At 50.0% G+C, this 143,769-nt stretch overlaps 1 protein-coding gene across 2 annotated transcripts; it reads right to left on the reverse strand.

Annotated features, from left to right (window-relative positions):
- Positions 1 to 8,420: 8,420 nt before the first annotated feature.
- Positions 8,421 to 117,696, reverse strand: SLC24A4 (solute carrier family 24 member 4). Of its 2 annotated transcripts, XM_016205720.2 has the most exons (17): positions 117,399 to 117,696; positions 115,349 to 115,459; positions 47,615 to 47,691; positions 44,438 to 44,512; positions 43,349 to 43,433; positions 42,688 to 42,791; positions 42,158 to 42,232; positions 39,239 to 39,264; positions 37,656 to 37,709; positions 35,907 to 36,049; positions 32,182 to 32,351; positions 29,250 to 29,454; positions 17,467 to 17,633; positions 14,390 to 14,504; positions 12,246 to 12,358; positions 11,740 to 11,805; positions 8,421 to 10,652 (listed from the first exon to the last, which is right to left on the reverse strand). In XM_016205720.2, the coding sequence occupies exons 1-17, from the start codon at positions 117,526 to 117,528 to the stop codon at positions 10,500 to 10,502; spliced, it is 1,869 nt and encodes a 622-aa protein (XP_016061206.1). In that variant the 5' UTR covers positions 117,529 to 117,696; the 3' UTR covers positions 8,421 to 10,499. The 2 variants fall into 2 exon arrangements, with proteins under 2 accessions (XP_016061206.1, XP_087674645.1); XM_087818519.1 differs by lacking the exon at positions 117,399 to 117,696 and having other exon boundaries at positions 115,349 to 115,452.
- Positions 117,697 to 143,769: the final 26,073 nt, after the last annotated feature.

A 143,769-nucleotide genomic window follows, 5' to 3' on the forward strand; every position in this document is an offset into this window, starting at 1 on the left:
TAGGTCACATGCCTGGCCTAGTCACCAGGAGAGTGTGTCCCCCCCCTCCCCCATTGATTGGCTTAGGTTAATCAGGGTCCACACTTGGTCCTGGGTTTGGAGGTGACCTTTCCTGATCATGTTGGGGAGAGGTTGAGACCTGATCAAAATTAAGGTTCTGTTGGGAAGGAAGAAGAGGGTGGATGTTAGGTGGGTAACCAGCAGTGTCCACTACAACTATGCAGAAATGGCCAGCAAAGCAAGGCCATTCGTGAAGGAACATTAGGGGCTGATTGATGTGTTCATTATCTTGATTGCGGCGGCGGTTTCCTGGATATTTACCTATGTATCAAGACTACCCAAATCGTAAACTTTAAACATGTACAATCATTGTGTATCAATCTGAAGTAAAAAAAAAGCTGTTTTTAAAAGCATGTCATATTTTTAATTGCTATGTTACAAAAGGAACAAAAAATAAAGCAAATATTCTTCCAGTTTTCAAAAGCTAGTGTCTGATTCTGCAGAGAAGTCGATCATGTCATCAGCGAATGAGTAAAGGTTTGACTTACGTCTTTATTGTTTCACATTGGTTGTACCCGTTAGCGGAAACAAAAATATGTTAATTTACAAGGTTCCTATTGTTCATCATTTGCAACCACAGGTTGGTCACAGATACAGGTGTCCTGCAAAAGTCGGAGAAAGCGGTGGGCGAGAATGAATTATGTGGACTATAGAGTGTTGCATATTTTATAATTTAAGAAAACGAGGCCATGAGTTACAGGTATAATTCAAGATGCTCTGACAATACAGTTCATGAAGCTTCGGCATGAGGGAGTCATTTTTCAGTATCATTTTCTTTGTCCCCTCTCCCCATGAAGGGTGATCAGGGAGGCCTGAGGAGGAGGCGGCCCTTGGTGGGGTGGTAAAGGCCTCAGCCCTGACCCTGGCTGCCGGCAGGGGGAAGGCAGCTGGCCCAGGGAGGACTCACTTGCCTGGTCATCAAGTCCTTTCTCTTGGCTGTGCTTGGAGTGAGGGAATGGAAAAGAGACTTTGAAACGGTGACCTCTGGGAAACAAATCCACATTTTTGACAAGAGGCCAGATAACTGAGCATTCACAGCTCATCTCCACGTTGGCTCATCTACTAGAAGGCGAGCCGGGAGGTCGAAGCTGTTCTTGGGAAGCAGAATTCCCACTACGTGCCAGGCATTGTGACCCTACTGTGTGTGAAGGTGGGGCAAGGGCTCCAAGGGCAAGGACACATACAGCAGGATTCCACCTCTCCCCCTGGGAACTCCTCGCGCTCTGGCAGGCGATCTTTCATCCTGCCTGACTCACCGTGCGTGCCCAAGTGCGGGGCCCAGGACAGTTGAATAAATGGGCTAGTGGGCCAAAACCTGCATACACAACGTATCGGTTATCCGCCGAGGCATAACAAATCACCCCGGAATTTAATAACTTTAAACAATAAGCTTTTCCCCCCCTTTCTCTTACAGTTTCCATGAGTCAGAAATTTGAGAGCAGCTTAATTGGATGGATCTGACTTACAATCTCTCAAGAGGCTGCAGTCAAGGTGAAGGTAGGCAGCCTCTTTGGGCTACGAGGCAGAAGCTGGATGCTGAGAAAGACAGAGCAACAGGAAAGAGGCTGGGCGGCCAGTGCGCACCTTTGAGAGGTAACCTCATTGCTAATTCTCTTCATTTGCCTCTTGCCTCAAGGCCAAGGGCTGCGTCTTACACTTCTTTGCAGGGTGTGCTTAGCAGAGAAGATGGTCCATAACTACTTGGGGGTGAGGCCGTGATTTATTTCTCTCACTTCCCCCTTTGGGGAACACTTACTTCCTCTGAGAAGTAAGTGTGGTGTCCCCAAGCCTCTGCGTGAGAAAGCCGGGTGGGAACAAGCTGGTCAGCGTGAGGGGAAATTGGATCGCACACTGTCTTCTCAGCCACGGTCCGGCCTGGGCTTCCTCTGTCACCTCAGTGCAGCGTGCACTCAGCAGGAGGCTCAGGGACCTCAGGTAAGAGCGTCCCGAATGTGGGCTCACTTCCTCGCAGAGCTGCTGTGAGGGTGCCTGGCACCAGGGAGGGGCGCTCTGGCCGCAGCAGAGGCACAAGTCACAGTTTCTGGCTCAGCCCCAGGCCTGTCCATTGTGTGACCTTGGGCAAGCTTCTCAGCCTCTCGGGGCCCAAGTTCCCTCTTCTGGAAGATGGGTGGGGACGTAGCTACCTCACAGCTGCTTGTGATGACAGAAGGTGGCTAACAGTGTCCACTGAATAGAATGCTGGTGACTAATGTCAGTTTCCTTCCTTTGACTTGTTTTTGTTCTTTATTGGTTTTTGTAAGAGCAGAACAGATGCCCAGCTCTGTGGGCTCTTGAGTGCCTCCCACCCTGTGCCCTGCCCCTGACAGGGGTGCCCAGAGGTGTGTTTTGGGAAGTCTGGGTTCAATTCAGCAGCCATTAATTAATACTGCCTTCAACAAGGTGGTATTGAGGACCAGAACGGAAGGTGTGTTCTCCCTGCCTCCTCCGGGCCTTGTCCACAGCCATCTCAGATGCTGACCCTGCAGGGGGTGGTCCTCTCAGGGATCTGGGCCTAGGGCAGGGCGGCTACGTGATTTGTGGGAGCCAGTGCAAAATGAAGACATGCAATCCCTTGCTCAAAAAACAGTGCAAATTTCAAGGCAGCTTCTGCAGAGCATTAAACCAAGCATGGGGCCCTCCCAAGGGTGGGACTCTCTAAGCATGGGCTCTGTGACTACACAGGTCACATGCCCATGAACCTAGCCCTGCCCTGGGGTGCCCACACCTGCTAACTTGTCTGGTCTTGGCAGCCCCAGGAAATGGAAGGAGACCTGGTTTCTAAGGCTGGCTCTCAGAGCCAGTAGCTGAGAGACCCTGCACACAGCACATATGCCCTTCTGTGCCTCTATTTTCCCCACCTGTGAAATGGGGACAATACCCGTCCTGTGTTTCGCTGGTTTGGTAAGTCACCAAGTGTCTGCTGGATTGAGATGCTTAGAACCAAGACCTCACAGCTTCAGGACCCACAAAGCTCTCTGGACTGGAATCACCGAGATAAAGTCCTTCACACACTGTACATTGACCTTAAACAGGAAAGAGTTAATGAAAGGGGTTTCTGACCGATTCTCATCTAAAGTACAACTTCTCATCTAATGTAGAATCTGCGGGAAAGATGTTTCCCAAATATTTTAAAAACTCTAATTCATTGTGGGCTGATATTTTTATAAGTATAATAAAAATGACTAGAAAATGCAATAAAAATATTCAGGCATAAAATTACTCACCGTATTGCCAGAGATATTTATATTCTCTCTGTTTCTATGCTCGTCTGGGTGCAGATGGATGTTTGTGAGCCCGCACAGGTGCCCAGGGCATACTCTGAGTGGGACTGATCTTCTCGCTACTCAGAGTGAATCCGGAGCATCAGCTTCACCTGGGAACGTGCTGGAAATGCAGCCTCTTTGGCCCCATCCCTTTCGATGTGAGTCAGAATCTGCTTTTTTCATAAAATGCCCTGGTGATTCATGTGCACATTAAAGTTTGGAACGACACCCAAGGCAGCTGGGGTTCGGGAAACTTGTACAATAAAGGAATTAACCAGAACCTCTTCCCTTAATCTCAATTTCTCACGACCCAAGAGCTGACGGCAGGACCAGCTACGTCGCAGGGCTCAGTGTTAAAATGAGAGTGGGGAGCCCCCTTTTAAAAAAAAATCAAGAATTTCATGATGGTGACAACTGGGCCTGGGGCCCTTCTGAGTGTGCGGCCTGTGTGACTACAAGGGTCCCATGTCCATAAAGCTGGCCCTTCTGATGAGGTAGGAAAGGGTTGGGTCATTCTGGACCAATTTGCACTAGCTGAGTTATGTGATTTCTGCTTTGATTGATTACCAGTCATTATCTTTAAAAAGCTCCAGCCCTCATCCTTTTGAAGTTTACTTTTTTTCTCAGTATGCAAATATAAATGGTTTCAAATGGCTATTATTCAAGTGTAAATGAGTCTTTCAAAAAATACAAATATGTATGTGTCTATTAAAACTCGAACGGAAACTCTATATAGGGAAAGATAACTTGTGCTCATTCATTTTATTGACGGTGTACAGATTTTGATATATTGCATTACAATACTGACTGCTAGATGTCTTATAAAGATTTAGTTCTTATTTACTCTAGATTTTTCTTCACAACAAAAATAAACTCATGCCAGTGTTTAGTAACCAATAATATAAATTCATTCCAATTTAATGACAGTTTTATTAAACTAAGAGTCTCATGTCACAGAGCATTCACAGTGCAGGTCACAGTTATTGAAAAAATAAATAGTGGGATAAATATATTTATTATTTACAATTTTCAACTCGTTGCTCCTGCTCTGCCTGTTGGAGATAGTGAACAGAGATGCACGCATGCTGCCCAGGGTGCCACAGATGTCTTGTGGGGGACTTGAGTGATGTGTAACAGCCCCCGAAGTTCTTCGTTTGGGTTGTTCTTTAGCGGTTCTTTCTGGACACAGAGCCCGATTCTATCTGCCTGCTGTTTGGTCCATCATGGCTGGGCCCCAGGAAGATTGCCTGGCTGTGCAGAAACCATGCCCAGCCTGTCCCTTGGGCATCTGGGATGCGCCTGGCCTCTCCTCACCCGCCTTTCTTTGGCAGCTCCTGCCTCTGCTCCTGGGCCTGGCCCATCTGGCTGGCAGCCCTCTTTCCTCTCTAGGTAATCAAGGCTCTCTTTGTGTTCAGACACCCAGCAACTACTCCTGCAGGCAGCTGCCGGGCGGGAGGCACACGCACAGGGCGCCATGCCAGGGAGCGTGTGCTCTGAACTGGGCACCCAGCTGTCCAGACGAGCAGCTCCCCGAGGAAACTCCCCAAGCGCCGGTCACAGCAGCTCAGCCACGCTCTCTCCGCTGGGTCTCCAAACGTGCTTGGTCCAAGTCACGTGGAGGAAGCTCCGGGAAGCGGTGTACAGCGCAGAAGGGCACCTCTGGCAGTGAGGGCAGGGGTGCCCCAGTGGCCAGGAAAAAACCCACTAGAACATCCGATTTGGAAAAGCAGAGCTGCCTTGCTCACACCCTGGTCATTTTCAGTGGAAGGAAAGGCCTTGCTCCTACCGTTGAAGGGGACTTCGCGTCTGTCTGGATCCTTGGGGATCCGGAGTGGGAACAGCGAGGGCTCTGTTGTCCGGGACCCTCTCTTTATGCACCAGGGCTGATGGTACCAAACCTCACAACTGAAAGCTGCATATCCTCTCTCTTGATAGCTTCAAACAAATTGCTTTCCAGTGGTGGGGTGGGCAAGGTACACACTTTCTCCGGGATTAAGGGTTTCATTGGCCTGGACTATGGAAAAGTCCCAACCAGCAAGTTGCATAAAGAGCAACTGTTTGAATTCTGGCAACAGGGCGAAGAGGTGTGATTATGCCCGTATTTGTCATCAGGCTTTTAACCAAGGAGCAGCCAACCCAGGCCCATCGATCCGAGGAACGGAATAGCCGCACAGCCCAGGCAGGGCTTTCCCTAGGCTCAGGGGTACTTTCAAAGGAATGGAACAGCCACAGAGCCCAGGCAGGGCTTCCCCCTAGGCTCAGGGGTATTTCCAACTCTCGTTGCCCCCGTTCTGTACCAGGGTGTTCAGGCAACGGACGCTTTCCTAGACCAGAAACGGGGATTCCTCAGCCCCTGCTGTGAGGTGTGTGAAGGCTCCCGACCTCGCTGGCTGGACACCGACACTAAGAGGCAATGAGAAGCCTTGGAGACACTCGGACAAAGTATGACACAAAGCCCGGCCACCAGCCCAGCAGTGTGCGAGGGTTTAGCAGAGATGAGTGGAGCCCGGAGCCATTTGTCATTGAAAAGCTAGAATTCTTTAAATCCTCATAAAATCTCAAGAGCTCTGAGACCACTCATCTGGCTTCCCTGTTGTGACAGAAATAATAGCTCCACCTGGGTGGCCGAACAGGAGAAGAGAGCCTCTTCTCCCGATTTCATGAAGCCACCAGCTTCCCAACATTGGGCAGCTCTGTGACAGGCTGGGCCTTCTCTCGGCTACTAGGCCTGAAGTTCAGTGCAAAACCAGTCCCGGTTTAGTTTTCCTTACTAAGCAGCAAATACAATCACCTAAATGCCTTTTAAAATCTGTGCCCCTACAGACTGTGTCCTGTGGGGAGCATTCTCTGCAGCACAGCCACGGGGCCCCACACAAGCCAGGCTGGCAAAAGGCCAGGCTCGAAGTGAGCCACAGGATCTGTGTCCCACTGTGTCCTTTGCCTTGTGGGCTGGGCCCGTGGAAAGACCCACATGACTAACACAAGGAAGATTTACCCAGGGCTGGAGGGGCCCTTTTCCATGCTTTGAGAAGCCATGAGGGAGCCATGAGGGGCTCACATGTTCAGCCACAGAGTGAAAAGCCAGAGTAAGTGCTCACACATGGTGGGGGTGCCCGGACATTCTGGGTGAATCCACATAGAGAGAGGGCAGGGCCAGGGGCGCGGGGCTTTGGGGTTGGGGTGAGGGATGATGACTCCCTGCCACCCAAGAACTGCCCGGAGAGCACTTTCAGAAGTTTCTGGAAGTTTCTACAGGCACAACGTGGCAATGAAGCTCCTAAGACATGACCACCTCAAGTGCCCTGCACGCATCTGCTAACTGCCTCCAGGGGAGGAAGGTTCCCATGGAAGTCATGTTCAGAGGGCACTGGAGGGACTGGGAGTATTCAAATCACGGCACATGGGAGCAATCTCCTGAAGATTCTCAGCCTAATGGGCAAGTTCTTTGTGTATTCAAGCAACAGACATTTGCTGGAGCCCATCACACTCACAGCCCAGCAGTCTTCTCCAGCCAGGGAGGATTGTGGTGACAAGGCAAAGAGAGGTGGGGGTGGAAGGGAAGGGACCAACCCCAGCCCTAAGTGTCCCTCAGTGTCAGGGCTGGGGGAGGGCCACAGCTCAGAGGAGTGCCACCACCAGCTGAAGGGCAGACAAGTCCCCAAACATGGCAACAGACCCTGCACTGTCCCAGGCCCTTAACCCCACCAGTCCATTTCAGACCTGTGGAAGGACGGAAGGAACTCACCCTCTTCCAGTCCATCTCCCCTCTGTCCACCCCACCTTCAGGACAGGCAGGGCCCTAGGACTCAGGGGGGAGAAACACCAGGAAGAAGGGCCCATACCCTTCCCGGTTCCCAGCTTGTTTGTGACTCAGATGTCCCTTAGTGCTGGCTTCTGCTAAATCTGAGACTTACAAATCCTCATCAAAGGGAAGAGGCCCTGGGCCTGGGGCAGCCCAGGAGGGGGTCTCTGGTCGGGTCTGCACGACTGCTCTATAGTAATGTGTAGGCCCCACCTGGTTTAACTCCGGGAGGGTTAGTGCCTTATCAGCTGCTCAGGTCTATAAAGGCAGGGGGGTTGACGGGCGGAAGCAAGAAAGAGCCCTTACAGGTGGGGGGGAAGGAGCTGATGAAAGCTCACAGGGCTGCAAGGTCCGTGCACATGGACGAACATGAATGCAGCACAGGGGCCTGCTGATGGTGGCTTACAGGAGGGTGGGATGAGTCTGACCTGCCCCCAGCCCCCTTAACCATTGGTCTCTCACTACAGCTGATCCAGAACCTTCTTTCAGAGCCAGGTTCTCAAGATACCACGCACCTTCCACCCGGACCACGCTTGGGCTGGTAAACTCCTCCTTCTACAGACATTTTCTGAGTGCAATAGTTCACTTTTCTTTTCTGCCCCCAATTACAAGAGTTACATTTTTTTTAATTGCCTCTTTTTGTAGCAGTGTAATTACCCTGTGCTAATTAGCTTTGGGGATAAAATAAAGGAAGTATTTCTGCATAGTGATAAAAGCATTATTGTAAAATGAAGGCCTAATTAATCAAGCAATTCTTTAAACTTGTGATGGAAAAATATGTTAAACATAAATTTTCACCTACAGCATATATATAGTTTCCTAAGTACAATAAATGCATAAATCCTTTAAGGAAGTAACATTGGCACATTAAAGTCAGAAGAGAATTAACCCAGAGTGCGCTACATATTAAGAACATTATGTTTTAGTCTCAGACTGTAACCGCAGTCTACTTTATAATCTCTTAGGATTCTGCTGAGGAAAAGGCCGGTAATTAGGATGTGTTCTCTGAAAACTATACAAGCGTTCAGACAAGTGACACCAGCAGGGACATCATCTGGGGCCACGCAGCCTGTGCCTTGACGCTAAAAGTATTTTTGGGTCTTTATCGGGAAAAGTGTAGGGACATCGGATAGGGACAGATGTTAGGATAGACGAGTTGCGGCACTCGGGAGTCAAGTAAATATCTGATGAAGTTTTCACTCAAGTAATAAAAACCAACCACAGGGCAAAAGCACACCCACACCTGCACCTCCCTCCCCCAAGGACGGCCAACCCCCTGGGCTGGCTGAGCCAAGACGGGTGATAATCTGGAGCTCAGCCTCCACTCTGCTTCTTACTGGCCATTGACCTAGAGTCACCTGATAGCTTCAGGACTAAATTTTCTGTTAAAAGGGAGCATAATCCCTACTTACATCATAGGGGGGTTGAGACTAAAGACAGAGACAGATGTGCTTTGAAACCCAATGAGTCTGTAAGACAGAGAGGACCAGGCCAGCTATGCTAAGAGGAGAGAGTGTCCTGAGGGCTGAGAAACCCTTGCATCTTAAGTTTATAATGACGACCTATGGCTTCCCTGGCCTCCCACTTAGCTAATTTCTTAAGAAAATCACCTTTGTCCTCAACTTGAAGACCACTGAGCCCCATCTCTAGGTAAAGCAACAAAAAGAAGTCTTCACGTGGTGTAACTGCTAACACTGATGTAAACTCAGGGCAGAAGCCTGGAGATGGCGTTCTGGCCCGTCTTAGGCTCACGCTAACTTCAAGGACACAAGCTTGAACACTTCTTCCTTCTGGACTTCAGGAGGCCTTAAAGAGCACAGCACAAAATCCCACCTCCGTCACGATCTCTGTGTCTCAGGAAGGAATCAGCTATTGCAATTCAATGCATCACCAATGACTGATTACTGGTGAGTCGCTAAAAACCTCCTTTCCTCTCACCATCGCGGGCAATTCCCACACAGTCTTACGTGCAAAATAGCTCAATGTTAAAAGTGCATCAGATCTGATAGGCTTTTGCGATAGAAACATTAAAAAAATAAAAATACCTCTATATAAAATTAATTGTGCTTTCTTTTTCAGAAACCACAAATGGTTTGTGTTCGTAAATCTTTTTAATATATACTGGAGAGCTAGGAAGCGGTCGAGAATTGTTTAATATTTTTCTATTTTTGCATCAGCCTCTCATCCTTGGCTTTGCATGTGTAGTGAACTGTAAGATTCAAGAAACTGAGCTCTAAACATTCCAAGTTCCGGTTCCAGGAAATCTCTCTTCATGCCATTAACCGTTACCGCTGGCACACCCATTCCAATTCAGCAGGCTATGAAATTTGTTGGGCATATAAACAATTGGGTCTTTCAACAGGATGGTTCTGAGAGTAGAGCATTAACAAAGAAACGACCAACCCAAAGGGACAGTGTGTCGTGCCACACGGAAGGTCTGGAATGCATGGCCGTGAACTACGATCGCCGCCGCCTCTGAATTAGCACCGTTTCGATGTTAGTCTCTCGCTCTCTCCCAAGTTCCAAACCAAGCGTCTCAGCGTCCCCGCAACACGATGCACACAGCATTTGTTTTCTGTGAGTGTCACCTCTTGGGCCTCATCATGGTCCTTGTGTATGGACTATTTTTCAAGTATGATGATCTATAGGACATTTTATTTTTAATATTTCATTGCTCATTCTCTGAATGCATCAATGAAAATAAGAGTACTGTGTTCTTGTTTTCTCTCTTCTGCTATAAAAAAAACACAAACGAACCCAAAAAACCTGAAAAACTGTTTCCATTCTTCCAATTTGTGCAGAAAAAGGGGTGGGATGTCTGCCGTCATGGCCCCGCACCCCCAGTAGGTTGTGAGTGCTCCCCTCCAAACCGTGAGTGCTCCAGCAGAAGTTGGCGGCTCTTCGCAGCACAGGCCACCAAAGGAACTCACCCCGTCTGGCCCGGAGGAGACACTTGAGGACAACATTCCTATTTGCACTTGCCCCAGGAAACCTCACCTTCACCGACCGCCTCATTTCTGAGGATGTCGCAAAACAGAAAGACAAACTGCACACAGAAGTCCTTCTGATCGAGGTGTCTGAGAGAGATGATACACATGCCACATCCCTGTGACTGGCAGCTCAGGTCTGAGAAGCTGCTCAAATAGCGGCCCCCAAATCTTGCCTTTTTGGGGGGCAGAACTCCAAAGAGGAGGTGGATGCCCAGCAGCCTGGCCTATGACCAAAGACCACGCTGGCTCTTCCTTCCAGTGTAAGAAAGACCAGACAGTGGCTGGTGGCTGGTGGCTGCCGGTGCAGGAGACTCATGGGGGGGGAGAGGGGAGGACCCTAGCGTCAGTGTCCAGGACAGCTCCCAGGGGGGCAGCGGCTCAGCTTTAGTCATCTTCTCGGCACATCGGCAAGTTGACAAAGGTGAAGACGTTAAACTCTATCATAATGGAAAAGCACAAGAAGATGGCGTAGAGAACCAGCACGTAGACGCCCAGCTTCCAGTCCAGTCTCCACTTGTTTAGGTGGATGCCGAGGACCTGGCAGGAGAGAGTGCAAGCATTGGGTTCAGGCACAGAAATAAATATAAAAGGCCTTTTTACCAGAAAACTACAAACTATGAACCCCAAAACTTCTAAAATGTGGGCTGGAGCAGAAGGTGCTGCCAGGATCAGCGTGAGCCCTGCAGACTTTAGACCTGTCCGATTGCAGGGCGAGGCCCTGGCCCAAGCCTCTGACTCCAGTGACACACGCCAGCTGCCCTCAGGGGATGGGCCCTCCCCAGCCCAGACCTTCTCTAGCGACAACTAGGGTCTTCCACGGGGTCCTCCCTTTGCTTCAGGACTTGGCATCTTCAGCAAACGTCCAAGGCTCCTGTTGGCCCACAGTCGGCAAACCTCAGCTTGGGCCAATATTTTCTACTTGTGTGTGTATTTGGAGAGGGGGCTGGAACACACCCTCCTTCTAAATTCTTCCGACTCTCCCACACTCCCCTCTACTACCTTCTCTTATCCCTGAATCGAGGCTTCCTAAGGGTTGGGCCACAGTTACATCAGAGCAATGTCTCGGGTCCTACAGAGACAGACCAAGCTGGGTATCAATCCCGGCTTTGCCATTTCCTAACCGCGTGACCTTGGGCAAGTTACTCAACCCCTGAGCCTTGATTTCTTCCATAAATTGGGACTGGTATCATCGGGTGTTTGTAAGGACTGAATAAATCAGCAGTGGTAGAGTTTAGCACAGTCCTAGGCACACGGAGTATGCAGCCCTGAGTTTCACTGTGTGCCAGTCCTGAGGCCTGACTATCACACCCCCATCTGCCAGCTCAGACGGGCTGTGGGAGGATTTCTCTCCTAGTGAGAGGGGACGGACCGGGCAGCCAGAAGAGAGGAAAGTCATTCTCTTCCTCTGGTGACTTCTTAGTCGTTCAGGGAACAGTGCAGTGGTAGGTGCCAACATTCTTGGCACAGCTTGTGTCTGGGGGTATCTGAATTGATATGCTTCCTCGGCTTTGCCCCTCACTGCCAGGAGAAAGCGAGAGGGGTTTCAGAGACACGTAAGCGACCCGGCAGAGCCCGATGAAATGAATATGCACGAGGCATCTATTCTGGAAACGTGAAAACTCACGGTGAGCGCCACGGAGCCCAGCAGCAGCACCACGGAGTAGACCAGGCCCCGGCTGTTGATCTTCACCTGCGGAAACAAACACGTGCCGGAATCGCTAGGCTGCTCAGCGCCCGCCCGTCTGGGGGCCCAGCTGCTGCGGTTTAGACCCCCCACCCGCATCTGGAAAGCGCAGGTGGGTGTTCAGGGTGAGCATGTGGCTGCGGGCGATCAGCTAACTGTGGCTTCAAGTCTTGGCTCTGCTTGTCTGCCCAGGAGAGGACAGGCAGGCCAGCGGCTGAGACAGGGGCAGAAGCACCGGTGAGCGCCGGGCAAACAGGGGCCTCCCCCTGCAGGCGCCCCTCAGGCTGCTCTGCAAGCCTTTGCAGAAAGTGGGTGCCGGGGTGCCAAGGAGAAGGGAGTGTGTCCCCAGAGCCCTCGGCTGGGAGAGGGCCACCACCACCGTCTCTCCCATGAGACACACGTGCCTGGTGTCTGTGTTGCTTACTAAGGAGGTGAGAGGAACTGACCGTGGATCCGTAATTGATAACCATGGTCTGCAGACCCCACGGAATGCCGAGCCCCACGAGGATGTCGAACACGTTGCTTCCTATGGTGTTAGAGACTGCCATGTCGCCAAGGCCTGGAGGGGACGATCGACATGTGTCATTCATGAGGAGCAGGTCACGGAAATCGCTGTTCTTTCCCTTAACTGTCCTACTAGTGCTGCTCCTTAGGGATTCCTTCTTCACAGACCCCACAGTCCTAAACCTCTTTTCCAAGATCTAAGACCCACTCCCCGCATAAGTTCTATAGGGGCCTGGTATGGGCTGAATGGTGACCCCCCCCCCCCAGGTTCATATGCTGGAGTCTAACTTACAGCGCCTTAGAAGGTGACCTGGTTTAGAGGCAGGGTGTTTACAGAGGTGACCAAAATGAGGTCATGAGAGTGGGCCCTAATCCAATATGACTGGCTACCTTAGAAAAGGGGGAAACTTGGACCCAGACAGCACAGGGAGAAAGTCATGTGGATGTGAGGATCGTCATCTATAAGCCAAGGACAGAGGCCTGGAACACATTTTCCCTCACAGCCCCCAGGACAACTCAGATTTGCTGACACCTTGGTCTCAGACTCCCAGCCTCCAGACGGCATAAGCTGCTGTTGTGTGCGCCTCCCAGTGGGTGGAACTTGGTTAGAGCTGCCCCGGGAATCTAATACAGGGCCCTGCATCTTTCTCCTGCCAGGTCTGTCAGCCGATGATCTCTGAGAAGCCACTACATGCTTCACCTCACATAACCCCCAGCTGCTCTGGGAGGGACGGGGCATTGTCCTCATGTGGCAGATGATGAAGCTAAGGCTGGAGACGTGCCCGAGGTCACATGGTTTGTGAGTGGTCCAGCGTCCTTCACACGGAGCCATGACGTGTACTGGTGGCCCAGGCAATGGCAGTGTGACCTTGGCTCGGGCGATAGGGAGTCTGGTCTTAAGCCCTGGCGGCTTCCAGTGGGTGAACTCTTTTCTCCCAACCAGGCTACAAGCACCTTGGAGGGCGGGGGCCATGCCAGCACCCTCCCCTTCCTGCCCCACTGTCCAGTATCGTACTAGCCACTCAATCTGAGGAGCTTCATCACTCGAGGGGCATTAGAAGTTAGAAAACAAGCTTTTACCAATGAGACGCACGCCGGCTGAAATCTGTCCCAACCTGGCCACTCAGCCCTAATTCGACCTGACTGTCACCATCTCGTACACATAGAGGTGGTGTGGGAGGAACAGCCTGGAACACAAATGCCTGTAACGGTAAGACTGCTGTGGGCACTGAGAAGCCTGCGCCAACTTCCAGATGACTGACTTGCCTGCACGTGACGACCACTCCCTGGCGTAAGCCAGGCCCCTCCTCCTCTGCCCTGCTCCTGTCACCCGCTGACCTCCGGGACACAGTTCCTTCCTCAGGGCCCATATTTTCCCTCCCTGCCTGCACTGTCAGCATCTGAGCAGCTCAGTCCTGTCAGGAGCACATCTCTGGGACACCGGCCTCCTGGTCTCCCAGGTAAAATGCAGGAATGCCCAGCAACTGTTTGGGCCCAGCTACTTGCCCTGGTGAGGAGGCGGGCACTATGGGCAGCTCGGGGGCATGAGTTTGGGAGGAGATGAGCGTGTCTCAGGCCTGGCGGGCGTCCTGCTCTGCACAGGTGCTGCCCCTGGAGGAACCTGGCAGTGCTGGCTTCCAAATCTGAGCACGCCACGCGCTGTCCCCGTCTCCAAAGCCAGCTTTCTCTCTGGGTGCTTCTCTCCTCTCCTCTCCTGTCTCCTCTGAGATGTCACCCCATTACTCACCCGCTCTGCCTTCCCGGGACCCGAGCATTTCTTGTTACTACCTCATTAGCTATAAGAAGCCTGGGCTTTGGCTTCGTTCAGTCTCACGCTGGTGATTTCAGAGCAAGTTCATTTTTATACAGCTGCACGCACACAGATGCTTCCCGGGGTCTGGAGGAGCTCGTCTTGGTAGCATTCTCCCCATGGGTGGGACCTGATACATGTGCTCTCCAGGCGTCACAGTTTCCCCCACAGCAGAACTTAACTACCAGCCACGAGGCCATCAGCTGTGACTGGGGCAGGGCGAGGGGCCTGCGTGGTGCTGATGCTGTGGGGGCCGAGGCGCGAGGTGTGCTGTACCTTGTCTCGCCACGATTAAGCTGGCCATGCAGTCTGGGACGCTCGTGCCCGCTGCCAGGAAAGTGATGCCCATGATGACGTCAGGGATCCCAAATGTGTACCCGATAATAGTCACCTGCAGAAGAAAGGGGCACGTTGTTTATCCCAAGGGCTTTTAACTTGAACGTAGTACTGCTGCGACCAATGAAAAAATCTGGAATATGGTTTTGTTTTAAAAACATCTTTTGAGTGTTCTCCCCCCCTCCCCCCATTACGGGAGTAATATGCATTCACTGTTTTTAAAAGTTTAGAAAAGAAAGTAAAAGGAAGATTAAAAATCACCTACCATTTCTCAAGACCCACAGACAAATACTATTAACACTTCCCATCAGCCAGTGGTCCCCACTCTTGACCATGCAGAAAGGCCTCTGGCAGGCTTGTTAAAATGCAGCTGCCAGGCCCTACTGCCAGCGTTCCTGATTCAGGGGGTCTGGGGTGAAGCCCAAGAAGCTGCATCCCTAACACGTTCCCAGGTGATTGAGACCCTGCGACTGCTGGTCTGGGAGCCACATTTGAAAACCACTGCTTTAGAATATATCCTTGACCTTTTCGGTGTATTTCGAAAAAATGAAATCAGATTATACTATCAACATATATTTTGCGACATTTGTTTCATATAATAATACACTGTGAATACCTTTCCACCTCAAATACGCAACTACATTGTTTTAAACTGATGCACAGATTTCACTGTATGGCTATGAAGTTTTACGCAATCCCTCACTGTTGGACATTGAGGAGGTTTCCTTTTTGGCTCTGATGATACCTCTGCATAGAAGTAACATTTATTGAGCACTTACTGTATACCAGGTACGCTAGCAGGTGTTTTATTTTCACAGTCTCATGTTCTCTATTACTCACCACTCACTGGTAAGGGAGGCACTATTATTATGCCCATTTTCTGTCTAGAAAAACTGAGGGTCAGAGAGGCTAAGTAAGAATGCCTGGAGCCCTGGCCGGTGTGGCTCAGTTGGTTGGAGTGTTGTCCAACCAGAAGGTGGTGGGTTTGATTCCTGATAAGTACATGGCCGAGAGGCCAGCACATACTGCTTGGGTAGAAATTAGGCTAACATGTGGCCCTGCCCGGGTGGCTCAGTTGGTTGGACAATCATCCAACCACCACAAGGTCTCGGTTTCGGTTCCTGATCAGGGCACACACCTAAGCTGCAGGTTTGATCCCCGGTCAGGGCACTTATGGGAGGCAACTGATCGATGTTTTTTTCTCTCTCTCTTTTCCCGCCTTCCCCTTTCTCTAAAAGAAAAAAAAATCAATAAAAAATAATATATATATATCCTCGGGTAAGAAAAAAAGGGAAAGAAATGAGGCTATTCCACTACTTCCTGCAGTAGTAGAAATTCCCCTAAATGGAGGTCGGCTGAAGTTCAAAACCGCTGGGAGGAGAGCCTCAGCCAGGTGGCCCCTCTGACTCCTGGCCAGGCCATTTGCTAAGACTCTGCTTTACGAAGTGGCGGTGGGAGAGTCAGTAAATGTCCAACCTCACCACTAATTGGTAGAGCTGATTTAATAATACTGTTATTTTCCATAATTAGAGAGGAAAAATTTTCACACATTCGTTAATTTGATCTTCCCTAATTCTCACACCCACTCAGATGTCATGAAATGTTGTTTGGGGGATGCATTTTAGTAAGAGGAATCACTGGATTCTTAAAAATCAAATGTAAAGATGGGCTGGCCTTTAACCCTAGCTGGAAAATTTTAAGTATGCAGATTCAATTCACTGAAGGCGTAGCCTTCGTTATCTTTGACTGACGCGCTTTCTGGGAAGTTTGGGTAATAGCTATTTCCAGCTCCTGCCCCACCCCAACACACACACACGCACACGCACACGAGCACACGCACAGGCACGTGCACGCCAGCATCTATGGAGACTGTGACCTTCATCTGACAAGCCTGGAGCAGCCAGCGTTGGCTGCGTGGCATGGTGAAAACAGCTGCTATGACAGCCGTGAGCAATTTTCTGTGCTGCCAGCTCCGACCGTGACGCCCACACGGACACGTCTCCTCCCAGTCACCTTCTCAGACAGTGGTGACCTTCCCCGTTTTGTAGAGGGGGTGGCCATGGGCCAGAGAACCTGGGGGAGAAGGGGGAAGGGGACCGGGAAGAGGAGAGGAAGGACCCCACAGGCAGGTACACAGGGCAGGGGGCAGGCGCTCCTGCTCGGCCCAGCCGGCCCAGGACGGTTTGCGCAGAGAGCCGCGACGCGGGGCCAGAGGAGCTGCCGAGCGGCTGTGCCAGTGCCTCTCTACCTGCGAAACTTCAGCCCAGATGGCACTGAAAATTCCAGCAACAGACCGAGAGGCAGTTCCGAATAGCGGTTGAGATCGTGGACTCGGGAACAGTAGGCCAGGGCTCTCATGCCAACCTAGGACTCACTCATGATGTCACTAATTGTGTAACAGATGCTAACTGTGCAACTAACTGGGCAAATTACTCAATCTCCATGTCTCAGTTTCCTCATCTGTAAAATGAGCGTAATAAAAATGGCTGTTATGAGGACTGAAATAATTTACATACAGTTTATGCATGTGCCTGAACATAGAAAGGGGAGAGGAACATCCCCTGGCAAGGGGCACAGAGGGCTGGGCTGCTTGCGTTCACCTCCCACTGACTCCAGTCTCCCTCACATTCCCCTGGCACCCTGGAAAGGATGGGGGCCTAGGGATCAGCCCTCTAGAGCTCTTCACAGAGACATCTTCAAGGTATCAGGCCCAGTCCTTGACTCCTGGTCCACGCCGCCCCCAGCCTATTACTCTGCCCATCCTGCCAGGTGTGAGGTGTCACCTCCATCCCCCATGCTCGCCTTGCATGCAAGTGCCACACTGTACTCTCTGGGTACCTGGGGCATAGCTCAGTGCATGCGCCTCTGCCAATACCTTCTTACTGAAAAATAAGCCAAGGTCAGGGAGGCAGGTAACTTGCCAAAGATGACACAGCAGCGCCTGAGGTCACTCTCCCACCTCTGGCAGGTGCTGGGCAGGGGCTGCCTGTCCAGGCCACCTTGCTCCCACCACTCACCAGCCACACCATTAGGTAGGAGAAGACAGCAATCCACAGTGTGGCAGTGATGAAGGTGACCATGAAGAACTTCTCCCAGCGAGGCTTGCTGCAGTTGGGGATGGTGATGCACAGGAGGAAGATGAGTGGCCAGGTGAACATCCACTTGGCTTTGTCCCCTCTTGTCGCTGCAGGGGGATGGGACAGAGCCAGAAGGGATGGGGAGAGAAATACACACTGGGTTACACACCTGTCAGTCTACCTGTCAGTTTATTTTTTCAAGCCAAACAAGAGAATGCTACCAATGTGACTCCGAGCAACTGATCTCACAGAATCACATACCTCCATGATGTCACCCTAAAAGTGATCTTAGCAACACAATTCAGTAAGTGTTTGTTGATTGAATAACTTCAGTCAGTCCAAATCCTTCAGAGTAAGGAAAGTGAGACCCAGAACAGGAATAGACTTGTCCAGGGGAGGAGGAATGGGGATGCGGAAAATGGATGGGCTTAGGAATCAGACAGATCCGGGCTGGCCTTCAAATGGCCTGGAGAAATCCCATCAAGCCTACTTAGTCCTCTGATAATCACATTTGTAGTACCAACAACACAGTAATCAATGTATTAAGTATTTGCTATGTGTGGCAGGCACGGTGCTGAATTCTTTGCATTGAGTAGTTTCTTCATCTGTTAAATGGGAACATTACCTCTTTCTTGGTTGTTGCAAGAATGATGTAATACAATATATATAAATCTCTCCCTCATGGAAAGGGAGAGCCCAGATCTGGAAATCTCAGCTGGTGATCCTTTGCCCCAAGGTCACAAACTCACCCCCAGGTAGATGTAAAACTAAAATGTGGGTGTCCTGGCTGGTAGGTATGACCTTGCCTGCTCCTACCAAAGGAATCCACAAATAATTCAACCAAGGAAAAGTGGCCCCCATAAACCACCAAGTACAAGCATAGTGTTCTTAATGAGCCACTGAGTATGTGTGCATATGCAGGCTCAACAATCAGCTGTGGGTGATGCCACTGAAAGAGTGGAGGGAGGGCCTATGAAAATTCTCTGCTCCGTAGAGATAAAACACTGGCAAAAATGGTCAGAATCAACCTTTTTCAGAACTTGGGAAATTAACTGAAGGCTTGTAGCAATCCAGGGAGTGTTTACTTAAGAAAACAGATGGGATCTCAGTAAGAACGGTGAGCTTTGTGGAGTTTTAACTTGCCCTATTTCCATTCCTCTCACCAGCTGTGGAGAAGCCTTGAAAACTAGCAGCCTGGCACCCCACCAGAGGGTGCAGGAAAGGTATGGAGCTCCTAAGTCCATTCCCAGAGAATGAGCAGTATTTGACCTGTCTGGTGCATTCTTGAAAGATCCCACTTCCAAGGGTGTCCTTATTTTTGCTGGAATCAGAGCTCAGCCAATGTGACTAGCCTTTTCCTTGGGGCATTTGTTGAAAACAATCAGAGGCAATTATTGCGCATCACACTGCCTAAGGTGATAGGTAACAGGACAAACAGTAAGTGGACTAAAAAGTTCACAATAAAAGCTGGGGGATGTGATATCTATAGAGGGCTTTGCAAAGCTCATACATATTTCTGGGAATCTGAAAACCACAAGCATGCATAGGGATGAGCCAAGGGTTATTTGCATGCTCAGGAAAGACTTGAGAATTCTCTAAGCTTTCACCTCTACTTAATGTTGAGGCTCTGAACAATCAAGAAGTGAAGGCTAAGGTAGAGTTGTAAACTGCCTGGTTGAGTGTTGAAGGTGTGTCCCCAAACACACATAACCCATCAGAGATGACTGGGAGACTTATTGGGTCCAGGCATCTAAGGCAATCTCTGTGCAATCATTAGATGACCTTAGGCTAAGCTAGCAGATATTTCAGTGGCCACACACAACAAAAAATACAGATTTTACAGAATTATTTGAGAAAAGTCACTAAACAAAAACAGCAATTAACAGTAACAATAAGCAGACCTGGGAAGGGAGAAGAATATATTTTCTAGAGTTGTCAAATTATATTATTTTAGATGCCCAGTTTTCAACAACAATAACAACAACAAATTGGGAGACATACAAAGAAACAAGAAAGTATGGCCCATACACAGGAAAAAAGCAGTCAGTAGAAACTATCTCTGAGGAATTCTAGACATTGGATTTACTAGACAAAGACTTTAAATCAGCTATTTTAAAATATGCACAAAGTTTTTTAAATGTCTAAAAAACTAAAGTATGAGAATAATTTCTCACCACAGAATATCAGAATAAAGAAATAAACAGTATAAAAAGAGCCAAAAGAAATTCTGGAATTAAGAAGTACAATCACTAAAGTGAAAAATTCACTAGATAGGCCCAACAGCAGATTTGAGCAGGAAGAAGAAACATATCAATGGCCGTGAAGTAGGTCAATGAGATTATATAGTCTCAGGAACAGAAAGAAAAAAGAATAAAGAAAAATGACTGTGTCTTAGAGACCTGTGGCACACCATCACATATGCCAATGTAGGGACAAAGAGAGTGCCAGACAGAGAGGAGAGAAGAAGGGGAAGGGAGATTATTTGAAGAACTCATATTCAAAAACTGCCCAAATCAGATGGAAAACATTAATATACACGTTCAAGAAGAATGCACATTCAGCTCAAATTCACATGGGACACTCTCCAGGATAATCATATGCTACATCATAAAACAAGCACCAATAAATTTAAAAGGATTTAAATCATGCCAAGTATGTTCTACAATCATTCCACAATGGAAAGAAATTAGAACTTGATAACAGAGGGAAAACTGGAAGATTCACAAATATGTGGAAGTTAAATAACACACTCCTAAATGACCAATGGGTCAAAGAAGAAATACCAAGGGAAATTAGAAGATACTTTGAGATGAATGAAAATGAAAATACCACATACCAAAACCTGTGGGCTGCAATAAAAGCAGTGCTTAGACCTTTATAGCTGTAAATGACTATATTAAAGGTCTTAAATCAGTGACCTAAACTTCTTAAGCAACAAAAATAGTAGAGCAAATTAAATCCCAAGAAAGCAGAAAGGAGGAAATCATTAAGATTAAAGTAGAAATAAATGAAATAAAAATTTTTTTTAAAAAAGAGAGAACCAATGAAACTAAAATTTGATTGTTTTAAAAGATCAACACAATTGACAAACCTTTAGCTGAAATGACCAAGCAAAAAAGAGGAAAGACTCAGATTACTAAAGCCATGAATGAAAGAGGGCCATTACCATGAACCTCACAGAAATAAAGAGAATTATTAAGGAATATGGTGAACAAGTGTGTCTTCACAATCAGATGACCCAGGTGAAACAGATGAAAATCTACAGACAGAAACTACCAAAGCTGACTAAAAAGCTGAGTAGATTTATAATAAGAGATTGACATAGTAATAAAAAGAACTTCCTTTAAAGTAAAGCCAGGGCCAGATGGCTTCATGGTGATTTCTACCAAATGTTTAAAGAATCAGCATGAATCCTTCACAAACTCTTCCCAGAGAAAGAAGGAGGAACATTTCCAAGCGCTCTCTATGAGGCCGCTGTTACACTGACATCCAAGCCAGACACCAAGAGAAAACTGTAGACTAATACCCCTTAAGCATATAGATGCAAAAATCCTTAATAAAATTCTGGCAAACTGCATCGAACAACGTATAAAAAATGATTATACACCTTGACCAAGTAGGACTTATCACAGGACTGCAAGCTTGGTGCAACGTATGAAGTTCAATCAGTCCAACAGACCAAGGTAACAGACTAAAGGACAAAACTGCAGGCATGTCCACTGAGGCAAAAAAGTCACTTGACAAAATCTAACGCCTTTTCATCATAAAACGCTCAAGAATCTAGGAATAGAGGAGAATTTCCTCAACCCAGGAAAGGGTGTAAAACCCACAGTTAACATCATACTTGATGGTGAAAGACTGAAAGCTTTCAACAAGCTGAGGGCGTCTGCTCTTACTCCTTCCAGTCGACACTGTGGAAGATTTAGCCAGGGAAACTAGGCACAGAAAAGAAGAAGTCATTCAGATGGGAAGGGAAGACGTAAAAGCATTCCAAGTCGCAGGTCGTATGATCTTGTATAGAGAAAATTCCAAGTAACACACAAAAAAATTATTAGAACGAAAAAAAAGTTCAGCAAGTTGCAAGATACAAGATCAATATACAAAATTCAGGTGTACTTCTATACGATAACAATGAACTATCCAAAACTGAAATTAAGGAAATAATATACCATAGCATCAAAAAGAAAAAAAGGTGTTTATGAATAAATGTAATGAGAGAAGTGCACAGCTTATATGCTGAAAACTACCAAAAGTCATTGAAAGAAATTCAAGACGATCTAAATAAATGGAAAGACGTCCTATATGTGGATCGAAAGACTTAATGTTAAGATGGAAATATTCTCTAAACTGGTCTAGAGATTCAGTATAATTCCTATTAAAATACCAGCTGACATTTTTGCAGAAAATGACAAGCTGATTCTAATATTCTTATGAAAATACAAGGGACTGGCAATAGCCAAACCAATCTTGAAAAAAAGAACAGAGTTGGGAGCTCTCTGGCTTAAACCTGCCTGAGGGGGTTTCTCCAACATTAAGAGTCTGAAAACTAATTCATGGTTTCAATGATAATAGAGTCTGGGGGCTAATGGGGTGATGGGACAATGTCTATACCAAGGTACATCTCCCCAAACGCCACCAAGAGCTCCTCCTTCAAGTGCAATGCCAGAGACATCCGAAAAATGCTCATATCATGGACTCTGATAAATGTACAAACATAAGCAAGAGAAAAAAGGGCTGTTATTGTTTCTTTTACTAAGCTCTCAGATTTCTCTTTTGAAGTAGAAAATGACAATTTAATTATGTGAAAAAATCTTTAAAATGAACTGTAACAGAACAGATGGCTAATCATAGTGAAGGAAAAATTAAGAACAGATGCAGTTGCTGATGAAAAACTTCAAACAAATTAACTTGGACAGTCAGCTAACGAGACGGTCCAATTAAGGGAGTGGTTAACTTGAGGCATGTGGGGCGTGTGTGTCACTGGATGGTGTAAAGTAGATACTCACGGACGGTGGAAATAGGAGCGTTTTCATGATCTAGAGAGTATAGCTCCAGACCAGTGGTTCTCAAACTTGAATATAAATCGGAATCCCCTGGAGAGCTTGTTAGAGCCCCAGAGCTAATGATTTTGCAGATGAAACGGGGGGTCTGAGAATCTGCATCCCAGGTGCTGGTGATGCTAATGTCCTGGGACCACATTTTGAGAACCATCACTCTAGATTTAACTCCATTTAAAAACAAGATAGAATCAACGCATCATTAAATTCACCTGCTTAAATGTACAAGTGGATTTTTTATAACATATTAGAAAGTTGTATAATTATCACCACTATGCAATTCCAGATTTTCATCACCCTCCCAAAAGCCCCGTACCCATCAGGCTATCATTGCCCATTCCCTCTCCTCACTCAAACTCTACCAACCACTGACCTACCCGTGTCTCTAAGACTAGCCTATTTTGGACACTCCATTGCGTCTGGCTTCTTTCAAGTAGCCTATGTCTTCAAAGTGTACCCACGCTGTCCCATGTATCGGTACTTCATTCCTTTTTAGGGGTGGATAAGACTCCACTTTATGGATATTCCCTACCTCGCTTATCCATCGATCACGTCACGGATATTTGGGTTGTTTCTACTTTTGGATGCTATGAACGTTCATGCGCACATTTCGGCGTGGGAGTGTTTGCATTTCTCTTGGATATACAGCTGGGGTGGAACTGCGGTGTCACACAGTCACCGCTTAAGTCCGAGGAACTGCCAGCGTGTTTCCCCGCGGCCGCCTGTTCCGCACGGCCACCAGCGGCGTGGCCCTTCGCAGCCACACCCTCACCAGCACGTTCCTGCTGCCTCTTAACTCTCGTCGTTCTACTGAGTGTGAAGTGGTGTCTCACTGCGGCTCTGACTTGCACTTGCTTGGTGACTGCTAATGCTCAGCACCTTTTCATGGCCTTACTATCCATTTGGATCTTTTCTTTGGAGAACTATTTATTCAAAATCTTTTGCTCATTTAAAAAACTGGCCTGTCCTTTTATTGTTGAGTGTTCAGCATTCTGTATAGATGCTGGGCACTCGATCCTTCTTAGAAATAAAATTTGCAAATGTTTTCTCCCATTCTATGAGTTTTCTTTTCACTTTCTTCATAGTGTCCTATAAATCACAAACGTTTTAAATTCTGATGAAATGCAATTTATGTTTCTCTTCGGACATTTATGCTTTGACTGTTACATTTAAGAAACCATGGTCTGATCCAAAGTCATAAATATTTACACCTTTGCTCTTCGTATCAGTTTGGGAGAGTATTCTCCCTGTTTCACAGGTAAGGGAAGTGAGGTTTGGTCAACCTCAGTGAAACACCTCAGAAAGTGAGAGGCAGTGCGGGGCTTGAACGCAGGCCTTTAGAGCCTAAATGCTGTGTCCTCTGCACTGTACTGCTTGCCTGTCCTCTGAGTTCCATGATTTCAAGGCCCATAGGAGTCCGCTTGCTCCCCACCAGCTGGCAGAGGTGCTGACTGCGAGATCAGAGCCTCATACTTTCAGCTCATGGCTGTGATGTAAACAGAAAAATCCTCTTGAGAAGGGAAACCATTAAAGTTTTCTTATTCCCTGGCGTGAATGAACTTTAGAATCAATATTTTTTAATACATTTTTGTTTTATCCTTAAATTTAGACTTACCAGTAAATTGATTGCCTTCTGAGAGGTTAACAGCTAGATTGCCAGGTTGAAATCCCAGCTCTGGCATATGCTACCTGTGTGAACCTGGGAAAGTCTCTCTGTAGCTCAGTTTTCTCATCTGTAAAATGGGGATAACAGTTCCTACCTCCCAGGGCTATTGTGAGACTGAAAGTGAGCCAGCATGTGATTTGTTTGGAACAATGACTGATGCAGAGAAAGCATTAAATTTTAGCGATTGTCATCAACATTAACAACCACATTAACTTCCACTTATTGAGTACCTACTATTGTCAAGCACTGGGGGGGTGGTTTTACAAAGACCCCAACAGGCTCACAGAGGTAAGCTGACGTGCCCAAGGTCAACAGCTAGGAAGTGGCAGACCCAGGAGTCCAACAGTAAGCTTCTTGGTGATGCCATCTGACTCCCAGAGGGTGAGTTTTAATCTTGAAAGCAAGAGGGGGCCAAGGAGGGACCCCATGGGAAGCAGATGGGGTTAGGACTATAATTAAACTGAGCAGCTGTGCTGGGGTTGGGGAGGAAAGGGAAGATGGGAGAGAAAAGGTTAGGCCTCAGCAGGGTCAGGGGTGGGCCCTGCTGAGGCCTGACATGAGGACGTGGGCAGTCAGGACTGGGCGCACTGCAGCGTGGAAGAGGAGCCTGGAAGCCCAGCGTGGAGACCTGCGGAGCTCCTGGGGGCTGTGGGAGGCCTTTCCCAAGGAGGTGGCCTTGGCTTGGTTCACCATGGCACAGTCAGGTGACATGGTGCAGGGGCGGGGGGATGGGGTGGCGCAGACCAGCCCTGCAGACCAGAATCTCCTAGTCAACAGAGAAGCCAGGTCCAGAGTTCCCTCTCCCGGGCCTGGCGGGCCAACTCCCTCATTCTAAAGAGGACCCAACTGATGGCCAGCTGTGCACCCGCCTCGGGGATCTGAAGGCTTCAGGCAAAGAGAGACGTCCTGTGCTCTGTCACTCCTGACAGTGTGGCAGCAGGGGGACCCCTGACCTCTCTGAGCCTCCATGTCCTCATCTGTGAGATGGCAGTAACTGCCTGCCTCACCCGCCTCACGGAACCAGGGGAAGACTAAAGAAAAGCAAAAATACGGAGCTCACTGCCTGCCTCTGAAGGCCTCACCTTGAACTTGGAGGTTCCGGGGAGAGCGAAATAGAGGCAAGTCCCAGAAACACCAGGAGTCAAGAGCGCTCGCTGGTCCCCCCCACTGGCGGGCCCTAGCTGGCAAGGGCAGGGCGGCCGCTGGGTTCCTGGTGTTTGCAAACCACACAGACCCAGCAGCTGGCCGTGTCCCTCCCCCTCTTCCTTCCTGCCACCCCCGAATCCCGGAGCAGACATTCCAACCCAGAGCGGACATTCCGACTCAGCAGAGGGCCCTCTTGCCAAAGTCAGCACTGCGACCAGGCGGAGGACGGCACTTTGGAGACAGGTAGACCGGGGCACCAGTACCAGCCCTGCCCGTGGCACCTGCTCACCTGTGTGTGGCTTCCTGAGCCCTCCTTTCCTCATCTCTGAAGTGGGGACCATGCCAGCCATCTAGCTGGGCTGTGCGCAGACTCTAAGTACTGAACGTAAGTGCTTAGCGCAGTGCTGGGGCCGGGCAGGTGCCTGGTGAAGGATGCGTCTGCCAAGCTGAGGGCTGGGGCACTGACCTCCTCTGCCCCGCTCTGAGGCTGAAAGCCACGTCCCTCGCCAGGTCTGGTCTAAGTCAAGTCACCTGTTGAGGCTGGTTTTATTGCTTTTCCCCAAGCTGCACAACAACACGGGAGTGGGCATGCTGAGCTGGCCTTTAGCAGCCCGATTCCAACCTCCTGCCAGTGTCTGCAGAGGCCTCTCTCCGAGTCCCTTGCAGCTAGAGTTCAGGACTCCTAACAGGCTCCCTGATTTGAAGAGAACTGAGACAGGGTCAGGTCACCTTCCTGCTGCTTCCGATGCACTGCAGGGCATCCATGCCCAGGCACCAGGTGAGTGGGCATCAGAGACAATCCCGGAGGCCTGGCCAGCATGACCAGTCGTTCATGTTGCTATGGGAGTCAAGACACAGCTGTAGCAGCTGTCCCGGCTCACAGCTCTGGTGCTGAGCTCTCGAACTCAACAGTTCTGATGTATTCTGGCTCCCCACCCCCTGGTTCTGGAGTGGTGGCAGTGCCAACCAGATCAGTGCATGGACTCTGGAGTCACTGGGGGTGCCTAGATTGAAGTGCCCTTCCCACGACTGTGTAAGGCACCATAAAGTGCTGCGTGTCTGGGGCACTGGGTATGGAATTTCACGTGTAAAGGAGCCCGGAGCACCTGCAGTTTCTCCCCTGCTTCCCTCGATGGTCTGAGGGGCCAAGAGGAAAGACGGGTACATGGAGTTTTCTACAGTTCCGTTTGTGCAGTACCCTCTTTCTGGGTTTAGAGACACGGAACAGACCTCTCTCCTTCCAGCCAGGTGCTTTGGAGAACTGAGGAAGACGGGGGTGGGGTAAGAAGCAGTCCTGCAGCTCCGGAAATTTCAGATTCCCCGAGCTGAGTTTTATTATAATACAGGAAGAGAAGACTTAGGGCTGCTGCCCAAGGCCTGATGAGAGCATGTCAGATCCCAACGGCTCAAAATTCAATTCAATTCAACAGGGTTCGCTCGACCCAGATGCAGGTACTTGGCACCCTGTGTACAAGCTGGGACTGGGGCAAGCACTTCCTCATGTGCTCCAAAGGCAAGGAGCTAAAAGCATCCATTGGTTGGTGACAGTGTTGTGCCCTAAGCCCGTCTGGGGTCAGAATGTCAGTGTGCAAATCCCAGCTCTGCCCTTCCTCCTGTGTGGCCCTGGGCAACTAAACCTCTCTGTGCCTGAGTTTCTTCACCTGGGAAATGAGATTAATGATAATGGTACCCACCTCCTATGAGAACTCGAGGAGTTGATACCTGTAGAGCACCCTGCCTGGCCCACAGTAAGTTCTCAGTAAGTTTTACCTCCTGTTACTGCTCAAGAATCTCCGAGGGCATGAACTTTTGTAAAACACACATTCCCCCCAGGTTTTCCACAGAGGTGGGCTGAACTACACTGTAGGCCCAGGGTACTTACATATCTAAGGTCATTTGTGCCCTATGTGATCACTAAGGCCATTTGCCTCCTATGTGACTGCCCTGGGGCTTGTGGTCTGGGACTCTGCTCCTGACTGGCCCAGTCTGTGACAGCGTTCACAGCTCGGGAGGCTCAGGGTGGAAGAGAGGCTCCCCATATAACAGCCGTGTGACTCAGAAGTCTCATGGCCTCTCTGAGCCTCAGTTTCCCTCGTTAAAATGGGGGTAATGATAATGCCTCCCTCATAAGGCACTGTGAGGATTAAATGAAAGTGCACCTAAAAGCAGCAGTCACACAACTGACTGTCCCCACCCCTGCTTCTCAGGTCCAGGAGGGCAAAGGAGAGGGAAGTGACTCGTGGTTTCCAAGGGCAACACCTGGAAACATAGCTGCAGGGACACAAAGGGGACTTTCCACAGGGACAAACATGGGCAGAGGCTTGCAGCTCTGTTATGAGCCAAGCCCAGGGGAATGTCCTGGAGCCTCTGGCTTGAGGAAGGTGGACCGACTACAACAGGAAGTCCTGGCCGGCCAGGAAGGGCAGAGCTCCCTGCAGAAGGTCTCGGGGGTGCAGAGAACCTGGGAGCTATCTGGTCCCAGCCCTTGCAAGATAGAGGATTCTCAGCATCACACTCCAGGAGGTGACCCACTCAGGGTCCACTCAGGGAGCGAGATTTGATTTCCTACAGCTGCTTCTCTGAGAAAGGGCAGGGATCTCGGAGCAAGGGCAGGGAGTCCACCCCACCCAATCCCACCAAACTCAAGGTTTCAAGGAAATGGAGATGAGTGGTCCTCACATGTAGCTGCCTCGCTTTACAGAAAAATAGCTGCCGAGGGCATATCCCTTTGCTAGTTTCCTGTAGAACCCTGGACAGGGGGTAGCCTCAGGACCAGAATTCAGATGAAATGGCCAGTGGAGGGTGGTGGCTGAGGCCCATCAGGCTCCACGCCTGTAAAATGGGGACTCTGCCACCTACCTCCTGGGGCTGGAGAGCAGAACTCATGGACCGTAGCTCCTTGGTCCCACCCTGGGGGAAAGCTTGGCTGATTCATGGACCGTGGTTGTGGCCACATGTGGCCTCCCTGATATCTGGGCTCCAGACCCTGAGGAACTGATACCCCTTTTGTGACCATGGCTGAGTCCCTGTACTAGGCCACATGTGGACTCAGGAGAGGAACTGTGCTGGTGATGTGGTAACTGGGGCTGTGTGGGGTACCCAGGGCTGTGGTCCTCTTATAAACACAGGAGTTAAAAAATGGGAGGTGGGGCAGCCCCCCCACCCCCAGGATCCTGCTCTGCAGAGATCTCTCTTGGTGTATCCAAACAGGTAATCTCATATAGGTTCCCGAGATCTAGAGACAGTCACCCCCTTTCTCTCAGTGTCCCAGACCCAGGGACCAAGCTCCCAGCTTACTACAATGTGACCTTTAGCCACCAGATAAGCTGGCTGAGCATGACCTCTGCTCCCCAGTGTCCCAGCAGGTGTGCTGATGTGCCAGGGTGTTAGATGAGGAATGAGACTCATCAGGTCCCCTCAACCTTCTCATCAGCAGAGGGGTGTCCTGGGGGTCTGAATCCCTGTGCTGGGCCCCTCTGTAACTTGACTGAGGAGACAAATTTCAATCTCTGGGTCTGCCTTTCAAGTGAGAGAAGGCTGAGAGGTGCTGACCAGGAGCAGCATTCCTAACATGGTCAGGTCCCAGGACACACAGAGAAGGTTTGAAAATGCTGACTCCCAGGCCCTGCTCCAGGCTGTTGGTTTGGGAACCAGGTCCTGAATTTCGGGAAGAGGCCCTGGGTAGCTGTGATCAACATGCCCTGGAGTTTCTAATCCAGAAACTCTGAGGAAGCCCTGTGATCCTACACAGAACCCCTGTTTTCAAGATGAAGCGTGGTGGCAGAGTTGGGGCAGGAGCGTCCTGGTGGAGTCTCGGAGAGTGCGCCTGAGGGCCTCACACCCTCGGAACTCACCGGGCATGGAGAAGGGGGACAGGATGGCAGTCTCCACCGGCTCTGGCTCTGGGGGTGGCGGTGGGGGCAGGGGCTGCCGCTCTTGCTCCTGCCGAGGGTCTTCGGGGTTTTCCATGGGAACATTCCCGTTTTTGATGTTCTCTTGCCTCCCGTTTTGAAGTGGTTTTCTGCTCACACCATTCGCTGAGTTGATGAGTCTCTGCCTCTGCGTGGATTGGGGCAAGACAAACAACAAGACATGCGTCAGTGTTACACTGTTCCTTAACATGCACTCAGCCCTCAAAAGTTTCTAGAACATGCCCTGGAGATCGGTGTGCCTATGAATGACAAGGACCTTGGAATCCACCAAAGCTCGCTCATTTCCTCTTGGACCAGGACTAGCAAGCCTTTGGGGAATGGCCAGGGGCCTGGCCGCCTCTTCTGCATGCCAACCTGACAACGGCGCCCATGACACTGGATGACAGTGATTACACCGACTCCCCCAACGGATGCTCATAAGCCACCTGAAGACAGTTACAGGAGAGACTTTGCATGGTTTTTTTAAATTAAAAAAATATTTTAAGTATACCACGTAAAAGTGCTCTTACATTAAGTGTACAGCTCAGTGATGCTTTACATCAAGATGTAGAACATTTCCAGACCCTCCTAAAACTCCCTTAGGCACTTCCTTAGTCTATGTGCCCCCTCTCCAGAGGTAACGAAGGTAACCACTATGACTTTTATAAACATCAATGAGTATTTCTTGAACTTGAACTTCATATAAATGAATGAAGTACAGAGCATATGTATGCTTTGAAGTCTGGCTTCTTTCACTAAACCTGATATGTGTGAGAATGATCCAAGTGGTTGCAGACTACTCGGAAGTCTGTTGTTTTTCATGGCTGTATAGTAGTCCCTTCTATGAATAACCTACAAGGTTTCCTTTGCCTGCTGATGGGCACATGGGTTGTTTCTCCTTTTTGGTTATTAAGAATTCTGCTATGAACATTTGTGTGTGTCTTTTTGTAGACAGAGGCACTCATTTCTCTTTATTTAGGAATTGCTAGGTCATAAGATAGGTGCACGTTGCGCCATTTCATACTTGTACCAGCAAGGAATTAGAATTGCAGTTGCTTCCCATCCTTGTCAACGCTTGATATTTCAGTCCTTTTATTTTAGCCATTCTGGTGGGTATGTGGTGGCATCTGATCATGGTTTTAATTTGTATTTCCCTGACAACTAACGATGTTGAGTATCTTACTGGGTTACTGGCCATGCGGATGGCCTCTGCTGTCCAAGTCTTTGGTTGTGTCCAATGAGTGTGCGCTGATCCAACCCCTCCCCTCCCCTCCCCTCCCCTCCCCTCCCCTCCCCTCCCCTCCCCTCCCCTCCCCTCCCCTCCCCTCCCTTCCCTCAGCTCATCCTAGCTACTGACAAAGGCTGGCCCTTTCCACCCAAGTAGCAGCTGGTCTTCCTCACCAAGTCTGTGGGTTTCTACTAAACCAGGGAAAGGCAGAGGCCACATTTCCAGAAATCAACAGGCTTCCACTTTCCCAAGAATCTATTTGCCTTTGCACAGCTCACCTTTATCTGGTTCTCATAAAAAAATATTTACGGATCAGCTTTAGGCCTGTGAGTAACGATCGTCACACAAGGGACACATATATCCCTCCTAAGAACTTCAGCAGGAAACCAAGTGTCAGTAAATGTGTCCAAGGTTTAGCCTCTAGGTATCCCCTTTCAGCTGTGTGTCAGGAAGGTTTCAGAGATGGAAGCATCCTGCCCAACACCCCGAGATAGAGAAACTGAGGTCCAAGAAGATTGAGTTAAAGGCTAATGTGAAATGAAAACTCAGAATTGCCTCTCCAGTCCCAAAATGGTGGAAAACAAAGTTTTTCCCAGCAACTTAAAACATCCGGAGGCATGACAACCAGCATTCTACCAGCTCATCAAAACCCCATTATTTCATTTCCCTGGTTGCATGTGCCATGAAAATATACTATAAATCCAAATGTCCAAATCTTTAAGAGTTGTTCAAACCCTGCTCCCACCCCAACACCAGTGGTACAATCATCATGCTCATAAAAAGTGCCCAGGATTCAATAATATTTAATTGATTTAAATTTTACTGACGTGGACCAAACAAAATGATTCAGGATGATTCAAAGCTTGCAATGTTTCCCTTTCTTAATACACCTTCCACAGAGGGCACATTATGCATGAAACTAAAGTAAAAATGTTCAAAATACAGAAACTTTAAGCACCGTCCGATCTTACTTTTGCATATAATCGATGCACTACCTACCTATTATGAGCTATTTAAGTTTCAAGTTCCCTGGTCACTACCTGGGTCTGAGGATAAAGACTTAAAACTCTAATATTCGTCAAAGGTTGGAAAAGTTGGTAAGCAACAAGCCTGTGAGTTTTGCTATATATACTGTTTGTACGTTAAATAATATCAAAGTTAAAACATTTTTCAAATGAGAAAGAGACAAGGCACAAAATCCAAGCAAGACCACAGGGTACAGAGTGGAAAGAGGTCCCCAGAGGTAACTGCAGTCCACAGTGCCTCAGTTTCCCTCTAGAGCTTTCTATCCATAGAGGACAGGTGTGCACTCATCTTTTTTTGCCCTAGAGAACATCTTCAAGAAACAGTCCACACTGTCCTTCCGACTGGCCTTTCCCCAATTAGCTTTACTCTAGTACCCGACAAATACTTAGCGAAACATCTCGGCGTGGTTCGACTGCCGCCTACCTTACAGTTGCCCAGATCGGATCGTTTGCTGTTTGAGGTGACGCCCAGGCGTCCTTCCTAATGCAGGTGCGGTGCTAGACCCAGCCTGGCAGACGCTCTGGTGGCCTGGCCCTAGGAAGCGTCCTAGCAGCCAGGGCCTCCTCCAAGTACCAGCACCCACCCGAGGCTGCCGTTCCCGCAGCCTTTAAGCAAGCTTACCTCGTTAATGATGATCCTGCTGGCCATCCGCAGTCGGGTCCTGGGCCCAAACTTATTGGTGATCATTATGCGCAAGCCCGCCTCCGGGAAGCTGAACTTGGGGGGGCTGGAGCTCATGACCTCGTCCACCATCACCACTGGGTTTTTGCTGTACTGTGGCTCCTCTTTCACTGTATTGAGCACAAGGCCATGATTAATACTGAGGTCCCCCTGGGGACAACACCTAAGTGCTGGGCAGCTGACTGTCTCTCTGTTGTGACAGCTGGCAGCCACCTGGGAGCCTCACTTCAGCTCCTCCCACTAGTCAAGTGGCCACTGGCTCTGAGCTACCTGCAACCTTGAGGACTTCAGGGACAGCCCCGTGGTCCCTGATGATAGGCCCACTCCCGGGCAGCCCCTCCACATCTAGCTCCCCTGCCGAACGATGGCCCCTCTCTTCTGGGGCCCAGTCTTGACCAACTGCAAGGGTCTGTCAGTTCCTCATCTGAGCCTCACTGGGGCTGTGGAGGGACCTTGCTTTCTCCTGATTACAGAGGCTCCAAAGGCCCCTGGAATGGAATATTCTGGAAAGCATCCGAGAGTACTGGCTCTAAACTTCTCATAGCCACCTGCTCTGTCTTTGAGGGACCATCTCCACTAGCGCAGAGCATGCTTCTAACTTTGCTGCCCTTGAGGTGGGCAGTGAGGGCAAAGATGGAGCACAGGCCCCGGACCAGGCAACTGAGACCAGGAGGGGAGCCTGCCTGCTGAGGTCCCCTGGGAGCTGCTGGCCGAGCCCAGTGTTTCTGTTAAACCTATCACCCTCCAGCAGGGAGGCTGGGCTGGTGTCTCCGACCCTATGCCTCCCCTCATGAGGCTGAAGAACGAATTTCCCCAGGTCTTAGACCTCTCCCCATCACCTTCCTGAACACACTCAGGGCTGGAGTCCTAGGGGACTTGACATCTAACTCCAGAGCCCTGGAGGGCCCTAGCGACAGGACCACTCAGGAACACAGCACACAGAAGCAGGTGGCTTCCCCTCCGAGCAGGTGTCAAAGCAGATATGCCCGCCCCTCTGCAAGGGTCACCAGACCTTGGTGCCTGTCCTTCCCAGGTAATGGGGTAACCAGCAGTGTCCTTCCCAGGTAGTAGGGTAACCAGGAGTAGTCAGGGCAAACCCATGCGAGAGTTAATGGCACAGACAGGAACAAATGCACAGCAGACACACCCCCTCACCCGACAGGCAGCGAGGCTCAGCAGACAGGAGGCGTGTGGGTTAGGAACAGAGCCGGAGGACCATGCATTTGTGGGAGGCAGACACTGACCTCCGACGAGGCGTGCGCTGGGCTTGTGGATTATTTTTCAGGGCATGTGTTATCGCTTGGATGAAAGCGGGTTACTTACAATTTAGAAGAGGAGAAGAGTTAAGGAGACAAAGGCCGACAGAGGCTGCCAGAGATGATTAGCGTGCGGTGGATGCCGAGTCTGGGCAGCATTCTTGATGGTGGCCAAGGTGCCGGGGTTATTTGAAAGGGGTGTTAGTAAAGGGGCCACTGCTATGGGCACTTCAATGCTTGGAGCCTTTGGCCTTTGGGATGATGGTTCCTCTCCTGGCTGAACTGCATGGCTCCATCCCACTAGGAGGAGCAGGAGCCCCTGTGCCCACCACCCCTCCGTGCTGCAGGAAAGCCCGTATCCCTCCCTACTCTGGACCCTCCATCTATGGCAGAGGGAGGCGGAAACCAGCAGAACCTCTGCAGGCTCATCCAGACCACAGGAGCAGCCTGTCCAGGCACTGCCTGCGGCAACAGCTGGGCCCAGAATGAGGGAGCCTACGGAGTGTCAGCCTTCAAGGCAAGATACGTGACACCTGGTGCCTGGGTACCTTGTCTTGGTGCCGCCCGCCAAGTGGCAGCACAGGTGGTGCTTCCAAGCCACGACTAACAATTACAGAGTGGTTCCTGGCAGTTCAGCCCGAAGCCAGGCATTGCCTCCTCCTTCCCTGCTCCAAGCAAAAGCAGAGCCCAGGGCCAGGGCAGCCCAGGAGGGTCCCACAGTGAGCCCAGCTAGCAGTCAAGGTGGCCCTGGCTGCACAAGGCCACCTGAGACCAGTGAGGACAGGCTGGACTCCCAGCAGGGGTGGGAAACAGGGCCCCTCCCGCCTCAGTCCCAGGGCCTTTCCTTGCTGTGCTGTGCTCTGCTTCCTTAAGCAGCACTGAAATGTGAAAAATCTGTACAAGTTTTAGAAAACTCAGGGCCCTTGGAATGGGCCTTCTCCCTCAGCCACATGGGCAGTAGGTAGCTCTCAGGGCGGGAACCCAAGGAAGAGGGCATTTTCCGCTGGCCTGAGCTGACTCACCGCTTGGAATGTCTCTCCTTTGCCATAAAGGTCCAGAGGCCCCAGGAACACTATGTACAGGAAAGGACTCAGCCTGGCCTGAGGGACTGTGTGAGGACCTCACAGCCGCTGACTATGGAGCTAAAATCCAGAACAGCAGCCCCATCGTCCCCTCCCCTTCTGAGGAGGTTGTCCTGGAAACGCCTCTCCCCTGGGGCACTGAAGAACCAGGACTGGGCAGGCACCAGGCTCTGCAGACTGCTTTTCTTTGTCTCTCACAGGTGGATCTCCAGCACCTAGGCTGTGGCCTTGGCCACACCTGTGCCCCCAGCCCAGCAGCCTTGCTCCTTCCATCTGGAAAGAGTCATCCCTTGAGACCTGAGACAGGACACGACACACTTGTCTAAAGTGCACACGGGAGGCAGCTCCCAGCCTGATCTCCCCCAGGGGGAAGCTCGGGGAGGGGTCACAGAGTATAGATTTTGGCCCCACGTGCCAGACACAGGCAAACAGGCTGCTCTGAGAACACCTGGTCCACCACTGACAAAGGAATTAGAGTCGCCTGAAAGAGGGCTGACTTGCCCAGGGCCATGGGGAACAAGGGGAATAGCCCTCAGGTGGCCAGGCCCCGCCTCTCAGCTCTACCAGCACCGGTGGGACTCGGGTGTGGCTTGAGCCCCGCTTTTACGCATCCTCAGTACAGGACCCCTGAACGCTGGCCTTGGGTGCGGAAGACAGTGAATCTCGCCACCTGGCAGCCGCCCCGCAGAGAGATCACCTGGTAACCGGCTGGGTTAAGACAGGCTTTTAAAGTGGCAAGTGGTCAGGCATAGTCAATTAGGAGTATTTGACAAGAGATGACAAGGGCTGGCTCCAGAGGCCCAGAACCGCCAAATAAAGGGACCAAAGAGAAGCCGAGGAGACTGGGCTGCAGCCCCGGGGGCAGGGCTCCCGGGCAGGTCTGGGAATTCTGCTCAGCTCTGTGCCCGCCTTTCCTGGCCTTGCTGTTCCTCTAGGCAGTGAGCGGAGGTCTCTCCAGAACAGGGCCTGGCATCTGAGAAACCACAGGGGGACCCAGGCCTTCTCTGTCACCCCAAGTCCTCGCTTTCCTGTCACTGGCCCTCGGCATGGGATAGAGGTGTGATTCGCTGCATCTCAGGAAAGCCAAGCGGGCCCTGAATCTTCCTTAAGCGGCCCAGGGAACTCCCCAGGGATGCAAGTGCTGACATCTTCTCCACCTAAGCAAACGCCAACCTGAGCAACATCTCCAACACTGACTCCCTCCTCATCTAGGGTCCTGTGGCCGAAGGGAAGAGAGTGACAATTTAGAGGGAGATTGTGCGCGGGAAAGAGAAGGGGACAGCGGTTTAGCGACATGGTTCGGCCACTCCTGTCTGCTCAGCCTTACCTGGCCCCAGCAATGGCATGGAAGGGTCATCAGAGCTACTACCACAGTAATCATTACCATCCTCCAGCTCGCTGCTGACCGTGTTGCCATTCGCAACGGTCTTTTGTTTGATCGTGAAAAAGGCCTGTATCTTCACGTTGTACCTGGAAGTTAAGGCAGGAGGTCAGGGCTGTGGGACACCTGGCAGGGTGGAGTGCTAGGGCCTCCCCCCCCCCCTGCCCCGCACACACAATCAGGTGGCCCTGGGAGTGTCCCACAGTGAGGGACCTGGGGAGCCAAAGCTTTTCAACCGAGTCGACAGAATTCCTAACAGGAACGGGAGAGCCATGTGCAGTCTGACGGCCCTGCGCCTACTGACATGTTCGTGGGATTCCTGGGGGCACAAAAGGCCTTCAGCCCTAGACAGGGACTGACCCCTACTTACTGCAGGTCCCAAGCCTGCCCTGATAAAGTTCAGCTCAGCCTCGGGAACAGGCTTGAAGGAAGGGTGACTGGGCCTGTCCTCTCTCCCATGGCTGAATCTTTGGGTCTTTTCTGTGTCACTGACAGCCAGCGTCGCCCCACAGAGAAGAGACTCTCTCCATCCCAGACCCCAGCTGCCCACCTCGCTGAAGGGCACTCAGAGAGGACATATCTGAGGGACAATTCTCCTGCAGGCTGACAGTTTATCACCCATTTTGATAAAACATCATGATTCATAGCCTCATGAAACCCAGTACTGGTTTTCTTTCTAATCACCTGCAGAGGTACAAACAAGAAGGTAAAGCCTGGGTATGGCTCACCTCATGGATAGTGTTTCAGTTTCCTTTTCTGTTTTTTTTTATGTGGAAAAACATATACAACATAAAATTCGCTATTTTAATTATTTTCCATTTTGAGGCACACAATTCAGTGGCATTAATTACGTTTACAGTGGGAAACCATCACCACTATCTATGTCCAAAGCTTTTTCAGCATCCCAAACAGAACTCTGCAACCACTGGTCAGTTAACGATTAATCACTCCCTCCTCCAAGCTCCCGGTAATCTCCCATTTGCTTTCCGTCGCTATGAATTTGACTCTCCTAGATACCTCATGCAAATAGACTCAGATAGTATTTGTCCTTTTGTGACTGGCTTATTTCACTGAGCATACTGTTTGCAAGGTTCATCCATGTTGTAGCATGTGACAGAATTCCCTTCCTTTTTAATGGCTGAGTAATATTCCTCCTGGGCAGTTTTGAGATGATTCTGACCTGGGCAGCTTCCAGGGGGCCACAAGGGTTCACAGCCCTGGACCCTATGTCTGCATCTTCAATACTATGAGTGGTACCCCTGCAGTTGCACAAGGCAGTGGCCCTGAGAGGTGACATTTTACGAAGCTTGGAGCAGAAGTGAGGCCGCCTGGCTCTTTCAGAAAGGGTGGTATTATCAGATTCGTAGAGAAAGCAAAAAGGAGTGGTCACCCTGGGGCATGGAGAGGCGTGAGGTGGGTGGGAGGGAGGCCCCTGCTTGCTGCTTGTTTTGGGAGTGGCCTCGTTCTCCACCCAGCAGCCCTAACTCTCATGGCCCGGTGTGGACAGTCCCCCCAAACAGTGTCTGAATATCTCTCCCCCCCTCCAGCCGTCCCAGTGGGGTGTCCCCCAGAGAACTGGGGCTGGTGAGAGTGACTGAAAGGTCGGACGGAGGTTTGCTCGCTGCTCTAACCGGAGGCTAGAGCGAGATCTGAATCAAGGCGACAGGCAGCCAGAAGAAGGGAAAGGGCACTTACTTCATGATGAGAATGTAAAACACGTACAGGATGATGAGGACCAGGCCTTCCCACCTCGGAGAGAGAAAGCGGCTGTGGTTAGAGCGAGGAAGGGCCACGCTGAAGGCCGGGCTGACCCGTGCAGAGGGTAAAGCAGGGGGGCCTTTCCCGGCCCCGGCGTCTGGCCCAGGACCCAGGGCCTAGGCATGCCGGTGAGCGTCCCAGCCCGGCTGCCCCTCAAACTAAAGCTGTCTTAGTGACAGAGAGAAGGCTGAGAGTGGGGTCTTCTCAACCACAGGGGGTCTGCAGGGCTCAGGCGGAGTCCCTCAGCTACCTAGCAAAAGGGGAGGCCAGGGCCACCACATCCCAGGATTCAGGCAGCAGTGGCCTGGAGTCACCTAGACTTGGCATTAGGAGGCCCTATGATCACCTGAGATTCTGGTCAAGGAGCAGAGAAGCTGGGGTGCAGGGGGAAAGGGGCCCTAAGAGCTGCCTGAAAGAGGGGCATACACAGTCTCGCATGCACAGTGCCCAACTCCACGCGTGGTGGGATTTTTATAGTTCTGACCACCAGCCTCCGAGGAGCCACACAGCTTTGGTTGGTTTGTTCATCTGACGAATGTGTACTAAAGGCCTACTATGTGCCCGGCATGGGCTACAGTTGTTTTGGGAGCTCTTCCTTGGCTGACAAGAGACCAAGGACCAGCAGAGCCCCAAAGGGAGTTGTAGGTGACCTGACCCTCACTCCCAACTGCATCCATAGCTGAGGCAAAGGAGACCCGGGAGTGGGGAGGCTGCCTGGCTCATAGGGCGGGTTAGGGCCAGGCTGGGGCCAGAGTCAGTTTCTCTGGGCCCACAGCACGCAGCCGCTCACATCGGGCCTCGTGAGTACATCCCCACAATTAATCACATGCAGGATGCAGATTCTGATTCACTGTCCTGCAGGAGACATTTTAATGGCTTATATGAATGTGAGACACAGTCACACGCTATAGAATAAAAACATTGACCTTTTATTTCAAGTGGCTCTGCATGCATCTTAATTAAGGAATCATTTCCGACCTCAGTGTCACAAAGATGAGTCCCTGTGTTTTAGTCGATGCTATTTCAGTTTTGCTTTGTACGGTGAGATTTTTCGCTCACCTGGAATTTATTCTTGTATAAGGTGCGAGGGGTAGACCTAATGTTATCTTGCTCTGTATGGATTCTTAGTGGTCCCAGCAGAATCTAAGACCCCCCCTCCCTAACTTACTGCCTTGTTGCGACACCTGCCATCTCCCCCAGCCCAGAAATGGGCCCATTACTGGGTCCTCGGTTCCATGTTCCATATTGGCCTTGCTTAGCCCTGTGCAAAATACCACGCTTTGCTGATTATTGTAGCTCTATAATATGGTTCGATATCTGGCAGGGTGGGAATATTAATGGGAACAATTTCTATCACCTTGAAAGGACAAATAAAGGCATGATTGCTTAGAATGATATAATTTTTACTTTTACAAGTTCATACGCTTATGTTTGTAAAAATAATTTTAAAGAGGATTCTGTGAACCCAATAAGCAAGGACACTAACAAAAACAAATGAGAAACAAACTTAAAAAACTTACCATACAATTTCTTCATCATATATGAACTGAAAGGCAAAAGAAACAAAGGGTGGGGGGACATATTTATTTAAAAAAACAAAAACAAACGCAGACCTCTAAGCACCCAGAGCTGCCCCAGCTTGGCTTGCTATGTTTCTACAGAAAGCTGGGCTACTCTCTCCAGTTCTGGGTTCCTTGACTGCAGAAGGTGACCTTGCCTTAGTTGAAACCTAGGCCAGCAGATGCGGCAACCTACAGCCCAGCAGAGCGTGGGCCTCTCAGAGAAATGGCCTGCTGGGGCCAACCTGGCAGGGGCCTGCCCTCATTAACTGAACAGAATTGTGACAATCAAGAATCTTAAAAACTGAAAAGATATCCATCCATCCATCCATCCATCCATCCATCCATCCATCCATCCATCCATCCATCCATCCATCCACCCACCCACCCACCTACTTACCTATCTGCCTGCTTATTTACCTATCAGTCTACCTACCTACCTACAGTGCCTGTGTGTTATTTTCTTAAAAATAAAGAGTAATCCCTTTCGAACTTCTGGGGGTGAAAGACCCACTTGTACCAGCTGAAGGGAAGCCAGGGGCAATGGTGGGACTCCACCGTTTCCTAATCAGGCACTGATATTGCCCAAAAACCCCACCCTGCATCTTTGACATGTGGTCCAGGAGAGGACTCCTGTGAGCACCCCAGACAAGCCCAATGTGGAACAGGTAGGTGGAGAGGCTGTGCCCACCAATCTGATCCTGGAGACACACAGGTGCCCACAAGGGATGCCAGCAGCGGCCAGGGGGCTTCTGTTTGAGCTTGGGCCCATTGCACCCTGCTCCTGGCTGTCATGGCAGGCAGTACACACAGGAACTGAGAGGGTTGTCCTGGCTGGGCATCACTGGGAGGTTCCCTAAACTCAAGGCTCTGAGGAAGTGGCACACAATCTGGGGAACTTTCGGGACATTTATGGAGCTATTTTTAGTTTTTATAACCCAATGGAGGTACACTGGCATTCAGAGGCAGTGAAAGCCTGGGCTGCTAGCCAGCCTAGAACATGTGAAGCAGTTCTATCTGGGAAGTTTTTCTACATTTGGCACAAGTGCTAAGCGTTCTGCTAAATATTCAGGTAAGCGACAAAAATAAATAAATAACCTGAGCCTGGAACTTAACTCTGTTTCACAAATCAAAGTATTTTTGCATGGTTTTAGTAAATACTTCATTTTCTAGTGAGGTAACTATCGTGCAAATGGGGTTGGTGGAGGACTGTACTTGGCTCTGTTAGGATTTTATCAGGAGTTGTTCATAATTTTGGAAAATCACATCAGCAATGTCGCACCACTCAGGAGTTTACGGTGCCAGCCCAGCACACTGGCCTAGGTCTGAAACTCAGGGATTTTCCATATGGAAGCAACAGATTACATCACCGGATGTTCTAACATCTTCATACCAAAACCCTGACACACTAAAAGATGTATTCTTTTGTTATAAATTACTTTTACCTGTCCTTTACAGTAGAGTTTAGGTGTTAAAGTTTCAGAAATATATATATATATATTTGAGAGAGGGAGGGAGAGGGAGAGGGAGAGGGAGAGAGAGACATTGACTGGCTGCCTCCCATAGACACCCTGACCCGGGATCAAACCTACAAGCTGGGTATGTGCACTGACCAGGAATCGAACCGTCGACCCTTTGGTGCACAGGATGATACCCAACCAACTAAGCCACACCAGCCAAGGCTGTTTTTTGTTTTTTTAAAATTATGATTAGGTGAATTATTTTATCTGGAGCTGTCATTTTCGATTTTCCGAGATGTGAGAGGCAGCCTCTCAGATGGCCCCAACGATCCCACCACCTGTCATTCATACCCGCCTTGTGTATGTGGCCTGGACCTAGGGACTTGCTCCAAACAAACAGGATATGGCAAAAGTGATGGGCGGTCACTTTGTTTAGGTCACAAACACTGTGGCTTCCACCTTGGCTCCTCTCTCCCTTGCTCTGAGGGAAGCCAGTGGCCATGTCATGAGCTGCACCAGCGAGGAAAGACCTGGGGCTGCTCAGAGCAACTGGACCCTGAAAGTGGATGCCTCTCCCCACTCTGGGGTGGGGGGGGCAGCCCTGAGGTAACTATATCCCGGGCAACACCTGGGAGAGAGCCAGAGCTGGAGGACTCCTGTCCAGATTTTAATACATAGAAACGGGGGTAACAAACGCTGGTTGTTTTAAGCCACTGAGTTTTGGGGAAACTTCATACACAGTGATAGACAACTACTAGAAAGGATATGACTGCCATACACAGTTGGCGTTAGGGCTTTAAGGCTGAGGCCTGTCACTCTAGGGCACATGCCCTAACACCTGGGCACAATCTGCCCTCCTGAACAGGACCTGCCCCTTAAAGCTACCTTTGGATTGAAACCGTTTCCCTGTGGGTGACACGGTCCTTGGCAGTAGCCTGACTGTCGCGTGCTTTGCTGTCATGTGCCATGATGTCACCCTAGCCCTTGGTGGGGGGGCACAGGGACACCCTCTTGCACACACTAGCAAGCCCCAGGAATCTGTTTTCTCTCCTCTGCCTTCCTCTCCACCCCTGCCCCAGCTGCCAGCTCTGACGGCTGCCAGCTGCCTCTTTTCTGCTCTGCAGCGAGCTGTGAACCCGGGGCTCCGCTCCTTAGAAAATGGCTCTATGCGAGGATCCGAAGGGCCCTGAGGAGCACGTGCTTGAGGGAAACTGCACAGCCCATGCCACATGTGCTGTGGTTTCGATGCCCTTTTAACCAAGGTGTCAGGTATGAGATTTGGGGCAAAGGGAGGCACAGTGGCAAGGGGACTGGTCAGAGTGACAGCAGTGAGCGGTCAGCCCACCCCACGGCTGGGGGCTGGGGGTTCTCTGGCTATAGGGCCAGGGAACCTGTGACTTCAGGGGGGAGGGGAACTCACGGCAATGAGCACGATGACGGACAGGGTGTAATACACGGAGTCCCGGCACACGGCCCACCACGTCAGCCGGACCACCTGCGAGCAAGGGGCTGTCAGCTGCCTTTGGCGGGGGAGAGGGGTGGGGAGAGGGGTGCGGGCACAGCTGCTGGGGTCTTCCCCAACACCCCCGCAGGTACAGGGACGCGGCCAGGAGCTCCTCCCGACTGTGCCACCAGCAACAAGTCAGCCCGGCCGCTCGAGGCCGCCCTGTGCTGTTCATTGGATTTTGGGGACAGGTGGGGTTACGGGAGGCGCCTCTTAGGCAGTCGCTGCAGGGGAATGAGCGAGCGCTCGCCCTCAAGCTGGACAAGGGGGCTGGTGCTCCTCCTGCTCAGCCCACAGGCTGCAGGACGAATGTGACACCACTGCGATGCACCAGGACGCAGGCTCGCTCAGGGCCTCCGGGGGTCAGAGGCATGGCTAAGGCGGGGCCCTGGGCGTCCCCACTGCTGTCCCATTTTCCACTTCATAAGGGGAGAGAAACCACTGACCTGTCCCGCGAATAATCCACAGACTCCGATTATACACAGGATGTTGAACACAGCAGAGCCCACAATGGTCCCAACCCCGACGTCCCCGTGGGTGATGAACACGCCTGGAAAGAGAAAGGCACGAGTCCTGGTCTGCAAGGCCCAGGCCTGCCCAGGCCTGCCCCAGCCGCACACCCAGGCTGGCTGCGAGGCCTGTGTCCACCTGACCCCATCTCCCCACAAACCAGGGGAAGCTGCTCTCACATCCAACAGAACTCCCACGATGCTGGGAGAATGGGGGTGCCCTCAAAGACCAGCTACTCTAATTCCTCCACTTTTTGAACAGCTTTATTAAGATACAATTCCTATGCCATAAAATGCACCTGTTTAAAGTATCAATTCAGTGTTTTGCAGTACAGTCACGGAATTGTGCAACCATCACCATGACCTAATTTTGGAACAATTTCATCACCCCAGAAAGAAACCCCGCACCCGTTCGCACCGCACTCCACCCATTAGTGGTTCCGCCCCAGGGAGCTACTAATGTACTTCCCGTCTCTCCAGTGCTCCCGCTTTACAGATGAGAAAATGAGGCTCAGAGCTGACGCATGCCTTCACTTGTCAGGGCACCAAACCTGGGCTCTCACCAGATCCTGTGTCTCGAGCTGGTGGGATTTCTTACCAATAACAGAGGCAAACAGCTCGGGTGTCGAGCTTCCCGCAGCCATGAAGGTGGCTCCGGCCACATCTTCACTCAGATGGAGCTTCTGAAACAGAGATGACCACAGACCCCCAGGGTGTGACGTGGGGGCAGTGGGCACACTAACTGGGCACTTCGGCAGCCAGGGAGTCAGCTCCTCCCTGGCAGCCTCTCCTCCCTGCGCCCTGAGCACACACCCTCAGCCTCTCTGCTGGGCCCTTGATCCAGAATCATGTCCCCTTCCCCCACCTAGAGGTGAGCACGTGGCTCCGTCTGAGTGGGGCAAGGGGAGGCGAGACAAAGCCTTTGCGTACTTTTGCCGGGTCACTCACTATTTAGGGGACCCAGGTCAAGTAGCCAGCCCTTGCTCTGTGCTCAGCAGTGGGGTAAAGTAATGAAGTGCCTGTCCTCAACAATCCATGTCCCCAGCTGTAAATGTCACGACAATATGGCCTCAAACAATTTGGCTGGGAGGTTTCACGGGGGTAAAGTGTGGCAAAGTCCCGAGCAGTCTGCACACAGTGGGTGCTTTTCCTGCCTTGGCTAGAAGCCAAGAATAAGGTAGAGTAAAGGTAGACTGGGGTCTTGCATATGAGGAGAAAGAAGAAAGTAAAAACTTAACAAAATAATTAAAAGGAGAAAGTATCAATGTGCAAAGGTTGGGACAGGGGGTGTTCCCTGCGTTGCAGCTCAGCCTCCTCCCTGGGGACACAGACCCAACCTGGTACACACCTCCTACACCTGGTTATGGCGAACGCTCCCTAAGCAACCAGGTTTGGCTTAACTGCAGGCAGCCGGCCCGCCTGCCGCGGAGCCAGAGGCTCTGGGTAACGGGTGCGCGCTGGGGGCATTTTCTTCTGCTACGTCTGGGAGAGGATGCCACCGGCCAACTCTAATCTGGGGGTTTCAGGGTGAAGCTTCGCCATGGTGACACGGAATGACTGGCCTGACAATCTCACTGCAAGAGTGCTGCCAGTTCCTCTCAGCCTGGCACTGACGTGCCACATGTCCTCGATCACCCCCAGCTCCCTCCCAGGCTTCACCGTGGGGTCCCAAGTCTCTCCCGTGTACCTCACAGATCTTCTCTAGAGACGGAACGAAGAAGTCATCGCACACTATGGCCAGGGCGTAGAACATGTATAGAGCCTGCAAAGGAAACAGGACAGATAGTGTCAGCGAGGGCACCTGCCACTGATGGGGCACAACTGGGCATCCACCATACCCAAACCAGCCTATGGGGCGGGCTTGGAGGAAAATTCCAGCACTATAGAGACTTACTACTTCAATCCCCTCACTGACAAAATGGGAAACTGAGGCCCAGAGAGAAGAAGTACTTGCTGAGGGAACTAAAACCCAGGCCACATGGCCTGTGCTCTGTCTTCTTATCTTAAAGCAGCAGCTCTCCCAGCACAGAGTATGCTCTCGAAAGGCAAGACCTAACCTTTGAAGAAAAGCACTTAAAATCACCATTTTAAGAGTTTAAAATAATAATCGTCCTGATTTCCCCTTAGTTTTAGTGAAGGCACCATTTCCTTGTGACCACTGGCCACCCCCTGCCAAAACAAAGGGCAGCTTGAGATCTGGCATTTCCCGGGATGCTACTTGATGTTGGCACAGGTTAAAATACACAAGCAGCTCGGCCGGGTGTGGCTCAGCTGTTGAGTGTCGACCTAGGATCCAGGCGATTGGGGTTTGATTCCTGGTCAGGGCACATGCCTGGGTTGTAGGCTCGATCCCCAGTCAGGGGCATGCAGGAGGCAGCCGATCAATGACTCTCTCATCATTGATGTTTCTCTCTCTCTCCCTCTCCTTTCCTCTCTCTGAAATCAATAAAGATACATTTAAAAAAAAAATACACAAGCCATTGACATTGGGAGGTTCATGGAACAAAGGGTCTAGATTCTAATGCTGATTCTGGTACTTATTTTCTAGGTGACTTTGGATAAGTTATGCCTCTAGGTCGCAGTTTCTTCATCTGTTTAATGACAGAGTAAGAACAGATCAGTAGTTTCAAAAATGTTTTATATACAGAAGCCCTCAGTTGCCCTGTCTACTCAACACAGCTTTACTGAGCTCACCTATGTACCAGGTGCTGTTCTAGGCATCAGGGATACATGGTGAGGACACCAGGAAATGCCTCTGACTCACCTCAGTGGCGGACAAACAAATAGGCAAATACAGTATCTATCACTGCCAGAAAACGGGAAGTGCAAAGGTCCTGAGGCAGGAGCGTGCTTGACGCATCTGAGGAACAGCAAGGTGCAGACAGAACGCAGTAAGAATGAGGTGGGAAACAGAGACTGTAAGGCTGGAGGGAAAGGCAAGAATGAAGAATCACAGACAAGAGATGAGATTTTACACTAAGCACTGGAGGAAGCCAGTTATGTGAATGCTCTGTGTGCAAAAGAGGGACAGCCTGAGCTGCTTCACCCAAAAGCAGTGTGACACTCCAACTTCAGTTACTTAACTACGACTAAATAAAATAAGTGGACGATGCATCAGCTGTGGCCAAGGCATCCGAGGCAAGTGTCCACTGGAGTCTAGGTGTGGCTGTTCCAGGATCTGATTATCTTTTGGGGGGAAGCAAAAATAAACAAATACTGGGGGTGCAGGTAAAGGGAAGAGAGTGGGGTGGGGGAGAGATCGCTACAAATCTCAGGATTCCAACTTGGACACCCCCAGAAACTTCCCCTAACATTATCTCCCAGGCAAAGGTTTTCCTTGAGGCCGGAGCCTCTCGCTCCCCTGTCATCTCTGAAACACTGGGGAGAAAGGGGACCCAAGGAGGAGCTACTGCTTCCTTCGCTTGAACTGGGAAGTTCTGAGAAGCTTCCTAGACCAAAGCTGGCGCTAAAGCCAGAGCCTTCTCTTGCTCCAAGGAAGGGGTCAGCAAACCTTTTCTTAAAGGGCCAGACAGCAAGTATTTTAGGCTTCTTGGTCTCTGTCACAATGACTCTGTTGCTGTAGAAGAGCAGCCACAGGATGGGTGTGGCTGTATTCCAATAAAACTTTATTTATATAAACAGGCAGAAGGCTGGATTGGGCCTTCCAGCCTTGGTCTGGTAATCTCTGCTCTAAAGGGTTCCTGCAAAATTCCTGAGGGGCTCGAAGGGTCACAGTTTTGTCTCAGCAATGCCAGGATGTTTGTGAGGCAGGGTGACAGAACTACAGGCCTAATTCACCAAATCTAAACTCCCTTAGTGAAGGGGGGAGGGTGCATGAAAAAGCCAAAGAAACTAGGGAGATAATAACTCTATTCCAGAAATAATATATACAGGCCTGTCACTCAAAACCTGCTGATGATCTTCATTCTAACTTTCATTTTCATTAACGGTGCATCCTGTTAATTAAAACTTCACTCATTCGTTATCCACTGGTGGCTACTGCCGATGTGAGAATCCTGACTTTTAAGTTCCTAATTATCTCTCGCACAGACTAATATTTGGTTGGGTTTAAACATATAAGTAGGGTGGCTGGGAATATAATCGAGAGGAAAATTTGCTGTGTTTGATCCAAAGTGGCCACCTTCATACAACGGGGCTGGCAAACTTTTTCTGCAAAGGGAACACAGTTAACTGTTTTTGGCTTTGTGGACCACAGAGTCTCTGTCACAGCCACTCAGCTCTGCCACTGAAGCAAAAGGAGCACTGATAACACAGAAATGAAAGGGAAGGGCCGTGTTCCAATAAAACTTTTATTTACAAACATGGCAGTGGCCATGGGCTGTGGTGTGCTTCCCCCTGTCCAAGAAGAGTGACTTTTACCTATAACTTAGGCTGGAACCCACGATTCCTTTAAGAATTGCTGCTTAAACACCGCCATTTGGCATCAAGGCCCATCCGAATACGGAGGGAAGTTTGAGACGTGCACCAAAGTTTTAAGCTACGGTCATGCAAGGTGGTAAATGTGCGGGAACCGTGAGAGCAAGTACGCACAGAGCGCTTATTAGGTGCCAGTGAGGTCGGCCGCACGTGACCCACATTCACTCACACTTGGCATCTGGAAGCCGCTGTCGCTTCCATCTTATAGAAGCAGAAAATGTGCCCGAGGACTAGGGTTCTTCTCGTGGCTCTGGGGCCACTCACTATGTGACACTGAGCCAGTCACCTAACATCCTTGACTCCGTTTCTCTGGGTCCAGTATCCACCCCCATCACAGGCTCTGACAAGGGCCGGACGAGACCTCTGACACGCTGTGGGTCTGTGCCCCCTGCCTGGGCTGGGCACCTGCCCCGCGAGGGCCACTTACACCGAGGATGTGCAGCAGGACGGCGCCGCGCTGTCGCTCCTTATTGGAGAACAGGTCCGTGGGGAACTCGTGAATCGCTGCAAGACAAGAGGACACGCAGGGTTAGCTCTCAGTGGGGGGCGAGGCTCAGGGGCAGGTCCTGGAGCAGGACCCGGGGCCGAGGCGGAGCAAGGGACAGGAGGGCTGACAGAACTGGCTCTTGTCCCCTTACCCCCTGGGCCCCCTCAGGTCCACTCAGGCGCCAGGTGTGCTTCCACTAGCATCTTGGGTCATCGCTCACCATGTCACAGGCCCTCCTTTGACCCCAAGAATGTCCCTGCCGGGGTGGACACTGCCACTCCTGCATGGGCTCTCATCACCCTGGGCGGTGGGCAGCCTGCGAGGTGCAGAGCTCCCTGCACTGGAAATCAAACACTTGGGGTCCAGGTACCATCCCTGATACCCCTTTGTGACCCCTTCACAAGTGGTCTGAGCAACTTGTCTGCCTTTCGGGCCCCAGAATGTTCCTGGGTAATGAAGGAATAATTCCTTCTCACCCCCCCGTTTGAGATGACCAGTGGATAAGTACTCCGTGAATGTCATTTCTGCAGGTCCCCCGTCAGACACTCCCACATCCATCCCATGTCCCTTTCACTGGTCCCTTTCACATCAGCTACACTGGAAGCTTCTGGAAAACAGGGAGCCACACTGCCCTGCACTGCAGTCTCCGTACCTCAGCCAGGCTGGCACAGTAGGTTCTCAATAGACCTTAAAAGTCAACTGAATGAACAATAGTAAAATACTAACAGAAATAGCAATACGTACCATCTCGCCCTATTAGAATGCTTTTTCATTACCTTTGGAAATCCTGTAAATAAGTGGTTCATGGTGAGAGCTTGATAATTGCTTGTTAAATAAACTCCCAGGATAAAAATCCCTTCTTTATAAACGTAATTTGGCCCCAAGCTCTGAAAGTGATGGTTTCTCCCTTACATGGAAACTTCTGGTTTTTAAGATTAGATTCTCCCAACAAGACAGAAAACATCCGCTCCCCAGGCACCCAGAAAAGGCTCCCGCTGTAAACAAGCAGCAAGTTAATGAAATATAGATTCTTTCACTTCTGGTTTTTTTCTTTTTTTCCTGTAATCAAACTTATGTAATAGAATTGCTCTGGCAGTTCAAGGGCACGGATCCTCTTCAAGGTCTGTCGGCTCAAGGGGATTATAGAGGGAGGGGCGGCATTCCTGCAGCCAGGACCTTGTTTCCAGGAGAAATGAACTGTCTGGGACATTTCAGTGCAGATCAACAGACATTTCTGCCATGAAAATTCGAGATCGCTCCTGATTCTCCAAACCAGTATTTTGAGAGCTGGTGATTTATTCAATCCTGGGAATTCTCTAAAATTAGAGTAAGGTTATGCTGCCTTTTTGCGTCAAGGACATTACCCTCTGGCCTCCAGCAGGGAGGGAATGTGGATTATAAATGGCTTTGTCTTTGTTTCAGCCACGGTGCCTTGCCCTGCAACCCCATGCATGTGCTGGAGGCTGCAGAGAGAAGCAAATGCCATCCGTGGCCCTAATTTTGCCAGCAAAGACAGCAAGGAACCGGCAGAGCTGCCAGCTGCCAATGACCCACTGCCCCTGTACCCACCCAAGTCTTCCGGACACATGCTGACCCCCTGAGGCAGGCACTGCAGCCAGAAATGTCCTTGCTCTCCAGATGAGGCTCCGAGTGGGGAGTGACCGGCTCGAGGCCCCAGCCACCTAAGCCAGGGCCTGCGTTGATCTCCACGGTTAGGGGCTGCCTCTCACAGGAATGGAAACCACCCTGCACTGGGAGACAGAAGACCTGGATAGAGTCCTGGCTCAACTACCCAAGCTTGTGGGACCCTGGCTGAGTCATTTAATCTCTCTGTCCCTTTATTTCTTCAGTTGCAACCTGTGGCCACACAAGGTAAAGAAATAGTCACCATTACCTTGTGTGGCAGTCAAAGGCTGCAAGCAGGCAGGTGGCCACCTTGCCCTCCCCAGGTGGCAGCTGGTAACTGGGACCAGTCCACTCCCCAATTCAGGGGTCAAATCCTCTAGAAGCTGGTGCAGGGGTACAGACTGTGCACAGCTAGAGCTGTCTCTCCCATCGTTGTCACCAATAGCGACAACTTGGAGCTGCAGACGCCTGTGCAGCTTCTCAGGGCACTGTCTTTAGAAGCAGGTGACAGATTTTATGAAGTGCCTCTGCTCCTTATTACCCTTTGACCTCGGCAAGTTACTACACAGCTCAGGGCTGTTATCTCACCTACACAGGGGGTCTTACAGAGCCCGATGCTCGAGGCCAGGGGGCTGCAAGGATTACAGGAGAGGGAATGTTTGCACGACACTTAGCCAGTTAGGCTGCTGTGACTGTAGGATCTTAACTTACAGGCTCCTCCCTCAGTGCAAGTCCTGTCCCCACTGTTCCAGAGGATGAGTCTTGGTTTGTGAAAGCAAAAGGAAAGATGGAGCCAGTTTAGTGGGGAAAAGAGTGGGTGAGATAAGGCAGGCCACATCTCAGTGCTGATGGAGTTTAATCCAGGCTTCCTGAGAAACCTACTTTCTCTTTTCCTGGGGTTTGCTGGAATCGAGAGCCCCGACCCATGCTTAAGGGAGTGATACTTGCATGCGTGAGAGGGGCCGAGACTGACGGACTACTCAAATCCCCACCGGCGACAAGGAAAGATCAACAGGGCTCGCACACGAGGCTTTCGAGGTCAAGCCTAAGCCTATAAGCCACAGAAATCCTGGGGAGGGAGGGGATGTGTGGAGAAGGAATGTGTCTGCAGGTGGAGCCCAGCTTGGGAAACCAGGGATGATCCCAGCACTCTCCACATCATGGGATGAAGGTGGGGAGCCGGGCGGGGGGGGGGGGGGGGGCTACAAACCACACAGCAGCCACTCCCACCCCCATTAGGATTCTGTCCCTTAGACCTCAGTGCCCAGAACCGGCTTCTCCATCACTTTTGGTTCTGGACACCCCCCTTTCCTCACACCCAGGTGTCTTCCTCCCTCCTGTCCACCTGCCCCGCACTGTGTGCAGGGCCAGGAAATAGGGGCGGGGGTCTTTCCTGCCACTTACCTTCCTGAACAGCAGAGGGGAAACCACAGATCCCTGGGCACAAAAGCACCTGCGATCCTACCTCCCACTACCAGCTACCAAGTGCTCTAACACTGTATAAATGAGACCCCTAGGGAGCCCTTGACCTTTTTGGTTGACACTCAAAGTTACATGGGAGATATATATTTCAGAAACCCTGAACTAGTGTTGCCCTTTTGAGGGTCTATACTTATGGCAACATTGCTGTTAGTTCTCCAAATGTGTTAATTTGTTCAACAAGAATTTGCTGAGCAGCCACACAGTAGGTGTTGGGCTACCTCTGGGAACAGGCGGATGGGATCCTGGTGTGTTGGGCAACATCCTCAGGCCTTGCAGCTCCTCATCTTAAAGGGCAATTTCACTTTCAGAGAAGCCAAAGTATTCAGAAAGCGGTAGGCTATCGGGTTGGGAAATACCCTAGATGTTGAAACAGTACAAGTCAATGTGTGTTTCTTGACCACTTACTAGTTCCAGGCACGGGACTAGGCACTGGGCCTTGCAGATGTGCCCTTGAGGGGCTGGTGGGGGAGACAGACAAATACACAAATGATCAAGAGACAGTGAGAAGCTTCCTGTGCTGGTGAGGAGTGGGCGAGCGAGAGGTCACTGACTTGGGGAGGCGGGGCAGGCAGCAAGCCCAAGGAGAGAGTGGCGCCCACAGCAAATTACTAATTTCTCAAGCCCTTCAACCTGCCCTGTCAACCCTGAGAAGATCATTTTCCCCATTTTTATTGATGGAGAAATAGCGGCTCTGAGAAGCTACTGGAGTCATGGTTAGGCACAGGTGAGAGAACTCAGGGTGGGAGCCTATCCAATACCAGGTCTTTTTCATCTGAGTATTTCATCCACAAGAGGCATACATCTTGGGGCTCGGGACTTCTTTATCCCAGGAGCAGGCTCTGTGCTTCCAGGAGCTCAAAAGGCGTGACAAGAAGCCGTGCTCTTGAAAGGAGGAATGCACATTGCACCTTCCAGGTCAATTCTGCTAACAGCCCAGGATCTGCCCATATGGAGGGCGAGGCCACTACTCCTTGGGTCCAGGGACACCTGTCACTCATCTTCCTCAACTTCCCTGACACATTTAATAAAGCTGACCACTTCCTGTTTGTGTGTGGATGAACACGTATGTGTGAACGAATGGGTGAATGACCACTGATCCATTCATCCACCCATCTATCTTACACACAGTAGATTTCACTCTGAGTTTTCAGAAATGCAGAGTTGTGTATCTACCACCACACCGGACACAGTCTAGTTCCATCGCCCCTTAAGTTCCCATATCTGCCTTTTTGTAGTCAAAGCCTCCCCCGCCTCACCGCTGGCAACCACTGATGTTTCCTTCCCCTACAGACCTCCACGGCAACGGAGTCACAGAATAGGTGGCCTTTGTGATCTGGCTTCTTGCACTTAGAAAATGGGTTAGGATTCGCCCCCCTTGTTATGTGATCCCACCTTCTTGCAGCGGTCTGTTTCATTGACTCCCACGCTCTCACTTCCCTCGTCTCTTTTAGCGGTTCCCCTCCTCTGCAGGACCCCAAATGCTGGCGTTCTCCGGGCAACAAGGTTATAGAGATGTAAGTGCTGAGAGGCTCTCCTGGCAGTAACATCCACTTCCTCATTTCCACATAGGACGTTTTCGAATCTGATCATCCCATGTCCAACTCCTGCTCTGTTAATCCTTCCTGCAACGTTGTAAGCACCTCATTCCCTGAATTTAATTCCTTTCTGTTTAAAATACTGAGAATAGCTTTGGTTCCCTACTCTCAATGCTGATATTCTCTGCCCCCTTTTAGCCAACCCCCCCCAGGGTCCTGGCAATCCTGCTTCCCAAGGAGCTCTCAAGTCCGCCTTCCTCTCCATCTCCCGTCCCATCACCTCTCCCTGGACCACCGCACCAGCCTCCTCGCCTGTCTCCCAGGCCCATTCTCAATCTGCTCCTTTTAAATTTTCACACGGCAGCCAGACTAGCTCTTCCACCTGCACTTATGGCTTAAAACTCTCCAATGGCTTTTGATTACTTGTGGGAATAATCCCCTAAAGAAGCAGCCCTATTCTCTCCAGGAGCAACCACCGTGACATTTTACAGCTGGAAGAAGCCTCAGCTGCCACGTGGTCCAGTGGTTCTCCACCGAGGAGGGGATGTGGGCTTATAAAAATCACTGGGGCAACATGCCCTAAGCCATCCTTGGCATCCCCACCTGTCTCCCTGCCCTGATACTGAGAATCCTTGCCCCACCCACTGAGAACCACTTAACCTCCCACTTTAAAGGGGAGAAAGAACACTGAAGTCCAGAGAGCTCAAGGCCTTCAAAGCCCCGGCGTTGTCTGGTCCTGATAATTTGTCCAGTCCTGGCACGCCGCCTTTTCTACCATGCTAGTGCTGCTCTGGCTGCGCTGGTCAAGCCTGCGAGCTGCCAGGTCCTGGCACCAAGTAGGTGCTCAGGAAACGCCTGTTGAGTGAGTGAGCACTTGGTTTTCCACCTCCCCCTCTGGCAAAGCCAAGAGCTGCTAGAAAGAGCTCTGTGCAGAAGGATGTCCAGGGTCTAGGGGATGGTCTGGCTGGTCCTGTTTTCTCAGCTCTAGGCTCCCCACACTGCTCGATGCTGAACCACCATCCTTCCCAGTGGAAAGTGCTTGATGGAGACGCCCTTCCATTAGATGCCAAGCTTTCTCAAACCTTTCAATCTGCTGATGCTCTTGAGGGAATATAAACTGTGATTCGAGTTCTTCAAAAAGAAAAAAAACTGCCTCAAAACATGCCATTCTCGCTTGCTTTCTACCCTGGTTAAAAATAACCCCACACTCTATACCCCGACATTTATTCTGAAACTATGAAAACTAGACTGGAAGGCTGGGAAGGAATTTAAATAACTTCAAATTTCTACCATTTTCACTTACGTGTTTTAGGAGCCACCCAAGAGCCAGAAACCAAAAGCAAAAAACACTGTGATTTTCCCCAATTCTATAGTTTAAAATAACTTAACAAGAATGTTGTACCTTTCACAGTTAACAGCTGGAATGTCTAGGTTTCAAACCATCACCCTCCCTCCTGTCCCAAACAAGAGTAAAATAATTAGATTAAGTCCTGGCTTAACCAGCATGAAAAGGAGTTTAAAATTCGATCTCTCTTTTAGTACATTCCAAAAGAGATTAGCAGCATGAAAAATAAAAATATGATTGCTAATAAAAATAAAAATAAAAATATGAGCAGAAGATTGCTCTCTCCAGGAGCAACCACTGTGGAATTTCCCCAGCTGCCATGTGGTCCAATGGCTTTCCACTGCGGCGGGAACATGGACTTATCAACATCACCGGGGCAACATGCCTTAAGCCATCCTTGTCATCCCCACCTCTCTCCCTGCCCTGATGCTGAGCATCCTGATCCTCTCCCACCCACTGAGAACCACTTAACCTCCCACTTTAAAGGGGAAGAAAGAACACTGAAGTCCAGTGAGCTTGAGTACTTTAGTCAACATCACAGCTAGTCAGCAATTAAATGACAAGAGCCTGAACATACAAATGGTCAATCACCAGACCATACAGGACAGCAGAACTCTGACCCGTGATCTCTGCATCAGCTGGTCCAGACAGCCCAACTCCAACTGGCTCAGATAGTCAGGACGTGGTCAATAAGGGGCAGCTTCCCTACTGTTTGTCCCTGCTTCCAACTCAAGACCAGACAGAGAAAGCTAAATATCCTCCCTATAATAAGTTGAATGGTGTCCTCCCCCCTAAATTCATGTCTACCAGGAACTGTAGAATATGACCTTATTTGGAAACAAGGTATATTAGTCTGCTAGGGCTGACATAACAAAATACTACAGACTGGAGGGCTAGAGAGCTTAAACAACAGAAATTAATTTTCTCACAGTTCTGGAAGCTGGAAGTACGAAATCAAGATGCCAGCAGGGTTGGTTTCTGGTGAGGACTCTCTAGGGGCTTGCAGATGGCCACCTTCTTGCTGTGTCTTTATGGCCTTTCTTCTGTGTGCACACACTTCTGGTGTCTCTTCTTCTTATAAAGACACCAGTCCTATCAGATTAGGGCCTACCCTATGGCCTCATTTAACCTTAATTATCTCCCTAAAAGTGTTATCCCCAAATACCATCACTTTGGGGGTTAGGGCTTTAAATATATAGATTTTGAGGGGCCACAATTCAGTCAATAACCTGAGGTCTTTGCTAATGTAATTAGCTGAGTTAAACTTAGGTTATACTGGATTAGGGTGGTCCCTAAATCCTATGACTGGTGTCCTTAGGAGAAGAGAACATACAGAGAAGAAGGCCATGTGATGACAAATGTAGGGTTTGGAGTGACCTGCCTACAAGCCAAGGACAGCAGGCAGCCACAAGAAGCTAGGAGAGAGACAAGGAACAGAGACTCCTCAGGGCTTCCAGGAGGAACCAACTCTGCCAATACCTGGATCTCAGACTTCTGGCCTCCGGAACCATGAGAGAATAAATGTCTGTTGCTTTAAATCACCCAATTTGCAATAATTTGTTATAGCAACCCCAGGAAACTAATACACTCCCCAAACCAAGGAAGAAAATGCCCCACTTCTAGTTAGTCGGCCTCCAGCTTCCCCAGGTCAACAGCCTCCCATCAGGACACATCCACTATAAAGCTTCCCCACTCCCCCGCCGGCCTTTGAGTCTCTGCCAAACACAAGGGATGGTGGCCGACTCCCCTGCTGTAGCAAACTCTGAATAAGCATCGGGGATTCGCTCTCATCTGGGTGGTCTCTGTTAATTTCTGAAATTAGCAACAACCTTGAGTTTTGCCTAAATGTCTTTCTCTGGCACTAGGTTGAGTGCTCTCAGGGAGGTGTGCGGACATTTAACTCATCCATCTTCCCCACCTTTATGAGATAGCATCCTGCTGGAAGATTCGATAAGGAATGCACGTAATATATCTGAAGTGAATTGGTAACCAAGACTCCTGCCTACTGAACCACCACCAAACTCGGAGCCAGTGGGCACCACATGGTGTTACCCAGTTATTGAAAGCACAGTGACTATTAAGATAAACCATTTCTATTTGGAAAAGAAGGAGCAACTTTTCTGAGCATGACATTTGATGTATAAAACATAAATAGTAAATACATATATAGGGCTTACTATGTGCCAAGCACTCTAAGTACTTTACACATAGTATTTCAATTAATCCTCACAATGAGCCTTTGAAGTATTATCATTAGCCCCATTTTACAGATGGGAAAACTAGGGCACAGAAAGGTTAAGTAATTTGCCCAAAGTCACACAGCAAGTGAGTGGCAGACCCAGGACCCGTACCTGGGTAATTCAGCTCTACATAGCCCTTGACTGTACATCAAGAACCAGAAAATGTTTCCTCTCTTTTACACAATTCACCATTGGTATTTGTTCTAAGGGGGTCATTCAAAATATGGGGCAGGGGAGAACCACACGTCTGCAGATGTTCACTACCTCTAGGGGTAAAAACTGGAAGTCACTAACAGTCCCAGTAATAGGGAAAGTGGCCAAATAGTTGTGATACAGTCACCTCGTCCTTCCACAAACATTTACTGGCACCTACCCTGTGAAAACACTATTCTACCTACTGGGAAACAGTGAACAAGACAGGCAAAGCCCCTACCCTCGTGGCGTATTTTAGACAGAGTATTACTGAAAATGGTAATTAAAAACATTTGATATGGAAAAAGTGTTTATCATACGTGAAAAAAGCAACACACAAAATCCTCTGTGGTTTGTTCACGGCCATGAGCAAATAAGCAAATGAAAAGAACTGGAAAGAAACACACAGAAACCACCCAGTGCTTGCAGCAGGCAGAGGGAATCTAAGCGCTTCCCCCTCTGTGGCTCCCGTTCCACGTGCCCCATAATGTGGTGACATTGTTTTTATAGTGAAAACGTTGAAGTCCATGTACTATGATTTATCAGTAAAGACCAAAGCTTAAAAACCTGGCCCACAAAAGAATCTAGCAGAATATACATGGCACGACGCCACTTATGATGTCCAAGCACCGTCAAGGCTGAGCTGGGCGGCAGAAATCAGAACCGCTGGGGCTGGGGCTCACTGGAAAAGGGCCCAGGGGACTTTCTGGGGCGTCAGAAATGTTTTAGATCTTGACTACAGGTTGTATGCATTTGTTAGAACTCAAACTGTACACTTACAAACCTATTTCGTTGTATTTATGTTATACATCAGTAAAGAGAGACCCATCGAGCTCCCCAGTGTAGGAAAGGGGGCCCATGTTTCTCACCACTGACAAATGGCAGCTCCCCTCTGGCTTCCAGGTCCTCACAGTTTCCCCCGCATGGATGGACACGTAGCAAGCACGCGGATTCACATCCAGGAAAATGGCACATGTCGGCCACTGCCATGCCTGGCAGGCTGCTGTCACCGCTGGATACCCCACAGCTGTGGGCCAGGTCACCCCCTCGGCACTCGTAGGTCCCCCACCCCCAGGGTTCCCCGTTCGTTTGGCGTCCTCCTTGGCACAGTCCTGCCTCTCTTCCCAGACCTAATTCCCTGATGGTCCCCTGAGTGGCCTCAAGGCAAGAGGTCTCAGGCCAGGATATGGCACAAACAGGGGCTGAACCCATTAGCTATAGCTGCGCAGGCCCACTGACAGTGTCTCCTTTCCCAGAGCTGCTCGCACATCGCACACAGCCCTGGATGAGCGCAGGCTGAGTAAACATGTGGCCCCTGTAAACACACCTCTAACAGGCCCATCTCGCCACTCTAGTTCAACTAACAGGGTGAAACGGGATCATAGGCAGGAACGAAGAAACTGGCAGGCTGGACACATTTCCAGGTGTGCCGCACACAGTAGGAGCTTCACTGAACAGTCATTGAGTGAATGGCAGTTGTGATCTGGCCGCACGTTCCTCTTTTCTAAGATCTCAGGACAAGAAGTCTGCTGATTCTGTTTGAGTTCTGTGCTCACTCCCATCCTTGGCTTCTGCTAAAACATTTCCGACAAAGAGCCACGCGAGTCTGGGCTTTATTCCTGGGTTCCCTTTGTGAGTTTGTGGAAAATTACTCAGCTCCTTGCTTTCCACAAAGCATTGTGAAGTTCGAGGTTATTTGTTATAAACAGAAGATCCATCAAATCGTAGAATGAAATGGAAGATGAATCACGAGTTCATTGAACCTTCACCTGTGGCCTTTTCTCCCCTTAGATGTCTTCTCAGGACCACCCTCCCTCTTCAAAGACATTAGCAAAATTCAGATTCACGAGAATTCTGGGCAATGCCACGTCTCCAAAGAGGCGTGCTACCCCCAAAGCAGGCCCTAAACCCATTTCCACGAGAGGCAAATCGCCACCTTTCCACGGTGGGTCCAATGCCGTCCTCCCATGTGCATCTGTAGCCTCAGAGGAAAGGTCCCCGCGAAAGACAATCAATAAGATACTATCAAGGGCCTGAAAGTGACAAAAATCCCAGTGCGCACGGCACCTTCTCCACAAGCAGAGAATGGTCTTTAATTTTTGGGGTCTACAGCTGTGCTCGAGTGTGGTCTAGGAACAATCTGTGCCCCATCTGTGACAGAAAAGAGTAAGATCAAGTATTTGAACGCTTTTTATACAACTGGACGTTGTGACAATCAAGTACACCATCTTTTTTCGAGTGATGCATTTTTCTAGCATATGACAAGAGCACTGGTCAAATACGGAAACCAGTCTTCCACCACAGAAAATGTGAGCAGCAGGCACGTGGGGAAGTGGTTCCCAACCGGGGGCAACTGTATCCCTCCTGGCACAACTAGGGGCAGGGGTGTTCCTGGCATCTGGTGGACAGAGCCCAGGGATGCAGCTAAACATCCTACAGTGCGCAGGACGGCCTCCTCCCCAAAGAATCATCCAGCTCCAAACGCCAACAGGCCGAGAAACGCTGGGCTAGGGGGTAAGACGCGTTAACACGGTGGCTGCCAGTCTGCCCACTCTCTCCTCTCACCCCCGGTGTTTCTACCGCCCCACGTGCTGTAGAGACAGGTCCTCCTCACTCACATAACTCTACCCAGCCGGTGGCGAGCAGCATGCCAGAAAGTTCTCCGACTCTCACCCGTTCCCCTTTCCCCCATCATCTCCTTAAAGCCTCAGGAACTCAACTCAAATCCCCATCCTCTGTTAAGGACCCATCTCTTGCCCGTCTCGGCCACGAACAGAGAGATGACACCTCCCCGTGGGTCCGGCTCAGCTGAATACTTTCATTCTGCCAGCTGCCTGCCATTCTCCACCATGTGTGTTCCTATAAAACTAGCGGGTTGATCCCGGGAACAAAAGCAGCTCCCGGGCCAGGTTTTGACTTTTCATTCCTTCCAACAAGCGCCACCCACCGGGAGGATTTTGGTGCAGGAGTCAGGATAAACCAGGCGATGTCTGCAGTGGCCGGGGAGGGGGAACCAGATGCGGAGCTGCTGGGACTGTAACAAGACAAACGCCACAGGGAGAGGCTTCAGCAGAGCTTCAGTGGAATACGAGAGAGGGAACAATTAAGTCGAACTCAGAAAGGATGACTCAGGGAAGAGCAAGAGATGAGACAGCTGGGCTCCGAAGGATTTCCTGGACGCTCCCCAGGAAGGAGAGGCTTTCTAGGCAAACGCAGGGGCTGGCTGCCGAGGCAGGAAGGTGGGAGGGAGCCCAGGAGGCTGGGAATTCTGTGCAGTCAGGAGCCAAGGGGAGGGGAGGAGCCAGGGGAGGGGACAATGGGGAGACACTGGTTGAACCAGATCAGGGGACCTTAAGGGCCAGGAGAGGAATCTAGCTCTGCCTCAATGACACCGGGGAGCACTGGAAGTCTTATGGGCACGGGAATGACAAGGTTTAGAGTATTTTAAACAACCAATTGGCAAACTTGTTTCTGTAGAGAGCCAGAGAGTATTTTAGGTTTTGCAGGCCATATGGTCTGCATCGCCATTCCCCGACTCTGCAGCTGCAGCGTGAGAGCAGCCGTATATAACAAAAACAAATGGGCGTGGCGGAGTGCCAATAAAACTTTATTTATGTTCACTGAAATACGAACTCCACATACTTTTCATGTGCCACAAACTATTATTTTTTTTAAGCTTTCCCTGACTGTTTAAAAATCTAGAAACTATTTGTAGCTTGCAGGCCATCCACACGCAGGTGGTAACGCCGGGTTTGGCCAGCGGGCTGCAGTTTGCTGATGCCTGTGTCAGGAGTGTCATTGGAATGGTGGGGAGGTGGAGGGAACAGGGACCTCAAACAGAAGCTGCTGGAGTAGTGTGTGATGGAGAGGGAGGGACAGATGCACAAATGCTGTGGCCACCTGGGCACCAGGATGGACGACTGAGGGAAGGGAGAACAGAAGAGCCTGTGGTCTCTGGCTAGGGTGACAAGAGAGCACTGTGATGCCATGACCTGGAGAGGTGATGACACAGAGATGGCATGGGTCAGGAAGACTTGTGAGCTGTGGCGATACACTTTGTGCCCAAGTGCAGGCCAGCCTGTCTGAGAGAGAGCCAGATTATACCACAGACAGCTACTCGGAGTGCTGGGCAGTCGAAAGAGATGACACCTGTTGTTTTTCCTTCCCAGCATCCTAGAACCCTGGTCCTCCTGGAGCAGCACCCCTTCCCGTTTGGTCTATGGTTTGAGTGGGGCTGGTTCCTCCCCAGGGCTAGGGGATTGGTTCAAAGATAGTGAATGGTCCAATGAGTCAATCCCAGGGTTTTAGGGGAAGGAGAAGCTTCTTTTTGCTAAACCCCAAAGTAGTAGAATGCAGGCTATGACTTTCCAGGGCCTCTGTGTGGAGAGAGACTGGCTGGGAAGGAAGCCAGCATGGAAATGCCAATCCCAATGCCACCAGTGACCCCTGGATCCGGCCATACCTAAAGCCAATCCTGGGCCTCCTGGTTCAGGAGCTAATCATTTCCCATCACTTGCTCATGCCTGTCCGGCCTGGGCTTTTGACACTTGCAACCAAAGTCTAAAACATCTAGCTGCTATTAGAGTGAAGCCCTGGAGGGCAGAGGCCTTGCTCTCGGAACCACATGCGGCAAAGTGCCCGTCTTAAAGGAGTGTTTGACAAATGGCCTTATCTAAAAGCATCTGCGTCTACCTCACTTATCTCTAGACCGTGCCCCTTAAACATAGTAGGTGTTCAATAATTGCTGGTGCCAGAATGGAGGCACCTAATCCTAGGGCACCAAACAGTCTGAACTAGAGGCAGCTCTCTGAAAAGAAACAGCAGGCAGTATGGATTTCTCCACCTCCACCGACTAAGTGCTCAGAAAACCCATGAGCTTTGGGGACCTGGTTCTGTCTCATACAAACAGCCGAGACAGCTCCAGAGGGCTCATGGGACGCCAGCTATAAATGTGTTCAGGCAAGAGCCTAAATGAAAGAAGGGAATTACCTGGTCCCAGAGATGACTGGGGAAGGGGCAGGCCTCATGCTGGGCATGGAAAATGTTGGCTGTTAGCAGCAGCTCCCTAGGCAGAGAGACTGAGCGGGCCATGGAGCTCTACTGAGTGTGTTGACACTGATTCCACAGCTGGGGTGGGGATGTGGGTGGGCAGCTTGGGGTCCCAGGCCTGAGACCCAACAGAGGCTCTAGAATATTCAACTCAACTATGAGTTTTCTATGAAATGTGTGCGTGGAGAGCTGCTTAATGGGGGTGTGGAGCAGAATGGAAAGAGCACTGTAGAGAGAGTCCACGCACTGGGATCTGCGTCCTCATGAATGGGTGACCTTTGGCGAGTTACCTCCGCTGTCTGGGACCCAATCTCCTTATCTGTATATGAAAGAACTGGACCAGAGAGGGGATTCTCGACTTGAGGGTAGAACTCAGAGTTTGCCTAAAAGGTGCTCAAACGCACGTGCTTCGAGTGAACAAGAAATAAACACGCCTCCCACGTGTGCAAACATCAGGAGTATGCAGACCCTTGGGGTTTTTTTTGTTTAAAAAATTTTTTTTAATCCTTACCTGAGTATATTTTTTTCCCATTGCTTTTCAGAGAGAGTGAGGGGGGGAGGGAGAGAGAGAAACATTAATGTGAGAGAGACACATGGACTGGTTGCCTCCTGTACATGCCCTAGATACGTGCCCTTGACCTGAAATCGAACCCATGACCCTTTGGTGTGTGGGCTGACACTCTAACCACTCAGCCACATTGGCCAGGGCCAGGCCCTTGCTTTTGGATGTATTTCTATTTTAGTGACCAAATTCCTAAATCCACAGTCACTCTTGGTCCTTCCGCTCTCTCAGTGGGCAGTGCAGTACCTGCAGAGGACAGGTGCCCTCCATCTCCACGCAGAGGTCACGTGTGCAACGTGGGCCTTCGCGGCCTTAATTTCCTGTCCCACCACTTACTAGGCAGTATGGCCTTGGGCAAGGTTCTTAACTGGCTATGCCCTGGTTTCCTACCTGCAAACAGGCCTAATGTTAGTCCCTACCTTTCAGAGTCCTTCCGAGGCTGGAGCCAGACGGTCTACGCAAAGGTGTGGAAGACGGCCCAGCGCACGGCGAGGGCTCAGAACCTGTTTGCTATTCTATGCAACCAGTGACACCCACACGACCACACTGGGGGTATCTACACTGTGGGTGTCCGTGGACTTGTACCTTAAAAAGCTGCCCCTGTAAAACTAACCCCTGCTGTTAGGAGTCAGGAGAGTGGTTCCTCTATCCTGGGGAGGGTAACAGGGAACGGGACAGGGGTGCTTGGAAGCGGATATAGGGGGCCGTCTGGGGCTGGTAATACAGTTGGCCCTTGAGCCACACAGATTTGAATGCCCTGGTCCACGTACATGCAGATTCTTTTCAATAAATACTGTAAATGCATTTTCTCTCCCTTATAATTTTCTTCACATTTTCCCCTCTTCTCGCTTACTTCATTGTAAGAGTTCAGCGTATGATACATATAACATGCAAAATATGGTAATCGACTATTTATGTTTATCGGTAAGGCTTCTGGTCGACACTAGGTCACCACTAATTAAGTTTGGGAGTTAAAAGTTACACACGAATTTGCAACTGCGCAGGGTCAGCAGCTGTAACCCCCGCACTGTTCAGGGTCAACTGTATTTTGTTCCTTGATCTGGGTGCTGCTGACCTGGGTATGTTCAGTTTGTGAAACTGGATCAAGTGCACTTTCCTGCAGGTATGTTACCCTTCGGCAGAAAGTTCTAGAACCAAAGGTACTCTTAAAGGAAAAGACAGAATGTCAGCAGCAGCTGCAGAGCCCCCATAGAAATAACATTTAATACATTTGTGTTTTCCATTCCGTTGCTCCTGGGCAATGCTGCCATCTCTGCGCCCTGCAGCCTGAAACAGCCTCCAGCTTGGTTTGCTCTGCAGGAACAGGCTCCCTGTGAGGTTCACAGTGCCAGCAAGCTCCTCACCCCACTCAGTCCCGTCCCACTCCCCACCCCCAGGTCCATTCCTCTACCCAGTTGCTAGATATCGCCTCCTCTTAGGACCTGGAGTTGCTGACATCAGCTTGCTGGGCTCCTGCTCTCAGTGACCCAGAGCTACGAGAATGACTGAGAAAGGAAAGGGAGAGGAGGCTGGGCTTCACTCAGCACTGGCCCAGGGGCGATTTTCCACAAGCCACCCTGACCCCTCCCCACCCCTGTATGCAGAAACCCCAGCCAAAGCACTCACACTCTGCTCGCCCCCTGCACCCCAAGACTCAGCCAGATGGTCCTCGGGCAGGATTTCCTTCCTGCAGCTTCTTGTCTCAGACACTCCAGCCCCTAGGACAGTCTACTCAGTCCTGGCAGCAGGGACTCGTAATTCACACACACTGGATTCCAAGTTCCCCGCGTTCTCACAGTGAGGGAAATGCTCAAATACATCTGCTCTAACTAAATCTTCCCATGGAGACTCGCTGTTGGGGGAGCAGGTAAAGATTAACCTGCTTCAGAAAGAGGGAAGGGGTAAGACAAATAGTGGTTCGCCCCAGAAGAGAAATAAAGGAGCCAGCATTTGTAAGTCACTACCTTACTTGATCCTAATTACCACCCGAAGGGAGGTGTCGTTATCCCCATTTGGCAGGTGAGAAAACTGAGGCTCAGAAAGGCTAAGTGACTTGCCCGAGGCCATACAGCCTGTAAGCAGGCATCCAGAACTCATCTCCAGCCCGCTGGGCCTGGCTCCAATGCCTGGAGTGTTTCCATCTTGGCTCGCTCCTCACAGCCATCATCTGAAAACAATTAGCCCACCTAGGAGGCTTCCAAGGTGACATCAACTCACACACGTGCAGAGATCGGAGAGCTTTAGCCGCAGTTTCCAACACAGGCACTAATAGCTTGCTATTCTGGGATAATCAAGTAAATAATGAAGTAAGCCACTTCCTTCAACAAATAAACCCAGAAGACCCAATTTAACCACACCAAGTACAATAATAGATTCGAATCCCAGGTCAATTGAGTCACCCCCCCCCCTTTTTCCTCTCATCCTGACTCATTACCCCCTTGTGAATGTGAAACAGATCTCCCCCCCCCTTCATCCCCTGCAGCAGCAATAGGCATACAAGTACCTGATGAGCATCCCTTGTCAACACTGGTTCATTGGAAATCACTTCTGTCTGCATCCACACTAGGAACAAGCCCACCCCCCCACCCCAACCCCCAAATCTGTATGAAAATCCCGCTGCCTTTGCTGTATCCAATCACCCTGCAAACTGGTTCTAATGCTGTCACCAGTCTTAATGCTGGACACCACTGAGGGCAGGCTGAGAGAAAAGCTTCCACTCGAGTTCATATTGACCCCTTTATTACAAACACAAACAGTTCCTAAGCCCCTGTTCTTAAATCCCATCATTTCTCTGGACAAGATAAAACACCCAGCTGAAGGGTTAACTGGTCTACCTGGTCTGCCTGGCTGGGCACACACCGCTCCTGAGGTATTGCAGACATTTCTGCAATAGCTGCGCTTAAAGCACAGAGAGGTTAGGTAACTGGCCCACAGTCACACAGCAAGTGGCAAAGTTGGGGTTTGTACACAGGCAGCCAGCACCTCATCGCTACACTGTATTCCTATCTACTCAGGAGACAGACATGCACAGGACCCACACACCAAGGACAGTATTGGGTTTTCTTTGTTTCTTTTTTAATTTATGTTTAAATTCATATGACTTGCTCTTTTCTAACAAAGTCACTGAACTGAGGCCTTGGCAAGACCAGAACAAAGCTTGTTCAAACATCTTTTTAAAAAAATGCAATTGTTTCCCAGAGAAAAAGAGCTGTCAGTCAACTCCATGTTAGTATAAATTAGCCCCATCAGCTTTGCCCAGTAATGCTGGGCAGCAGCAGCGTGGAAAGAATGGGTGGTCTGACTGAGAAGGGAGGAGGGTAACGTAGGAGCAGAGCATATGTGGAGGGGGTAGGGGCACTCTGCAAGGAAGGACTTAGAAGAAGAAACAGATGAGCCCCAAACTATCTAGAAGAGTTGGGGGGCAATTCTCCCTGATTTCTGAGGTCTCATTTCCAGGATCTCAAACTCCAACCAGTCCTCTTTGAGCTTTAGAGTCTGCTGTTCTGAACTAATGCTGGGTATAGGGGTAGCGAGGGGGGGCTAAATGCTCGTGACTGCATGGGGACTGACAGGGGCACTTTCCAAAGACTGATGCTTGCTCCCCTTCCATGGTGTGGAGTTGCCACTGGAAAACTGTCCCCAGGGGACTTTGTCAGCCAGACCACAAGCGAGCGCTGTGCCACTTCTGTCCCAAAGTGCTCAGAAGCAGGTGTGCCTTCCCAATGCTCTCTTCCCTCCCACCGGGGCCTGGAGGCCACGTGATGAAGATGGCAGAGCAGAGGTGGAAGGAGCCTGGGTCCCTGTGTCACTGCCTGGAAGGCTCCCTGCCCAACACTCACACTGGATTGTTGTGGGCGTGAAAGATAATCTCCTGGGGAAGCTACTGAGTTTGGGGCTCCTCTGTTACTGTTAGATGGTCATCCTAAGTAGCCTTCAAAGAAATAACACTTTCTGATCTTTCAAGCACACGACTCTCACAGTCTTGAAGCTCCCACCTCCACGATCTGATTGGTGTGTGGTGTGGACCACTCTAGGGGATGTGAAGGACTGGATGTTCTTCATGGTCATCCCCAAGGATATATACTCAGGAAAGGGGAAAAGTTTAGACTCTTGATATGTAACTCAACATATTTCAGGTCCATCACAATTAGGAAGTGGGTGGCCACACTAAGCTAGGTTATAATGACACTTAGCACTCGATATTCCTGCCTGCCTCACACAGGTATTTTCAGAAGCCAGGGTAACCACTTTTATGTCTTGATTATGACATACAACTGGTTTACTTATTCCAGGGAATGTTAATCTTGTTCAACAGCTTTGCCCTTGTACCTTGAACCAAGAGTAAAGTCGATAAACCTTACATGAGGCCCACAATCAGCAAACTATAAAGTGCTTAAATGTATGGAACCAATACACCCCATCGCTTTTATCAGTCCATCAGTAAGGAAATCAGGCAATGGGCCTCAATGAATTTGCATATGTTTTTACGGCATTGTGTTTAGAGGAAAACGACGAGTTTTGTTATTAGCGGGTATATTTGAACTTTGTCTGTTCTGTACCCCGGGAAAGGTGGGAGCGTTTGGGGGGAGGGATGTGAGTGTATGGGTCCACAGGGACAGGACTGAGACGCCTCTCTGTTCCCCATGCTTCATAACTATCGAATCACCTGCCTGGCCACAGATGCTGGGGAATTGCAGGTAGCAGCAACTCACATAGGGCACAGAGAGGTTAGGTAACTTGCCCAAGGGCACACAGTACAGGGCACATGTGGGATTTGAACCCAGGCAGTCTGGGTGTTAAACACAATCTCTTTGCCACTATATAACTATCACGATGTAACACTGCTCAGGGGGATGGTCTTCCAAAGAACTGCCCTTTGCGAGGTTTTCCACGACTCTCTCAGGTACACGGAGTGTCCTTCTGCTATGTGCTCCTGTCTTTTGCACACAGACCTACTCTGGCCACTGTCACACTGTACTGCAACGGTTTCTCTACCTCCACTTCAGGCCACTCTAACCCATAGGGTGCCTAGAAGTAGTAAAGGTGGCCCTTCCTCAAGACATTTTGCTCCCATCTGTTGGAGTATTATCATAATAAAAAGTGAAATCAACAGCCTGTGGCTTGAATGGTGCCCTCTAGGGTTGTGCAGCACATAACTGTCTACAGCGATCTAGAGCAGACCTAGAGCACAAGTTCCTTGAGGACAGTATTTTATTTTTCCATTTGGTGGCGAGAGCTCCTAGCACAGCACCAGGCACATAAGAGGGTGCAGTAAATCCTTGCTGACTTCATTTGCAAGTGCTGCTGACTAATGACCCTGAGGGGCAGGTGACGTCTGGCTTTTTCTTAGGAGGCCGAGACCGTGGTCTTTTCCTTGTTTCCTCCTGCCCCTGGGGAAGCAAGGACCCAGTTCCCAGGCGCCGTGTGTGAGCTCCTCCCTCTAGATGAAGTGGAGATGCTTTCAAAACAATCCTTTCCACTCAGGCTTCCACTCTCCCATTTCCCAATTTCTGCTCTCCGGTGGGGACTGGCACAAGTACCAACGAGATGTGAGATTTGTTTCCTTCCTTTAGCCAATAACTCTTCAAACACACTTGTTTTACACCAGGCATCAAGAGTATTGACAAAAGCTCTTCCTAACTTGCATTTGCAAGGTCTGCGTCTCCCACTAAACACCGATGCCCACAGAAACCAACCAGGAAAGGCAAAGAAGGCAGGGGACCCACGTTCTCAGGTTGCTTTCAGAGGAAACCAGCTCATTAGGACACGGTCTCTCGTGTTATAGGTGATCATGTGCTCAGTTATACTCGGTTCAATATTCCGCAGGGAGGCAGGGATGGTCCTGATGAACTGGGTTCAAAACCACGAGTAAAAGGTGCCGCAACCCTGTGTGGCCCAAAGGAGGTGACTGTGGCCGGAGCTTTCCAGTCCAGCTCCATCGAGTCTCCTCTCCCGTTTTACCTGTCCCTCTGGGTAGGTGGATGGATGGGTAGGTGTGTGTCCCCCCACCCTGAGGCAACATCTGATTTTTTCCAGTTTATCAAGGTGCCGTAATTACAGATCATTAGCAGGACGCCACCTGTTCCAACGTATTGGTACTTTATTTAAAATTGTGTCCCACCCACTCTTCATTCCTCCCTGACCCCCAGCTTCCACAGCTCAAACAAGGCAAGTTCTCCTTCTCTGCAAAGTTTTCTTTAGGCCACACTCAACTCTCTTCTCTAACTACCTTTGCAATTAAGAAATTTCACTGCAATTGTCTTAATTAACGAAAATGGTAAAAACTCTCCCTGGGAGAATGTGCTGGGGGTACCAGCCCTCATCTCCCCAAATGTAAAGGCAGATGGAAGTGACTAAAGATGCTCCAAAGATGCACAGCCAATCCCAGAAGGCAATAAATGGCTTTCTAGCGAAACATGGAGCAACATTTAACTTAAAAGTCCACGCCTTGCATATGAAAAGTGGCAGTAACATCAGTGTTTTTTTCTATTCAAATTTTGTGAAAATCCAGCCGCCTTTTCCTCATTTCTTTGAGATCTATTTGTCTATCCCTTCTTGGAGAAAAGAAACCTCAGATCTATTTGTGTTCATCATGCCAAATGGGAGCTCTTTATCTCTGTCTAGTAGGTGTCAAAATTAAGGTGAGATCCAGCTGCACAAGCAAGTTTATGGGAATTTAGACCCCATGGAGGGACATTTTAAACTCGGTGTGCATGAAATTAACAGCATGTTATTTTCCGAGAACCCGGGTCTAGGTAACTCTGTGTCCTACCGAAAATGCATTTTAAGATCAATAGAGCCTGAATAAATTAGCAGGGATCTCCCCAGGCATTCTGTGAGTGTGCTGGCATTTAAATGTCATCTAACAAGGCTCCACAGGACTCAGTTGTTAAGATTGTTAATTAAGATTCTGGATCTCGCTGGAAGCCCCCTGAAGGAGGCCACCTGATCATCCTCAAACACTGTACAGTCACCAAGTATGTCACATGGTCCTTGCCCGTGAGTATCTCATCATGGGAAAGAAGCAGTCACTAAGAAAGGGTCACCCTGTGGGAAAGACAAGTGTCCCTTCTGTGGCAGCTCCATCCAGGGTAGCTGTCTTTCTCGATGGCGATTCTCTGCACCTTGCTTGGCCCAGCGTGCGCCAACAACTGTAGTAATGCCCCCTTCCCATCTGGGCTAGCATCACAGGGCTATGTTTGAGCCCAGCAGGTGCGACGGATGTGAGGGAAGCCATCCCAGCAGCTCCGGGCTGCTCGGGGGGCCTGGGGAGCAAGGGACTGAGGCTAACAGACTTTCTCTTAAGACATGGAAAGCTTCAGGAAGGAGGAGGTGATGCCAATGAGATCGGGCCTCAGAGGCTGAACCAGACTGTATTCTTTCCCCTCCCTTCTTCCATCTGCAACAGTCCTACCAGTTTCTCTTCCAAAACAGTGCCTGCATGCCTGCTTCTCTAACACTTGGCGCAGTGCCTGCTGCCAGCCTCACCTCTTAAGCCCTGCTGTGGCTGTGCTAGGCCACTCCTCAGAGGCCCTTGGTGGCCCCTACAGTCCTGGGGTTGAGGCCATCCTCAGAGCGGCAGGATCATAGCAACGGCCCATGCTCCTCCTGGCCCAGCCCTGAGCCGGGGCCGGGGTGCAGGGGCTGTGACGGAGGAGCTGTGACTGCGGCTCCCACTCAGGGCTTGGCTCTATGTCCCCTATTTTGGGTGTGTGGCTATTTCTTGAAGAAGAGCTGTGAGGGGTCAGGCGGGGTTCCTGCTGACCAGCGTAAAGTTTTCTGCTTCAGGACCGCTTTGGAGTCAGATCCTGCTTATTCTATGAATTCTAAATATCAGTATGTCATTTCCTTCTATCTTTAGGGTGAGAAACATAATATAGGTAGGAAAAGCCTTGCTACCAGATGGGCTCCGACTTTTATTAAATCCCAACTTGCAACGTTAGATAATCACAAACAGAACTCTCAGAGACATCCCCATTCCTTCTAAAACATGGCCCTGCCTGGACGATTCCAGCCTTACCAGCGGCTGTCTTTGAGGACCCCGCACCCCAGCCTATCACTGTCCTGCACACAATCTCTGGACGTTCTGACCTCCACCCCTTGCTCATGCCCCTTCCCCCCTGCCCCACCCAGCCAATTTAAATCCCCTTGAGCACAGACTGTCCCCTCCTCCAGGACACTTGGGCGACCACTCTCACGCAGAATCTCTCCCTGCTTCCTGAACAGGAGAGAGAGCACTGGGCTGGGCGTTAAGGAAGCTGCATTTGGCTCATTGCAGGCTTGTTGTCAAGACACAGACAGACACCCAAATAGTTCCAGGCCCAGATCGCTCACTCAGCCACACAGATGGTTGCTCCACATGGTGACTTAGGGCCTCCTCCCAGTGCCACGCAGCCCTGAGAAGCCGGGCAGGAGCAGGAGGAGCTGAGCCCGGAGGGAGGCTAATTTTCCATGGGACTCTGAGAACAGACACCTCTGCATTCCCAACGCAAATTTCGGACTCCCCTCCTGGGTACATTTCACACCATCCTGCAACCTCAGAGCTGGAACAGCGGGTGAACTACCATGGCAAAGGGGGGGGGCATTTCCCTTCCCATGCTTCCCTACAGAAGACTTTACAAGCAGCCAAAACTCGAGGTCGGGAATGTGTACACTTTCTTCCCATAGTTTCTTACACTAAGAGAAGACGCTGTGAGTGTCCTAAAGGTAGGAACGGGAGGCTCGTCCACACTGGGACCTCTGGAGATGAAGCCCTAGGAACCCATGCGTGAGAGGGAGCCCCTGATTCTCATCTCTACCCTGGTAAAAAGAGGGTTGTGGGAGGGCGGGGAGATCCACGAGCAGAGGGGTAACAACAGATTCAGAAAGCGACTCAAATGCCCCCACTAGACATGTCAACATGGCATCACAGCTCAACAGACTGCTGAGCAAACAAGAAAAATCCTGACTCTGAAGGACAGGAGAGACGACAAAGTGGAATACGAAACTGAGCCCACTGTGCCCACGACCTCCCGATCCCAGGTCAAGAGCCACAAGCGCCCTAGAGGTAAACTGACAGTGACAACGAAGCAGCTGTGGGTGTATTTTTAAACCCAACATGAAGCTGTAGGATGATACAGGACGTCCCAGTCCCAGATCGGGTCCCCATTCCCTTCCGTGTGATTTCTGCACCCTTGTTTCTGATACACAGGCTCCCTGTGTATCTTTTCACACTGCGCCCAGCAAGGAGGAAAGAGAGCAGCTGGGGCTCGCCCAGCCTCATCGGTCCCCACTCCCTGGGGGACAAAGCATCCCATGGTGAAACGAAGCCTCACTCCACAGCCGGGGCAAGAGGCACAAGGATGGCAGGGGTGGGACTTAGCCAAATGGAAATATGCACAAGTCTCAGTCTAACTATTGGCCAATGAAAAATCCAAACACGCTCACCTGTGCCGTAAACGACCCACCTCGAAGGAGCGGACGTGAGGCCACACTGCCAGCGGTTTGCTGCTGAATGAAAACAAGACCAGCTGCAATGAAAACCTGGGACCCGCTGGGGACAGTGAGCAGAAGGTGCAGGCCTCAAGCACACCTCCTGCAAGTCAAGAAAGCGTCAACCTTCTACACATATAAGTCAGAACCACTTCGTACAGAATCCTGAATGAGGGCCTCAAATTCTAGAAACTCACTAATTTTAGTTTACAAATAAAAAGTCTCAGCAAGGCAGCCCTGAGTAGCCAGCTCAGGTAATGGGAACCCTTTCTGCAAATAAAGTTTTGGGAGCTGGTTGGAGGTGCACCATTTGCCCACAAGGAGGAACCAGGGAGGGGTTTTGTTGTTTTTTACTTGGCCCTGGCCTGTCAGGGGGCCCACTAGGTCTCCGAGGTAAGCCATAGCCCCCGCTCTGAGAATCGGCCGCCTAGAGAGACCTTTGCACCGCTGCACTGTTCGGGCAGTGGGGCTGGGGAAAGCGGCTTCCACTCAGCCCAATGCGGTTCAGCCAAGACTAACCTTTAACCCAAGACACCCGGGTCTCCCCCCCCCGTTAGGCAGAAACACCTGCTGTAAGAGTGATACAAAAAGATGGGCCCACATTTTCTTACCACTTACAAGGAGAACAGGATGACTATTTATAACCCTATCTGGGGTCAAGTTCAGAACTTGACCACCGACCCATCCTGGAGGCCACTCAGACTTCCCCAACTACCTGCATCCCTCTGTTTTCCCTGCCCCACCCCCTTGTCAATCATGCTGTCCGGCGTTTAAGTGGGGAGTTACCCCACAGGGCAGGTCTCACAGCATCTCTTAATTGGTACCTGGTTTTCTCTGAGTGGAAGAGGCTGGGACGTTTGTCCTGAAGCAGGAGAGTCTGGAATGATGGAGTGTAACTTACTTCCTTTCCCACTCTACCCACCACATAAATTTAACAGCATTCACAGAGAATGAGGAAGCGGTACTGCTGATGACCTACACGGTGTTCGCATTAAGTGGCTACTTATGGCTCAGAGTAGTTTTAAAACTTATATGAAGAAGAATCTGAATTTCTACTGAAATAACATCACCTAATCTGAGTGTCCTTAATGACTGTTTCAAACAAAATTTTATGTAGGGTTACAGTAAAAATAATATTACAATTGCAATAATTTCCCATCTGGACTACCATTTTTAACTGCTTGCAGAAGTCTGCATTCTGCATTTAGAAACATTAAAAATGGATGTGATTTCCCCAAACGAAGGGAAACATTCTAATTTATAAAGAGAGAGAGAATGACAAGCACCAAACTGTGAGAATTAAAGAAGGGAAGCTGGGGATCACGGCATTGCTCCTGTCAAGAGCTGGCCCTGGGACTAGACAGAAGCTCTGCACACCTCCTTCACATCTGGCCCAGCCCTATTTCAGAGGGCGAGCATCCACACGGGCAAGCTCCCTGCACCCTGACAGCTTTGAGAGCCCTGTCATCAGGCGAAGGACAACGTCAGAAGCTCCTGGAACCTCCAAGCATCCCTGTTCCTTGGAGACCTCCAAAGAGGGTGCTGCTCATCAAGAGTCAGATTCTGTGAAGGACGGAAAAGGAAAGTCAGTCCTAACTGATAGCTTCTCCCTCCTACTCTTTGCACGACTCTGCACCAACTCAGAGGGTTTTGCAATTCTGCCACTGAGGCGTCTGGGTGCCCGCCTCCCATTCCAAGGCCCTCTTCAGTGGGTGGTTCTGAACGTGAACTCTGGCTAAACAGCAAGGCACGCAAATCAACCCACAAACCCTGTTTGACCACTCATCGGGGACAAGGCCACTTCCAGACACCACCCAGAGAGGAGGGGCTGTCACCCCAATACATAAATTAAGGTTTTGTTATGGATACAAATAGAGCCATCAGGGCCTGGGCATCTAGAAGGCAAGTGGCAGGCAGAGGGGAAATCAGGATGAAATCAAGCAAGGCTGACAAAAACCAGGGACTTGGAGAAAAGAGAATCTACTTTTGTGTCTTCTTTCAATGATCCTAACATTATAAATAAGATAGCCACCCAATGCATTTTTCAGATCAAGACATGCTACTTTTCTACACACTAATCTCTAAATCCAGAAATCCTGCCTTACCTCTTTGTAGAAAATTACACTACAAAGAGTGTCTGATAATGTAGAAAGAGAAGGGTAAAAATAAAATGGATAGGGCCCTGGGGAGAAGGAAAGAGCTGTCTGAGAAGGTGCCTTTCGGAGTGTCCCGGATGCAGCCAGAGCTGGTAGTGATCACGGTTCAGCCCTGGCCGGGGGCTCCATGGGAAGAGCTGGCAGCAGAATGGGTCACAGGAGTTGTTCTCACATGGGGTCTCTCATGCAGTGACAGTCAGACGTTGGCTGAAGCTGCTGTTATCTGAAGGCTCGACCGGGATGGACGCCACAATGGCGCACTCATGTGGCTGGCGGTAGGTGCTGGCAGTTGGCTCGGAGCCCAGCTGGGGCTGCTAAGTGGAATGTCTCCAATGTCACTTGAGCTTCTCAGAACAAGACAGTTGGGTTCTGAGAGGGAGAGTCCCATGAGATGCAGATAAAAGCTGCAAGGCTTCTTATGATCTAGTCTCAAAAGTCCAGAGTGTCTCTTCTGCCACATTCTACTGGTGGAGAAAGTCACTAGACCAGCCTAGTTTCCAGGGGAGTGGACTTGACTGGGGGGATTTGATGGAGGAGTGGACTCGATGGGGGAATAGCAAGGTCACACTGCAGAAAAGCATGTGGAACCAGGAGATAGTGTTTTCCAAAGAGGGCTGCACCCATCACCTACCCCTGCCAGGTACCACATACTATTTTAGATACTTGGGGTAAAGGGGTATGGACAGTGGTGAATCAGACAGATGGACTTTCCACATGGAGCTTACTTCCAGTAGCATGTGGTGATGGGTCCCAAGACAGACTTTGGGGAAACTATAGTTCAAGTGGTAACGATCCACAGTGGGCCCACAGGTCCTGATCCTAGGGCACAAGGGTTGGACTGGGATACACACAAAATCTGCAGATCAAACCTGATGGAAGCCCTAGCCGGTTTGGCTCAGTGGTTAGAGCATCAGCCTGTGGACTGAAGGGTCCCAGGTTCATTTCCAGCCAAGGGAACATATCTCAGGTGCAGGCTTGATTGCTGGCCCTGGCTGGCAAGTGAGAGACAACCAATCCATGTGTCTCTCGCACATCAATCTCTCTGTCTCTCTCTCTCTGTCTCTCTCTCTCTCCACTCTCTGAAAAGCAATGGAAAAAATATCCTCAGGTAAGTATTAAAAAAATAAACAAAACCTGATGGAAGATTTGGTGTTTTAATGAAACTCCGAGCTTGGAATGGCAAGTGTCTCTTCCACTCCCACCTCTCTCTCCACTCCACTCTCCTATACGGGAGACATGGCTGTCTGTCCTCCAAAGATTGTGGCTCTCTCTTCCAGTGAAAAGTTTTTGCTGAGAAGTAACTGCCTAATCAGGGACACTTCTCAGGCCCCCTTGCATTTGGGTGGGGCATCAGACCAGCTCCCCCTGGGAGCAGTGAAATGTGCCCCTCCAGACCAAGTTCATCAAACATCAGGTGTGTTTATTCCACCCCTCTTCTTTCCCCATGCACTGGATGAGTGTGCAAGACTCAGAGCCCTAGAGAGACAAAGCTAGATATAGAAGGAGCCTGGGTCCCTGAATGACCACGTGGAAGAAGCACCACCAGCAGGAACACACCCGGGAGTGTTACACAGTGAGAAGCAAACCTTTACTGTGCTAAGACGCTAAAATACGAGGGTCTGCTCCGCTGGCTGGCACCCTATCTAATACGATACCACCTTCTGGTCATGGTCAACTCGAGGTCCCTAAAATAGTATAGCAGTTTTCCCTGGCAGACCTGGTGCCTGTCCCACTTTTGTAAAAACCACTGGTGGGCTTGTCTGGGACAGTGCGGTGATAAGACGGGTCCAGGGAGGCTCACAGAGCCCACAGTGCAGCCCCAGCCCGGCCTGGGGCAGAGAACAGAGTATGGCCACAGAGGATGTTTCATCATTTTTGTGGCTGTTCTTATTTCAGATTCATGGTAGTAAAGGAATCAAATTTCAAAAAACATTTTAAGAAAATATTTTGTCAGATCTTAGGGTAAAAATTAACTAGAGGGAGAGCCATGTTTTAACTAGAGGGGAGGGGGCAAAATTAAGGCAAAAGTGTTGAGTGTTTAAAAATACCTTAAATGTAACCAAGGCTGACAGGCCGATGAAGCCAAGTGGGAGGCCCGGAACGGGTCCTGTGGGCAGCCACTGTGCCCTCTCTGCTCTGGGGAAGGAGAGGTGGTGCGAGCAGAGTGCTCCCTCGGGAGGGAGGGAGGAAACTGTCAACCTGGGCTATGAGACCAGTGGGGACAGCAGCGGGGACACCTCAGGCTGGAGAGTCGCAGGTTTAAGAGAAGCAGGGACGATCTGGGAGGAGGGAGGAGAGAAGGGGCAGGGAGAGAAGCCATGCGAGGACTCTGCAGGGGGCTGGGAGAAGACAAAGCACCAAAATACCGCTGCAGAGGGACCAGCTGGCATCAGACCAACTGAGCAGAAGAGGCGAGTTCAGAAACCAGACCAGACCCGGAGGGAGCCGGCTGATGCAGGGAATGCAGCAGCCCAAAGTTCAGGGGTCCAGGGAACGGGAGCTTGCTAATGAGGCACGTGGCCCTGGGGCAGGAGCACCAGCTGGGCACAGGGGCGGGGCTTCCCACCCAGGAGCTGAGCAATGTGGGCCAGGGTGGACATGTGAGTTCCAGAACCATCCCCTGGAACTGGTACTGACACCTCAGATGAGCAGATGGGCAAGGATGCCTCTGAGGTCCCCTTTCCTCCTCCTCGGTACCAAGAGAGGAAGGGGAAGTGTGGCATCCCCACCCCACAACTACACAACTGTAGGCATTAAGAGGGAGAGGCAACCCAGGCCACTGGTTAAAGTCCAGCCCTGAAGACAGGGGTCCCCAACCAATGCCCGTGGGCCGTCTTTGAATGAAAAGGTTGGAAGTCAGTCATCAGGAGCTTCAAAGAACCAAAGAGGACGTGGAACCCAGGGTGCCCACCAGCAGCCACAGAACCATGGATCTCACTACTGAGTCCTGGGGAAGACTGTCCAGTGTGATGGGGACAGCGCCTTGGCATCTCCTTTACACTCCACACCTAAATCTCACACACACAGGCCCTTCTAGGTCTCTCTCAAGGTTTATGAAGGCAACAACAGTGGAAAACAGTATAGGAATGGGGTACCAGGGGGGCTGGGAGTGTTGACCCCAGGTGCAGGCAAAAATGGGGTGCACTACATATAAAGAGTTTAAAAACAGTGTGGCGATTCCTCAAAAAATTAAACATAGAGTTACCATTTGACCCAGAAATTCCACTTCTGGCAATGTACCCAAAAGAACTGAAAGCAGGGACTTGAACAGATGTAAACGAATGGATAAAAACAAAGAGGTATATGCATGCAATGGAATATTATTCAGCCTTAAAAAGGAATGACATATTGACACCTGCTACAGCATGGATGCCCCTTGAGAACACTGTGCTAAGTGAAAAGCCAGTCGCAGAAAGACAAGTACTGTATGATTCCATTATATGAGGTCCCCAAAGTAGCTAAATTCCTAGAGACGGACAATAGAACAGGGGCCACCAGGCGCTGTGCGGAGTTGGTGTTTAATGGGCATGGAGTTTAGGTTGGGGAGATGAAAAGTTCTGAAGATGGATGGTGGTGACGGCTGCACAGCTATGGGATGGTTACACTCAGACATAACGGTGAATTTCATGTTATGGACATTTTCCACAATAAAAAAACAATAAAATTGGTTTACTTCTGGTCACCACTGGCCAGCAATTTTAAATAATATCAGTGATAAAAATACTCCCCTCTGGAGGCAGACCATTCCCACTGCACCCCTGCCTGCCACCCCTGGGACCCCACAGCTCCCAGTGTTGCATATCCTGCTGGAAGTGGGTGCACACAGGACAGGTTCCCACAGGGGTGGGGTGAGAGCAGGGCTGCTGTAGGAGCTTCTCGAAGGTCAAGGTTGGAGTGCACTTGTGCTCACAGATGCCTGCTAGACACATTTTTACAGCTATAGAATCCCACCCCCCACCCCAAATCTCCCCGCTGAGGACCACCTGGAATTCCAACACAAAGAATGAACTGAGTCTCAGGGGCAGCGTCACAGGCCAGCAGCCAGGGGCAGGGGCGGGCAAATCATCCTGCACAGAAGCCCCAATTCTGTTCCAATAATCTGCTTACATATCAAACACAGTAATGGAACATCAAACAAACTCCTTCGGTAGGTTGGGCTCGTGCTGAGGACTAATTCTTCTGGAACTTTTGCTGGTTTAACTGCCCAATGTGCATATAAATGCTTTGGGGGGGGGGGTGAGGGGAGACTGAGGTTGGCTACCCCGTACCCCAAGAAAGGACACTCTAAGAGGCAGGGTCAGTCTTGCTCACAGCTGGATCCAGGGCACCCCACTGGTTGCAGACACTTGGGGAAATTGTAAAAGAAAGGAAAGTTAAGTGCTTTTTGTGCATTTGGATAATCTGCACAGTAACATTGGGAGGTAGATCTGATTCCATTTTACAGCTGAGAAACTAAGGCATGAAGAGTTCAGCTGACTTGCCCAAGGGTAGAGGAGTCCGGCCCAGGCCCCTCTCTTTCCAACACCACTTGGTGCTTGTCGCATCATTCCAGGCCACACGTTACCCAGAAGGCCACCTTGCCTCCCCAAATGTCCTCTCCCACTGAACCAGGGACATCTACCAGAGGGAAAAGATGAAACCATTATGGGAAAGCACCTACGTTTAGGTTCCTAAGAATGGAGATTTGGAGTCTGAAAATTCCCCTGAAGGATCTCATAGGTTTTTCAGATGGTCCCCCATCCGGCAAAATTGGTGCAGGGCTCAGCACCCTCACCAGATGGGCAGCTGCCTTAAAGCCACTGGGGACACGGGATCTGAGCACCCAGAGCCTGGTCACCTGGAAGCCCTTCCTCTCATCTGTGCTACCCTGTTGCAGAGGCAGATACCCAGCCCCCTCCCCGCTCCTCACACATCCCGGGAGGTGGGACATCAATGTCAAGAAGAGCATGGAGTGCTGGGAGGAAGGGACATGGGATGGGCAAACACTGCCCTTGACACATTGCAGCTCTGCCTAACTGGGAGACAGAGCTGCGCCCAGAGCACGTGGTACCAGCTCGCGCGGGAGCTGCGACAGGGGCCCATGCTGTTCCCAGGCAGCGTGGGAGCCGAGCTGTCATTCAGAAGCCCTGGAGTGCATCTAAATGGGGCTGTGTGACCTTGCCCGCCAGCTGAGCTGCTTTCCTCTCTTTGGGGATGGGAACTACCTGGCAGACCCCTCCCAGGTGCTTTATGAAACACAGCTCCTGGGAGCTGGGGGGCGCAGTGTCTTAGCAGAGATGCTAAGAGTTGAGGCATGATCCAAGCTGGGCAGGATCAATCGAGTATCTCCAGCAAAGGAGCAGCAGCCCACACTTATTAAGCACTTGCTGTTTGTTAGGCATGGGTCTAAGTCTCACGTTGCTTCCTTTATTGCTCAGAGCAACCTTATGTCTTAGGTGCTATGTTAATTACATGATCTCACTACACTGCATATGGGGGAACGGAGGCGCAGAGAGGTTAAGTCACTCATCTGAAGTCACACAGCTAGCATGAGCAAGCGCCGGGATTGACAGCCAGGCAGCGTGTCTCACAAAGCTGTCTCCTAAATATTACCCTCTTCTTAGCAGATGGGAATGGGGGTGGAGGTGGAGAGGAGCCAGATCCTTTCTTTCTCTGCATCCTGCCAATGGGTCACTTAGTAACCAACACCCTATAAACTGTCTTCTGAGCTTGAGGGGTAGAAATGCTCACCCACCACACCCCAGCTGGCAAGGTTCATGCTCACTGCTGTCCCCATATCCCCAATTAGGGAAAAATGCCCCCAGTGACAACGGCTCTTCCATACCAAGGTCAGTCATTGCCATAAGAGTGTGCTCAAACATGCCTCGCCAAGTGACCCCAAGTTCCCTTCCCCCTTCCTAGGTCCCACTGTGGCCCAGCTAAGGGCCCCCCAGTTTCAGAGTAAGCTGCTTTTCTATGCCTGTTTATTATGCCCCTCCCCCTGGGCTGCCCTTCCCCAGTCCCAGTGAACTAATATTTAAAGCCTCAGTGACAAATTGATGGTTGCCAGATGGGAGGAGGGTTAGGGGGATGGACGAAAAAGGTGAAGGGATTAAGAAATATAAGTTCAAGTTATAAAAATAGTCACAGGGATGTGAAGTACAGCAGAGAGAATACAGTCAATAATACTGTAATAATTATGCATGGTGTCAGACTGGTACTAGACTTATCAGGGGATCACTTCATTAAATTACACAAAACTCTAACCACTAGCCCTGACGGGTGTGGCTTAGTTGGCTGGGCATCATCTTGTGTACCAAAAGGTTGCAGGTTTATCACTCAGGGCACGTGCCTGGGTTGTGGGCTTGATCCCCAGTAAGGGGCGTGTAGGAAGCAACTGATCGATATCATATCGATGTTTCTCGTTCCCTTTCCCTTCCTCTCTAAAATCAATAAAAACATATTAAAAAACAAACAAACCTCTAACTACTATGTTGTACATTTGAAGCTAATATAATACTGTATGTCAACTATAATTGTAAAATAAAAGTAAAAGCCCCAAGGCTTTCCTAGAATGCCACCTCCTCCAGGAAGCCATCCAGGCTAGACCTGCTGGGGGCTGTGAACTACAGCCCTTTCCCAGATCCCGGAGACCTTTCTACTTGTCCTTATACCTGATGCATAGCTATCTGACTGCAGGCAGGCTTCTCATGCAGTCTAACTTTACATCGCCCCCTCCCAGCACAGGCACAGAGCAGGCCCAGTGCACATGCTCAGTGTTTTCAGAAATCAAAATTGACCTTAACACTCCCTCTCCATTAAACTTCCCCCAAAAAGCATCAGCTCTAAAATGGGACTAGGCTATACTGTATACGCCCTTTTCAGTCTTGATAAGCACAGCCTTGAAATTTAAAGTAAAATTTAATTCCCACAAAGAGGCTAAAAACTCTTCCCCAAGAGGCCTGTAATTTTCCTTTCTTATGCTGACAATTTCCAACATTACCCCAAAGGCCCTGCCCGATGGGCTCTTCTGAGAACCGGCAGAGTGTATTTCATGCTTGGGCTGGGGGGGAAAACACGGGTGATGCAGAAAGAAAAATCCACAATGCCAAGTGGTAATCAAAAATTCATTTTGCTCCGTGTTTACTCGCTTCGTATCTCATTTGAGTCAGCCAGAGTCATTAAATGGTTTGCTCCAGACTACTTCTGGCTCACATTTCAGAGCCACCCTGCTCGCGGCAGAGACCTGATCTCCGCAGTGGTGTGTGGGTCCGGCCAGGGGGCGTATAAAGAAGGTGAGTCTGCGGGGACAGGGACTGGACGTCTGGGTGTCTGGGGGATGGCCTTCAGCTTGGGCATGACATGCGTTCTTCACAAGCACTGCAATGCAGGTCTGCAGAACACCTTGCTGGGGAAGGGGAGCCACTGCCATGGTTGCTGCAGTCTCTGCCCAGGAAGCTCCCAGCCCAGCAGGGAGGCCAAGTGGGACACACGCGCGTGCGCGCACACACACGGTCATGGGCATGGCCTGTGCAGCCAGGACAGGGTTAGCACATGGTAACAGGAGAAGAGGAAGGAGTTCGTGGCAGGTGATGTTCCAGAAGAGGTGAGATCAAGCTGCACCTGAAGGCTAGGCGGGTGTGAGCCTGGGGACAGAGAAGGAAGATCATTCCAGAAGGAGGATGGTGCATGTAAAGCCTCCCGCACTCAGGTTGTCTGTCTTTCATTTGGGCACCTGTGTGGCTGCCTTCCCCAGCTTATCAATTCCACGACTGGGTCCACTTCTCTTGGTACCCTCCAGGGTCTGAGCAAGGGGTGTGCAGGAGAGGGGGGCACACAGTGAGGCAGGAGAGCAGGATGGGGACCAGACAGAGGGTCTTACATCAAGCTTTCAGCTTGGGCCAGGCCTTTAATAAACCTTAGGTCCCTCTCCCTTCCCTGAGGCCCCACTGGGGTCTTTCCGTGCGAAAATGAACATGTCTGCTGGCTCCAAGGTGACTGGGAGGTGATATAAATGATGGCTTGGGGAGAGAGACAGACTACTGCAACAGTCCAGGCAAGGCTGGTAGGGGACTGGTCTAAGGCGGGGTGGGTGAGGGAACCACAGCTGAGATTGGCCAGTGGCCTCAGTGCTGTTGAGTGCAGAGACGCAGCCCATGATACAGGTTTTCTGACACTGAATCCATTGCTCTATATATGCCACACCAAGAGGCTCTGTGGCCTAGAAGAGACACACTTCCTGTGTCGGCCACTGGAGGGCAGGGCGCCCAAGGCAGGATCTTCTGGGTCACAGCATCAAGAAACATCCCCCCACTACTTTGGAGCCCAGGAATCTCCAAGAATTGCCCCAGGACTGATGTACAGGACTGACCAATTTCTTTGTTTCCTGTAGGGTTGGGTGGTTGCTAGAACCCGTGTCCCCATTCCTGCTCTGACGTCAATGGCAAGGTACGTTTTATTTCTGTTTCTGCTTCCACTTTCCTCACAGGTTTGTTTGGCAGATTAAGTGAGATATTGTACCTGAAAGAGTCTAACCTGGTACCTTAGCAGTAGCAAATATACCAGCTAACACATGTTGAGCACAATGTGTCAGGCCAAGTTCGAAGCACTTTACATATATTAATACATTTAATCCCCACCATAGCGATGAGGGAGGGACTAGATTATCCCCATTTAACAGATGGGAAAACTGAGGCTCAGAGAGGTTAACTACATTGCCTAAGGTAGAGCTATAAGTCATAGCCATGTTGACTTCAGAGCCAGAAGGTCTTATTTTTTGTTTTTCTTTGCAAGCTAAAGTATTTTTTTATTTTTATTTTATTGAATTTATTGGGGTGACATCGGTTAATAAAATTATATAGGTTTCAGTTGTACAATTCTATAAGACATCACCTGTATATCGTATTGTGTGTTCACCACTTAAAGTCAGGTCTTTTTCCACCAACTCTCCTTTATTCCCCGTTACGCAAAGTGCTGAGGTCCTAGAAAATCTCAGTGGATTCCAAAGAAATAACACAGAGGACTATGACAGACATGGGTTTATCAGGACTTACATGTGTCCTGGTGGAGGCTGACGGGTGAAGTTCACAGCCCCACCAGCTGTAAGAGGAACCGCTAAGTCCCATCCAGCCTGCAGACAGGCTGCACGCCAGGGGCGGCTGGCAGGCTAGTGATATTGTTTGCTGCCACCCAGGCTTTCCCAGCACAAGGTTTTACAGAGTCTAGAAAACAGAGGAAAACGGCATGCGGGGGGGGGGGGGGGGCGGGCAAAAGCTGTGCGACCAAAGCACTAGCTGTTTACAATCCAGGCTCACATCTAGAAGCAGTTTCTCTTTGACCTTAGACTGAGTTGCTGGCCAGGTTCCCAAGGTCTCACAGTTCACCTCCAGATGGCCCCACTATATTTCCCACCGGACGGGAGGGAGAGTTGGAGCATGGGAATGGGCCCGTGCTCCTATTTACCATACACCCCTATACCCTCTTCTATCTCCCCCCACCCCCTTTCCCTCTGGTAATCACCATACTATTGTCTGTGTCTATGAGTTTTGTGGGTTTTTTGCTCAACCCCTTCACCTTTTCCACCCAGCCCTGCAACCCCCCTCCCTTCTGACAGCTGTCAGCCTGCTTTCTACCTAACAGTCCGTTGCTATTGCGTTAGTTTTTTTTGTTCATTAGATTCCACATGAGTGAGATCAAACGATACTTGTCTTTCTCTAACTGGTTTACTTCACTTAGCATAATACTCTCCAGGTCCATCCATACTGTTGCAAAAGGTAAGATTTCCTTCCTTTTTGATGGCTGGGTAGTATTCCATTATGTAAATGTCCCACAGCTTTTCTATCCACTCACCTACTGATGGACATTTGGGCTGTTTCCAGATCTTGGCCATTGTAAATAATACTGCAGTGAATATAGGGGTGGATAGATTCTTTCAAATTAGTGTTCCAGGTTTCTTCGGATACAGTCCCAGAAGTGGAATTGCTGGTTCATAAGGCAGTTCCATTTTTCATTTTTTGAGGTAACTCCATAATGCTTTCCATAGTGTCTGTACCAACCTGCATTCCCACCAACGGTGCACAAGGGTTCCCTCTTCTCCACATCTTCACCAATACTTGTTTGTTGATTTACTGATGATGGCCATCTGGTAGGTGTGAGGTGATAGCTAGAGTATTTAAACCACTGTACCAGAAACACTGAAAAATATAACTGCCCCGCCCCCTTTAAAATTTAGTATTTCTGGCTGAAGAAAATATGTTCACTGTAGAAATTTTTCAAAATACAAAACAATCATAAAGAAGAAAATGAAATTCCTGGTAATCCTTCAACCCAGAGGTGACCACTCAACTTCTGGCCTATATCTTTACAAACTTTTAGACTTATATGACCCCAAAGTAGAATTGTGCATTGCTATTTTGTAACCTACTTAATTTCCCCTGTCCTTTGTAATAACCTAGAGCAAATCTAAAACAGACAAGTCTTTTTAGTTTAGATTCTTAATCATACAAGTTGAGGAAGGATTCTCTGAGGTGACATTTCAACTGGACCCTGAATGAGACCAAGGATCCTGCCATATCAAAACCCAGGAAAAGTGTTGGAGAGAGAGGGAACAGCAAATGCAAAGGCCCTGAGGCAGGAAGGGAGTTTAGAGGACTCATAAGAAACCAGTGCAGATTTTCAGCTAGGAAGTTGACCAATATGCTTCAAGTAATAGAAAAAATATGAACTGACACAATAAGGCAAATTTTCTTTTAAGAACTTCCATGCATTTGTATTATTTTTTAAATTATTTTTTAAAATCCTCACCCGAAGATATTTTTTCCATTGCCTTTCAGAGAGAGTGGGGGGGGGGGGGGGAGAGAAATAGCGATGTGAGAGAGATACATCAATTGGTTGCCTTCTGCGAGCTCCCTGACCAGGGCCAGGGATGGAGCCTGCAACCGAGGTATGTGCCCTTGACCGGAATCAAACCTGGGACCCTTCAGTCCTCGGGCTGACGTGCTAACCACTGAGCCAAACTGGCCAGGGCTTCCATGCATATTTAAATTACTTGTTGGATTTCCTAGAGATTTCTGAAAGGTGGTAAACTAAATACACATGACTGCCTAAAACAGGGGCTCTCAGCCTCAGAATCCTGGTGCCCAGGCCACAGTCCAAGTGATACAGTTTTGGGAAAGGAGGGGGGCCTGGGCAGTTATTAAAACATTTTTAAAGCTCCCCAGATGATTCCAACATGCAGACCTGGTTGAGAACCACTAGCCTAAAGGATTAATAAAATATTAAATAATTGAAGAACTTAAAAATACTGTGCAAATGCAATTGAAAGTTCTCTGAGTGATCATCGGGCTTCATTTTGTAGCTCAGTGGGCATCTGAGCCAACCCACTTTCGAGACCACCCAGCCCTTACTTCGTGCACACCCTCCCAAGGGCTGTTTTCAACCGAACCCCAGCAACAGGCTCTGTAGGAAGGAGCCCTTCCCCTTCCACACAAGAGACAGCTGAGGCTCACATGCCCCTGCCCCCCAGGGAGGAGGTGCCCCTGTCCCTCTGAGCGGAGTGGAACCTCTGAGACCACCACCAACACGCTCCTTTTTTAAGCCCCTAACACATCATGTACCTTTACTCTGCTTTTTCTCAAAATGCTGGCTTAGTTTGGAATTCTCTTCTCCCTTTAAATTTAAATCATGTCCATCCTTCCAGGCTGGGGTCAAATGCCATCTCCTCCATGAAGCTCGACCCTAATCCACGCACTGCAGTCACCCAGAGCTTCTCTGTTCTCTCAGAGCAGGTTCCTTCCATGACAGCCCATCGCACTCTCCCTCAGAGTTAGACGTTACTCGTGGGCGAGGACTTTTGTCTAATTAATATTTATACATAAAAAGCCCAAAGATATATAGAGGGATCTTAATTCCCTTAAAAATCACAGGAGCCACAGCCCTGGGCTTCCTCTAAGATAACACTTGGCTCCACTTTTAATAAAGATGTTTATTTCATTGCTGTCTTTATTAACTTCAGTTATTAAAATGAAAAACCTCCATTGAAAAGACATCAGTGAGAGAGTGAAGATGAAATGCACAGGGGTCCCAAGATCCTTGGAGGGCACATCCCTGATAAAGGACTTGGGTACTAATAGAAGCCTGGACAAAGGCTCAGACACATCGAGGGGAAGACATGTGAACACACACGAGAAGGTGCTCAGACCCGTCCACCTTCGGGGAAATGCGCATGGAAATCACAGGGTACCAGGAGAGAAGGTGGTAGGGAGGCGAAGTGCTGAGCTTCGTGCACTCTGGCGGCGGCCAGGGAGGCACTTTGGAAAACTGTGTGGCCGTGCCTATGACAGCTGTCCAAGCACATTCCCATGACCAGCAATTCTCCTCCAGATCCAATAAAAATGAGAGCACATACCCCCCCAAAGGCCTAATAAGATATAAGAAAGTTCACAGCAGCAGTATTCCCAATGGCCCCAAGCAACCTAATTGTTCCTCAGCACCTGAGTGGACAAACCAGGAATTCAACAGAGCAACGGGAAAGTAGGGACCAAGCTACATGCAACATGTCTGAACGTCACAGATAATGTGAGGGGAAAGCAGCCCGAGTACAGGCACATCCGCTCCCCTGAGGCCAAACCCCACCGGGTGCTGGACTGCTGGGGTGGGGGGTAGGGGGGCGCCCTGATCATCCCACAGCGGCTCAAATGCAAACCTCCCACCCCCATCTCCTGCACCTTCCCCTTCAGTTAGGATCCTAACACCCCCACGCCCACACTAGAAACCCCAGATGGCCCTGTGCCCCTCCCCCTCTCCTCCAGAAGGCAGGCTTCACCTCCTGCCGCCAATCCGCCAATCGCTTCCCTCTCCACCCCTCTTGCTTCAGCCCAACTGCACTGCTGGAAGCCTCCTACCCGACAACCTGGCCCACTGCCCCTCCAGACCCGCCTCCCACACAGCAGCCCGATGCCTGGTCTGGAGCACACCTGACCTGTCACTCCCCATCTCGCCCTCGGGATAAGGTCCCAGCCCTTCTGCACGGCGCACAGTCCACACTTCTTCACGCTGGTTCAGTGTTCTGCTTCTGCCATGCCTCCACGCTGTCTGATAACCCTTTTGTTCATGCTGTTCCATCTCCTAAGAACACCCTTCCTGTCTGTCTTCCACATGCTCGCTCCACCTTTATCTTCACACTCAGCTCAGACAGCACCTCCCCGGTCTGGGTACACAGCTCTCCCTAGGACTCAACAGTCCTTAGCATACTGGATTTAATTTACGTGTTTCAAGGCTGGCCCCCACCACACGCACACACACGTCATGTGGCTCCCAGGCAAGAAGAGGCACCGGTGATTAGAGTTTATCTAAAAACATACCTTACCCCGTCTGGTCTTCATAAGGCAGCCTACACATGTGTTAGTTTCTGTTTTACTAACAGGCAGTTGAGAAATAGGTTCTGAAGTAAGACAGACTGACGTTCAAACTGCAGCTGGGCCACATGGCAGTTGTGGGTCCCCAGCCCAGTCATTTATCCCTCCTGGGTCTTTCTCATCTCATCCATGAAGTGGGGAGATGCCTACTTGGCTGCTGAGACAATGAATGGACGCCCATGGCGGGCAGGAGTGGTACCCTTGTGCGGAGTGTCCCAGGGCAGTAAAAACCTGTCGTTCCCACAGCTTCCCTTGGCTGAGGGGTCTCAGCTCCAGCACTACTGACATTCTGGGCCAGACTGTCCTGTCGACGGCTGTCCTGTGCATTGCAGGATGTTTAGCAGCATCCTCGGGCTTTGCTCACCAGATGCCAGTAAAAATCCTCCCCGGGGGTTGTGACGACCAAACGTGTCTCCTACACTGTTACATGTCCTCTGGGAGGCAGCTGAGACCCACTGACTTTGATTCTGATCCCAGGAACCCAAACTCTCCCAGGAGAGCACCTGAGCTAAAGCTGCTTTAACGGCTGATCCTGGGGCAGGGAGGATAATCCGTGCCTGGAAAAACATGCACACCCCAGGCGGGGGCAGGGCCCACCTGCCACCTCGAAGTAGGAGCTGGACAGGTACGGGCGCAACCACCCCTGGCAAAAGGCTTCTGGGGCCTTGGTCAGCTCCAGCCGAGCCTCCTGTACACAGAGTGCGACAGACAGATCCCAGAAGAAAGGAAAAAACACTTTCTAAGTGTCCCCCACAGTCTCTGAGAAATGCAGAGACTTGGGCACTGTCCGGGCATCACCCGTGTAACAAGGGTGTGCCAAGCAGGGTTCTCCCTCAATGTTGCAGAAGAGGAAACTAGCATTTGGGGAAGTGGCATGGCCCAGGGTGCCAGCCCAAACCAATTCACGGCCAACCTTAAGAGCCTGGTCTCCTCTGCAACCCCGGGAGGCCAGCACTACTGCGACTCCATTTTACAGATGAGGGAAATGAGCCTCAGAGAGGTTAACTAACTTACCCAACATCACACAGCTTGAACAATGGGGGTTTGAACCCACATCCATCTCTGTCCAGACCATTCGCTTACCCACTGTACCCCATCAGATCCCCAACTCACTCATTGGCCCCATGCTAAGTAGAGCAATAGTGTGTACGAGAACCCCCAAATGTTCTCTTTTTCTACAATGCAGGTGGAAGCACATAACCACCATTTTAAAGTATCAACTCAGTGCCATTTAGTACATTCACAATTTTGTGCAATCCCCTCCCAATCTAACTGCAAAACATTTTCTTCACCCCCAAATAAAGCTCCCTACCATTAACGAGTTACTCCCTGGGTCCCCTCTCCTCTCCGCCTTTAACAATCACCAGGGTACTTTCTGTCTCTATGGATTTGCCTGGTCTGAACATTTCATACGCATGACATCGCACAGTAAGCAGCCTTTTGTGTCTGCTTTCTCTCACTTGGCTAATGTTTCTCCAGGTTCCTCCACACTGTAGCATGTATCAGTCTGTCGTTCCTTTTATGGCTGAATGATATTCCACTGAATGGATATACCACAGTTGGTTTTGTTTACACCCGTTCATGGGCATTCAGGTTGTTTCCGCCTTTTGGCTAATCCGAATAATACTGCTATGAACATCCATGCACGAGTTTCTGTTTTCAGTTATATTGGGTAGATACCTAGGAGTAGGATTGCCGAGTCATACAGAAACTCTACATCCAAATTATTTAGGAACCTCCAAACTGTTTCCCACAGCAGCTGCACCCTTTTACATTCTCACCAGCAATATACAAAGGTTTCAGTTTCTCCACATTCTTCCCAAAACTTGTTCCTTTTTTTCAATCACGGCCATCCCAATGGATGTGAAGTGGCATCTCCCAAACTCTCTCTTGATCAAACCCTCAATGCGTCTTTTTCTCAAGGTGCTCAGCTCCCTGATTCGAGTCAAAGGTTGAATTATACTTCATCCTACCAAGCCCAACCCCCGAAAAGAATGTGGAGGAAAAGTTATAACTGTTTGAGGGGAACCTAATCATTGGTTTAATTTCTCACGTTTCCCTGGTCGTCTTATTAGAGGCTCTGGGGTAAGGGGGGGTCGTAACCTCATTTCTAATCAGATTTAGGTTATTGTTGTAACTCTGTAGGCCAGCAGGCAATGAAAAAAATGAATTCTATAATCTGTTGACATTTCATTACCCAGAGGACTCGAAAACACATGTGCATTTCAAAATTTAATAAAACCGAAAGATAGGAACAAATGTTTAAAGAGAATTAAAGATCTATTAACAAAAATAGGGCAGGCAAGCCAACTGCAAAACATTGCACCCAAAGTTTAAAGGCTCACTAACTTTGTATAATGGGATATTGAAATGCCTTATTTTTTAAGCTCAGTATATTGAGAGCATGAATTAGAATTCAGACTCTCAAATACCGAGCATAATGAGAAAATATGACAAAAGCTGGTGTTGCTGAGAGTTAAGGAAGGGGAGGCAGAGCTGGAATTGTTGTAAGGGGCACTTTCCGGAATGCCCGAGCCCTCTGCAAACTGGGCGCAAGGTCCTGGGTGCCCACCCGACAGGCCCCTGCCTACGGGAGCAGCCTCGGGCATGGGAGACCTGCACAGAAAAGCTCCTGTTTATAGAGATTAGCTTTGTGATTTGATGTCACCTTCCAAAGGATAGACAACTGATACACCCATGGCCAGATAGAGTTGGGTCCTTTAATATGGTCTTGGGTTTTGATCTCAGCCTTTCCCTCACTGCCTGAGGGGCTTCTGAGCCTCCACGTTCTCTGTTCAGTGGGAACCACACCACTTCATCCACTAGAAGGAGGCAAAAATGTGCTGTTCCCCCGGAGGAGGGCTCCTATACACACTAGTGCTCCCTCCTTGCCTTTGGGGCATCAGCACAGGACTGAAGGCGACAACGTGGCTCTGCCTGGCTCAAGAAAAGGTGGGACGAAAATCACACAGGGCCAAAGTCATTCCAGGTGGTCCTTGAAACCCCTCTTCCACCTCTAGGACCTGGGCCTAGGGAAGAACAAAGGCAAAGAACTTTCTGGGGCTCTCTGCAGTTTGGCTGGGGCCTCCTCTTACCAAGGTGGCAGTAGAGACCAGGTCCAGTTTGAATAAAGAATAACACAGGCCCTTTCTCAGAGGCAACAACGCTAGGCAGTGATGGTGGCTGTCGTTTTCTCAAAGGCCTTTGAGGGACACATACTGAATTATTTATGAACGATAGCCCGTGATATGTGGCCTATTCTTCCAGCTCTGGACCCAACCACTGCATTTGGCAGCCAGGCTTGTTCGCGAGTAGGGCCAGCTCTTTCCTGCTTTTCACTCACGTCTTTGAAGTCTCCATGCCAACTTCTTGCAGAACATTCCGCATATGGAGTCATCTGTTTCCCGTGATTACACCCATACTAAACATCTTGGCAAGAAGGCTACACAGGTAACGCAAAATCTACTTTCATCCTGGAAATATATGCCCACCCCCCAACTTTCACCTCCCTCCCTCCATAGTTGGCTGCCCCCAAACTGCTTTTCTTTTCTTTGTCTTGCAAAGTCGAGGCCCTCCTGAGACACAGGGTGCTTCTTGGCTGGTGGGGCTGCCTTGGATGTGAGGGGCATGCGGGGGAGGCTGGCAGCTGAAGCTCTCACTGCAGGGGGATCAAGCTGTTTTAGTGGGGACCTCTGGAGGTCGGGTCTTTAGATCCCTTCTCTCAAGCTGAACAGAATCTCCAGGGAAGAAAGAACTTTCCAGGATCCTCCAGGTGGGCACGCAACTGGCCACCAACTTGTTGGAAACTGAGTGAGGGGAAGACAGCTATGGTCTCCACTCAGCATATAAATTTCCTCCTAATCCTTTTTTGCAGGGAACCTAGGTTTCGCTTTCTCCAAAAAGTCAATGTCCATTTTCTGCCGAGCTTGGGGTGGGGAGGGTAGGCTGGTTGTGCTAACTGGAGGGGGGGCTTCCTTGACTTCCCACCGACCCTCCTCTTTCCAGCCCCACTGCCCCCCACTTCCAGGACCACTTAGTTACTGCTCACACTTCTGCTTCCCAGCTCCCCAAATTCTTGATATTTTCTGTCTCGTCTTTCTGGATTTTTACTTTTAACAAAATCCTTTTACAGGTCTCCTAATGGGGTGCTGGGAGGAGCAAAGGTGCTGTGCACTCACTGCCTAAGGTGGGGAGCCTGCGTCCACTAACATTTAATAACAGCTCGAGTCCCAAACCCGCCTATTATGGGCAATTCAGAGGAACCTCTCCCCAGATGTCCTCAAAGACTTAGGGAAAAATGATCCCAAACTCCAAATAAGGCAGGTGATGTCTGCCATCCTTTCAACGTCACCACACACTAGAGCAGCATGTGACAAGCCGTGCAGAGGGCCATCTAAGACCTGGGAATGTCGCTTTGATAATTTCCTCCTTGTTGTGGCTGAGACTTTGTAAAGTTAGAATTAACTGGTTGGAAATGGGTAAACTGCGACTGGTTTCCATCTGGAGGGATCCCAAAGATGGTGGTTTCACTGCCCGGCGGGACGTTTGCGGGTTCTGTGCCTCGCGGAGGGCGCGGACGCCAGCATCCTTCCCTAATGAGCCGTGTCTGTCTCCCGCATCTCTCCTGGAACCGGCTCTGCCATCCTGCCGGTTCCCTCACTAATGAGTTAAATAAGTCTTTGACACATGCTTGCTGTCTCTTTGTATGAGAATTACGTGCTGAACACTTCAAAAATATACTTGGACAACTCTCCGCCTGCTTCTCTCTCTGAGTTTCTGCTGTTCTCAACGCTTGTTCTCACCCTGCCACACACAAGCAGCAACGGCCACCTGTCGGCTTCGCTCCTACCTGGAGGACCCGCGCAGGTCCCCACTTCAACACTGCTAAAGCCAAGCTCATCTCTTACCACCCCCCGACACCCCACTCACTCCCCCACCCACCTCCATGGTTATCACCCTGCTTTGCTTTCCCACCAAACGCGACAGTGGATATTTCTCTCCCCCAGCAGCACGAGGGCAGGGACTTTGATTTGTCCGCTGCCCCAGCCCCTGGCAAAGAGCGAAGTCGCTGCATTTGGTGACTGAGCAAATCCAGTGGGGCTGCCCTGGCCTTTGAGGGATCTCTCCCTTCATTCTTCTGTCCATTTCAACTTTCATTCGCTTTATGTTTTTGCACAGCAACTTGGCAACCAGACATCCATGTGGCCGAGATCTTAGGGTTTCACGGAGCCCCCCGCCCCCCTCCCCAGCTCTGCTCTCCATCCCGTGACATTTTCCAAGGAGGAGGCCTCAAGCCGGTTTTGTGTTGTTGTTTTTCTAATGTATTTTTTTTAGCCAGTGCAGGGAACGTTTCTGGAGTTTCAAATGCTATCTTCAGCAAAAAATGTTCTATTACGTAATCAGTCACCATCCCGAGATGAGGAGCGTGTGGGGAGCGGTGCCAGCTGTGGGAGGACCTCCTGAAACGCGCGCAGCCACGGGCGCATTTGGCCGTGAACACTTGTGGCTTTTTCCATCCTGACGCCTCCTACCTGAATGCCGGGGCCGGGCGCATGGCAACGCCATCGCTTTTCAGGAGATTAAATGTTCCCTTCCACTTCAAACGTGTGCTTGAAAGGCTGGACTGCTTTATTCTAATTACTTTCACAGCCACAATGGTTTGTCCTCCGAAATGCAAGAATGACACCGGGCAGCCGAGCTGGGCACGGAAGACTCTGGTGCCATAGAGATGTAGAAACGCTGAGAGAGGCTCCAGGGTGACCTGGGAGCCTGGGGTGCCAAGGGAAACACAGTGGGTCCCAGGGGCTCAGGACAGTTGTCCTCTGAAGGTCTGAAATCTAGCTGTGATGGACAGGCCAGGAAGGGAGCACGCAACTGGTCCAGAAGCCACTTCCCTTCCTGTCCCACGCGCAGCGCTGCTTCGGTTAAACTGCGACAGCGATCATCTTCTGTGAGGACCCAGGGAGGGGAGTAAATATGTCAGGGCGCCAGAAACTGTACACCGGGCAGAAATATAAAGCTGTAGTAGTGTGAGCACTGGGTAGGCATCTCCATCCAAAATATCTTCTCCACTAACCAGTTAAAAGGCCTGAAATTCCTTATGATTTTTCTGTTTGGACTTTGGAGGTCTGGGGCGGGGGTCTTCAAGGTGTTATTAAAATGCAGATGACTTCGAACAAATAAACTGGTCTTCTCTGAGTGTGAGCAGGAGAAGGAATTGTGTACATACCCTTTGTGGGGGGGGCGGTCTCTCAAATGCGGGCCTGGGCTGGGCTAGGAAGGGCTACCCCCCCACACCAAGGGCCCAGCTCTCAGGTACCCCCTCCCCGAGCAGCCACCCTGAGCCTTCTCAGTGCCTGATCAGCCTCCCCTCAGTCTGCTGAAACAGCACGATCCACGTGTGTTGTATAACCACACAAGCCCCAGACAGGCAAGGAACACATGTATCTGCTATTTACTGTACAGAGAAGAGAAGCTACAAAACTGGAAATGAGGAAGAATGGTTCCTGACCGACAGCTTTGCTTCAATACCTGGGAAATGTCGAGGTCAGGGTACAAAACCCCATGGCGCCAGTTACCCACCATAAGGAGGGGTGGGGAACGCCTGGCCCACGGGGCCAAATCATTTGATCTGGCCCTGCCGTACAAAATGACCAACTTAAAAATTAGCCTGCTATATTTGCTCAAACATTTATTTGAATTTATTGAATTTCGAACCCCACCTGCAACTGCCTTGGCAGGGCCAGACCAAATGACTTCGCGGGCAGAAAAAAGGTTCCCCACCCCTGCTGTAAGAGAACTTCCCAATTACAAATGGATCACCAAAGAATTTTATATCCTGCCGATGGCAAACTGGCACAAATCTTTTGGAAAGCAGTTTAATAGGTCAAGGCCTTAAAAATGTGTGTACTATGCCCGAGTAATTCCATTTTCATAAAGTATCTTAAGGTATCAGTTGTCAACATTTTTTTTAAAAAGCTTTTTCACAAAAGACATTTACCTCAACACTCCTTATGATGACGACAGTTAGACACCACTCAGAAATCTAACAACTAAACAGTTTAGTTTACTTAAGTCACTCTTCAGGATCTAATGCAATTATAAAAAGTAAACTTTTCAAAGACGATGAAACAACGTTTGTTTATGAATCAGATGCTAAGTAGAAGGAAAAACAGGATAGAAAACTCTTCAACACAGTCAGCTATGGTTAAAAAAACAAACTCACGTACAACAGAATTACTGGAAGAAAACATGTCAAAACTTAATAATTGTGTTTATGTCTTTTTCCCTTACTTTTTAAATCGATAGAAACAGTTTTATTTATGATCCTATAGTGTTATTTCCTAACATGTTTTCCCTAGAGCACTGATTAATGGGCGGTTACTAGTTATACTGAAGGTGGGGCTGTGCTCACAGAGAGCGGGGACGCTGGGTTCGAATGGAGGGCCTCCGGCTGCAGGCTTTCTCCTTACCAGCGAGCGTGGGCCGTGGCTCTCCCAGGGACATTAGCTACAGAACATTAGGGTTCCCAATGTCCGTGGAACACCCTGGAAGATGCCTCAGCAAACTCCGCTGCTCGCCAGGCACACTTGCCACTCTCCAGAGAGAGAGACTCCCTCCCCCCACCCCAACCCCACTTTCACTGCCGTCCACGTTTCGGGGGGACTCCTGCCTGGGTCTGAATCCCAGCTCCTCAACATGCCCAGCAGGGCGACCGGGGCTATTTAATGCGTCTCTTCTTCATTTTCCTCATCTGCAAAATGGGATGACAGTAATGCCCACTTCAAAGGGTTTTAAGAAAAATTAAATGAGTTCCTATTCCATGGGCAGTTTAAAACAGCATCTAGTACACATAAGCACCACGTGCTCGTGAAACAAGGGAAATCCTCGGGGCACATGTCAACCACCTTCTCGAATTTCCCCGAAGTCCTCGGTGGCACTGTGTGGTTTCTGTCTGGATCTTTACTGACTTCAGACTTTCTTCCTAGACCTTAATACTGCCAAGACCTGCCGGAGATGATCCCGACCTTATCCCTGAAGAAAGGCTGTGATATCAACTTGACCTGCATTGTTGAAATAGCCCAAGCAAGTCTCAAGAATCTGAGAAATGTTCTCATACCGAAGGGAGAAATACACTTACCCAACCAACACTCATCAAAGCTGGAAATACAAGTAAAACACAAAGGAAACACACAGAAGCCAATGTCGCACCCCCAGTTAGTTACCTTGGAAACCTGAGACAACATCAGATCATCTGCATGAAATGATTCTCCCCACCAGGTCACCTCCAATCCATTCAGCACTTAACGTGCTTTTTCCGTACTGTGTGAGGCGTGAAGGATTTCAGCTTAGTGTTAGATCCTCAGGGACGTGTAGCCAATGTGTATGTGTGAGGGGGACCAGCACTCAAAGGGTGCATTTTTAAAAAAATCCCCTGAACTGCAGTTTCTCTTCAGGGTCACCTTAAGGCACCCCCAGGAAATCCTCATCAGAAGCTGGGCTTCCCCAAACCCTCCAGAATCACATTCTCAGACAGTGGGACTGTTATGGGCTGAATGTTTGTGTCCCCTCAAAATTAAGAGGACAGACTCTAATGTGATGGTGTGTGGAAGGGGGGCCTTTAGGAGGCGATTGGGTCATGAGGGTGAAGTCCTCACAGATGGGACTGGTGTCTTTATAAAAGGGACCCCAGGGCCTGTGGCCAAAAAAAATGGGCCACCTACTCAACCTGACAAACTCAGGGGAGGCCTGTACGCAGGCCTTACAAACTCAGAGACCGAAAGTAACAACATAGGATGGTCTGAACATAAGAACTCCTAACTAAAGAGTCATAGTAGATAGTCACCTCCTAGGCCTGTAGCTTCCTTAGCAAAGGTCAATCTTTACCTTAAGCTGGCTTGTCCACTGTCTTTGTGCATATAATATACCTTTGAAATGTCAGAATAATCTTTTCCAGACCCCTCAGGGCACAACTGCCAGCACCAGGGCAGGAGCCCACAGGACCCCACTGTTACCTGGTTCCCTGCACACCACCTCCAGGTGCTGTAAATGTTAATTGTTAACTATCCTACATCTACCAGTGTAAAAGAAGCATTTCCCCATTTTACTTTTAATCAAATGTCAAGAGATTTCCCTGCTTTGCTTTCTCCTGCCCCCTTAATTTACCACCGAGGTAGATTTCATGTAACTCTCTTTATGTCTCCCCCTTTTGTTCTAATGTATAAAATAAATTGCAAACCAGCCATTTTCCAGAGCACTTTCTCAATCCATTGAGATTTTGCTTCCTGGCAACTGTGGTCAGTTTGGCTCAAATAAACTCACAAAAAAATTCCCTACAGGTCTGGACATCTGTCAACAGCCTCAACTCCCCATTGACAAAATGAGAATGTCACACACCTGACACGTATCTTCTAAAACCAAAATCTATGCCAATAGCAATGCAAAGCCCTAGAAGGGGAGAGCTCTCTCCATCTAAGTCCAAATGCCATCCCCTGGCCTGTAAGGTCCTGCTCAACAAAGTCCCTGCAGCCTATGGCCTCATCTCCCACCTCCTTACCGGTCACTCCGCTCTAAACACTCCAGATGCATCTGTGTTGCTGTAACATACCACACCCTTCCCTGCCTCAGGGCCTTTGTACCTGCCATTCGTCTCCTTCCTTTCTCTCCACCTAAGTAACTCCTACCTGTCTAGTGTGTCTCAAGTTAAACATCCCTGGTATGGGGTAGCTTTCTCTTGCTAGGTCGAACACCCATTATATGCCCTGTTGCCTCTTGAACGTGTTCATATTTCACTCCTGGCTCCTTGTTCAAGGTCTCTTGTCCCATGGCAGAACCTCCACTTCTCCCGGGGGGTTAGGACTCTTTGTTCACTGTCACCTGCAACAGTGCTGATCAAAAAGCAGGAGCTTGAATGTGAGTTCTCTTCCTCCTTTCTGTTAACCCCAGCACTTGCCATTCTTACCCCCATCACCATCACTCCAACGGAAACCAAGCCAGTAACTTCCCAGTAAGAGAAGAGGCACTTAGCAGTGATTCTGATGGGCACCGTGTCTGGCTCATACCAGAAGCAGAAGAAAGCTGAGAAGCATTTCTTTTTTCACATAATAGCAGGTAATGTTTATTGAGCTTTCACAGCTACCCTCAGGGTAGGTCTTACTATCCCCATTTCGTGGACGGGGGAAACAGAGCAGTTATAACAAAAAAATCCCAGGGTCCTACAGCTCGTGTTGGAGATGGCATTCTGAAGCCCAGCCGGTCCTAACCACTTTTAGGATGCCAATGGTTTACTCTGAGCTTTCAGCGCAGACAGTGTGGGTTGGTATACTGGGGGCGGTGGTGGTGTGCGTGTGTTTTCAGCTAAACTGGGGGGGGGGGGGGGGGGGGAGCAGTTGCCCTAATTAGGAATTCCCACCCCAGGGATAATAAGTTAGCATGATGATTGGCCAAACTCCAAAGTTTTCAGCTGCCTCCACTTCCCATCAACATCCAGGACTCTGCTAATGAGTTGGGTTTATTGGCAACCTAGTGACTTGGTAATTAGCATACTGGGTGTTAGATGTGGATTCTCATTGATGAAAATACTGGCATTTGAGACCTGTGGATAGGCTGAGATATCTCAGAGGTCCTCCCCACCTGGGGGGACTAGGGACAGAGCCTGTATCCTGCATCCCTAGGGATGGAGCTAAGGCCCCATCCCCAAATCATCCTGAGTCTGGAGAATGGCTGGGATGGGTTCTGGTGCCTGATCCTGACTGTAAGGTTAACTGAATCCTGACACTTGAGTATTATCAACTCTACCTTGAGTTAATCTTCCCTGCAAGCTGTGCTCAGAATACCTGAAAGGATAGCGCGCTGGGACTCCATTATCTTGCTGAAGGTTGTACCTCTGGTGTGGCAGAATTTGACTGGCAGCTTGCTTTCTTTATAACCTGGTAGCAAGGGTGTGAGAAGCAGCTCCCAGAAAACATAACTGCACCTGATCAGGCAGGTGGAGGTCAGTTCAGTTACACTGTGTCTACACCTCCTAGATACAGACACTTGAACAGGTCTCACGCATTCAGAAGCCTGCAACTACTGTTCACAAATGCATTATTCTCAGCCCAGGCACATTTCCCCTCTGCGATCAGTCCTAAACGATTCCTTTTGGTCAAATGTCTGCTGGGCTGAGTGGGGAGTGTCTGCCCTATGGAACCAGGGCAGTGGCATGTCTTCAAACCCACAAGAACTGCCTCTTAGCAAGACAATCAATTACGGAGCTCCTTTATCCATAATTCAGAAAGGAGACGTTCGGCTATGGGAAGCAAGACTCACGGCCACAGAAAGTATTTGAAAAAACAATCATTAAAATGATGGAACCACGCCCAGCCAGCGTGGCTCAGTAGTTGAACATCGACCTATGATGATTCAGGAGATCTCGGTTCGATTCTGGGTCAGGGCACATGCCCAGGTTGTGGGCTCGATCCCTGGTGGGGGCAGGTAAGTATGCAGGAGGCAGCCGATTAATGACAACTCTCTCATCATTGATATTTTTCCCTCCCTCCCTCCCTCCCTCCCTCCCTCCTTCCCTCTCCCCCCCAACCCCTTCCTCTCTCTGAAATCAATAAAGACATATTAAAAAAAAAATGATGGAACGGCTATGCTTGCATGCCACCCTGTTTGAGGGCTCCACAATTCAATAAAAGTTTGGATTTTAAAAATCCCCATGATGGAAATATTCTGCATCTTGACTCTATTGATATCAATATTGTACTATAGTTTTTCCAAAATATTTCCATTGGGGAAAAACAAGAGATAGGGTCTGTGGAATCTCCCTGTACTGTTTCTCACAATTATCTCAAAATAAGAGTTAAAAAAACACACACTAAAAATGAACATGCCTTCTCCATTCTAGAAATATCTTCCAATTGCTTTTATTATTTAGGACACTGAAAATCTGGGGGCGGGGGCTGGAATTCCCAGCAACCCTTACACCTGCCTTCTCACCTGGAATAGGGGGCGCCCCCATTCTTTTGTTTTGTGATGCTTCATTTTTTGCGCCTCCTGGAGCCAGCAGTGGGATTTGCTGCGTCCCTGAGTGCTGGGGACTCCAGATCCTGACCAAGGTAGCAGATCAATCTTCAGTGAAGTCTGGTTTCCCTCCTGTGACATTCTCAGTAATGATGCGCCCGCATTCGCAGGAGCCTGGCTCCACCCTTGCTGGCCCGGCCTCCAACAAGCCTCCACCAAAGCAGCCCTCAGAGCACTGCCCTTCAAAAGGATTTTCCCAACGTGCATCAGAAGACGAGGCCCGGAGAAAACACGGACCATGCCGACCCCGGTTCAGATCTCAAGATGAAACGTTGCTTTAGCATGAACCTTCAGAAAAAACCCCAAACCTGAAAACTGAGATGGACCACAGGAAACTAATGACTGCAGTCTCCATCTGGGATGGTGTGCGGCCTGGGTTCCCGCGGGCTGGGAATCAGGAAACTGCCAGCCGGCTCTGAGACCTAGAGCAGGAGCCGGCAAACTACAGCCCAGAGGGGATCAAGTTTATCGCAACACAGCCACACAAGTTCCTTCACAGACTCAGCCGGCAATGGCAGGGGGTTCTGCAGCTGCCACAGACACCGTCTGGCCCTCGAAGCCTAAAATATTTACTGTCTGGCCCTTTATAGAAAGAGTTTGCTGACCCCTGACTTAGAGCAATAATCATGATAAAAATGCTACTGCAAGTGTTTCGGTGCCAGGCACCGCGCCAAGTGCTTTTAACACCTTAGCTCATGCACCCTGCACAACGAATCTGCAAAGCTAGGATGCCCTGTATCTCATCGGTAAGGAAACGGAGGCTCAAGGAGGTAAAGACCCACCTGAGTTCACATACCTAGTAAATGCAGAAGCCGGGATTCAAACTCAAGTGCATCTAATGCCTGGCTCCTTCCAACATTGTCTTACCTCCTGAGCAAGTTTTCCTTCTCCCTGGGCCTGCGGCCTCATCTGTGAGGATGTCAGGGTTGCAAGAGAAGCTCAAACATCTCAGCTACTCCTTTGAATATGATGAGAACAACTGCCAATCAAATATGAAGGTACAGGGTGATGCCCCAAATGCCCAACACTTAAACTAGTTTCTTTAAAAGTATTTTTATAACCCAAATACTTCCAAAGAAGTATGACATCACAGTGAAAAGCTGAAAGCCAAGCAACAATGTGGAGAAGTAATAGTAAAGAGGGAATAATTGCATTTTTAAAAAAATGAGCATAAATATTTTTGAGCTTCCTGGCAGCCAAAGCAATAGGGGAAAATGTAAACAATGAGAATCTCACAACCTAACAGGATGAATCGTCTTTGCTATTTCACCTCACAGCTTCAGTGTTTCTGACTCTGCCTCCTGCCATTAGGGTGGTCTTAGGCCACAAAGAGACACACTGGGATCCTGGTGCCTTTGGCTCCTTGAAAGATCTGATCCATCCCAGCCCAAACCGGGTGGAATGAGCCCAGTGTGAGGCACTGAATAGGACCAAGAATGTATCACATTGAGGCCCATCGCCACACTGGCTAAGGGTTACATCTAACTCCTCAGGAGGAAGAAATCGGACATTAATAGCAGAACCTACTCAAGAGCCTATACATTTTTTTTTTAGTAAGAATATAGTCAATTGTAAAACAGTCTCATTTCTTATGACCTTTTTTAAGAAGGTTAAAAATAAAGTTATGCCCAGCTACATAAATGAACCACACTGGCCGTAGGGATGGCAAACGAAGTAGCTTAGTGGAACCCTGACTCTTGAGGCTGTTCTTACCCGAGAACCCCTCCCCCCCATTCCTTTCCCCTTCCCCTGGCCCATACCACAGGGGCAATGATCATGGATCTTGCATACACACTCCCAAGCCTCCCTGCAGAATCTTCCATAGCAAGAGAGGCTACACCCCCACCCAACCCAGCTTGGTGGTTTATAACTGTGGCTGCACATTAGAGTCACTGGAGAGCTTGAGAAACCACTGTAGACTGGCCCACACCCAGAGAGTCTGCTTCACTCGTCCGGGCCACGGCCTCAGCATAAGGACTCTAAATCTCCCAGGTGACTAACGCACGGCCAGAGTGGGGAACCACAGCCTTAGTTCAAATGCCAACCCACGGATGTCATGATCATTTTCCCCTTTCACAAGTCAAATTACCACCGCAAGCAGCTATTACTATAATATGAATAATGCCTTGAGTATAAGGCCCATCTAATTTTTTTAAGTAGATGGTTACCATAATGATCCCTCGCTCCCTATGACCTCAGATTTCAGCCCAACGTGTTATATTGGAGAGACACTTCCATACTCACCCTCAGAGCACTCTCTCCCAAGGCCCCTAATAATGAATGTTTACTGTGAACAGCACCTGCATGCAGAGACAGAGGACACATGACCTCATATATCCCCACAACCATCCTGAGAGGGAGGGAACACCGTTCCCATTTGACAGAAGGAAAAACAGAGGCTGCAAAAACAATGTAAGGTTTGTGAACATCAGATCTTCGTATTCCTGCACTATTTTCTACCCCATTTACTCTAAAACCTGAACTTGTAATGGAAGCAACAAGAAATATTTCAATGAGCTCACTCTGTTCTGGCCACACCAGCCTCCTTGCTGGTCCTTTGCACTTCCTCAGGGCCTTTGCACTTCCTGTTTCCTTGGCCAGAAACACAGCCTGTGCCTGCTCCTCTAAAGCAAACCCCACAAGGGCAGGGACTTTTTGCTCCCTGCTGTGTCCCAGTGCCTGACACATAGCAGGTGTTCAATAAATATGCCCCCCGCCCCCCAGCCCTTACTTATTAGGTATCAAATCCTGCTCGAAGCCCCATACTTATGCTAACACACTGAGCGCTAAGACACCGGCCTCAGGGTTGTCATCACCATTCTGAAGCACAGGAGGGTTAAGAAGTAACGTGCCCACAGTCACCACCAGTGAGGGGCAGAGCCAGGATTCAAACGCAAGCAGACCGGCCCCAGGGTCTGCGCTCTTAATCGCTCTGTTGAACAAGTGATGGATGACAGAGTGACCCTACTGCACTGGTAATGGGTGGCGTGGCCCTGAACTCTGCCCTGGAGCACAGCGCAGCTGCCTGGGTCCCACGCCCCCGGGCATTCCCTCTGTCTCCACGCTCAGGCCTGGCACACCTTCAATTCACCCCGTTTGCACAACAGTTTGCGCAGCAGCAGAATTCGAGGAAGCATCCAAGCCGGGGAGGAACTTGAGGTGCACCCAGCACCTGGCGTGTCTCCCTAGGCAGCGTGTGTACACAGCAAAGCGCAGCAGGCTGCAAACGGGCGGTGCTCGGACACTTGGTGAGCTGGCCGGGCGGCCCACAAGCTCAGCCTGGTTCCCCTGCCTGCAGAGGGCCCGGCCAGACCAGGGTGTCCCGTCCCCCCCTCGCGAGCACCTGGCCTGTGGGCTCCTTCCCTCCCTCCCCTTCAGGCAGCCGCCCCGTCCACGATCTGACCACCACCACCCAGCCCCTGCCTGGCTCTGCCGCCGCTGCCCTCCAGTCCCCGAGCGTGGTCCTCTGCGCATCTCAGGACCAGTTCCATCTCCTGCCCTGAGGCCAGAGTCACCTTCCCAAAGCACCTCCCTCGTCACTATCAATCCCCGTCTCAAAAGCCTTCCCCGGCTCCGGTGAGAAACGCGAGCTCGAGCTGGACAGCAGAAGCCGGCTGTCAGGTGGCTCCAGGACGACCCCTCTTCCTCAAGACTCCCCGGCACTCACTGGCACGCCCGGGCTGCTGCTCCTGTGTTCCCATTCTAGAAGCCAGGCGGGAAGGCAAGCCACCCTCACAGGAGAGGGACAAGAACCAGAGCTGGGGACAAGAGCATAGCTTCTAACGCTTCTGCTCACAGTGTAAGTCCTGTCTGCTCCCGTGCCACTGGCCAAGGCAAGTCACGTCTCCACGGCCAATGTCAGTGGATAGAAGACTCTAAAATGCACGTCACATCCCCGCCTCTACAGGAGGGTCTGGAGGTAAGTAAATGCAAACATTAACACAGGCTGTCACAGAAAGTGCTGCCTCCGGGCCCGGTCCACGTGGTTCCCTCCATTTAGGGTCAAAGGCTGTCCATAGAGCCACCAATTCCTCCATGAAGGCCCCAAGGAAAAAGCTCTTGCTTCCCTGAGCCCTGTCATGGCTTCATCTGCCTCTGAAGGTATGTAGATCGAAATGTCCCTCTATCCCCACAGAGCACTCTAATTACTGGCATTTCATGGCTCACATCCCTGTTGGATTACAGGCTGGGATCCTTCAGAGTGGAGTCGGTGCTCCTGCCTGTGGGATTCCGCACATGATGGGCAGCTAGGCAATGTTTATTTAGCGAGTGATGAGATTATGGAGCAGAGAGCTGGATTTGCATTTAGTCAAAAACACACACACACACACACACACACACACGCGGCAGAAACAAGGTTACTTTCCTCATCACACTGCTAACGCCGGGATTCACGTTTCCTCTCGCCTCCCGCACTGCACGTGAGGGTGAGCTTTGGTTCGATTCATCTCCACTTGGCAAAGTGCAGCCAACATCAGAGGCTCTTGAATTGCTTGGATAAATGAACAAATGAGTAAATAAATGAGAGCGCAGAGAGGCTGAGCAGACTACGACCCCGGAGGCGGCAGAGGAAGTATGAGTAGAGAACCCCATCAGTCTGCGAGGCCGGGAGAAGCTGCTGGAAAAATCTGGCCTCAAGGATCAGCTAGACTCAAAGTAATGATTATTCAATCTAACGCAGAGCAACGCTGAACGTGAGAAGTCTGCAGACTGCTTCTCTCTCTGTCTGCCAACTACTCCTGGAAAGAGACGACAGGGCACTATGATTTAAGACACGGACTGTGTCCAAAAGACAACTCCTGATACATTACAGAAAAGGGGGTGAATGAACAGATGCACCCTCACAAACCCTACTCAACACCCCACGGCCCCAGGATCACACACTCCTGGGAAGTGAGAAGACTCACTTTGGAGTAAAAACAGACTTTGGGCTTATTTTCCTGGGCCCACGACATGATTTAAAAACAGTAATTTACACGCCTTTAAGTCTTTCCTCCACACGATTACGCATCAAACCAGAGTGAGGTTGGGCAGTCAAGACTGCCAGACCCTGGAAATTAAACAGGGACAGCAGACTACCAAACAGTGGCTCCTGAGGTCAAGTCCTGCCCAAGCAAATCCCTGGCAGGGAGGGGCAGTGGTCCCCAGCCCAGGCCATCTGGCTGACAGCATGAAGGCCAGAAAGGCCACCTCTCAATCAAGTGACAAGGAGGATCCACAATGATCTTCCTGGATGAGAAATATTTGAACACGGTGTTCTTACTGCCCCCTGTAAACAAAAACTGTCCTAAAATCAGGACTGCTCCATCTAACCTACATTTAGCCCTGCACACGGGGATAAGGCAGGTCTGAACCTGGGCACCGAGTGGCATCCTTGGTGATTTCCTGTGGGTGTGGCCTGACTCCTGTCCAGGTTCCCTCCTTGAGGACAGGATCTTGGTTGGCCTCCCTAGCAGAGGTGGACAATAGCCACTCTTATCGACATGAGCTGGATTTATGAAAGTCCAAGGCCAAGGGGCTGCCAACCACAAGGTCGCCCCCTTGCTCTTGGGTGCACCATTCTCCCACCCTGTGCCCTGCAGGCCATGGCAGGAACTCCAGGGTAGGAGCCTGACCGGGGTGAGGGGGGCTCACAGAGGGGCTGCAGCATGCGCTGGCTTCAGTCCCTGCCCTGGCCCTGCACTGCCGCTGGGTGAATGTCTGCAAGTCTCCTGACCCTGCCAGCTCACTAACATCACCTGGGAGCTTTCAGAATACTTCCACCCAGGTCCCGACCTTGGAGATTCTGGGTTAATCAGTCCAGGGTGGGGCCCGGGCATGGGCATTTTTTGTAAAGCTCCCTGGGCAAGTCTAAAACACAGCCTGGGATGAAACTTCAGCTACAGACTCGAGATTCCCACCTATACTGCACCATGCAGCGTTGGGGATACTGGGTCGGGCCATTGAGCATTTTTCCATCCTTATATCCACCCCAAATATTTGGGAAATACTAGGTTTAAAAATGTCTAAAGCTCAGATACGCACACACACATGTTCATATCAACATTAGCCACCATAGTTAAAGGGAAGAAACAAGAGTTCATCAATAGATGAATGGATAAACAAAATGTGGTCCAGCCATACAGTGGAATATTACTCAGCCTTAAAAAGGAAGGAAATCCTGGCCATGCTACAACATGGATGAACCTGGAGGACATTATGCTAAGTGAAATAAGCCAGTTACAAAAGACAAATATTGCGTGGTTCTATTTATATGAGGGACTTAGGGCAGTCAAATTCCTAAAGACAGAAAGTGGAATGGTGATTACCAGGGGCTGTGGGGAGGAGGGGTTGGAAAGTTATTCTTTAGTGGGTATGGAGTTTCACTGTAACAAGATGAAAAAATTCTGGAGATGGATGGTGAATGTACTAACTGCAGTGGCATTTAACTTTTAAATGTCTAAAATAGAAAATTTTGTTATGTGTGTTTTACAACAATAAAATAGTTTCTAAGTATAAATGTTTCTTTACATTTACTGCAGACGATCTCAAAATCTTGACCATGCTGCTGTAGCCCAATCTGTGTCCACCAGAAGCAGACTTTAGCGTTTCCCAAACTCATTTGACCAAGGAAGCTTTTCTGAGCAGGAGATGGGGAGGGGGCAGACCACCCAGTGGACCAGTGCTCCTTGGAGCAGCCTGGGGAAGGCTGGATCAAGCTGTAAGTGCACGAGCTCTGGTTATGTAGCGGTCACCGCACAAAGCAAAGCCGCTGACAGGCATGGTCTCATTTCATTCTGCCAGGGCTCCTGCCAGTGAAGTACTATGACCCCCTTTTACTGACAGGGAAAACTGAGGCTCAAAGAGGCCAAGTCATTCCCTCACGGTCACACAGCTCACTGGCAGGGTTGGACCCAAACCCAGGTCAGACAGACTCTCTACTCTCGCTTCTCAAAGTGTGGTCTCCAGGGAAGCAGCAATATCGTCAGGAGCTGGTTAGAAATGCAGAGCCTCGGGCCCCACCCCAGGCCTCCTCCTGCAGCTCATTTAACAAGGTCCCAGGTGATCCTTGGCGCACTGAACATGGAGCAGCACAGCTCGGAGCTCTAACACGCACTCCTTCCCCCGTGATCTCTCGGGTCCCTTCTGACTTTATTGTGCGAAGCTGTGAACGCCCTCCCAGTGCGGGGGTCCACAAATGAGATACCGGCCCCCGCCTCATTTCATTCTTCCACCTAATGCTGAGGCCCGCAAGTCATTTAGCTACTCGTCACACTACACTACAGTGGGATTTTCGGCAGCCAAGGTAAAACAAGCTTGGTTTAATGATCAAAGCGATCTGAAAGCAATCCTTTCAGGGGCTTGCCCGAGCCTCCGAGGCCCACAGAAGAATTATCTAGAAATTAGAGAAAAGACGCAAGGAGCCCAGCCAGTCTACTGTGCTGCCAGCACAGGACCTCTCTCTTATAAACCCTCCAGGGCGCGGCCCAGTCTAATGGAAATATCCCAGGTGACGGGGTGTCCCTCCAGTGTCCTGGGGAGGCTGTTTGAGAAGCCAAGGTTTCCTTTGAGAGGCATGTAGGGGAGGGGACCTGCCCCCTGCCCCCCCCCCCAGCCTGAGGGCTCCCTAGCTGCAGCCTCTTGCAACCAGGTGAACTGGAGCAAACCCGCCCACGGTGCCCTTCTCCCCACAGCCCCCTTTCACCGAGCCTTAGCTAATAAGCCAGAGCGACTCAGCTTCTCTCATCTTTGCCGAGAAGTCATTCTATCTACTCCATTAATCGCCTCTATCGACACTCCCGCGGGTCCCCGGGGAGTTTCCACCTCTTTCTGGTGCTGGGTTTCTCCAGGCTGCAGGCCCGTTCGATGCAGGGACTCCCACTTCTGGCTGTCGTCCACGCCTTGTGAATTGTGTCCTGCATTACCCAAGTGCCCGCCTGGCGCTTTATCCACACACTGGGGTCAGGCAAGGTCGCCAGCTGTCTCAGGGAAGCTCATGCAGCAGAGGGCATGTCACATAGCATGACAGTGGTCACCTGTCCCAGGTGTTCATTTCCAAATAAGATAAGACACAAAGGCCACCAGGCCACACTGGGAGGCTGGGCTGCTGCCACCTTGCCTGGTGCCCATGTGACGAGATAAATCCTCTCTCAGGGTGAGGTACCCCCTTGTACACTCATCAGCGGGGTGAAGAGATGGAGAAAACCAGGATGAGGCTCTGGGTACCGGCTGTCCCCGGAGACGGGGCGACAGAATCTTCCTTTTGCAAGCACGCTCACTGCTCTACATTTCATAACTTCCCTACGGTTTTGTTCAAATGCCCACGCGTTGCTTATAGCAAAAGCCTGTGCTTTGGGGATCTGTAAAAATCCTGCTGGGATTAGGCCCTGCTGATATAAAAAGTGTAATAAATGGGGTATCTCAACGTGCTGGACAGTGTGCACAGGGGCACGAGGAATGTAGTGACCCATGCCCCCCCCCACAGGACAGAAACCGCAACGCTGTCATCCTTCAGCTCCCGCGCAGCAGCTGCCCACAGGCCTCCTGCGTGGGTGGAAAGGTAAGCAGCTCCCGGAGAGGTGAGAGCATCTTTCCTACTCCTGAAGCCCTGCATGAGCCAGGTGGAGGCAGCTGCAGGGCCCACCACGCCTGCCCAAGGACCCCAACCTAAGGCCAGCTGAAAACTCCACCCTCGTTCCTCACCCAGCCAGGCTCTCTTTCCATCCTGCTTCTGCAATCACCGTATCCACTGCCAGGAATGTCACTCGCTCCCCATCTGTCCAGCAAATACCCACTTGCATCAAAGCACAGCTCAAATGCTGCCTGCTTCGTGATTCCCTCCTGCCACGCTGGGTTGTGGTGTGCCATCCCAGGTCACCCATGGGGATCACAAGTCTACCTCGCCTCTAATGGGCAGGCTCACCGAGGACAGGGATTTCTCTCCCTAGTCCCAGCGTCCCTCCAGTGTCCCACCACTGGATGCCCCATGAAGGTCTGCTGGATGTACACTTTGGAGTATGAAACATAGGATAATATGTGCTTAGTGCAGGGCTTTTCCTGGACCGAGGTCCCCATAGAGGGTCTGAATCTAAAGGAAGGAAGGAGCACTTCCCGTACCCTTGTTGTGGACAGGGTGGCTCCATGGGTGATTTACCTGCATCTGTGAGCAGAGCAGAAACTCCCACCTCTCAGCTCACACGACATCTGCCGAGATCTGCAGGCTCCCCTCTCAATCTATCCCTTGATATCCCACACAAGACTATCACTTTTGCTGAAATCTATAGTTCCCAGTTGTTCTCTGTATTTGCTTTTTTTTTGGTCTTGTAAAGTTTACTGAAAACTTTTCCCAAAATAGAGTTGTTCAGCAGCCATTTACAGCCTCCACTGCTTAGAGGGCAGAGTCCCAAAGCCTCTGGGTGTTTAACATGCTCACTACAGGATGACTTGCACACTGTCCCCATCCACACACCCGGGCCCCAAGCTTACCCAGCAGCTGGGGGACCCTTCATCTTCTTCCCCCAAAGAGCATAGGCTCTGGGGCCATGCTGCCCCCAGGACACAGTAGCTGCTTTTGTGGGACCCGGCTCCCTGTCCCCCTGAGGGGCAGAATGAGGGAACCTGTCCATCCAGTCATCATTTGCTGCAAGCTGAGCATGGACTGGGGACACAGCCCTGCCCTCCAGGAGCTGACAGGCTAGTAGGGAAAGAGCAGCAAATCCCTGGGCAATCACTGGGCCCAGCAGCACCTGTGAACTGGGGTGACAGCCCCAACTGTGGCTTAGTGGGGCCACTGTGAACCAGTCTGCCAACTTCATTTTGGGACAGCACCCCCCCCCCCCATTTCCTGGCCCCTCTCCTTCTACATAAAACAACAACAAAGTAATCTGATTCCACCACACCCCTGGTTCAGCACTGACTCGTGCTAAATCCCCAAAGCCTAATTATTTACTATTCCGCATGGCAGCCTTAGGAGGCATTTGTGGCCCCCCCCACCCCCCGCCAAGCCAATGAGCAGGGTGCAGTGGTTGCTAGTAAGCACTGCTCCGGGTAGGGAGATGCTGCTGCGATTTCGCAGGGAGCACTTTCAAACGCACCGTGTGGCTGCTTAGATTGTCCTTCCTCTGCCACCTCCCACCCTTCAAGGCCCGGCTCGCTGCCATCTCCTCTAGCTCACTGTCTGGGTGCGGGTGTGCAGACATCTCCTCCAGGGAGGGCACCTTTGCTCTGAACCACCAAGCCCTTCAGAGCAGCGATTTTCAACCTTTTTCATCTCATGCACAAACTAATTACTAAAATTCTGTGGCATACCAAAAAATATACTTTTTTGCTGATCTGACAAAAAAATATGTATCATTTTTATTCATTCACACCGGACGGACGGCTATTGTTGTATTGGCTGCTATCAGTTTTTTATTTGACAATCTAAGCGAAAAGAAGTCAGTGCCCCTGACTAATTAGTAAGGTATTGCATGTTTTAAAAATTCTTGCGGCACACTGGTTGAAAATCGCTGCTCCAGAGGTACCTGCCACAGGCGGCTCTGTTATTTAAGCCTTCATCTGTGTCCCCAGTGCCGCTGAGAACGGCAGGAACTGGGTCTCCTCCAGCTTCAGAGCCTTGCACAGCTCGGTGTGCAGACACTCAAGGCGCACGTTGCATTTCATTTCTCAGGCAATGACCAAGGGACCCCCCTGAGCTGCGTCAGCAAAGGAAGCTGCAGGCCCAGAGCTTTGCCCTGTGCAGCAGGATGACCCAGTGGGCAGAGCGCTCCTTCGCTTCCTGGCCACACAGTGACTTTCTGTGCTTTTCCTAAGGGGCACAGCCACTGCCCTTTCAGGAGAAACTGTAAATTCTTCCAACACTTTTTTTTTTTTTTTTTTTTAGTAAAATGCTATGCTCCAATGGCCTCTTCAATAATGCTTAATAAAATAAGAACCTTTTCAAGCATTTGACGTTTCTGTGGAGCTGAACGGCTGGATCTCTCCAGCCCAAGGCAACACATGGCAATGCTTAATAATTTCCATTTTTAACGCAGGGAGGAGTGTCCCCCCGAGTTCAAGAGGAAGCCAAGTGGTGCTTTCTGGGTTGCGCGAGGCCCGCATCTCGTCAAGAGCAGAGAATCTGGAGTCAGGGGCAGCAGATGGCCGGTAAGGAGGAGGGATTGCTAGCAGATGGCCCGATAGTTTGGATAAGGGGGAAAAAATAACTTTTGATTGCAAACAAAACAGAAACACACCAAGACGCAGGCCCACACAGATGTTTGCTGCTGCAACGGACAGACAGCCATTCCCCGTTTCTCAGAGGGGCACCTAGCCAGCGACGGAGGCAGTGGGAACCCTCATCTCTAACTTGTCTCTTTCACCCATTTATTAATAATTGTGGGTAAATCCTTACAGGCTCACATTCAAATTAAAAGGCTCCATAGGGGATTTTCAGGGCAGCGAAACTATTCTGTATGATACTGTAATGGTGGACATAGGTTCTTATAACACCTATCAAAACTCATAGGACGCACAACACAAACAGTGAATCCTGATGTAAACTGTGGACTTTAGTTAATAATAATGTATTAACATTGGGTCATCAATTGCAACAGCCACACTAACAAGATGTTCATCTAGAGGGGACTGGGGATGGGGGAGTAACATAGGAACACTGAATTTTCTGCTCGATTTTTCCCTAAACCTAAAACTGCTCTAAAAAAATAATAATAAAGTCTATTTGTTTAAAAAAACACATACCCACACCTGGCTCTGCTTCTTGCAGGCTGGGTGACCTTGGACTAGTTACTTAACCTCTTTGGTCTTCCTTTCCTCACCTGCAAAATGAGGACACTGACAGCACCTACCTGAAGGCTTGTTAATGAGAAGTGAGTGAATTTGTGGAAAGCACTTAGAATAGCCCCCAGTACATAGCACATTGGTGTTAGCCATGAACCCGACGATGGCAGCTACCGTGTGCTCGCATGCCTTAAACACTTCTAGGCACCATGTGGGTTAAGCCTTGCAGCAGCTCGGTGGGGCAGGTAGGAGCTGCTGTTATGTTCACTTTATAAAAGAGAAGCCTGAAGCTCAGAGGGATCATGAACTTGCTCAAGGTCACACAGCCAGCGAGGAAGGGAGAGCCAGGACTCAAGCCCATACATCTGCCTTTAGCACATGAAGTTGCCATCTCCAAGAAGAGCTGGTACTTGCTGGGACAGGAGTTTTTTTTTGGCGACTGGAAATTGTGTGTGTACCCAGTGCAATCTCGTTTTGTGGAGAGAGGGAGAGAGGAAGAGAGGGAGGGATTCCCTAAATGCCAGGCAGGATCTTGGCAGAGCCGGTACTAGAAGCTAGATCTTCAGTCAAGTCACTTGACCCAACGCACAACATCCCCACCCCTACTCTCAAAGGAGAGTGATCACATCGATGATGGGCAGCTATTCATCCGCCCCCATTTGTGATCAGGAAGGTGCCTTTGCCAGTCTATCACTATCACAAAGTGGCTGGTGACACTTTCTCCAAGAAGCCAGCTGGCTCTCTGGAGGTTGTCCTGCCCAGGATCCCTCCTCCCCAAGCTGGGAGTCCTGCCTCTACTATCTGGGAGAGTAACTGTGAGCTCCCTGTCCCCAGTTGAATAGCAATAAATTCAATTCTTGCTTTTCCAACTCAATATCTGCTTTTACATAACTGTGAAACCTGGGCTGTGTGGGGTGTCTCCCAAGCCTGCTGAAGGAGCTTTGTACAGATGTTCTCTCAGTCTCGTCGCTGGCATCACCTCACCTCCACGCCCACAGGTCCCAATGTACTTTTCGCTGCTCCAGGTCCCCTCCTCCCACTCATGTTTTCTGCACCTCTGCTCCCCACACGGGCGCCCACAGAGATCCACTGCTGCAGCCAGGACCTGCTCAGTGATCTCATCTCCTCCTAACCTAGTCCCCACGCCAACTCCTATGCACGGGATTCACTCCCACTAGACCTGCCACCCCCCTCCTCCCACAGGGCCTTTACATCAGCCCTGGTACAGAATGAAAAGGGTAGGTCAGAACCAGGGTGACCACAAAAGATCCTCTGTCTAGCGCCTGCCTCCAGCTCCTCTGGGCTCCTGAAATGCTAGAACCATCTTCGTCTTCAGTTCTCTCTCAAGCACCTCTCCTTCAGCCCTCTTTTCCCAGCTTTCCTTCCTGGGCACCGTGATGGACCAAATGTTTATGTCCCCCCAAAATTCTCATGTTGAAGCCCTAACCCCAGAGCAATAGTATTTGAATATGGGGCCTTTGGAAGGTAATGTGGGCATAGGGGGTCATGATGGTGGGGCTCCGGTCTGATGGGATGAACAGCCTTATAAGAAGAGACACCAAGAGACCTTGCTCTTGCGGTCTCCTCCACGAGGACACAGCAGGAAGGCGACAGCCTGCAAACCAGTGAGACAGTCCTCACCAAAACCTGAATACGCTGGAGCCCTGATCCTGGACTTCCAGCCTCCAGAACTGTAAGATACATTTTCTCTGCGGTTTATGCACCCCGTCCATGGTATTTGCCATGACAGCCCAAGCTAAGACACACAGCCACCAGGCATTCCAAAAGACATATCTGAAAAGTGGAAAACCAAACAAGAAAAAACAAATCCCCCACACCAATGACAGCAGGGGAACCAAGCTACCCTCTGTCTCTTAGCTTCTTTTTAAACATGGGGACCAGGGTGGAAACCCAAATGAACAGGGGGAACACAGCGAAGGATGGATCACTGACAATCTCAGGTGTTGGGGGAAAGGCAGGGTAAGAATGGGGGAAGCTAGGCCCACCCCAGCTAAAAGCCGAAATGTAAAATAACACCAATCAGGGGACAAATTATTTTTAGAGGCAAGTTCTACAAGGCATATCATCCTACAGCATCCCAAATCCTCAAAAGATAAAACATCAAAACAAGACATTCTTTCCAGAAGAGAAGAAACAATATTTGGCAAGATGTTTACTTGTCTTAACTTGTCCTGTTAACATTTGATTGACAAGTAGTTTTTCCAGTACAGGGTTTGTATCATCTCTGGGGTAAATGGGTAAGAAAATAATTAAGACATAAGCTAAAGTCTGAGCATGAATGTGTGTATTGCTTGGTGGGTATTAGCTCATTTAATTCTAACAACCCTATGAGGTAGATTCAATTGTCACCTGTGTTTTACAGAAGGAAAAAATGAAGCACATACTGTGGTTTTAAAAAGCAAACAAGCACCTGGCCGGTGTTGCTCAGCTGGTTGCATATGCCCTGGGGTTGCAGGCTCAGTCTCCAGTAGGGGGCATGCAGGAGGCAGCCAATGGGTGTTTCTCTTTCATCAATGTTTCTCTCTCTCTCCCTCCCTCTGAAATCAATAAAAACATATTTTAAAAAAGCAAACAAGGCTTCCACCTTTCATATTCTACTTGGGGGAGGCAAAGCAACAATAAAACAATGGATAGAATTCTTGTCGGTGACATGGAGGCTACTTTGGGTTGGATGATGAAGAAAGGCCTGAGGATGCTCCAATGAAAAGGAGGAGCCCGCCATGGGGGATCTGGGGGGATAAGCAAGTTTCCCAGAAGCTCTGAAAATTGGCCACAGAATGTGTCCATTACTGGTTCTGATTTCATAAGCTGGGGCCAGGGCCAGGGTGAGGGCCAGGCATCTGTATTTTTCGGAGCCCCACAGGTATTTCTCACCTGCAGGCCAGGTTAGAGAAGCACCAGGTTCCACTCTCAGCTGCCTTCAAAGACTCCGGGTGCCACCTCCAAGAGATGTGTAGAAACTCTTTGGTTCCTGATCTGGATTGAAGGTTTGTGCCTCCCCCAAATTCCTACGTTAAAGCCCTAACTCCCTAATGGGACGGTATTTGGAGTTGGGGCCTTTGGGTGGTAATTAGGTTTAGGGTCCCCATGATGGGATTAGTGCCCTTCTAAGAGGAAGAGACACCAGAGCTTGAGCCCTCTCCCCATGACAGAGCTACTTGATGACAATGGCTGCCTTTTATACCTGCTTTTACTCCCTACCAAGTGGCCCACGGGGCTGGACACACAACAGCAGGTGTGTGCTACATGCTTGTGAAATGGGAAAGAGGTTGGATAGTCTCCCAGCCCAGAGGCCAGGGGGCTGGAAGTCAGGCTTCAGCCCACCTGGGTGGGAGGAGATCTGGGGCATGTGCAGCGGGGGTGGGGGACAGGTGCAGTGCAGTGGCGAGGGGGGAGAGTGTGTGGGATCCTGAGCCAGAACACCAGGCACGCTCCTGCCAACCAAGAGATCTTGGAAAGTCATTAAACTTCTGAGCCTCGTATTCCTCATCTTTGCAGAAACACTCTAAGGATTAAAGTGTTTAATATTCAAAATATACTTTCATTCCATCATTCCGCCAATATTTACTGAGTCCCTTCTGTGTGAAGGGCCCTGTTCCAGAAAAAGCCAACACAAAGCATAACGTACATGTTAGTTATTGCTAAAGAGATTGCCGATTTCCCCCCATTTTTCCTCTCTGTAAGGGGGACAAGTCCAGGTCCTCCTGCCAGGTAGGGCTGCCTGCTCCATGGTGGAATCATTTTTGATCAGAGAGTATACTTAAGATACAGGAAACAATAGGGCATACACAGGAGACTCTAAGAAATGGGACCCTAAGCCAGCGTGCCCAGACTCAGTGTGACAGAAGTCATGAGAGCAGGGCATAGCCGGCCCAGGACCAGGGCACAGGTAAGCTAGAAACCAGTCAAAAATGCACTAACCCCGATTCTTTACCCAGAGTAGCTTGTATTCCCGACGTGGATGGTATCCACCTATAATAAAGTCTCCTAGTTCTCAAGGGGCTTCTGAATATATCACCCCACTGAGTCCTTCTATCAAAGACCAGCATGTGTTGGCGCCAGAGATAAAGCCCAGGACTGTCCTGTCCGAGGCTGGCAGTTCCCACTGACCTCACTGCCTGCAAGCAGTACTCTCTTCTCCCGAGAATCTTCCCTCATTCTAGGAAAGCCTGCCTGTGGCCAGATGACAGACAAGTTGTCATCTCTGGGTCTCTACAGCCTCTAACCCCCTAGAGAAGTCTTAGAAGGAACTAAACTGCCTCCCAGGGCAAGCAGAACCCATTCCCCAAGCTGGAATGTCACCCTGGGAACTCCCATGCCAGAGAAGGGGCCCCAGCCCCACAAGCCCTATCCTGGCAGCTGCCCTGGCGTCATCCGACCCGCTGACAGGTCATCCCCAAATGCCATCTGCCAGAGCAGCTGGACTTGCTGCCCCTAGAGCTCCAGCAAATGGGCACAATGAGCGAAAGAAAAAGACACCCAGGCCAAGAAAATCAGGAGAGCGGGGAACACCGAGCCTTAGGAGCATTGTGAGAAAAGCGAAAATTTAAAACTCCCGAATGTGACCTTTTTCAGTTGTTAGATAAATAAAGTACTCGAGGTGCTTAGCAACACAATTGATTAACATGTGTACATTATCTTTAAATGCCTTGCAGCTACCCTTCCACCCAGGTTCATAAACCCACCTTTCTCAGCTCTGGCTGTAACTGTCCACATAAGCCCCATCTCTGGGGGTGGGGGTGGAGGCGGTGGAGGAGGGTGAATAATGTATTTCTTACCAGGGTCTGTGCAGTTCTTAGCTGCCTGAGTCCCATTCAGTGGTGCCATCAGCTTTCTGCTTCTCCATGTGTCTGGTAGAAAGTGTCTGCTTGCAGACGCTGTTTTGCGCCCTGGATTGGAAATTAAGTCACAGACATCATTAGGTCAAGGTGGCGCCTGCACTCTCACAATGACCTTACATATCTGCATCTAGCTATGTCAGCAACAGCCCCATTTGACTAGTTAGAGTCACCTGGAGGAAGTGACACAGTGATTGGAAGCATGATAAATATCTCCTACAGTCATCTGCTTCCAAGATGTAGTTCATTTTTCTAGTCCCAGGTGGGTCAGCATCTGACCTGACCTTGGCCAAGATCTCTCTGAACCTCACAGGTTCAATAAAAGGTTTAGCTAAGTGACCATTAAGTTCTTTGCCAGTAAAAATGCTCAGGTGTCCCAGCTCTGGAGGACCTACAAGTGGATAGTAAGCCAGCAGACAGGAAAAAAATGATGAGGTCTGGCCCAGGGCTTCTCAACCATAAATGTGCACACGTATGACCTGGGGACCAGGTTAAAATGCAGATTCGTTTTCAGTGGGTCTGGGCTGGGACCTCGGATTCGGCACTAACAAGCTCCCAGGTGATGCTGACTCTGCCGGTCCAAGGGCCAAACTGAGGAACAAGTGAGATCACAGGCAGGGATGACAGTGACCAAACGCAGTTAAACTCCTAAAGGCAATTCCTGACCCAGCAAGTACAGGCGATTCTCACTATAAAACCCTGAAAGCGTCCATTTACCTCTCCTGGTGCCTACACTGCCTCAGCTGGGTAATAACACTTCTTCTGTCATGCTGACATCTAAGAGCCTCTGCGTGTTTTGCTACTTCTGGTGCGTAACTCGGGGGAAACACATTGACTTGCCCAACTGCAAAGCACCAGATACTAAGATGTTCAAATAACAATTCTGGTTTTCTGCTGGAAACAACCACTGTTTAACCTTGCATCCTCAATCACAAAGTATGGGTTTGAAAGGCAGGATTTTTTTTTTTATAAGTTTAATCAAGTCCCAGCTAAATTTTACCTGTCAATCACTATAAACCTCTCTAAATTGTCCCTTTCTGACTGCTCAAGAAGGTGCTGCTGCTGTATCTCATGTCCGAGTTGCTAAATTTCTTCATTTTCTGAAATGTGAAAAACAAAAGGTCCGCAGCGTCCAGTTAAAAATGGCAATGTGAGCCAAGCGAGTGTCTTCTGAAGATCCCACATGGGCTCGCATGCCCACCACCAGCACCCGAGGAGAGGTTTTTTCTAAGTTTCCCCTCTCCGGCTCAGGCTGGCAGATCCTAAGCCACGCGGGGATCCCTGGCTTTCCTCTCGGGTGCAGGCGTGTGGGCTGTGGCCCCTGACACCCGCGCTCTCCGGCCGTGGCGGTTAAGAGGAGCTGAGAGGCAGCCTGAAACACGACAGCCACCTCCCCGAGGGGACGGGCTGCCCCAACGTTTTTAGGGTTTGAAGAGGCGTCAGGACACCCAGGGCGCCCCCTTGGGCTGGGGCAGGGGCGAGGGAAGGGCTGAAATGAAGTTCACAGCCTCTGAATATGGGTTTTCGAGGGACTGGGAGCACAGCCCTCCGTGCTCCGCGCAGGCTAGGAAAGCGGACCGCTCAGGTCAAGAGAAGCCACATCTGGAGCCCCGGCTGCGCTGCCCATCCCCCCGCACACTCCAGAGGCAGAATTCTGGCACCGAGGGGCCAGCGGCTCTGGCTTTCGTCTTAGTGACACAGCCCCGCAGCCGCGTCCTGCGCCCCCAGGGGCTGCGCGCAGCTCGGAGCGTGGACAGCAGTCCTCCCGGGTGTGCTCTACCTGCCCCGCGGGGGGGGGACTGAATGGACCTTTGGGACCAACCTGACTGGGAAGGAAGGGGAGACACCTCGCAGCTGCCCCGCGGGGAGGTCACTGAATGAACCTTTGGGACCAACCTGACCGGGAAGGAAGGGGAAACACCTCGCAGCTGCCCCGCGGCTTCCCAGCCCAAGCCCCCCAACTCCGGGGTCAACCCGCACCGGCACCTACCCAAGCTGCCGAAAAGGCCGGACGCACAGCACGCCAGAGCCAGCACCGCGCACAGGAAGCCAATCTGCTGCAGCAGCATCTCTCGCCTCCTGCGAACTTTGCGCGGCCGGAGGGGACCCGGGAGCGCCATCCCGGAGCGCCTGGGTGCAGTCCCTGGGAGACGGCGGGGAGCTTCAGCGGCCGGAGTGCTACCTGCGGTCGGGCGGCGCCGGGGGCTGAAGAGGGCGCCGCGCCGCTCAGAGGCGAGAGTCTCCGCACCAAAGCTTCATGGCCCCGCGGGGGAGGCCGGCGGCGAAGCGCAGAGAGGGGAGGTGGGGGCGCGCGGCGTGGCCGGGGCTCAGGGTCCCGCTGACGGCGTGCGCGCGGCGCGCCCCGCGGCCCCGCGGCGAGGAGGCACGGCCGGCACGGCGGCGCTGGCGGCCCCGGCTCGCAGGGCTGGCGCAGTCCCGGCGCCCCAGCCGCTACCTGGCCGCTCGGGCTCGGCGGGCTCGCGCGGCCGCAGCCCTGGCTGCCTGGCCCGGGGCCGCCCGTGGGGAGCACTCAGTGCGCCCCCGCGCCCCGCGCAGCCGCTCCTACTCGCAGCATCCTCCCCCTCCTCCTCCTCCAAGTTTGGCGGAGGGCAGCCCGCCAGCGACGTCCCCCTGCTTCCGGAGGAGCCAAGCCCGGGTGGCCCAATGCGCGCAGGAGGAAGGCAGGCCGGGCGCGCGGGACCTGCGACCCTCGCCGCGAGCGGCCTCGACGTCGGCCTTCCCGGGGGCGAGCTCTCCACGGGAACTTTCTCGCAGGCTGCTGGCGCCGGCGCCTGCGTCTCGGGGCCGTGGCGCCTCCCGCCTGCAGCTCACGCCTCCCTCCCCTCCCCCCGCCCGCCTCTCACCCCCAGCAGCACGTGTACTCCTCCTCCGAGGCGCACTCTCCCGCGCGCTCCTCCCTTCCCCCCGGGAGGCTCAACTACTGACCAGTATAGCCGCCCTCCCCCCCTTTTCCTCCCGCCCCCCCTTTTCCTCCCGCTCCTTCCCTAGGGAGCCGACCCGAGCCCTTCCTCTAGAGCCCCCCCTCCCCCCCCAGGCTGCTGCGGAGAGGAACAGGTTATGGCTCCGCCGGGACTCTTGAAACAAGGGCTCCCGTAGAGCCCTCGCTCTTGCCCTACCTCCCCCACGACCCCCGGGGCGACCCAGCAGCCCCCCTCTCCCGGGGGTTGCGGAGATGCTGGGGAAGATTAATTGCTCAAGCAGAGCTAACAGGCTTGCAGCCGGCGGGCCGGCTCCCGCGCCCGCTGGGACCGACCCCCGCAGGGCTCCGGGGGCGCGCGGGCGGGGAGCGGGCGGCGGGGGCGCGCAGCCGGCCTGCGGAACGCTGGGGACCCGGCGCGGAGAGAGAAACCCGAGAGTCCTGCGGCCCCGCCGCTGAGAGTTGAGCTTTTGATGTTCTGGAGCCTTGCCGCTTCTCAGGGCTTTCTGGGTTTTGTTTTGTTTTGTTTCCCTCCTCTCTGATCGGCTCTCTGGTGTATAAACTGCTCTGAAAATGGGGCAGGAGGGAGAATTTCACAAGAGCAGCGGCTGAGGTGTCATCCAGGCGCCTGTAGGTGGTGAGGACCTTCCGTGGAAACGGCGGCCTCAGCCCAGGGGTTTGGAGACAACCCTTGGGACTGACTTCCTTCCTGGCCAGCTCGTCACGCACCTGGCTAGGGCCTGCTAGGGGTTAAGTCCACTCAAAATCCTCTTTGGAACAAGGCCAGCTCTGTTTAATTAAATAAATACACACCCACCGTGTGCGGGACCTGTGCCAAGTGCCAGCCAGAGAACAAAACAAAACAACCAAAAAAAAAAAAAAAAAAAAAGGGTGTAAGATCCAGTCGCTGCTTTCAAGGAGCCCTAAATGAAAGTGGAGCCAGGCCCTCAGATAAATGCCTGTTGAGTAGCGTCTGTTCAAAAGTCATGGTTTTGCAGAATGTGCAGTATCCCCTCACTACTTAAAATGTGGCTGTGGCAGCCTGAGCATTGCCTGGGAGCTTGCAAGATATTCAGGCTCTAAGGTTCCAGCCAACTGCAGTCAGAATGTGCATTTTTAACAAGCCCCCCGGAGATCTGTGTGCACATTCAAGTGCGAGAAGCATGGCCCTTTCCAGTCTGTCCCAGTGCCTCTAGCGAGTCACCATCTGCGTGGTTCCTCTTGGACTGAGGAAGCAGGGATAATTTTGCTTGTGTTAGCCTGGCATAGCGGCATGGGTAAGAGGTACCTGAAGGGCCAGGGGAGGGAGAAGGTTCACTAATGATTTATTTTTAGCAGCCCTGTTTCCGTGCCCACAAAGATACTGAAGGCATGAACACAAGACTAATTGCAGTGGGAACCCCTAGAGAAAATGAAATGGAAAAGGCTGGTAGGCCTCGTATAGAACAGGCCAGGGCTCCGTTTTGTCTGTAGAGCCGCCTTACCACTGAGCCTCACCCTCCACATTGGTGACCTGTTCATAGCATGCCTGCCAGTGACAGAAAAGACACTTTTCATACTTTTGCAGAATTTTCTTCTCATTGACGAGACTGTACAAGGATGCATTTATCAGTAGCAAATAGAAGGCCATAGAACAGTGTTAAATATGTCACTTGGAAAGCTAGCCAAGGGCTCCTGGCATCAAATTTAAGGCAGAGGAAAAAGTTAAAGTGATAATATGCTGTTAGCCTGCCCGTAAGATATTATTAGGGTCACACTGGTTAAAGCAACTCTAATAAACGGAATGGCACCTGGTTACTAGGATTTAAAATTTTCTTAAAACTTTGTCCATGGAATTCACCTAGGGCTGGTGAAGATGGACATTTTTGAATTCAAAACAGGTCAAAGGAGTCATCGGGTGTCTGTCTTTTAAACATTAGCTAGCTCTTTCATAGAACATTTCTTTTCATTGACATCTTTCACCTGCTTTCAGCTAATAATTAGAACTCTTGGAATAATTTTACATGCACAAATGGATTCCTTTTATTTGACAGTTTAAGAAGCAATCGGTTTGAAATTGTACTTTTTGCTTCATTTAAACAGTGCCCATTACCAAATAGCCTCTGCTGAAGCTCTAATGACTCACCCTGCAGAGGGAAGAATTGGATTGTATGTACTTTTCAGATTCAAAGCATCCAGCAGTATTTTCTAAGTCAGCAAGGCCATCGGGACAAATGGAAAACACAGCTCTGGGTTTTCTCTGAGGTCCTAGGTCTGGCTTCAGTGACATGGATTTATAGTATCCCTTCTGCAATGGCATTTTCTTTTGATGTAACAGAGGAGGAGACTTACATGGCCAGTTTTCACCATTTCGGGGATGGGTACAATAATTTTTTCTTAAAAAAATATTTTCTATGACATGACGATCCTCACCATTTAATTAGTCTCCTCACACAGTGTTTTCAAGTTTACTAGAATGGCCTTCTCTATGAATTCTAATTTCTCCAGCTCTGCCTTCCAGACGACTAGACCAGTCAGCATCGCCAGGGCAGCGGTTCTCACACTTGAGTGTGCATCAGAATCCCCTGCGGGGGTATGTATGTATGTGTGTGTGTGTGTGTGGCCTTCTTTAAACTCAAGAGTCTGAGCTTCAGCTTCAGTGAGGCTGGGGAGGGGCCTGAGAATCTGTGTTTCTAACAAGTTCCCAGGTGAACCTGATGCTAGTGCTCCAGGGACCATAGTGGGCTAGGTTATGCTATGGTGACAGTAAAGCAACAACAGTTTGCTCCAGGGTAGCTGAATATGCCACCTCAAAATGTGCTGCTTTGATATAAGGATTAGTTTGAGCTGAAGGCAAATGGGAAGAAACAGGTTAAGAAAATCCCTCTGCTCTTCCACATTAGCTTAAAAGCAGGACATGAATTTGTAGGGATGTCCCCCCTTCTCTCTCCGCCAGGAAGGACAGACGCCAATCACTGGTGACAACTCTAGATCCTTATCAGTCCAGAGACAGCACCAGAGGAATCCATCTAACAAACCTTGCTAAAACTAGCCATTGTCTACCAATACATTCCCCATATATTCGCCTTCCCCCAACTTGCCTCCCCTAGAAGTTCAAAGTCTTTTCCCTGTGTTGTCAGTTCTCCAGAAGTGTGTTGTTCTGTTCTTAAGATGCTCTGTCAGCCCAAGTTCTAACCATCCCTTAGAGCTACTCATCACTGGGTGCTCCTATGTGTATGCGCAATGCATGTGTTGATCAACTGCTGTTTTGCTCTTGTCAGTTGGTCTAATCTGCAGGGCCCTAGACAATGAACCTAAGACGGGTGGAGGGAAAACAGTGTTTCCTCCCTCACACTTGTCTATCAAAAGAGGTTTGTCTTGAGGGTAGTTACTCAGGCTCCTGGGAGCAGCCACAGCCTCAAACATTGGTGCTCACCCTGCCAGAGGGAAGACAGACTCTGGAGGATCTTGCACTGGCGATTGAGTGCTCTGGCCTGGAAGTGATGTGCTCACCACTCCTCACCACTCCTGGGCCAAACTCAGTCACGTGGTCCCATCAAACCACAAGGAGGTCGGGAAATGTTCCTCCCCTGCTGGCTGAAACTGAAACTCTGCAGTGGACACCCAGTGACAACCGTATCAGTGCAAACTTTGGTCCTCTCCCTTGCTTTCTGGGACCTCCCCTGCCTGCCCCTGCCCCTGCCCCTGCCCCTGCCCCTGCCCCTGCCCCTGCCCCTCCCTAGTAGAGTGGATCCTGCTTTTTTCAAAGCCCCTGGTGTGCATCTCCATCATAGCACTCATGTCATACGGCTTTCTGATATGAATGAGAGCATCTGTCTCCTTGCTATCTCCTGCATCAAGGACTTGTCTTATCCACAGCTCTGAACACAGTGCCCAGCACGTTAGGTGCTTAGTAAGGAAAGTACTTATGGGATGAATTAAGTAAACACATTTTGGCTACAATGTGAGGAAGATAAATAGCTGCCCCTGTTAGGAGGCGCCTGCTCTCACCATCACTTCAGCACCACCCCAAGTTTCCACTCATCTTCACTGTCAAGGTCACCAGTGACCTGTGGCTACAACACAGCAGAATCTGACACCCCTGAATGCACCCTTCTTACAAAAGTCACAGCCTTAACTTTCTGGATGGTGCACGCCTAGGTACTTCTCTTCCTTCTCTGACCAGCTCTTCCCTGGGCCCCTGGGCCTCTGTTCTAGGCTGTCTTTGCTTCTCACTCTTTACCCTCCTCCTGGGAGAGCTCATCAGTTCTTTGGCTGAAGTGTTTTGCTCTCTGGTATTAACTCAAATTTGGAGCTGAAGCTGGAGCCTCTTCAGGAATTCTGATCTGCACATTCAGGGGATTGCCCAAGTCAGGAACCATGTTTACCATGCTAACTACCTGGACTTAGTAGGTGCTCAATAAATCCTCATGGAAGAAAGAGACAAGCATACCTGGCCCTTTAGCATGTTTCTCCCATTGACATCTGCCATAGCAGTGTTTTCATCATTGTTGTATCTTTTGACCCCCATAATAGCCCTGCAGAGTAAACAGAGGCAGACTTAGCATTCCCGTTTTATAAAGTCCCTCCCAATTAACTGGCAAGCTCAGGTTTACATAAGGAGTTAAAGGTACAGCCAGGATTTGAACCCAGTCTTCTGCCCATTAGCCATACCCTTCACCCCTGACACCATGCCGCAGCTACTCATCCTGGCAGATGTGCTGACTGGATCATTGGATATTTAGTTCCTAGTAAAGACAGAAGACTAGATGCCATGGCACTGTTTCCTGCCCAGGTCATCTCCTGGTTAATGACTAATGGTGGGAATGCCCAGCCAAGGCCATATAGCAGAAGAAAGATGTTTAAACAGAATGAGACTGGGGTTCCCTGAAATCAAGTTATGTAGCTGCCACATACTTTGTGTGTTTCTCAGATTCCTTGGATTTAAACATGGAAATGACCAATCCTTTTGCTCACCATTCATTCAGAAAACATTTACTGAGCACCTAACTGTATAGTACTTCACCACACCATACACCTATGCAGAATGTATTAGAGTGAAGACTAATCTACTGTGTCAAAAAATCTAGCACTAGAGTGACTTAAAGAACAAGCAGTTTCTTTCTTTTATGCAAGAGTCCCCATAGTGCCATGCAAGTTTTTAAGGTAGCTCTGTTCCTTACTGTCACTCAGGGATCCAGGCTCCTGCCACCTTGTGGCTCTGCTATTCCCTAGGGCACTATCATTATCTACATGGTCAAAGCTGATTTACACATGGGTTCCAGTCGACCAGAAGGAGTGTACCAGTGTTATAAGTTGCAGACCCATCCCACAACACTCCTCATAGTCCATTGGTGGAAACTTAGTCACATGACCACAATTAACCAAGGAAGGCTGGAAAATGCCTAGCTGAGCATCATGTGCCCAGGATAATTCTGTTACTGTGGAAGCAGAGGAGGAGGGATTTAAGTGGGCAACCTCCCTCACAGATGTGCAGTTGTGACTCAAGGAGACTAAGTGACCTGTCCAAGATCCCCTAGGTAATAAGTCACAAATCCAAGCCTCCACCCCAAGGTTCAGACCCCCGAGTACCCTCCACCCACTGCTCCTCTACTCACTCAGCTCTTGTCTTTTGAGAGTAAAGGCAGGTTGAGCTGACTACAAGAGACAGCATGAAGGGTTATTTGGCAAGAGGCATAGCTCAGAGGTGCTGCCAATTTACACTCTTGCTAATTTTATGCTGTTGGATTGGCCTCTCCGTGCTCTGTGTGAGCCATGACACTGCACAAAAGCCAGATTTGCCTTTATGATTGGTGTACTGTACTGCTTGTGTTTTTGTTTTTCTGTGAAAGTATTCTATTTTGTTCTCACATTTCTTTATTTCTTTCTGATGTCTCAGGCCCCAAAAGCCCCAGCCTCTCTGCATCTCCAGAAGGGTCTGGATCCATGGGTAGAAATGACCATCATACCTGCTGAAAAATGACTAAGTGCTGGGAGAGGGCAGACAGAGTGCTGGAGGAGAGAGATTTTCATCAAAGGGGAAAGGAATCTGCCACAGAGGGAAATTAGTCAATGTAGCTGAGGCTGCTGGGACAGATACGTCTCCTACCCAGGTGCACGCTCGGCAAACCACTCCACACCAGAAGCCAGTTCCACGAGATGAGCCTCCTTCTAGCCCTGGGCTTTGTCAGGGCATGCGTTATGTTTTGAGTTTTAATACGGGAAAGTTTCACTTTGCCCACTTTGCCCACATTTCTGCTAATTCCCATTCAGGAGCAGCCCCGGCTGGGAAGACAGCACAGGACCAAGATCTGAGGACTAAAATGCTATACTTTGAACATGGACTACTGCCTGGGGAACCTGAGTAGTTCCCTGTGGCATCTGGGCAGAAATACGACCCCATTGTCCAGAAAGCGAGGATGGCCAGCTTGGGCAGCTGTCTGCGGGACTCACCAGCTACCCTGCCAGCACTTGCTGGACATTACAAGCTCTTGTCCCCAACAGAGAACTGGACGTCCTTTGGTTCCGTTATCCAGATAATATCAGAAACTCGGAGTCAAGCAAGTGAACAATCAGAGCCAGATTCAGCCCCTCTGGAAAGATGTCTTAGTTCTATTAAACTCGGTACTTATAGTAATTCTAGCTGCGCCCAGATCTCACTGGCTTAGTGAAGATTATTTTTCACTCGATTCCATCTTATGGCTGTGCCAGCCCCAGCACGTGGCTCCCGGGGTGCCAAGCTCATCTGCACTGAAACAGCAGAGGGGGACAGACATGGAAAACCTCAAGTAGAAGGTGTTTATGGCTCAGACCTGTACGTGGTCACTTTGCCTGGGTTAGAGCTCAGCCACATGACCAAGGCTGCATGGGAGCTGGGAAATGGCCTGGTGAGTGGTCTCCACCATTTCCATGCAGGCATCTTGCCAGGGCCTCAACAAGAACTATCATAACAATACATCATATTTATCTCTTCTTGATCTGGGCCAGGCAGTGTACAAAGCACTTTATACCTACTGACCCATTTAATCTTCCCAACAGCTCTGTGAGTTAAGTAGCAATGTAACCATCAGTTCACAGACGAAGGACCCAGGGCTCCAAGTGGTTAAGCCACACAGCTAGTAAGCGACAAAGCTGGGATTCAAAGCCAACCAGTCTGGGTCCAGGATCCCTGCTCTTATCTGTCCTGCCTCAAGGATGAGCCTGCCTTTTATAAATGGGGAAACTGAGACACAGAAAAGACAAAGCAAGACTGGAGCTCAGAACTCCTGTTCCAGGCACAGAGCTTAGTCTCCTGCACATACAGGTTAACACTCGCTGAATGAATGGACAGATGGCTCTGCCTTTCTATACAATTGAGAGTGTTTTTAAAATACCAAGCGTGGCTTTCATGCTAGATACCAAATTTCACATGGCCCACCACCCTTGCGCTGAGGCGAAAGGCTAACAGGAGGTTGGGATCAACACAGACTCAGCCCATTTGAAAATAAATCAGCAAACTGCAACTCCTTTTGGGAATTTAAAAAAAAAAAAAAAAAAAGGCCTCAGAGGAGATTTGCCACTGGGTTGCATAATAAAGTGCCCCCCAAAGTCATACTAATACTTTAATGGCTGTTATGCAATGTTGATGGGTCTGCATGACTCAGTGTTTGAAATTAATTTAAGGGATTTCTGGTGAATGTCGCTGGTTAGCTTTGGGGCCTCTCCTTTCTCTCTCCTCCTTTTTAACCAGGTTCTGAAAGCAAACTCTCCAGCAAATTCTTACCTGCAGGGTGGAGATATTTCGGGTAGGAAAACTCAGCCACTTCAGCAGATAAGCAAGGAAAGAAAGAAAAGAGCTTTTGTGATTAACACACAGCGTCGCTCTCCCCACCAACTGCGGACACCGCCCTGCGCAGGCCGTGCCTGCGAACAGTAGGGGCGTTCAGGCTGAGAGAATTCTAATCCCTCGGGCTGCTGGTAAATAATAATATATAAACGTATGATTAAGATTCTGTTTCAAGGACTAGTGATCAAAAGACAGTTAGCAGACAGCCAGGATGGTCAACTTCAGAACCCTGCTTTTGAATTCACACTTCATAGGCTGCCTCTGTGGATCCGGACTTCTCACCTTGCGGTTCCGCCTAAACCTGCTCTTGGTCACCTCGTAAATGCGGGGTGCAACCATTTCTCAGCTTCTCAGAGTCACTCTCTGGTTTGCATGGGGAGAGGAAGTGTCTGGCCTTAAGGAGCCACATACTTTCAGGACACTTGTGCCCTTGAGCAACAAGCTAATAAATGGAGCCTCCGTGACCTGCAAGAGACAGAGCCTTTCTGAGACAGCAGTCATTTTCTCCCTGCCACAGAGCATCAATATTGAGTAGCCAGGTTCTATAACTAAGAGCCACGTGATGATTTTTAGGAGCGTTCACAGCAGATCCAGGGAGGAGATTAGCGAGGCCATGGCCTATCCGGGGTGGAGTTGCTACTGAGCTCTCTCGTTTCCCTATCTCCTGTCCACTCTCCTGTCATTTCTGTCCCCTGTTCCCCACTGGCCTGAACCCCATCAAGATATCAAAGTCTTACCTCTTATGTTTTCACATCCAAATGACAAAAGCACGCTTAAGTTCACCCAGGCTAGGAGTTGAAATGCAGTGCTTCATCACCTTCGAGGTACAGATGCCTTTACAAATCCAATAAAACCTACAGACCCTGTGCCCCAGCAAAGTGTACAGACTATACACACAGGGTTTTGACTACAAACTCTGGAGGACTGTGACTCTTCTCCCAAAAGCCATCTTCTAAGGATGCTCAAGAACCTCTGCTATAGGGTGGATTTTCACCCCACCCCCAAGACCTCAGCAAAGACTATTTATATTTTAGAAATAAATTAAGATCAAACAGCCTTAGACACTCAAAGAAGTGAAGACCAATGTCTTGCTGCCTCCCCAAGGAGAGAAAAAGAACCCTTGTGCAGACACTGAGGTCCTGTGTTTAAATAAATTTTGGAAATACCTTTGGAGATCTGCAAAAGATGTTAAATGCTCTGAGAAGATCTGCAACAACGGAGCTTTTTTATTTTGCTGAAATTCAATATTTCCCAAACTTATTTGGTCCTGGAACCCTTTGGGTGACTCTCACCAGTTAACAGCCCCATAGAACTGGTGTTTTGAGGAATACCCATGTAGCCTAATCTCTGCATTTTACAGATGGGGAAACTGAGGCCCAGGAAAGGGACATGACTTTCCCAGGGTCACAGTGAGTCAGTGGTGGAGCCAGGCCTTAGTCTCCTGCCTTTAGCTCTTTCCATTTGGCAAAGGGCCACCATAAATAGGTCTTCTCTGAGAACAGAAGGGGCAGTGCTGTCCTTAGCCCCCTCTTCCCTCTGAGAGAAAACAGAAACAACTATGTCTGAGTCACCGAGGATGGAGGGCATTGTCAGGGCCCCAGGTTTAACAGTCAACAGCCTCTTTGGGTCATCACAGCCCAAAGCCCTGCCATGTGTGTGAATTTTATGCTTATTACGAGGGCCCCAGGCAGGCCCAGCCCCATACAGGTTACAGAAGGGGCAGCTGGAGCCCAGGCCTGGCCCTCAGGGACACTTCCAGGTCAGGTGACCCCACCTGCCATCACCAGGAAGCCTGACAGACCATTCCTAGCAGTACAGACAGCTGGCACCCCTCCCATCCCTAGCATGAAGCAGGCTCAGGTCCCCTGCGCCAGGCAGAAACTGCACCAACTGCCTGAGGGGTAAGCCTCCTTCCAGCTTGTTTAAAACCTGAGAATGATGGACTCCATCCCCGCTCCGCTCCAAAGCCTGGTTGGCTGCTAAATGGGGAACCCCCTTTCCCACTTCCCAAATTCTTGACCCTTAGGGATAGCAACCCACCCCAAAGGACCCCCACTGGTGACATTTTCCCAAACCAGCTTTCTGAGCCTCTCTTCAAGTTCCCAAGACATTTGGCTCATTGCTAAAGACACAGCAATCATGGGATCATTTGCGCAGAAATCAAAGGATGCTGGGACTGCTAAGAAGTTGAAAGGAAAGGTCTGAGGTTTTTCTGTTTTAAAAAATACAACAGTGTTCCTTGTCATGCATTGACTATGTGGAAAATGTGTGCATTCCTATGTGTGATAAAGACTGGAAATTAAAACAGCTCCTTTGATAGAAATAAAAAAACAATGCCTTTAGTGGGGTCCTGAGCCGTTCCCCGGACAGTGGGCTAAGTCCGTATTGTTTTTTTCTTCCTTTTTGAAAAATTTTTGGAAAGCTTGTGGCCCCCCCCCCATTTATGTGTTGAGACCCTGCCCCCTAATGTATCCGGAGGCAAGGCATTTGGGAAGGATTAAACAAGGTCATGAGGGTAGAGCCCTCATGGACGGCATGGGCGCCCTTTTGGGAGTCATGGGAGAGCTCGCTCCCCCTCCGGGTCGGCCACATGAGGATGCCACGAGCAGTCCACGGCCTGCACCCGGGGGGGGGCCAGGGTCCTCCCCAGAGCGCAACCACCTGGCGCCCTGATCTCAGCCTCCAGCACTACGAGGAATACATTTCTGTCGTTTATGAGCCGCCCAGTCTATGGTACCTTGTTCTTTATTTTGTTTCGTTTAGCTTTTCAAGTATCAAGGGTAATACTTTTAAAAAATTTTACCCATTTCCCCCCCCCGCCCCTTCCCCTTGGCAACCATTGCTTGTTCCCTTTATCTATGGGTCTGGGTCTGTTTTGTCTGGTTTATTTGTTTCTTTTTAAGATCCCACATAGAAGCAAAGTCACATGGTATTTGTCTTTATCTGGCTTATTTCACTTAGCATAATACCCTCTAGGTCCATCTATGTTGTCACAAATGGCAAGATCTCCCTTCTCATTACTCAGGAATACTCCTGCGTGTGTGACAGCGTCTTTGGCCATTCACCTGTCAGTGGACCCCTAGGCTTTGGTTATTACTAAGAATGCTGCTATGCACGCGAGCGTGCCTGTACCTGTTTGAATTAGTGTTTTTGTTTTCTTTTGATAAAATACTCAGAAGTGGAATTTCTGGGTCTTACGACAGCTCTATTTTTGACTTTGGGGGGACTCTCCATACTGCTTTCCGTAGTGGCTGCACCAATTTACAGCCCCATCAACAGCGCAAGAGGGTTCCCTCTTGTCCACATCTTCGGCGACACTTGTTGCTTACTGATCATGCCATCTGACAGCTGTGAGGTGGCATCTCACTGTGGTTCTGATTTGCAATTCCCTGGTGATCGGTGGCATTGAGCATCTTTTCAGAGGCCTGTTGGCCACCTATAAGTCCTCTTTGGGGACATGTCTATTCAGGTCCTCCCGTTTTCTTCAGCAGAGAGAACAGCTCCAGAGGAGCCGCTGAGGCCCTCACAGTGCCCGTCAGTGGAGTCTCTTTCCTCTGGGCACCTCTGCCTGGATGCATCAGTGGTGGGCTGCCTCAGGGAACATTTCTGCAGCCAGCAAGCCTAGAAGAGGCAATTCTCAAAACAAGAGTCACCAAGAGTCTTGCCACAAGAAGTCCCAAGTCAGGCGGCTCTGAACATGAAGTGTCATCCTGGAACTAGAGCCCTGGAGAAAAGAGGGCACCCTAACCCTTGGATGGGGGTTTGGTGAGTTTCACAGGTGAGACCAGATCAGGCGCATGGACGCACCAACCGCAGTCGGTGCCCGGCCCACTGAAGGTGCTCAGTGAGCTTTCCTCCCGCTGTACCTTCCTATTTCTCCGATCTCCAGGCTCTGGCACCTGTGAGAGACCCATATAATGCCGATTCCTGTGCAGAACTGGATCCGGTACTGATTATGCCAGAATAACACCTGAATGCCATCTCACGTGCCTGTCTGCTCACCTCGCAGGGGCTTCCCAGGGCCTTGTGCTGAAACTGAGAAACCTGAGTCTCGGCCAAGGGGAAAGGACACCAGGGTGGACCGACAAGGTCTGCCACGAGCATGGGGTGCTGAGGGACCAACCACATGCTGGGTGAGCATTTGCAATTCCTACGCATGTCCCAGTTCGGGCCTTGACTCTGTCACAAACTGTGACAACAGGAAAGTCACTTCGCCTCTGGGAGCCTTAGTTTCTTCATCTCTAAGTAATGGAGGAGTCCCTGCCAGTTCCACACGTCACCCTGAGCCCCTCATATGCTAAATGCCCAGTAATGAAGGGGCAGAGTCCTTAGCGAGTGACGTTTTGACCCCAGCCCACTGAAGACCTGGCTCTGGCATCCCTCGTACAGAGGCCCCCAGCCTCCCCTTCTCCGCAGCTTCCTGGGATTGGAGTCTTGCTTTGATCCCTAATGGCAGGCCTGCTGGCTCTGGCTCCAAACCCCTAAATTGGGAAATGTTCAACTGCAGATTGTTTACATTGTGTATTCAGAGTATGAAGTGGTGTTTGAGAGGTGTTGCCATGGAAACAGTGAAGTGAGGAGGCAGCTAACTACGAAGAGAAATAATCCAATATTAACACGCACAGGCCACGCTCCCGGGCTGCTGTAAAGGAAAGATCACGTTATTGGGCACGCAGCCACTGTCCATGAGCCTACCCTTCGTTCTAGAAACCAGAGAAGCTGTCTCTCGGGTCTAGTGTGTCAGAGAAACCGTGGCAGATTCTGAGGCTCCCTGACTTTGGGGCTGAGGTCCCTCCCAGCTCTAAGAACTGATGCCCTTAAGCCAATGGTGCTCAAACTTCATTGACTGGTGACCCTCTGGGTAAAGGATCCCATGGCCCACCTGCTCCAGCCCCGACTACCGGTGGAAAAGGGCTGTGTGAGACAGGCAATGCTACCGTCCGAGCCCACGTGAGGGAGTCAGAGGTGGGTGTCCACAAATGCCTTTGCAACAGGTGCGGATGGTTTGCAAGTGAATCCTAACGCCCATCACACCAGCGTCCAGTTATGTGAAAATTACAGACCCCCAACAGGTGATGTAAATAGGCATCCAAGTGCAGGGCTAACCAAGTGGCTGCCACCAACTCCATGGACACTGGTGAAGCCGAAAGGCACAGCCAACTGGAGGCTGCACCGATGGGATGCTGGCAGCACAGCTCCTCCAGAGCTGCAGGATCCCCAGCCAGCTCTGTGGCCAAGAGTGGGTGGCAGCCCAATTTCTTAGCAGGATGCTGAGTTCGAGTCCTCAGTACACTCTAGTGGCAGGCTCTTTTTACCTTACAAACACCAAATACAATACTAGAAACCCTCAATACTTATTTATTAACTCACCTTGGTCACATGTGACAATGACAGCCTTGGGGATGGTGTGGCTGTTGCTGGGGGGCAGGGTTTGCACGTTTGTGTCAGGAGGGTCCCCAAGGCCCTCCGTGGCCTGCAGGACACTGAGAATCATGGTGGGTCAAGTCCAGGAAGAAGGTCCACCTGTAGCTCTGCAGCTTTGTCCCCTGTCCCTGTCATTTGGAGTGGCGGGTGGTGGAGTGCTGGGAAGCTCTAGCCCTCCAGCCCAGTCTGTGGGTCAGCTGCATTCGAGTCACCTGGGGAGTTTGAAAACATCTCTTGCTGGGCCACAACTCTGAAAATGCTAATCTACAAGGTCACAGATGGAGCTCAGGGATCCACATCTTCAAGAATGTCCCCAGAGGGTATGACAGCGGAAAGGTGGAAGCCCCAGGCTCTGTGAAGTTCAGTCACCGCACCTTCCTTGGCCTGGCTGGGAGAACCCCAGCACCTCAGTTTCTCCGTCTGTGTGCTGAGGAGGAAATGCCGCCTCCCAGGGGATGTGAGAGTCACAGGGCAAAAAATCTAAAGCTCACAGCTCAGCTTGGCTCCTGGCAGGTCCCTGGCAAGTGTGGCCCGCGGAGGGCCTGAGAGGGCAGTTTCATGGGGGCATTACTGTCATCCGTTATAACCTACATACACGTGACATGTGTTCTTTCATATGTGTCAAGTGCTGCAGAGGTTTCTTTAAAAAGCCTATTAGGGGGAAAAAGAGACCATGAATTGGAGTCCAAAGGACCAATTTTCCAACCCCCGTGCCACCACTCGCTGCGCCCACTGGCTGTGCTGGTTCCCTCTCTAAGCAGCAGTTCAAGGTCTTTAAAATGGAAATACTAATCCTTACTCACGGGGCTTTTGTGAGGGTTGAAAAACAAATTTACCTTAAAATCCTTTGGAGATGAATCCAGATATGAATAAAATAAATGACTGGATAAAAATGGGAGGAAGTGCAGAGAAAGCTGGCTCAATGCCCAGGGACGGAGGAGGCATTCACCAGGCCCCTGTTCCTGGCTGGTCCCGACAGATCCCCCCAACCTGTCAGTATGGGGACCTGCTGGCTAACAAGCATTAGACACCCCACCGGGATAGAACAGGGGCTGGCAGCTGAGGTTCTGCTGGGTGGACAGAGGAACAGCAGCTCCCCATCCCCGATCAGGGGTGGCCAGCACCCCAAGTCCAAGACGAGATTCCCTTGGGTCCCATCAAATGAGCAGAGCTCAGCTTCAAAGACTCGAAAGGAACAAAATATTGAATCATTGGCAGATCCTGCTTCATGGGCTCAGGGATGCAAACTGCAGCCCTCCACAGCAGGCACACAGCACAGCTCACACCACCCCATGCCAACCTGACAAGACTCCCGGGCTCTGGCCCTGGGAGCCCCCCTCTGCCAGGTTCAGGAATTTCTCAGACGTGCTTCTGTGTACCCAGGCCTGAGGGCCAGTCCTGGCTGTCTCCACCTCCCACCCATAACTTGGGCACACCGTCAAGGCAGAGATCCTTGAGGTGTGGCTCACAGACACCCGGCGGCAGCAGGCACATCACCTGCGAGAAAGCACGTGTTAGGAATGTAATTCTTGGGCCCACCCTAGAGGCCCTGGGGGTGGGCCAGCCGTCTGTGCTTTAACAAGCCCTCTGGGTGATCGGATGAGCTCAAGTGTGAGAACCACTGCCCTCGGTTCTGTCCTCTTTGGTGTGGTTGAAGCCGGGTCGCTGCCACATCCCGTAGCCCAGCTGGTGGGGGAGGGACAGGAGAGCGTGCAGGAGCCCTGCCCAGTGTTCTGAGGCCTAGACCAGCAAGTGGCTCACAATCCGCTGGTAAGACCATCACACGCTCAGACCTCTTGCAGGGGATGCTGGGAAATGCCATCTCTAGTACTTGGCCACCCGGCCAGCTGTAACCCTGTAGTTAATGGTGGGGGAGAACAGATTTGAGTGGACCACTAGCAATTTCTGCTGTACAGGCCCTCAGTCACCTTGGCAACCACAAGATGGGAGATTGAAGTAGCTCAGTCAGCAAATGCAGTCTCTGAACTTGGGGCCTTGCAAGGGAGGGCAGAGAAAGGGGCTGCATGGCTGATCCAGGGCCCTCTTTTCTCAGTCTAGCTCTGACTTCCCTTTTCAGCAGCCCCAGCACCCCAAGGTCCCCCCATACTGTCCCCAGTGCAACCTCTCCACTGTGGCAGTCCCTGCATTCTTGATTTCTTCCTATAAAATCTCACCTGTCCTATGTCTCATTATTCCAGGACATTTTAAAAAAAAACAAATATTCTCTTCCCTAACTCCCATTATTCTAGGTGAAAGCTAGAGAAAGAATTTATGTAGGCTCTGGTGGCATTAATGCAAGCACAGGGTCCTAATCCAAGGAGGTGACAGGACCAGTTCTGCCCTGTTTCTCAGGCCACAGGTAGAAAGAATATCATGCTAAGTTCTGATGGTCCCATTTTAAAAGGAAAGCTAACAATTTAAAACACATTCAAAGGAGGGTAACAATGATAGTGTTGGCATCTCAATACTTTGGGGAATTATTTGGCTTGAAGAAGAAGAAGACCTGGAAGTAAAAGGCATAAAGATTATCCTCAAATATAACAAAGATGGTCATACAGAAGGACTCCACCTACTCCATGTAGCCAAAGAGGATCGGCCCACTGAAAGTAAGATACAGGGGGGCAAGACGTGAGTTCTGAGATATGAAGAACAAACATTGGGGGGTAACCAACAGTGGGATGGAGCAGCTGTCTTGTGAGGAAGTAGGCATATTGCTAGAAGTATCTAGCTAGACAGATAAGCAACTGTCTCTAGGATACTGTAGAAGAGATGCCTGGGACGAGATGAGCTTTGAGTCAGTCTCAACCATAAGTGTTTTTGGTTCAAAAATGTGTTTGCTGATGACCCTGAGCTGGTCACTTCACCCATCTAAGTCTCTGTTTCCTCATGTATGAATATGGGAGTCCCTGCCTTGTGTGCCTCAATAGAGGTATTGCAAAGGTCAAGTGGCAAAATAGCAAAAGCCCCTGTATCCGTAAATAGTCAAAGGCACACCTGATGATGACGGTGGTGATGATGATGATGATGATGATGACAGTGATGACAAGCTTATCTATCACTTCTATAATTCACAGAGGTTTAGGGACCCGGTGCCTCTAATAATCTTAAAGAGTGGCCTAAGTCAGACACTCCAGGCATGAAAGAAGATTGTCAGGGGAAGGAAGATGGTATTTTCATCTAAACAGGACATTGTGAAACATCTCAGGTCGCACCCCCCTGCCTATGTTTGTGACCAAGCCTGGGAGAGACTCTATCAGCTGGAACTCTACCAGGCCGGCAGGACGTGGCGTCCAGGCTCTGCCCCTGAATTTAAAACTCACCTGGCATTTGGGTTGATTGATTAAGATTCTGCCGGCCTCTGGCTCGTGCTCAGGAAAACCCCCTTCTCATTACAGCCCAGCTTGGTTCCGCTTATCTTTTCAAGTCTCCAGCGGGACTGGGGTGGGAGGACACATCTGAATGTGTTTCAAGGAGCTTCTGCGCGGAGTGGGCTCTGAGTAATGCTGCAGGGCAGAACCGGGCCATTGTCCGTGGATAAACGCCGGGCTGACGTCTGTGGGCCTATTGTCTGAACTGTTTAACTGGCCAGGAAGAGCGGGCTTGCTGACCGTTGTCAGGACTCACTTGACCAAAAAACAAAGAAGAGAGGGCGTTGCCAGCCGAGCTCTCTGCTGATCACTTCACTTTGCTGACTGTGTCATGAAGAGGCTAGAAAAAGTTCCATCAACTGTCACAGGACATCTGGCAGAGCGAGAGTTGGTAGGGCTTCTGTTCTTCCTCTGGCTCTTGAAAACCATGCCAACAATGAAAAAAAAAGCAATTACTCATCCTACATTTACTGCCTGTTCTATTGGACTCCAATTTTTCCTGTTTCTAGTATCAATTGGTATTGTCTGGGGCCCATAGATGGTGACATTTTCGAAAGCATGATGTTTATAATATTTTGTTAGATTAGTTTCTTCCATTTAGAAAGATGAAGATACATGAGGACATGACACGGACCAGCACACACTCAATATTATTAGGATCAAACCCTTAACTTTTTAAAAAATATGTTTTTATTGATTTCAGAGAGAGGGAGAGAGAGGGAGAGAGAGATAGAAACATCAATGATGAGAGTCATTGATCGGCTGCCTCTTGCACACCCCCTACTGGGGATCGAACCGGCAACCTGGGCATGTGCCCTGACTGGGAATCAAACCGTGACCTCTTGGTTCATAGGTCAGTACTCAACCACTGAGCCATGCTGGCCAGGCCAAACTCTTAACTTTTAGTAGGTTAAGCAGGACTTTTTTTACAGATAAAGAAATTGGTTTGCTCATAATCAGATGCTAGGATTCAACTCCAGGTTTTCAGCATTCCTTCCATTACAACATAAATGCTTTCATTCCCTTACTCATTCATTTGGTAAATATTGATAGACCCTTGACACTGTATGCTGGGTACTGTTACGGGACTGGCATTAGAGCAGTGAGTCAGATAAGCAAAGTCCCTGCCCACGGAGCTTGCATTCTAGCAGGGAAGATGTGTTTTTCAACACACATGAGTACATTTCCTCATACATGTTGCCTGGTGCTGAGGACTTAATTTGTTGTTAATAAATAGTTAATAAGTGAATGAACAAATGCCCTAGCAGTGACCTTGATCCATGGTCCTTCATTCGCTTTCCCAAGGCCGCACCGAGGGCGTGTTCCAGCTAATAGTGCACCCAGGTGCGAGGGAGGTCACTTGCGGATGGGGACATGAGCTGTTCCAGGGAGCAATTTGTAACTTTTCTCATGAAGCATGAACTTGGAATAATTTCTGAATGGCAGGTGCACAAATTATTTCTCCAAGGAGAAGACAGTTTCGTCTTCCCACTTTTCATCATGCTAATCTTCCAACTGCAGTTGGTAATAAGTGGAACTAGATCACCGAGACCCAGAACTCATAGTTAACTGTTTGGAGGAACAGTTTTAGTTGAAGAAGCAGCTGAACAGAACAGCGGGGCGGTGAGGGGAGGGTCTGTTTCTGAGACATCCCTGGAGCTGAAGCCACGATACATGTCAGAACAGAGAAGTCAAAAGGACCGAGTTTCAGAGATTTAAAAAAATTTTTATTTTATTTTATTTAGTATTCAAGGCCTAGGGCTAGCTGGTATTTGTCTCTGTTCAGGCCTCTGTGCCTTCAGAGGCAGACTCCGTCGTCTGGGCTGGGAATGCAAAGCCCTCCACCGTCTCCCCCCACCTGCTTTCTAATGGCACCTCAGCTACCGTCCACCAGGCCCTCGCTCCCCCCCCAGCCCCATGCCCTCCCAGAACACATTGCTTCAGCCTCGTGCCTCTGCTCAGACTATTTCCTCTTCCTGGAAGAACCCTACTCCACCCTTCAAGGTCCTGTTCAAATGTCACCCGCTTTGCGCAGTGCCCTTGGACCAGGCAGGGCTGGGCCCTCCTTCCTCCGTGCGCATCTGGCCCATGGTTTGCGCGTCTCACGGGCCATGTCTGAGCCCCTATTCTGGCTGGTTAGCGGGTCGATCCCCAGTAGATTTTGAGTCCTGGAGTCTTTGTTACCTTAATTGCCAAATGATCCACGGTATCTAAAACTGTGGCTGACATCCATGGATGGTACAGCAAGAGGATATAAATACCAATTAGAAGTGAGGCTTAGGTTGGGGAAATGCTTGTTGGACAGAAAGGACTGGACATTGTATCTGATGACTCAAGCAGGATTATGGACCAAACTTTTGGGAAAATCTTAAAGACATTTATTTGTTTGGGATCCATCAGTGTCTAGGGGCTGAAGGATGAGCCAAAATCGTGAGCGATGGGGCACATTCGAACCCCGGAAAAAACAAACTGCGGAGACAGAGGTCAGGGCATCTGTGCCCCTCCTTCCTCTCTCCCCAACTTGGGGGCGTGATGGTTGTGTCCCACCACAGCCACCCAAGGGCTCCTGTCCCAAGGCCATGACTCTTGCTTGGGCTCCAGAAGCCTCCCCTTGAAGAGTGGGGGCTTCAGTCGCTGGGCAGAGCACCATGAAGAATGCTCCCATCCCCCCTCCAGGGAAGGTCACGTCCAAGCCCCAGAGCGCCCTCCCTCCCTCCCGGAGCCAGGCACAGTCCCCCTTGTCTCCTCGGCCCTTAGAAAAGAGTATCGATTTGGCAAGAGTAAGGCATGTGTCCTGGGGCCGAGCTTTGGTTTGTTCTGACCTTCCTAGCGGACGGTGGAAATGATTAAGAGTAGTTGCCACCACCCCTGAGAAATCCGTGTGGTAGGTGGGAGTAGCTTAGACACAGGTGAGTTTCCATTCAGGGCCGGAGTAGCAGCAGAGGGCTGAAGGTGCCAGAGGTGAGGGCAGGCTGCCCCCCTCTTGGTCCCCTAAGGCTTTGCCCTCAGCCAGCAAGACCAGGGATGCCAGGGAGCAGCAGACGCCGGGGGCATCGAAGGGCTAGGCTTGCTGAGGGACACCCTCACTTTCTTGGGGGGGGTGCAAATCAATGGGGGAGGGCACATCAGGAGGACAGAAGGTCCCATTGGATCCAAACATCAAGGCCAGCTCCTGACAAAGGGTAGAGCTGGGGCTCATTTGTAGTTTAAGTAAAAAAAAAGCAATATCACAGGGAATGTCCCTCACTCCATTCAGTTCCTCTAAGATCATTTCTGCACTGAGAATAGCCCTTACCATTTGTACAGAGCTTTGCAATTTTATTTCAAGGCTGTTCACACTCATTTTCTTATGTGGATGACACAGGCAAGGGCAGGAATTGCTATTCTCTCTTCCCCTGTTGAGAACCCAGTGACCCTCACACTTTTCTGAGGTCCCACAGTTAGTAAGGGACGGAGGCTTTCCAACCTGAGATGGTGGCTATTATCTCCATGGAGACGATACAACATGATCTGATCCAATTGTCTCTCCCCCACACCTGTAATCAGGTCTTATAACAGGTCCCCCAGAAACAATCAAGCTTTTCATTACATTACAAGAGACCTCAGATAAAAGATGCTCTCCCAAGTTGGGGTCACCTGCTGGGACCATATCTGTCATGAAAGGCTGTGGGCTCAGGTATATGTTGGTTCCAAACCCACCGAGACAGGCATTATATAGGAAAGTGTTTCAACTCAGCCAAGATGTCTCTTTTTAATCACAACAACATTAGAGTTGATAATTGCCCCCCCAAAAGTTAAGACAATTATTCTGGAATATTTGATTAGTCCTAATAACCAAATGCTATTAAAAAATTACTTAAACTCACCCAATTAATTAAGCCTCCAATTTTGAGGAAGGTAAAAAGAGGAACTTGCAAGATTTTCTCAATGCCACTTAATAAGGCTTTTAGTTTGAAGAGTATCATGTCATTTTGTTCTAACACCACAGAAACCTGCCTTGGAGGAGATTAAAGTAGAGATTCTTCAAAGGAGATAATTTCTGTTGAAGTGCATAGTGAGCTCTTTATGTGAAGGCTTGTCTGAGAACACTGAGTTCATTCTACTTGAGACTTTTCAAAGGAAAGATGGGGTTTGAAAGCAAGAGAGACAGGGGCATGGGGGAAGGGAAGGGCAGAGAGAGGGACAAGAATTGAGAGAGATAGAGGCAGAAATTTCCTAAATGATAAAAGTGATTTAGAGAAGAAATGTGTAGGGCCGGTTGGGGTGGAGGGAAGTGTTACAGGGAGAAGACAGGAACAAGGCAGAGCGTTCAAAGACTGAACCCCTGGCTGTACTGGTTGACCCTGAGCAGACCCCTTCATTCTGGGCTCTGCCTGAGAAACACCCTGGTATTAGATCCCAGTAGCCTCTGCCTCCTTCACTAAGCAATGGGCTTTTGTGGCCACCCTGGTAAAATCAGTGCCTTAGATTTGCATGCAATTTCTATTTCAGACTGATTCGCTCACATTCCCTCTCACTTGATCCCCAAACAACTGGAAGAAATCGGCAGGGCAGGGATTAGAGACCTATTTGACAGATGAGGAGCCTGGGGTTCACAGAGCGTAAGTGTGAATTACATTTCAGAAGCAAGTTTTGGAGTCGATGCCCTTCTACCAGAACATGTAGATTCTCTTGGGCTCAGGGGTTCATTCATATCCATAAAACCAGCTCCTATACTGTTTCTCTGTCCAAATATCACCTTGTCTAAATTGTGTTGTCTGGTTGGTGAGACTTAACTCAGAAGGTTGGAGGTTCTTCAATGTTGGGGGTCAGAAAAAGTAACACAGTGACTCTGACCAGTGGCCTTAGCAGCGGAGTCGGATATTTGTGAGGTCACTTAGGTCAGTTTGGCAATTTAGGACGTGAGTTTCTCTGCAGAGCCAGGGAGTAAAGGGAACTGAGTGCTGCTCTGTCTGAGAGACAACCTGAGGGCCCATGTGGCTACATGAGTTTCTCAGGCTGCTATAACAAAGCACCACAAACTGGGTGGCTTAAAACAACAGAAACTGATTCCCTCATGGCTTTGGAGGCCAGAAGTCCAAAATTAAGGTGCTACCAGAAACATGCGCCTTCAGAAGGGTCTAAGGAAGAGTCCTTCCTGCGTCTTTCTAGCTTCTAGGCGGTTGTAGGCAATCCTTGGTGTTCTTTAGCTTGCAGCTGCACCACTCCAATCTCTGCCTCAGTCATCCCATGTTCTCCTCTCCGGGTCTGTCTCTGTGTCCAGAGGATCTCTCTTTATAAAGACACCAGTGGAATTAGGGCCCATCCCAAGTTGACAGGACCTCATCTGAACTTGATGACATCTGCAAACACCTAATTTGCAAATAAGGTCTCATTCACAAGTTCTGGGGGTTTGGACTTCAAAGTATCTTTTTGGGGAATACAATTTAACCCATAACACTAGCTGTCCCTCTAGTCCACCACTTCTCAGAGTTTCCTAAATAATTGTCAGGAGGGCTTCCCACAACGGACACATTTCAAATGTTTTGGCTTTGAAAAGAATCTTGAGCAACTTCAAAGAAAAATGTTTTCCTACATTTGTGCAAAGAGGGAATTTCAACATGCACTTACCAGTTTTTCCCAGCGCCACATGACTCAGGGAAAGCTGGAGCCCCTCCAGTGGAGCCCCTCCAGGTGTGACAATTATTTAGAGCTCATGCAAAACTCACCCTTCCTTGGACTCTAATGAACAACACAGACAAGAGTATGGTGACCGCCGGAGGGCAGGCGGCGGGGGGAGGTAGGAGGGGGTAAAGGGGGGGGGAATGGGGATGGAAGGAGACTTGACTTGGGTGGTGAGCACACAATACAATACACAGATGATGTATTGTAGAATTGTGCCCCTGAAACCTATATAACTTTATTAACCAACGTCACCCCAATACATTCAATAAAAAAACCCACCCTTCTTTTGGACCATTTAGTTACATGGCTCAGTAAACTCCCTTTCTTACTTAAGCCTGTTGAGATGGGTTTTATGTTACGTACAACTGAAAGGTTCCCTTTTTTCCTCCTTTATTTCTCTTTGTCACCCTTTTCATGCGCACCGATATTCTTCTGATGATCTGTTTGAGCCATGATGAGTCTGAGGTGCTGGTGGGATACTGAGGCAGCCTGTACGTGAATGGCGCTGCCCTGTAGAACTTTCTGCAGTGAGGGCCACACCGTATTCTCTAGCTGCATGTCCAACGCAATAGCCACACCCAGTTATCAAGCCCTTAAAACGCGGCTTATGTAAATGAAGAACCAAGTGTTCCATTTTATTTTAAGATTTTTAATTTAAATAGCCATGTTGAACAGCGCAGATCTAGAAAAAAACTTGAAAACCTGGAGCTAAGACATTGATTGGGTGAAGACAGAAATTTGGGACTCTCAAAGTTGCTCAGAGTGTGGGGAGTGAGAAGATAAGGGAGTGAAGGTCAGTCCCTGAGGGACATCAACATTCAAGTACAAGTGGAGAGAAGGAACCAGCAAAGGATGCTGAGAACATGGGGATGAGAAGTGGGGAAAAGCATGAGATGCAGGTACCTTGAAAGCTAAGAGAGGCACCTTTCAAGGAAGGAGGGGGTCAGTAACAGTGCCACATGAAGCAGGAGATAAAATAAGACAAGTGTCCATTGGTGGAACCAACAAGGAGGGCATTGGTGGTCGTCAGAAGAGTAGACGCACAGTGGGAGAGGAACCCAGATGGTCTGAGGCATCAGAACTGAGACACTGTCAGGCATGATCATCAATGATCATAAAGAGGCCAGGCCATAAATATCCAGGAGACATTATCCAAGTAGGGACTAAAACCATACTTCCCTGGGCCTCTACCATGTTTACTTTGATTTGTTTCTAGGGGACACGGCGACATTTATTTCCCCAAATATTCCTTTGGAAGTTTTGTCAAATCCAATATGGTACCCTAGAAAACATGGTGGTATCCCCGTGCCTGTAACCTCTGATTCTATTTCTATATTGTCCATTTAGGCCATCAAGCAATTCATTCCAAATCACCATTTTCTCTTTTCTACCTCTGATATAATATTTATTTGGGGCTTCTATTTTTAGCCTGTCTGGAAAAAAAAGTAATGGGAGTTCACAGGATTTATTACACAAATTACTTCTCTGGCTCCCTCCCACCTCCATCAGGCTTCTGACAGTGCTATTGTATTTCTTATGTATTAGACTTTTAAGTGCTCTGATAGGTAGTTTACAAGCTTTCCTTAATGTCTCTGCAACCCAAGCTCAAAACAGCTACCAAAAATGGATCACAGGTCATATCTGGCCTGTCTTTAAATTTAAATCATACGGATTCTTCAACTCGGTTCAGGCTTTCAAAGGAGATTGTTGTGAACCTTACAGAAAAACCAAGGGGACTGACTTTGAAGTTATTTATAGTATACACACTGAGCATTGTTTACCCTTAATACTAATGGTCAAAGTCAAAGCCAAGCAAGCTAAATAATCTCTGCAAAATACTGCACTTCCCATAACTAGTTAGAAGACTTGTGGCTCATTCCCTAACTACCATGCTACAATGAGGTTTTCAAAGAACTCGCCCTGAGATGGTCTCATTTTTAGGCTCTCGCTGACCAGGATTTTATCAGGACATAAGAACAAATAATCATAGAATTGCTAAAGCCATTGTATTCTGCCCTTGGGCCTTGGGGACCCTGTAGAGCTGCGGCCTGGTCCACAAGTGTATTGCGCTCCACACTGCTTCTCCCACCCGGAGCTGGAGCTCATGCTGGGTCTTTTCAAGATTCTTACCTGAATGGCTTTTCTGTGTTTCAAATGCTTCCCCCTATTTATCCGTCAGCAAACTCCTACTGATCCTTCAAGACCCATTCCTTCCTCTAGGTACTCACACCCATTTTATAGCTTGAGTACATTGCCTTTGGTTTGTTTACAGGCCTTTCTCTCCTGCTAGATTCTTCCATGGTAGGGGCCATGTCTTCTTCATCTACCCTGAAAGCCTAGCACAGGGCTTGATGTAGAACAAATATTCCCCAAGTGTGGTGGGAGAGTGAATGAGTGAATGCATGAATAAATGATGTCTATGAAATCCAAAGCCATCCAAATTCTGCAAGGTCAATGTAAAGCAGACATTTTGCAGCAAATACACAAGAAATGTGGGTTAATACAATTACTCTCTGAGTAGAGAAAACACACTGGAGAGAGGTGCTAGACTGGGAGTGAAAAGACAGGGATTTCAGAATTGGCGATGGCACCTACTCCCTGTGTGACTTTGGACAAGACATCCCATCTCCAGTCCTCCCTGTGAAAGAGAAGGTTTGACCAATTGATCACTAACATCTCCTCTAGCTCTAATTTCTTTTAATCCTGAATCACAGGGTGAAATTCCTAGGAGCCAAGTTTATGCTGCTGGTGACTTGCTATGTAACAGATGCCGACGAACATCACATTTAGAGCGGGAGGAGACTATTTTCATGGGTTTGGGTCCAATTTGTTTCCACATAAGCACAAGGATTATACCTATACTTCTTTATAAACACCTTCTTTTTACCCCAGAACTTTTTCCCTCTACCCAGCACAATATTGGTTTAGAAGTTTCCATAACATTGATTGATCAGTCTAAATATTTCCAACTTGGCTTCGTCTACTTACTGAGTCAAAATTTCATTCATCCATTTATCTATTTATTCAACACCCACCTGTTAATCCATTCATTTATCCACTTATCCTTGTATCCACCCAATAAATATTTATTGAGTCCCCCATTATGCCAAGAAGTGAGGTAGTGACAGGCATTGCTTTGATGCAGATGGCTGTGGATGGCAGT

Source organism: Miniopterus natalensis, chromosome 1, assembly GCF_054644295.1.
Source record: "Miniopterus natalensis isolate mMinNat1 chromosome 1, mMinNat1.hap1, whole genome shotgun sequence".
Taxonomy (NCBI): Eukaryota; Metazoa; Chordata; class Mammalia; order Chiroptera; family Miniopteridae; genus Miniopterus; species Miniopterus natalensis.

Coding starts and splice junctions, on each gene's coding strand:
- SLC24A4 (XM_016205720.2), bottom strand. CDS start 117,528: ATGGCGCTCCCGGGTCCCCTCCGGCCGCGCAAAGTTCGCAGGAGGCGA. Junction 42,233..42,687: donor GTGGATTATTCGCGGGACAG/GTCAGTGGTTTC, acceptor CCTTGCTCGCAG/GTGGTCCGGCTGACGTGGTG. Junction 17,634..29,249: donor GTCCCCCTTCTCCATGCCCG/GTGAGTTCCGAG, acceptor ATCCCCCTGCAG/CGACAAGAGGGGACAAAGCC.